The sequence below is a fragment of the Carcharodon carcharias genome, chromosome 3 (genome assembly GCF_017639515.1).
Source record: "Carcharodon carcharias isolate sCarCar2 chromosome 3, sCarCar2.pri, whole genome shotgun sequence".
Taxonomy (NCBI): domain Eukaryota; kingdom Metazoa; phylum Chordata; class Chondrichthyes; order Lamniformes; family Lamnidae; genus Carcharodon; species Carcharodon carcharias.
The window spans coordinates 205695662-205839840 of record NC_054469.1 but is presented as its reverse complement, the minus strand read 5'-3'; the positions used below and the strand labels follow the sequence as shown (position 1 = coordinate 205839840).

At 41.3% G+C, this 144179-nt stretch overlaps 4 protein-coding genes and 1 long non-coding RNA gene across 20 annotated transcripts; 2 read left to right on the top strand and 3 right to left on the bottom strand.

Moving 5' to 3' along the window:
• Nucleotides 1–40858: 40858 nt before the first annotated feature.
• On the top strand, nt 40859–79014 carry LOC121276128 (ankyrin repeat and SAM domain-containing protein 6-like). 3 transcript variants are annotated; one of them, XR_005942610.1, is made up of 15 exons: nt 40859–41693; nt 43740–43784; nt 50487–50691; nt 51197–51303; nt 54446–54591; nt 57137–57365; nt 59626–59675; nt 60653–60856; nt 62164–62341; nt 65116–65285; nt 66088–66271; nt 67783–67850; nt 68822–68865; nt 73001–73117; nt 75559–75580. XR_005942610.1 is itself a non-coding variant. In XM_041184140.1 (15 exons), the coding sequence occupies exons 1-15, from the start codon at nt 40859–40861 to the stop codon at nt 77808–77810; spliced, it is 2685 nt and encodes an 894-aa protein (XP_041040074.1). In that variant the 3' UTR covers nt 77811–79014. The 3 variants fall into 3 exon arrangements, 2 of the variants coding, with proteins under 2 accessions (XP_041040074.1, XP_041040075.1); XM_041184140.1 differs by lacking the exon at nt 68822–68865 and adding an exon at nt 77761–79014 and having other exon boundaries at nt 75559–75655; XM_041184141.1 differs by lacking the exon at nt 68822–68865 and adding an exon at nt 77135–77318 and having other exon boundaries at nt 75559–75655.
• Nucleotides 79015–80051: 1037 nt separating this feature from the next.
• Nucleotides 80052–92651, bottom strand: pdcd6 (programmed cell death 6). Of its 5 annotated transcripts, XM_041184150.1 has the most exons (7): nt 92577–92651; nt 86550–86611; nt 85199–85243; nt 84883–84919; nt 83973–84131; nt 81711–81820; nt 80052–80932 (listed from the first exon to the last, which is right to left on the bottom strand). In XM_041184150.1, the coding sequence occupies exons 5-7, from the start codon at nt 84127–84129 to the stop codon at nt 80834–80836; spliced, it is 366 nt and encodes a 121-aa protein (XP_041040084.1). In that variant the 5' UTR covers nt 84130–84131; nt 84883–84919; nt 85199–85243; nt 86550–86611; nt 92577–92651; the 3' UTR covers nt 80052–80833. The 5 variants fall into 5 exon arrangements, with proteins under 5 accessions (XP_041040084.1, XP_041040082.1, XP_041040081.1 ...); XM_041184148.1 differs by lacking the exon at nt 84883–84919 and having other exon boundaries at nt 92577–92647; XM_041184147.1 differs by lacking the exons at nt 84883–84919; nt 92577–92651 and adding an exon at nt 92385–92570.
• A 26-nt stretch (nt 92652–92677) lies between these two features.
• pigm (phosphatidylinositol glycan anchor biosynthesis, class M) lies at nt 92678–110835 on the top strand. 3 transcript variants are annotated; one of them, XM_041184143.1, is made up of 5 exons: nt 92678–93101; nt 98945–99528; nt 103251–103509; nt 105390–105491; nt 109342–110835. In XM_041184143.1, exons 1-5 carry the CDS (start codon nt 92937–92939, stop codon nt 109507–109509), a joined length of 1278 nt encoding a protein of 425 aa, XP_041040077.1. In that variant the 5' UTR covers nt 92678–92936; the 3' UTR covers nt 109510–110835. The 3 variants fall into 3 exon arrangements, with proteins under 3 accessions (XP_041040077.1, XP_041040078.1, XP_041040079.1); XM_041184145.1 differs by having other exon boundaries at nt 92958–93088; XM_041184144.1 differs by lacking the exon at nt 105390–105491.
• LOC121276131 lies at nt 93613–109460 on the bottom strand. Its single transcript, XR_005942611.1, has 3 exons — nt 109369–109460; nt 104366–104552; nt 93613–93740 (listed from the first exon to the last, which is right to left on the bottom strand). It is a non-coding gene; the product is annotated as an uncharacterized LOC121276131 (long non-coding RNA).
• A 2241-nt stretch (nt 110836–113076) lies between the features above and the next one.
• On the bottom strand, nt 113077–143453 carry exoc3 (exocyst complex component 3). Of its 8 annotated transcripts, XM_041184191.1 has the most exons (16): nt 143265–143453; nt 141298–141437; nt 140350–140509; nt 138970–139018; nt 134308–134474; nt 131504–131723; nt 126231–126912; nt 124216–124333; nt 122992–123117; nt 121717–121817; nt 119780–119890; nt 119189–119345; nt 118175–118297; nt 117694–117855; nt 115917–116044; nt 113077–114048 (listed from the first exon to the last, which is right to left on the bottom strand). In XM_041184191.1, exons 5-16 carry the CDS (start codon nt 134449–134451, stop codon nt 113877–113879), a joined length of 2244 nt encoding a protein of 747 aa, XP_041040125.1. In that variant the 5' UTR covers nt 134452–134474; nt 138970–139018; nt 140350–140509; nt 141298–141437; nt 143265–143453; the 3' UTR covers nt 113077–113876. The 8 variants fall into 8 exon arrangements, with proteins under 8 accessions (XP_041040125.1, XP_041040123.1, XP_041040122.1 ...); XM_041184189.1 differs by lacking the exon at nt 140350–140509; XM_041184188.1 differs by lacking the exon at nt 141298–141437.
• Nucleotides 143454–144179: the final 726 nt, after the last annotated feature.

The window sequence follows — 144179 nt, the reverse complement described above, 5'->3', positions numbered from 1 at the left end:
GCATCTTCACTGTTGGTACATTCATCCATTTTGCGAAGCTCTTTAGCAAGATCGTTCTTTGTCCACCTTGATCTCTTTTACCATTGATCTTTCCCATCAGCATTGGACTTTCTAAATCATGATTTCTTGTTATGTGTCCAAGAAATTCCAACTGTCTCTTCCTGATCTTGGTATACAGAGTTCATTTGGTCTCAGGTTTTACTCACACCTCTTCATTGGTAGTTTGACCTGTCCAAGATATCTTCATTATTCGCCCCAAAAACCACAATTCGGCAGCCTCAATTCTTCTCTGCATTGCTTTACTGATCGTCCAATGCTCACTTCTGTATGTCAAAATTGGTTTGATATAGTGTTCCAGGATCCTCAGCTTTCTTTTCATGGCTAATTTTGAGTTGATCATAATCTTTTTCATTTTTTGAAATGCATCCATGGCCACTCCAATCCTTTGTCTTATTTCTTGATCACACTTTCCGTCCGATGTTAACATACTTCCTCGGTAACAAAACTTGTCTACCTGTGTGGCCTTTTCAACTTCCCCTGTTATAGAATGTTCTAAAAGCAATTGGAAAAAAGAAACAGAGAGAATTTTTCCTGTTGAAGCTGAATTCTAAGTATCCTTGTCCCATTACTTGGGGTTTTACTTGGCCCATATCATTGGGTTTTAAATCTACTTGGCCCATTGCTTGTGATTCTAAATCTGTTTGTCCCACTGGGGAGAGGTTTGACCTGCAAAGCTGGGTGGGTTCCTGTTCAGATGGCAGGTTAAAACACCAGAGGCTGCTGGAGTGTTGGGAAGTCAGCAGGAATGATCCAATTTCTGCTTTAACCCAACTGTGTTCTTCAGCATGGGGGAAACCCCCATGAGATGAGTCTGGCATTTAAATATGTTAAATGCTCAGTACCTGCAGTTTTAACCAAGAATTCTAATTTTAATTCTGTTTCCAAGCTTCCTGTAACCATAAAGGTAAAGCAGGGTGAGACGATAATGGGAACTGCCAAGGCTGAGCAATTGACAAGTAAGAAAGGCTTTAAATACTGAGATAATGACAGCTACTTCCTTGCCTAAGTGAAAGCTTTTACTCATAGTTCTTGATCTGAGAGTGTGTTTTGATGGCTTTGGAGGTGATTTCCAATACTTAGGGGAGGTCAATTCTGCTACCTTGGAGGTTTTTGCTTTTGGTCTGTACCTGATAGCTGTCAGCTTTTTCAGCAGCATGGGAGCAGCTTGGACCACTAATGAGGAGCAAAAGGAGCAGAGGCAGCAACACCAAAAGTGCCAACAGCCTTCCCCTCAATCACCTGCCTCTCTACAGGACAGTGGGGATAAGCGCAGAGCTCTGGCTGCAAGAGGCGATACTCTCAACACACGGTGTGTAGGAAAAGGTTCAGCTTTCTGCACATGTTGAGCAACAGTGCCTCAGGGAGCTCAGACTTTCCAATCTGACATTTGCAGCCTCTAGCTGGAAGACGTCCTTTCAAGTGGACTGAATGATCACACGTTACCAGTGGCAGTCAAATTCACCACAGTTCTGAATTTCTTCACCACTGACTCCTAGTGGGGAGCTACTGGTGAGATTTGTTTAAATTCACAATCTACTGCCCACAAGTGCATCTCCCAAATGACAGATGTGATGTTTGTTAAGGCCGGCACTTATGTGGATTTTGCTACTGATGAGGCCAGTCAGAACAACAGGACCCTTGGATTTGCTGCTCTGTCTGGATACCCAAGACGTCCAGGGAGTCTTCAATTGCACACATGTGGCAATGAAGGCACCTCCAATAACCAGGAGTATTCATTAACTCATTGACTCATTCAACACCCAGCTGGTTTGCAACCATCAAAAGTTCATCGTGCATGTCTGCGCAAGAGTCCTGGGGAGCTGCCTTGATGCTTTCATACGCACCAGTCAAGTCTACACAGGTATTTGCACCTCCAAGCTGAATCAACAGATGACTACTTGGAGAGGAGGGCCACTCTCCAAGGACATAGTTGATCACATCGACACCCTTCACTTTAAAAATTCAACCCTTGACCCAACCGTCCTTGCAAACTGCCATCACATCTCCAACTTCCCTTTCCTCTCAAGTCTTTGAATGTGCTGTTGTCTCCTAAATCTTCCATCTTTCCTAGAACTCCATGTTTGAAACCCTCAAATCAGGTTTTCGCCCCTGCCCCAGTACCTCCTACAAAAGTCACAAAATACATTCTATGTGATTGTAACAAAGGTAAGCTTTTTCTCCTCACTCTTCTTGACCTGACTGCACCATTTGACATGGTTGACCACACCATGCTCTTTCAACACCTCTCCACTGTCGTCCAGCTAAGTGGGACTGCCTCACCTCGTTCTATTCTATCTAATCATGGCCAGAAAATCACTTGTAATGGCTTCTCTTTCTGCTTCTTCACCATTACCTCTGGTGCCTCCCAAGGATCTATCCTTGGTCCCTCTCTTATTTCTCATCCACCCCTTGGCGACATCATCGGAAGGCACAGGATTAGTTTTCACATGTATGCTGACAATACCCAGCTCTATCCTGCCACCACCTCTCTCGACAAACCCCCCCCACCCCCCCCCCGCCACCTTAACTGTTGCTAAATTTCTAGGCTGCTTATTCAACATCCAGTACTAGATGAGAAGAAAAAAAATCCTCCAATTGAATTGGGAAGACTGAAGTCAATGGGTGGGATTTCCCACCCCACCCACAGCCGGGATCATCCGATTCCGCCAAAAGTCAATGGATTTTTGTCTGGCTCGCCAGCTGCATCATCCATGGCGGGTCACAGCAGGGACAGAAAATACCGGTCAATGTTTTCAGACCTGCTCCAAACTCTGTTCCCTAGCTACTGACTCCATCACTCTCCCTGGCAACAGTCTAAGATTGAGCCAGTCTGGTTACAACCTTGATTCCAGGAAAGATCTGGGGCTGAACCTTTGGCTCGGTGAGCAGGGGCAGGGCCCGCTCGCTGCGGCATAAAATGACACAGGGTAATGTCGGCTGTGTGTCCTGACGTCACCGCATGTCATTTAGACTTTCAGTTCGGCGGGCTGTCAAAGGCTGTTAAGGCCGTTAATGAACTAATTAAGCCTATTGAGAAAGCAACCCGTCCAACCTTAAGGATGGCAGGCAGGTGAGGAGCCCAGGCGGCCTTTGCATTTTTCATGAAACCTCATCCACGGGCAGGGTGAGGCTTCATGAAGGGTTTATATATTAAATAAATTTTTTCATTAAAGTTCATTGACATGTCCCAGCTCAGTCACATGAGGGGACATGTCTTAAATTTTTCTTTCTTTATTAAAATTTTTGGAACTTAAACTAATCTCCCTGAAGCAGCTCTGTGCCTCAGGGAGATTTCTGCATTCTTTCGCAAAAGAGCACTGGCCCCGACTCAGGGAACCACCGCCTGCACAGGGAGCATTCAGCGCTTCCGGGCGCGCATCACGCTGAGCATGTAAAATGGTGGCACGGACCTGATCGGGGGTGCACAACCCCCCCGATGGGGGGAATATTCTACCCCTGGAGTTGAACAAGGATATTCATTTGGATGTTTAAATTGTTATATTTATATATATATATATATATATATGTGGGATCCAAACATGGAGTTGTAGGAAAGATGGCAGATTTGGGAGATGGCAATAGGACAACTGGAGTAGGAGGAACTTGATGTGGCAAGGAAATTTGATTCCAAGATGAGCTTGCAACCACATATTTATGCCATTACTAAGACTACTTGTTTCTAAGCTCATAACATCTCTAGACTTCGTCCCTATCTCGCTGCTGAAAGACTCATGCATGTCTTCATTACCTCTAGACTTGCCTATTCCAATGCACTCTTGGCTGGTCTCCCACATTCTACCCTCTTATGAAGCTGAGGTCACCCAGAACTCTGCTGTCCATGTCTTAACTTGCAGCAAGTCCCATTTCCCTATCACCCTGTGCTCGCTGACCTACATTAGCTCCCGGTCAAGCAATATCTTGATTTTAAAATTCTCACCCTTGTTTTCATATCCCTCCTTTGCCTTGCCCTCCCTATCTATGTAATCTCCCCCCAGCTCCACAACCTTAGAGATATCTGTGCTTCTCTAATTTTGGTCTCTTGTGGATCACCAATTTGAATTGCTCCACCGTTGGTAGCTATGCCTTCTATTTCCTAGGCCCCAAGCTTTGAAATACTCTCCCTACACCTGTCTACCTCACTTAAAGCTTGGCATTTTGTTCAAGCTTCTGATCATCCAACCTAATATTTCCATATGTGACTTGGTGTCATATTTTGTTTTATAATACTACTGTGAAGTACCTTGGGATGTTCCATTACATTAAAATGCTATATAAATTGTTGTTGATAACACCTATGAGGAGCCATAACATTGATGCCTAAGAAAGGTGTAATAGAGCCCACATGACCACAAAAGATTGTCATTGACCAAGCAAGTGAGATGCTAAAGATGTGATTCAGGTGCCAGGACAGATCTGGGGTGCCCTTCAGCATGCAGAGACAAGGGTTTCCAGAACGATAGTGGTCTGCTGTGCCTTGCACAACATTGCACAGCAGAGAGGACTGGAACTGCTGGAAGGGGAAGGTGATGAGATCTCTGCATCTTCAGAGAAAAAGGAGGAGCAGCTGGAGGAGGAGGCACTCTATGCGGCAGGGGCATTTAGCTGCATGAGATGTGTAGGCCAGAATTATTCAGGCACACTTCAGCTAATCCAAGGTGTTGCAGCCATCTTTCACACCAATTCTGAATGCACTGTGCTTCCCTTCAACCCCCACCCACCAAGCCCCTAACACATAGCAATTGCACAAGCGACATTCCTTCCCTCTCACAGACACTCAGTGCTTACTTTTAACTCTTGCCATACCATTCTACACAAGGTAGAAGTCCGCTTGGCAGTTGGCAGGGAAGCGAGGGCAGGATGGGCAATGACGCTATGAAATAAAGTTTATAGCTTAAAATAAAACAAGTTAAATGCCCAAGTGAATATCTTTGTTCACTTACAAATCTTTTATCTTACATTTTCTCATACTCTAACGGGATGCAACCCCTGTGGCTTCTGTAGAGTTAGAGTGGCTGCTCTGACTTCTCAGATGCTCATGACCGATGTTCTCTGGGTTTTGGAGAATGTGAAGCCCAACCAAAGACAGTTCCAACTGCATCTGTATAGAAGCAGACAAGGCCATTCTGCCAGAAGGCAGCATGTGGGGCTCTGACTGAGGTGGAGCTGAGGGCTGAGGAGTGGAAGCATCTTGAGCAGAATCCTCACTTCCATGCCCCCTTTTGTTCCATTCCACCTGCTAGCCAAGAGTTGGAGAGCACTTTTCTGCATTTCATTGAGGTGCTGAAGGGCCAAGGCGAGGTTTTCCTCAATCCTGCTTAAGGTGGCGGTCTGAATGTGCCATTATTGAGGGCCAGCATGCACTCGGTTACCTGCTGCATCTGACCCTTCATGCAGATGAATATTCTTTCCTTGGGCATAAACATCAGCATAAAGGCCCGAAACATCATGGCATTCATAATACCAACTAACTCATCCAATCTCTCTCCAGTGGTGTGCAGTGCCTCTGGAAAAGTTGACAGCCTCACACATTTCCTGCTCTAGCTCCAGAATTTTTCTCGTCATGAATGGCCCCCAAGGCTCAGCATCTGCATTCAGCTGAGCCGAGCTTGGAGTATCCTTTGCCCTACAACAGGGACTCCATGCTACTGTATCTTTCTGCATCATATGTTCCTGCTCACTTGTGATATGTGCTTCTCCATGTGTCAATCCAATTATTTTTCTTGTCAGCCCATTGAGGTGTACATACCTAAGCTGCTGGAGGATGCACATGAGTTGTGTGACAGTGCATCCTCAGAGTGAATAACATCCTCTGAGAAGTCTTCATCCATCTCTGGCACCACCTCCTGAGGCACCCCAATAGGTCCTCTGGGAGATGAAAGATCTGAATTAGAAATTACAAGGTGAGAGGGTTCTCTGCTATCATTGTGCAGACCATTACATTTCGGTGGTGGTTGACATCAAGTCAACATGAGTCAATGTTTTATGTCATGTAACTGTATTATATTTAATACTGTCACTAGATAGCTGGAGACCTCTTTCTCTCCCTTGCTAATGGCCAGACAAGCTGAGATCAGGCTTATCTCCAATGCCTCCTCCTCTACAGTGGTCAAGATGGTGATGACATCTTGTTGTAAGACCAAAAGACATAGGAACAGAAGTAGTCTATTCGGACCATCGAGTCTGCTCTGCCATTCAATGAGATCATGGCTGATCTGCTAATCCTCAACTCCACTTTCCTGCCTTTTCCCCATAACCTTTGATTCCCTTACTGATAAAAAATCTGTCTAACTCAGCCTTGAATATTTAATGACCCAGCCTCTACACCTTTTGTGGTAAAGAATTCCACAGATTAACAGCCCTCTGAGAGGAGAAATTCTTCCTCACCTCTGTCTTAAATGGGCGACCCCATACTCTGAGATTATGCTCTCTGGTCCTAGACACTCTCACAAGGGGAAACAGCCTCTCAGCATCTACCCTGTCAAGCCCCCTAAGAATCTTATAGTTTCAATAAGGTTGCCTCTTATTCTTCTAAACTCCAGTGAGCATAGGTCCAACCTACTCAACCTCTCCTCATAAGAAAAACCCTCCATACCTGGAATCAACCTAGTGAACCTTCTCTGGACTGCCTCCAAAGCCAGTATATCTTTCCTTAGATAAGGGGACCAAAACTTTTCACTGTATTCTAGGTGTGGGTTTAACTAGTGCCTTGTACAGTTTTAGCAAGACTTCCCTTTTTTATGCTCCTTCCCCTGGTTTTCTGTGCTCTCTTTTCTCTTTCCTTTCAGAAGAGACCTATGATTTTGAAAGAATGGAAGGACAATATTTGTAGAGACTCACTGAGACTCACTATGACTCATTGTTAAAAGATAAGTTGGGTGTCAGTGATGATTAGTTAGATCAGGATGTGAGGAGGTGCCTCGCCAGAGGGACAGGTACACCTGCAATGTTTATTGATTTGAGGAATGATGCGCAGAAGGAGTCTGGAAAAGGCATTGGTAGTTGAAAGTGCCATGCCACTCATCTTTCTTGCCCTGATCAGGTCATTAAACCTCTTGTATAATTTATCCAGGAGTGAGTTGTCACACTCTTGCTACTGATCTCCTTAGTTACCTCCAGCCATACTTGCTGGTTCACTGAGACTACCTTCTTTGTCCCACCCGCAGGGAGCAGAATCTCCTTTCTGGCCCTTACAGGCTGCAGCATATCATCACAGGGATGCATTAGAGATCCTTGGTGATGCCTTTCCATGTTGAGATTCCATCTGTGAAGTTTTGGGCTCTGTCATCACACTTCCCCAACACTTCGGGCGAAATCGTCCAGTCGCATTGGCAGCAGGCGCTGTGGCAGGTGTGAGCAAACAATATCGTGAGAAGGCCATGATACAGTTTCATGCCATCATGAAACCAGTTTGCGATTGTCCGCTCCACCTGTCAATGCCACTGCACATCGGGAACCTAATTTCAATACTTTAGCATCTCATTATAAGCTCTGATCATCTCCCAAATCAAATTTCCCACCCGAGTCGGCGTAATATCAGAACGGCGCGCTTCATGATTGCCTATAAAAGGTGTGCAGCTGGCGACCCAAACTTCGAGGGGAATTTGGAGATGGGTGCACACAACCTTGCACAGCGCCACAGCGCTCGTCAGCATTACCCGTGGGACATCAAGGGAGAAGCGCCATACATTCGGTTGGGGTTGGGGGGGGGGGGGGGGGGGGGGGGGGGGGGGGGGGGGGGTGGTGGTGGGGGGATGGGGGGTGGTTGGTGTCACAGGCAAGTTGTTTTTTTCCCGGAAAGATTTCTGTGCGGTGTCGGGGCAAGGGCTCCAATGCGGGTGGGACAGGGGCAAGGCAGCATGAACTGAAGAAAATACACAAGCACATGCTAGAGGGAAAGGGGGGGCTAAGGTAAGTGGCCACCCACTTGGAAAAGCTCATCAAAAGTGAGCATTCTTCTGCAGCTGAGATCGTTCAGCAGCAACTCCATTGACATAATTGGGGTCAGGCCTCTGAAGCTTTGCTGCCCACTCAAGCAATGCAAAAGCATGAAAGTGCCACCAAATGCTCGAGAACTTTTCACCCCTCGGGCGCAGATGCCAAATTAATGTGCATTTTAGAGGGCAGCAGAACAATTAGCCGACTGGGCAAGTTGAAGAATCCCCTTGCTAAAGGTGGACATGGTGCAGTCACTGGTGGAGGCGCTCACAGCCCCTAGCAATGTCTTTAATAAGGTTTGGACCAGTATCCCTCATGGTTCAAGTTAACAGTGCAGCATTGCCGTGTGGGTTTGGAGAATGCCTCTGCCTGAGCTGAGAGCACAGCATGCAGTCCAGTGGCGAAGCTGTCACCAATTGGTCAAATGGAATGGGTGGAGGTGGGTGGGGTTTCGGACAGCCACGAAGTGCACTACACACTGGCCATCCAAGTGATGGCCAACACTCTCCTGCGTGTATGAAGGAGCCTTCAGACTTAGCAAAGAGGGATTCTTAGGACACATATGCTAACCCACGCAACTCACTCTCTTTAATCCTGCAGGAGGAGAACATCAGGATCATGGAGTCTGGTGATGAAGCGGTATTTCTCATGGCTTACAGGGAGCAGAGAAGAAGAAGAAGTGTGCAGCAGAGGCACCGGGCTCAGCAAAGGGAGGAGCATCTCCCTCAAGATGAAGGGGCGACAGGGCTGCGCAAGCAGCTGAAGATCCACAGAAAGCCATCGCCCATAGGCACTTAGTTAGATCCAGGGTTTATAGACAGCACCTGTCATTCTTGCAGGTGACTGGGAACCAGTGTTGCTGAAGACTATGCATGTCTAGGGAACTGGTTGGTCACATATGCCACCTGCTGCAGGATTTGGTGACATGGAGGACATTCACTGCCAGTGCTTGTGAAAGTGACTGCGGCGCTCAATTTTTACACCAGTGACTCTTTCCAGAGCTCCACAGGTGACCTGTGTGGGATCTCGCAAGCCTCCACACCCAAGTATATCCAGGAGGTTGCGGACGCCATCTTCGCGAAGGTACAGAATTTTGTGCATTTCCATCTGGATCAGGAAAGCCAAGAAGGAAGAGCGCTGGGACTTCCTCAAATCTCTGGTTTACTACAGCCGCAGGGTGCCATTTACTGCACTCTTTTGGCAATTAGATCTCCGTGGCAACAAGCAGTCAACTACATCAACCACAAGTGCTTCCACTCACTGAATGTTCACTTCAAGTGCAACCACCACAAACACACCCTGCAGGTCTGCGCACAGTTCCCAGGGATTGTCCATGACTCCTACATCCTTAGCAGGTCTCAGATCCCTGACATCTTACGGTGTCCACAGGGGCTGCAGGGTTGTTCCTCAGAGACAAGTGCTACCCAAAGAGGACGTGGTTGATGACACCCGTGCGGTGGCCTCAGACTGCAGCGTAACGACTGTATAACGAGACTAATGCTGTGTCCCAGATTTTAATGGAGCAAGCAATAGGCATCTGGAAAATGAGGTTCCGGTGCCTTGACAGGTCCGGTGGAGCATTGCAATACAGTCCGCCAAGAGTGTTGCGCAACATCATAGCTTGCTGTGTGCTACACAACCTGGCGCTGCAACGGGGGGAGGACCTGGCTGAGGAGGAGATGGAAAAGCTGCATGGATGAGGAGGACATCGAAGGGGATGACAGTGATGAGGTCTTTGAAAGTGAGAATGTCAGCAATTAGCCCTATTGTGCTGGCCAGTTGAGGCAGGCGCGCTTGGGAGGCCCTCATAGCCGCAAGATTCGTGGAAGATAATGATGAGATGCAGTGAGGACAGTCCTGACATCCTCACCTTGCATCAGTGAACATTTGACTCCTGTATGTGGCTGATGGCAGCACACATACCCTCAGTGCTCAGGCTTATGTCATGGAGATGCAGCAGAGGCCCTAATAGTTGCTGGATTCCCTTTAGGAGCACATCGTCACTGGTCCCAAGTGTTGAAGAGATGGGGGGGCCAGCCCCACCTCAAAGGTGCTAAGAGCACACAAAGAGAATGACGGAACTCTGTGACGCCTGCTCACAACAATCTGACAGCAATAACAAGCGCCATTGAGGTGCAGGCTTCACTCATGTGTCCAGTGAATGTGAAGCCGGACTATCACTTTGGTCTGAAGGTTACACACTGCACAGGGAAGCGGCTCAGGACTGAGACACCAGCCTTTATTTTGTGCTGGAACCAAGGTTTTACATCTGAGTGACACGAACACTGCTCATCAGACCAAGGAGCCGTAGGCAAGGAGGTATTCTTGGGAGTTTATTAACAATAGTGAACATTATGTACAAATGATGAACACCCATGCACTGACTGTGCAACTACATCTTCTTAACCTTCCTAACTCTGCCACCACATTTTGGTGTACCCCTGACAGTGGAGGTGGAGGCAGCTTGCTGACTGCTACGCCCTGTTTGTGATGACCTCGGCAGACATCCTCTGGAGATCTAAGACCTGGAGGACCCCGGCCTGCTTTGGGTGTCCTGCTGTAGGCCAGCTGCACCCTCCTCGGCCTGAGGAGCTGGAGCTTCTGGGGTCACAGGCAGAGGGGATTTGGATCGGCTGGGTACTCCCAGAGTCACCTGGGTGGATGGCCCCGGGGTATCGAGCTGCTGGTCCTCCTCCTTAGGATGCCCAATGGCCCCTGGCTGACTCCTTGAGGATAAGGGGAAACTTGAGTTTCCCTGCACCCCTCTTGCATTGACACTGTTGGAGGCCAACTATGGCATCAGCAATGGAGTTCAGCCTGCATCGAAATGCAGGACCCATGTCCTGGACCAAGGTCTCCATGGCGGCCAACATCCTGCCAGTGTTGACCTTGATGCTTTAGCATGTCTGCACTATCAGCCCGGACTGAAAGCGGACAGACTCCTCCATCATCGCTTACATTCTGAGGAGTGCACCAGACTTCCCTTCCTGACATTCCCATGAATGCCTTTGTAGCTCCACCAACTGATTAAGGACTGAGTCCAGTGGCTCATCATCTGATTAAGGCTTAGCAGATTCCTTGCCTCCAGCAGTCCTCCGAATGCCGGCGACCAAGGATGTCCCTGCCTCCGCCTACTGTGGAACAGATTGTGGGGTGTGCTCACCAGATTGTGATCCCAAGTCTACTCTATATTTAGGTCCCACCAAGATGTGTGTTGCTGCGCTGGTGGAGCGTTTGGGTGAGCACTGTGATGGATCCTCAATGGTGCTGTTCTCAGGGTCCTTATCTAAGGTGCTCTCAGCATTGGAGCTGGGGCCATGATTGCCTTAGAGGGATATTAGATGTGGCTCACAGAGAAAGTGGAGATCATTGGTGCTTGGCAGCCACATTGAACATAGAACAGTAGACTCAAAGTAGCATTGAGAGAGGGATGATGTGGTGCAGGATCCTCACATGGGTGTTTATCACCAACTTCACGGTCCCTGCAGGGACAGTCGACATCCTCTCTGGCCAGCTCCAACGCTCAATTCTTGAATGGAGTGAGGCCTTGATGTCCAGCACTCCAGCCTCTGGCCTGGGTCTTGTGCTGCATAAAAACAGATAGAGAGATTGTGAGCAAAGTGCATGCCACGCCAAATGATAAGGATGGCAGGCATACGTGTGTGCTGAGTGGAGCCATGGACAGGATGGGGAGGTAGTCTCCAGAGGAGATGGTGCCAGATGGAGATGTGAGGGTGTGTGTGAGAGAGTGAGTGGTGATGTCCCTTGAGCTGGCAGTGAGTGAGATGCCAGTGAGTATGTGATGAGCCTGTGAGTGGGTGAGTTGAGAGTGATGAGATGGTGACACGGGTGAAATCATTCATCCATTTTCTGCACTAGATGGGCAACCACTTGTGTGCAATGTTGGCACTGACCACCTCTGCTACCACCTCCCAAGCCGGAGTGGTGAGTCTGACGGACCTCCTGCAGCCAGAGCGGGGTTAGAATGCTTTGGAGTGGACTTCCAAGGTGTCCAGAAGGTGTCCCAGGGATGCATCACTGAATCAGGGGGCTGCAATCTTCCTGGCTTTTGGGGCCACATCTTCAGGAGCAGTCCTGGACTGCAGCGTTGAGAAGTGTGCATATAGTGCATTTTAAATGTGGCAGCCGGCGTGAGGTAACAGTGAGGTAATGGCATGGCAGGTCAAGTGAAGGCCTGCCACCAGCGATCCAGCGTGTTTCCCGTGACTTCCCGTAATTTATGAGGCAGGAAGGGGATGATGTGGCACGAAAACCCACCATTGTGACCGGCAGGTAAAATGACTTTTTTCATGCCCACTACCACACTTAGTGCAAATCTGGGACGATTCCGCCCTTCAATTCTGACCCCAACAGGATCTCTTTACATAGTGGAGATGAATTAGACTGATGTGGGTCATCATCATGCCCACCCACTCCAATTTGTTGGGTAATCTGGAAGTCAAATGCAAAGGCAATGGTTGGGTCAAAATTCCACTGACCAATGCATTACTAAAACTTTTGGATCTTGATGTGCTGCGGGCCTCCCACACTCCTAGTGGGTGTGCAAGTTAAAATTCAGCCCATTGCCTCAGGTTTTAAATCTGTTTGTTCCATTGCAGTGGGTTTCAAAATTGTTTGGTCCTTTGCTTTGGATTGTAGATCTACTTATCCCATTACATCTGTGTTTGACAATGCCCAAACAAGACTAGCTTTGTTTCCACTCAGGCAACTTTCTCTCACATAAGATGGATGCATTGAGGATTGGCACTTTACATATGCATGGTTGTGAGCCACCAACATATGCTGGATTCAAAAGCTTAAAATTTTATTCCAAAACATCCCACTTTGGTACATGGATGTTGGGGGAACTTAAGTGTTACTTCTGAAGTAACAGAACCTATCAGCCTTCAGTCCCTGGTACTCGCAAAATAATTTTCAGATTCTTAGGCCGGGATTTTCCGGCCCCATCGTGGGCAGGACGCACCACAGGCGAAGCAGCACCCCAGCCAGACGTCCATTGACTTGCAGCGGGACCAGAAGACCCCTGCGGTGGGTGGGTGCGGAAAATAATGCCCTTTGATTGGGGAAGTAAAGGAGCATGGAAGGACAATTGAAAAGAAGCAATTGGAGGAACATGAAGGTACTATAGCTAAATTTGAAGATGACACCAAAATAGGTGGGAAAGTAAGTTGCAAGGAAGAAATAACAAATTTACAAGTGGATATGGACAGGTTAGATTAAAGGGCCAAAATTTGGCAGATGGAGTTTAACGTGGGTAAGTGTAAGGTTATCCATTTTGGAGGAACGTGAAGGTACTATAGCTAAATTTAAAGATGACACCAAAATAGGTGGGAATATAAGTTGCAAGGAAGTATTAACAAATCTACAAGTGGATATGGACAGGTTGGATTAAAGGGCCAATATTTGGCAGATGGAGTTTAATGTGGGTAAGTGTAAGGTTATCCATTTTGGTTGAAAGAATAAAAAGGCGATTTATTATTTAAATGAAGAGAAACTTCAGAATGCTTCAGTGCAGAAGGATCTGGGTGTCCTCGTGCATGAATCGCTGAAAGCTAGTATGCAGGTACAGCAGGTAATAAGGAAGGCAAATGGAATTTTGGTATTTATTGCTAAAGTAATAGAGTATAAAAATAGGGAAGTGTTGTTGCAACTGTACAAAGCATTGGTGAGACTGCACCTGGAGTACTGTGCACAGTTTTAGTCCCCTCACTTGAGGAAGGATGTAGTTGCACTGGAGGCGGTTCAGAGGAGGTTCACTAGATTGATTCCAGAGATGCGGGGCTTGTCTTATGAGGAGAGATTGAGCAGTTTAGGCCTATACTCGCTAGAGTTTAGAAGGATGAGAGGAAATTTAATTGAGGTATATAAGATGCTAAAGAGGACAGATAAAGTAGACGTGGAGCGGATGTTTCCCCTTGTGGGGCATTCTAGAATGAAAGGCCATAGTTTTAGGCTAAGGGGTGGCAGATTTAAATCAGAGATGAGGAGGAATTACTTTTCTCAAAGGGTCGTGAATCTGTGGAATTTACTACCTCAGAGTGCAGTGGGTGTCGGGACGCTGAATAAATTTAAGAAGGAGATAGACAGATTTTTAATTAGTAATGGGTTGAAAGGTTATGGGGAGAGGATGGGAAGTTGAAGTTGAGGCCAAAATGAGATCCTAATGAATGGCGGGGCAGGCTCAAGGGGCTGAATTGCCTACTCTTACTCCTAGTTCTTATGTTCTTATGGCATGGTCAAACAACTCAATGGCTGCAAAGAGGTCAAGAAGATTACAGAGGGAATGTGCGCTACTATCACAGTCACAGAAGATGTCTTGGTTTAGGGCCAGAGTAGATAGAGTAGCAGAGGATAAAAAGTTGATGTCATTTAAGGAATGATTGGATACTACAGTGAGGGCAGTCAGAGTCTCTCTGGATGGATGATCAAAAATGGGCCTAATGACCTTTCTCATCTGTAAGTATTGTGTTTAAATACATAAGGGAAATGGTACTCTGAGATTGCCCAGTGTTGCTCCCAGTTCCCTTTCTGGATGTAAAAGTATGAGGCAGAAACAGAAAACAATGGAGGGAGGAAGAAACAGTGAAGCAGAGATAGTTTAGCTATCACAAAAACACGTCACCTCCCTTGCTACAATTATCCATGACATTCAAAATATTTACTATGAGAAAATTACAGTTCTTGTTATGGAAGTGGAAAGTGTGTTGTCGTCAATTTAACATTTGCTACCACTTCTGATTCTATCCATAACCTAAATATTCATCTAACGAGGCACCACTGAATACTTAACGTGTCCAATATGTCCTCCTTCCATTCTTTCAAAATACAATACTAACTTCCATAATTTGAAATGGATCAGAATGACAATCAATGTGAGGTGCATGACTTAAAATGCTGCATGTAACAATAGCATGGAAAATAGGACACCTTTACAAAACAGGAAAACAAAATTTTGTACGATTGTTGTCATGGGAATAGGGACCATTTCAATTAATCCCTTCAGGTCTCCTGTTCATTTTCGGTGGCCGTATGGTTGCTAGGTGACACCTGTGGGATTTTCTCTAGTGTATGGTTTATGGGAAAGCAGCTGTTGTAAAATTGTATGTACAATCTGCTTTCACACTTTTTATTTTTCCATAAGTTAAATAACTTTTGAAATTAAAATTGTATTTAATGGGGGTTAAGTGTATTTACAAGCTGATTAGAACTTGTCGAATATCAAGTGATCTAGACCTGAAATGTTCTTATTCATTTCACAAATGCTAGAAATATTTTCAGTATCAAAAATTTAAATTCAAATGACTGAAATTTTTGAAATTCCCTCCCCTTCCCTAATAAGGTATTAAATGCATATTTGTTTAATTAAAATACTGTAAATATTAAAAGTATGATCTATTTTATTTTAAATCCATACAGGACACATATAGTCAGGCTCTGTTTCTACTGCAGTACCTCGGTGGATGGAAGCATGGGTCAGAGAATCAAGGCTATGACATTAGAATCTGTCATGTCTAGTAGTTCCCAGAAATCTGAAGTAATCTCACATAACCTCACATAAATCCTGGAGCTTACATCCAGTGTATTTTTCCAGATCTCACAATGTGATACAGAACAATACATTGTCACTTTGGTACACTGATTTAGTGCAGTAATGAGTAATGTGGCACTCTGACATACCTATGCATGAACACAATAGTTCCTAAATCATTTTGGAATAATAAAACAGGAGAACATCCCTCTTTCTTTAAAAAATAGTATGCCTCTAAATATCAAAATTATCTTGTAATCATTAACTTAAAACTAAATAAATTTAAAATCAACTGTTGTAATTAAACATGTGATTCTGAACTTAAAACATTATTCATGGTTTTGCTGAGGACAATGCTTTGTCTCCATCTCATGGATTTGGTATTCGTTAGTTTCAATGATGAGTTGGTACACTGTACTGGTAATATTGTGTGTTTGCCTCTGGTGTTGTGCTTGATGTTGCTGATTTTGTGTCACTTGTTAATGATGTTGTTGATATTTCTGATGACCTTTACTACCTTATCAGTTCTGGTGCAGGTTGAATATGGACTCTGTCCTCATCTACTTACTGGTTTCAGTCTCGATGGTGTATGACCTTGGAGCCTCAACATCACCAACAACTGTTGCTGAGTTCCAATTTTTGTTGCAGACAAGGGAGGGATGGTAGGATGGTTCCCCTTTTTCCCACCTCTCGATTGACTGAAGACATGTGTTTTAAAAGACAGTGTGTTTAACCCCTAAGTGATGTGACTGCTAAGAACAGATAATGTCAGGTTTTCTTGTAAATTTTTAAAAAGGTTAAATGTTTATTACTCAATACCCTAATTGTATACGCAACAGCACCCACTCACACAGTGAAACAGATAGACACACACACATGCGCAAGAAGCAATGATTACAAAAAAAAAGGTAGCTTGCACTTAGGCCTTAAAAGTCCAACAATTCAGTCACTCTCGCTTCTTTCGAGATGAAGGCTTGAAACATTGCAGGTCTGTGATTTCCCCTTTCGGACCATTGAACAAATAGAGGTTGGAGGTTTGTGAAAACAGATTCACAGAGCCTTACTGCTTGCAATAGCAGGTTTCTCTGGCTTAACTCCAGTCGAGATGTAGTCAAACCTCTGCAGTGAAAACTTGGTTTGGTTCCTCAAATAGATAGGCAAAAGCCTAAACAAAAACAGAATTACCTGGAAAAACTCAGCAGGTCTGGCAGCATCGGCGGAGAAGAAAAGAGTTGACGTTTCGAGTCCTCATGACCCTTCGACAGAACTGGTCAAGTGACCAAGGTATCTGTTTTTCATTGTCCTCACAAATAGTCTCTGATGCCTTGGCCATTGGCATACAATGGTGTTCGAGTTTCAGCCATTTACAAATCCTTGTGATAGAATGGGATCCTTCTCACATCAACTCTGAAGCCAAGAAGTCTGCAAGTCCATTGTGAACAAGTTTCTATAACTATTTGCATACTGGTAGCCATTAATCTACAGGAATGATTTGTTGCATTTTAATGCATTCTCAACGAAATATTCCGAAAGGTTTTTATGCATTTCAATGTCTCGTGCAGGCATGCGGGCTAGTTTCCAAGGCGTTGTGTATTTCCATGTATATTGAAAAAAAAGGTACCTGACCTCTCAACTCCATTTTGTTTCAAAAGCAAAGTGTCCATTCTTCATTTTGTTTTAAAAGTGGCGTACATTTTCCATAAATCCATGCAGCTATATTGCATGAACGTGACAGTTTTCAGGATTGGATCCTGTATATGTACAGTTTGTCCTCCCAACAACTCAGGCAAGAGTTTGGCATGCTTGTTAAAGTTTTGGCTTACAGCTACCTCTGCATCAGTGAATTGTTGTCCTACTTCCTTCTGGGCATTTGGAGAATATATCATGTTCGACAGAATTGTATTATACTTCCTGTTATTAAGTAGCTCTGCAGAAGTTTCATGTGAGCCTTGAGAGGTGTAGCTCAGGGTGACAATAAATCATGGTTTGGATCTTCCTTTGTCTCTCAGCATTTTATGAGGGTCCTCATTTGTCTGAATGTATCTTTCTATGAAACTGTGTGCTATTGGATAATATGATGATGAGATTATGATGATGAACCAGTTGTTATGGCACAGTGGATGGTAAATGCTAAGCTGCTCAAATCTCAGAGGGAAACTTGAAACTGCCACAACTGTTTCGCAAATTGTATTTGTATTTTGAGATGCGTGCCTTGAATTCAGTAGTAATAAGTCCACCGAGTCTTAAAGGTTTTTAAAAAACTAAATTAAACTTTTATTGATAAAGGAAATAATTATAAGCACATACATAGGTCTACAAATTACTACCATGATAACTCCTAGCTCCCCTAATTAATCTCTGTTACACCCCTGCTAAGGCAATAGTATAAACAAAATAGATTTTAACAGGCCCAGACAAAGCACACAATACCCTGGACAGGGATATTCACAGTGAATTATTTTAGCTTTGGTTCTATAAGGCAGCAGCTTAGTACATAGAGGCTGGAGGCTTTTCATACTTGTTAGATCTTAGAATTCCTTCCTCTTACATATAGCTTTCTCTCCTTTATACATATTTTCCCCTCTGAATGCAAATTTCATTGTTTCAACATGTCTTTAGACTTTAACCTTCTAATAATAAAAATCTTTCATAGAACCAATTTTATCAGTAAGCTTTGGGAAAAATAAACACATTGTTTGGCTTATTCAGGATAAGTGTAACGGTTCATCCTCTCTTTTGAAAATCAAACTACTCTGGTTTATCTAAAAGTGCAATTTTTTTTCTTTTCACTCATATCCTAAAACTTCAGCCATGTTTACTTATTTAGCATTTCAAATTTAGCTTCTCTTCTGATACATCAAAGCCTTCAGACCAGCTGTCCTTAAGTCTCTCTCTCACACACACAGACACTATCTAGACCCCACTGTTCCTACTTTACAATAAATCCCAACAACCTTATAAAAATTATATTTTCATTACATTCTACTGTTCAGTAAATTCTTTAAACTCCTTGAAGGTGAATTGGGTTCCATTAACACATATCAACCTTTAATGAATCCCTTGGTTAGCAAACAGAACTTGTATTTGGTGTGGTGATTGCTGTAGCTCTCAAATCTTTCACCCTTCTGATGAATGGGAACTTTGAGTCATAGTCTACTGCAATAAGATACCATTCTTAGTTATGAGAGAACTAATCAGTTCCTTCAGTATGCCATGGTCTGGGTGGTATCTTACTAGCTTACTATTTACTTTGCATTTTTAGATAAACCAGAGTAGTTTGATTTTCAAAAGAGAGGGTGAAATGTTACACTTAGCCAGAAGAAGCCAAACAATGTGTTTATTTTTCCCAAACATTACTGATAAAATTGGCTCTATAAAAGATTTTTTATTATTAGAAGGTTACATCTCCTCTTTCTGCTGTTCATTTCTATACATCTGGCGTACACTGCATGTAGACACCGCTCTTTTGATGTCTTGGTATATGCCTATACATTAGAAGTTGATCTGGCTCTAAGCCTAAATTTCTCCATTCCTTTTTGTCCTTCCTGCATCTACTGAAGAAGTTGCCTTTGCATCATTTTGGATATGATGATTCTGGATCCGAAGAGCAGAACAACATCTTCTAATAAAATAAAAACAGAAAATCTCAGCAGGTCTGGCAGCATCTGTGGAGAGAGGAATAGAGTTAACGTTTCGAGTCTGTATGACTCTTCCTCTGAAGAAGAATCATTTGGACTTGAAACATTAACTCTCTTTCTCTCTCTACAGATGCTGCTAGACCTGCTGAGTTTTTCCAGCATTTTCTGTACTTATTTCAGATTTCCAGCATCCACAGTATTTTGTTTTCATCTTTTAATGAGATGTCATCTCTGACCAATACAGCTGTATTGCTGGCTGTGCTAGCTGCACCTTATTAGTCCATCTGGAATTACTTGCTTAGAGAACAACCGTTTCTCTTCATCTTTATTGGTTTCATCTCTGATTTGACTCAGTTTTGGTGGTGTTATGTTCATTAGGTGATGGATCTTTCCACCTTGATCTTTTATCTTATGTTTCTCACGTTGCAACAGATGAAATAGGGCATCTGTTAGCACCATTTTTCTTCCTCGCTTGTATTTTGGAGTAAAATTGTAACTCTGTAACATCAAGAGGAACCTCTGCAGTCTTGTTGGTGCTCTACACAAAGTTTTTTTGTAAATCTCCTCTAGTGGATGATGATCACTCTTCACTGTGAAGGTAGAGATATGTATGGATTTTCTTGCACCCATATACCGCTGCCAAGAGCTCTCTTTCTATGCTGGCATATCTGATCATAGCTGATGTTGGAGCTTTGGATCCAAGTGGCTATCAGTTTTTCCTCTCATACCAGGGCAGTTTTCTGTCCTTTTGTAGAAGTATCTACTTGCAGAATGACTGGTTTCTCTCTGTTCTGATATGACAGACTTGTCTCCTTGCATATTACTTCTTTGAGTTCACTGAATTTTCTCTCATCTGAGTCAGACCACTAATACTCAGCATCTTCTCTCATAGGTATACCATGTGTTCTGACATGTGAGGTATGAAAGCACTCATGTACTAGATCAAGCCAAGGAGACTTTGCAGCTCTTTCTTGTCTCTTGGAGCTTCCATTTCAAAGGTAGCTGTGACTTTTTCAGGACTTGTGTTGGCTTCATCAGGTGTGCACGCTTTTCTAAAGACTGGCATTCTGTCACCTTCACAATGCATGTGTCTGCATTTAGCTTGATCCCAGCTTTCCTGGTACTCTCCATGGCTTCATGTAGATGATAATCATGTTCTTTTTCATCTACATCATAGATCTAGGTATCATCAGCTATGCCAACTGTTCCTTTGCATCCCTTCTATGTCTCATCTACTTTCTGCTGGAACACATTCTGGCTCATTTTAAGGTTTAAAGGTAGATGCAAGAATTTGTATCCTCCAAAGGGTTTGTTGAATGTTGTTAACAGTGAAGATCCTGTGGCCCACTTTCCCCTGCTAGTGCTGGCATGAGCTTTTTCGATGTTGGAATAGGGTAGTGATTATTCTTTATCGCTTGATTAAGATCTTTGAGATCCAGGCAAATTTGTAACTATCCACTTGGCTTCTCTCTCACTACAACATAATTTACCAAGGTGAAGAAGAGTCATATGGACTTGAAATGTTAACCCTGTTTCTCTCTCCACAGATGCTGCCGGACTGCTGAGTTTTTTCCAGCATTTTCTGTATTTATTTCAAGTTTCCAGCATCTGCAGTATTTTGGTCTTATCTTCTAATGAGATGTCACTGATCAACCAAATGCACCCATATTGTCAAGCTTTGTGACTCTGGCAATCATTTTCTTTTCTTCTATTTCTTGGAGCTCTCTTTCAAGCTTTCTTTTTAACTCTTTGGTACTTTCAGTGGGGATGAATCGTTGCTTTTCTTCTCTGGATCAATGGTGATGTGATACTCAAAATCTTCAAAGCATCCTACCATCTCGTCAAAACACTTCTGGACACCTTTAGTCCACATCTTTCTTGTTTCTGATTGGAGTGTGCTTTTCAACGGGTGTACTACCTTCAAGCCTCAGTCTCCATCTCATGGCTTATTGAGGTCAGCTGCAGCTATTCACAACCCCACAACTGTTCAGCCTCAGGACAGCAGGATCAAACCTGTTTCAGTGATGGAGAATATGTAGTTAATACCTTTTCCTTTGTGTATCCCTCTGATATGGGTCATTCCTAGCTTGGTTTCCTCCGTATGCTTGGTTTCAGAGCATCTTTCTTTGGGTACCCATTTTCTTTCAAATTTTCAGGAAAGATCTTCTAGTGTAGTCTGAGTGGGATGATGTGACTCTGTGCTCCATTGTCAAGTTTCAGCTTCAGATTTATGGTTGTTGGCTGGCACTATGCTATGTCTTGTGGTTCCTAGAATTCTGAAATAATCAAATATTTAACACAAATACTGGAGCTTATATCAAGTGTGGTTTTCCAGATCACACCACGTGCTGCAGAATGATACGTTGTTCCTTTGGTACGCTGACTGTCGTGTAGTAGTGGCACTCTGGATATGCATGTTTACCTACACATTAACAATATAGCTCCTAAATAATTTTAGAATAATATAACAATATCAAGAGTCCCAATCAGATACACAATTCTGTCCAGCAAGACACCATGCAGCTTTGCTGAATTTACTCCTCTATTAAAAGATTCTTCTGTTGAAGGTAGTATGCCACTGAGCCCCTCAGACCTGAAGGCTCCAAGGTTGATTTCCAGACTCTGCTCAGACATGGATTACCAGCTCATGAAATAATTGAGGTGCTAAAATTAATCTAATCTAAGTAGGGGAAAGATTAAACCAGTCTACATTCTTGGTCTGAATTGCTGTCCACTGTACAGATATTTTCCAGCAGATGTTACAGAATACCAATCCTGAGCAGGAACCCTGACTGATTGTCCCCATCCCTAATTCAGCATGCTGGAGTTTATGCGGTGCCTCAACTGCTATCTTTGCTGATCTGTTAACGCAGGGGGGAGCAGAACTGAATCTAAGACTTCTTTTTTGTATGATTTAATGTTAGAAAACACTATGTGTTTTATCCACTGAGTTACCTGAAAAGTTTAACTGCTTACATACTTCTTATAATGATGATTTAAAGCAATTTCTGAGCTTGGCGATAGGGAGATGCCCAGCTGAATCACACGCCGTTAAAATTGCCAACCCTCACTGTTGTTATGTAAGGAAATGCAGCAACCAAATTCACAGCAAGGCCCACAACCAGTAATGAGATAAATGAACAGATAATCTGTTCTTAATTATGTTGGTTTAGAGATAAAATGTTGGGCAGGACAACGAGCTAACTTGGTGACGCTTTCTGTACTTTTGCTGACTTGTGTATAAGAAAGATAGAGGATAGAGATAAAAGGTTTGTGTTGCAGGTCTGTTGTTGAGTCGGTGCTCTGATGTGTTGTTAGATCTTTAATAAGCTAGTGATTTGATGTTGTTCCATATTGCTGGCAGTGATTAAACTTTATTCAGCAGAAACAGAACTTGAACCATTCCAGTGCTTGAGCAATAGTTTACAAGGTATAATTGAGAGTTATATTACACCATTTTGCCTTGGATATCAGTCACTGCGACAAGGCCCTGCAACTTATGGTTCAAACCCATGACTCATCCTTTGTCACCTGGATTCCCTGAATTTTCTTGAATGTCTTCTGCACCTCTTGCCAATTTGGCTGGCCTTCTTATATCATTTTCTATAATTCAAAATCACTGAATTTCACTGAACAAATCATTGGCTTGCACCCATTATCTTATTGTCCAGTTATAGGGTTGGCATGTACATAATGTCCCTGCTTGCTGAAGTTCCAATATTCCGACCCCCAACATCATTTATTTGGCTGTTGGAGCTGTTATCAGTACAGCTGTGGCAATACAAAAGGGCATGCTTTTATACTGAAGACATATAGCAACCTTGATGGTTTATGGTTCATGCCAGAAGTGCGCTCCCCATCCCATCCTGAACCGAAGTACCCAGTCCTACTCTTACTCCTTATCACGGTACAACTGATTAGTCACCTGGTCTTGGATATATTTTTAAAATTTATTCATGGGATGTGGGCTTCGTTAGCTAGGCCAGCATTTATTGCCCATCCCTAGTTGCCCTTGAAAAGGTGGAGGTGAGCTGCCTTCTTGAACCACTGCAGTCCATGTGATGTAGGTACACCCACAGTGCTGTTAGGGAGTTCCAGGAGCAGAATTTTTCCCTCGTTGGGCAGGCCTGGGAGTGGCTGCGAAACCAACTGCCACCCGCAATCGGGCCCTGACCGCGATTTCATGCTAGTGGGCCAATTAAAGTCTGCCCAGTGTGAAACATGGCGCTGCACTGGCAGGAAAGGGCTAAGCGAGGGTGGAGGCTTGTTGGCCGCCAGGTCCAATGGCGACCCAGCGACTGGTTTAAAAACGGCCCAGGCAGCCCCATAAAGGCTGCGAGGGAAGGACATTTGTCTGCCATTGTAACAATGGAATTGAGTGCGGCTACAAATGTTAGGCGGGAGGACAGGTCAGGTGCGCACTCGGCTGCCCGCTTTTCTGATGAGTGCCTCGCTGTCCTCCTGGAGGAGCTGGCTGCCAGAAAGGACACCCTTATCCCCAGAGATGGGAGGATGATGCCACCGCACCTCACAGAGGGCATTTGAGGAGGCGGCTGCCTGGTGAGCTGCCATGACATGGTGTGGCACACATGGGTGCAATGCCAGAAGTGCTTCAATGACCTGTTGCACTCAGGAAGGGTGAGTTGGCATGGGTCAGTGTGCAGAAGTGTTAAGGTGTGGCCATCCCCCCACCATGTCCCTCAGGGGTGCTGGAGTCTGAGTGGCAACTGTCAATCATGCTGGAGCTGGCCAAGGGGGTGAGCCCTGGCTGCTTGGACTGAGTGCCTTGCGGCTTGATGGCCATGACTCTGATGTGCCCTGCGAGATGTTCCTCAGCTGAGGTTGGCTTGGCCGCAATGGCGCTGCATGTAGAGAGTGGACTAATCAATGCTTCTCTGTCCTTTCAGGAGAAGACAAGCTATAACCAAGCCGACATAACAAAACCATACCAGGGCACGTTCAGGCAGAGGCCTGCCTAACCTGCTGCTGCTCTCCTGGTTCGAGCAGGACACCCTAGAACTTGAGAGCTGGCACACTCCCCAGGTGTGAAGAGGTGGGGATGCCAGACAAAGGTATGAGCGTAGTGCACAGAGGTGATACTTTCGGATTGTGCAACCATTCTAGTGTAGTCTCCTGATTGATGGGAGCCTCGAACCTGGAATCCCCATTGATCATTGAAAGACAATGGCACCATGATGCAGGCCTCCATTGTCTCACCAGTGTGTCTGGCATGCACAGTGACAGTGTGCTGACTTTAACCAATGACATGTCCTTCTCCCTTTCAGCTTTGCCAGCAGGCGTCCGATCTGCAGATCCTGAAGTGCCACCCCTGACACTGGAGGACTACTGGGCATTATTTTCACATGCGTCACACCTTTGAAGTAGGCACCAGTGCAGAGACCAGCACCTTGGTGGGTATTACAGCGGTGGCTAGTATCTTGGCGCACATTGGTGAGGGCACTTCATAGTCATTTGAGGTGCAGACGGAGGCAGAGAGTGCCCAGGGTGCCAGTCGGAGGACTGCTGGGGACCAGGACAATGCTTAGTCAAAGGCTGATGATGAGCCTCTCGAGTCACCCATTAGGCAGCAGATGCTGCATGTGTAGGGAGATGCGCGGGAGGATCTGGCAGAGATCCATGAGGGTCCATACGGAGCGTGAGCGCTGCATTGACCGTCATGGGTGAGCGCACTGCCTCCTCCATTGAGAGAGTGGCGATTCTCATGGAAAGGCAGCTCCAAGGACAGAATGATGAGTTCCTGGGGTTGCACTTAGAACTACATGCCCTCATACAGGCACCGACCTCAAGTGGTCAGTGTGGGAGATGGATGAGGCACCCAGTATCCTAGCTAGGTGCCCATCCATCAATAGTGTGCAGCGAGGTCCAGAGCAACCTCAAGGTGGCAAATGAGCTGACTGTTGTCTCTGCGGGCTCCTCTCAGGGCGCTCCAGATGACGGCAGCAGCTCCTCCGCCAGTGACCATGGCATCTGATGAAGTTGCGATGACTGGGGAGTTGTCAGACGTGAGACTGGCAGCTCCCTCCCAAGTGGGGGAAGCAAAGGCTCCACTGGCCAGAGGACAACCGCCAAGGTCATCAAGGCCAACAAGACAGCAGAGTCAGCAGGCTGTTTTCAATGCCAATGCCAGCGATGGGGAACACCAAGATATAGCACTCACAAATGTAAGTTAAAGGCACCGTGAGCACGAGAGGGACATGTCATGGTGATTTTATGTTCATTTATGTTTACTTTATCTATACTGGTCTGGGAATGAAGACCAGAGAAGTTTATGTAAATAGATTGGAATTGTCAAAATGAGATAAATTTTGCTTTTGTCATCATGGCCCAAGAATGCTTCACCTTTTTATGTTATCAGTGCAGGGTACGCCAATATGTAAGACTGGACGTAAGTGGCTCTGAACTTTATTACACAGGCACTGAGTGTTCTTTATGTTCAAATGAAAGGGTACTTTCAGACATCTGGGATGGAGGAGGCAGCCCTGGCATGCATTTGAAGCTGATCTTTGGTGGCCTTGCTGAAGGAGCATTGGATCAAGGTGCCCCTGCCTCCCTGGAGGTTACCGAAGTCTGGCTCCACGACTTCAGCGTTCTCCTCCCCCCATGCTCATCTTCGGACTCACTACTGGATTCATCATCTGTGGCCTGTGCAGCTGCACTTCCTCCAGTGGGTCCCCCCTTGCCAGTGCCAGATTGTGGAGAGTGCAGCATGCAACCACGATCAGTGACACCCGCTCTGTGGGGTATTGTAGTGCTCCCCCTGAATGGTCCAGGCATCGGAAGCGCATCTTGAGAAGACCTATGGTCCTCTCTATCACCCCCCTTGTGGGGACATGACTTGTATTGTAACACTTCTCTGCCTCTGTTCTTGAGTGGCTGAAAGACATCCTAAACCACCTCTTCAACTGATAGCCCTTGTCAGCCAGCAGCCATCCACCCAGTCTGGCTGGAGCACTGAAGAGCCTCGGCAGCTGGGAGTGTCTCAGGATGTACGCGTCTTGGGAGCTGCCAGGGTACCTTGCACAGGCTTGGAGAATCTGCATCCTGTGGTCACACACTTTCTGCACATTCATGGAGTGGAATCCCTTCCTGTTGATGAAGGCATCTGGCTGACCCGCTGGTACCTTGATGGCCACATACATACAGTCGATAGTACCCTGGACATGGGGGAACCCAGCAATCACTGCGAAGCCTCTGGCTTGCTCAGCCTGTCTGGCCTCATCCTTATGATAAAGAATAAAGGTCAGTACCTGCCTGAACAAAGTTTCTGTCATCAGCTTGATGCAACTGTGGACAGCTGATTGGGAGACTCCACAAAAATCCCCCACTGACCTGGAAAGAGCCAGAGTCATAGAAGTTGAGGGCCACTGTGACCTTCAGAGCCACTGGCATGGGGTACCGACCCAAACAGTCAGAGCTGATCTCAGGCCCAATCATCTAGCAAATGGAGGTCAGTCTCCCTTGAGGGGCAGACCCTCCTTCTGTATTGCACCTCGGACATATTCAGGTATCTGCATCGCCACCGGTCAACCCTGGCTGCAGCCTAGTGGTGTCTTCTGCAGCTCCTTCTGCCTTGGACTACCTGCTGGCCCTGCGCCCCTTATGCCTGTGCCTCTGCTTCCACAATTCCCTCCCCTGGAGGCTGCTTTTGGACGCCTGGCCTCCTCTCCCTTCTGTTCCTCTCTTCCTCCTCAGAGGAGATACCACCAGCAGAGACCACAATCCCCATTACCAGGGTAAAAGAAGGCTGACTGATACCTGGAAGGGTCCACACAGTCTGAATCCTATCAGGGGGCCTAGCAGACAGCAATGGGTCCTGAACTGAGGCCTGGAAATGCTAAGAATGAAGCCCCAAACAGAGATGAAGCTGCCAAGTACCAATAAGCAACCAGCTGCAAACTACCTCCAAAACTGCTCACTACTCACACTGGCAAAGCTGCTGACCTTTTTTATCTTGCCCTTGGATGAGGTTTGTGAAAATGTCAGCTGTAATTTTATCTTGCCCATGTGATTTTCTGCGCATTGCATGGACAAAACGGGCAATATTTTAATGGTTACATGTGTTACATGTTCTAATTAAGCATTTATCCTAATAAGGAACCAATGAATATACCAGAGGATTCTTATTAGTATGGTGCCTTTTATGTCAAGACATCCCAAAGCACTTCAAAGTCAATTAGCTATTTTTGTAGTGCAGTCACTTTTTCCCAAATTTTCTTGAAAATTTATATGTACAACTTCAAAAGCAATTCCTTTATCTTCATTGTTTTCTCAAAGAAATCTTATTTGTCAGACACAAGCTACCTTTCACAAATTGATGGTGGCTGTCCTCAGATAAACCATATCTTTCCAACTGAATGATTAATCTTCTCACTTTTGATTTATCAAGTACTGTAGAGAGGCTGACAGGCCTATGGTTTCCTGGATCTTCGTTTTCTCCTTTTTGAACTGATGTATTCCATTGGTAACCTTCCAGTCCTCTGATACAAATTTCATATCCAAGCATATGATAAAAACTGTGGGCAGAGTCTCTGGTATTTCCTCTTTGACGTCCCCACACATTCTAGGCTGTGCACCAACAGGTTACAGAGCCTTTTCCACATGCCTATCCTGATTTATCCTTTCTAACTTCCCCACCACCTATCCTTAATTAATCCTACCCTTTCTTTTATGATTCTTTTCATGTGCTTAGAGGATTGTTTTCCTGTAACATGCCAATCTTCCTTTGGACCTTCTCTTAGCCTTTCCCTCTATATTTGGCTTGATTTTCTTTTGTATTATGAGCCCTGCTACCAGAACATGAAAGTTGTGTATAATTAGTAGTGTCTCAATAGAACTCAGCTGCCCTCTTGCATGTCAGTGATAGAGCTCTTAACTCTGAGTCAGGAGCTTATGGGTTCAAGTCCCACTGCAGGGCTTGAGCACTTAATCTAGGCTGAGATTTGCTGGGTGAGGCATTAAACTGGGCACTATCTGCCAATTCTTGTGGACATAAAAGATTTCAAGGTGATATTCAAAAAATAGCTGGGTAATTCTTCTGTTGTCTTGGTCAATATCTATCAATAAACATCATGGGCAGAATTTTACAGTCCCTCGCTGGCAGATTTACAGGTGGTGGAGGGGCCTTTAAAGTTGCCTGGGTGGCCTTCCCGCCACCCTCCAACTTGTCTGCAATTTTGCAAGGGATGGGGGAGGATGAGGGCCACCTGCCTGCCCTTGCCACAATTGAGGCTCTTAAATGGCCATCAATTGAGACGGGGCAGGAGGAGCTGAGTGGCAGGAGGAAGCCCAGGTCACCCAGCTCATGCCTCGGCAGAAAGGGAGGAAGGGGTGCCGTCCTTAAAAGCCTTCTTTTCACATCGGGTACTCCCACCCCAATCAAAAATATCTTCCCTCGCAAGTACTCCCTTCCCCTGGCCTTTCCATTGTAGACATCCACCCCCTATCCCCACCTGCCCCCTCCATCTGAGCCTCATCTCCCCTCCCGCTGTGAGACTCTCCACTCTAACCTGGTCCTAGACTTTGAATCAGGAGACTACTCACCCTGGCCACTGCTGCCACTGGCACTGCTGGGACCAAAGAGCTGCTGGCCAATCAGATTGGCTAGCAGCTCTCTGAGGCGGGATTTCTGCCCGAATGAGGGGCAGAAGTCCTTTTGCCAGCCAATTAACACTCCTTGGAGCGGTAAATAGTGCCGTGATTGGTGGGGATGCGTTCCCCACTGGTTTTTCAGGTGGTGGGCAGGAAAAACCTGCCATCTGAAAAATCCTGCCCCATTAAAATAAATCAATCGGTTATTTTTCTCATTACTGTTTGCAGTATCTTGATATGAGCCAACTGGCTGCTCCATTTGCTTGCCTAACAAGTCATTACACTTCAAAAGTTATTAATTGACCGTGAATATTTATTGGAGTATCATGAGGATGTGAAGAATGCTTTATAAATAAAAGATATATTTTTCTTTTCCTTGTTCATTTTGTGAAAGTTATCAAAAAGAGTGCTGAATATTTACATAATAAAACTGTTCAGTTTTATACTTTAGAAAATAATTGATACCAAGATAAAGCAAAAAACCATTGCTGCCTAGTCTACAAATCAATAAGCCACTAGCCTGCAGCGTGAGCATATTGAAAACTGAATGGTCACAGTAAATGCACTGAGAGTAACAAACAGCAAAAACAGAATAAAGATCAATACATGCTCAGAACTGAGGTTTAAATTAGGCTAATTTTATTAAAACATGCAGTGCACAGCACATACCATTCCTTTCAAATTGTTTACAAAGATACTCTGGGGACAATTTTCAGGTCGTGCCCAAAATAGATGGGGTATCTGTGGTTGAATTCTGATCACATTGAGGAGAGGCACAAACTATTTAGGTTCCTGCCTCATGATAATACGAAGGACAAGCATTTAGCGTTATTCATACTGTTTATTGGCAGCTTGCTCATTGGGAGACTGGGAAATCCACCAAGCGTTTCAAATAAAGGGGAGGTACACTTTAACTGTACTGTCCCTTTAACTACTGGAACTGACTAATCTCTGCAAGTCAAGCACTGGAAGGACTCCCAGCTTTTCAGATGATACCGTGAAGCATTTGGCGGAATAGGTGACCAGGAGGAACAAGGTCCTCTTGCCAGCCAATATGGGGAAAAAAGGTTGAATTTCTTTTTTCTAGAAAACAGAAGACTGAGGGGTGTCCTAAAAGATGTCTTTAACATTATGAAGGCGTTTGATATGGTAGACATGGAGAAAATATTTCTTCTGGAGAGGGAATCCTAAATGAGAATCATAAATACATGATAGTAGCTAATAAATCCAGTAAGGAATTCGGGAGAAACTTCTTTATCCAGAGAGTGGTTAGACTATGAAACTTGCTGGAACAAAGAGTAGTTGAGAAAATGGCATAGTTTCATTTAAAGGGGAGTTAGATAAGTAAATGTGGTGGAAAGAAGTAAAAGTTATGCAGATAGGGTTAGATGAAGCAGATTGGGACAAGGCTCAGATGCAGCATACACATTGGTATAGATCAACTGAATCGAATGTCCTGTTGCTTTGTTGCAATTTCCATGTAACTCTATCTAAGAGTGCCCCTCTAAATAGCCCAGCAACCGTGGCTAAAGTGACAAGGTTATCAATGCCCAAACCGTTGCTCGAAGACATGGCAGTAGTGTCTCAAGAAATTCAATGATTTGGTCAGAATTCCTAAGGTAAGGCTCACTCACAGCCCCTTTACTCTCACCTCAGCCTTGCACCACTCTATCCCAGCACTAACAAGCTTCCTTCCCATCCCTCTCATTACAGCACATTTCTCTGCATCTGCTTCTTCTTCCATTTGCACACTCTGTACCTGCTACTGCCCTCACAAATACTGCGCTGTCTTCCTGACATCTGCTGATTCTTCCTCTCAGTGAAAATTCTGCTTGGCTATCACACACACACACACACATCTTCACAATCCTTCAACTATACATCAGCACACTCCCACTGTTCTTGCAGGACAAGCTGGTGCATAACAAAAGTAATTTGATTCGACTATACAAATATCATCATTTATCCCAGTTGTCATGCCAATGAGGATGCTGCCATAAATGTCATGTGCACAGAGATGGAAAGAAGCATGGCAGATTGAGAGGCTGGAAGAAATGTCCTAAAAGATGTTTGGCCACCTTTCCCTCCTTTACTCTTGGCACTGAATTCTCTCCTTAACACATTCTGCATGTGACCTAGAATTGCCACTCAATTGCTATTCTTTTCTCTTGCCAGTAATTGTTAAAATTTGTCTTTCAACTCTCTTTCAAATTCCAACACCTGTTTCAAACAAAGCAGCAACAGAGGAAGAGGGCTGCTGTCTAGAAGATGCAACATCACTCACTCTAACCCTCACAAGCATCAGCTCAGAAATCGGCACTCCATGTATTGCACAGAGTTAGTATGCCTTGGAAGGCTCATTGAGCACAAGTGGACAAGAATGAGAACAAGGGGATAATCATCTCAGGATGGATCTCTGGAAGAAAAGCTTGCATCCTACAACGACACAAAAGCAATATACTGTGGATGCTGGAAGTCTGAAATAGAAACATAAGTGCAGGCAGCATCTGTGGAGAAAAAGAGTTAACATTTCAGGTCGATGATCTTTCATCAGAACTGAACAAAGATAGAAATGTAAGTTTTTAAGCCAGTAGAAGGGGAGAGGACAGGAAGAACAAAAGGGAAGGTCTGTGATAGAGTCAAGGGCAGGATAGATTAACTAACAACATTCATAATGCAAAAGAAAATGGGCGTGGTAATGGGTATAGTTAAGAGACACAGGTTGTGCCCAGATAAGGCATAAATGGCTAGATAGCCAGGCATCTGAATGCAACATGAAGGGATAAAGAAAAAAAGCCAGCAAAAAAAAACACAGAGCAAGATGGAGACAGAGGTTCTGATCTAAAGTTGTTGAACTCAATATTGAGTCCAGAAGGCTGTAGAGTCCCAAGACAAAAGATGAGATGCTGTTCTTTGAAACACTGCAGCTGGGCATGGACATTAAGGTCAGAGTGGGGGCAACGTGAGAAAGTGTAGTCAACGTAGCTATGGGAGTCTGTGGGTTTGTAGTGAATATTATTTGTTAGTCTCTCTCCAGAAGTGGAAACAGAAGTTGAGGAAGGCAATTAATAAGGGAAATAAGCAAATGTTATTTGTTATTCCTGAAAGATTCAGTGTTAGAACATAAAATGGAGTTCCAAAATGAAGAAGCTAGCAACATTGCTCACTCTGAATGGAATCATGAAAACCTGAAGGATTATAAGCTGTTCAAAGACCAGACAAAGCAGGAATACTAAGCCTTTTGTACTTGAACATAAACAGCATCTAAGTGATATTCTTAAAAGTGGCTAAGAAAGATTTTGAGCAACAAAGTAACAAGTTGTTTGCACAAAAAGAAGCCCTTTTGAATTTGCTATCTCATAAAGAGAATCCAAAGTGTTTGAGTCTGGACAATGGACTTAAAAATTAAGATACACCCACAGTTGAGCAAGGGGACAATACTTTAACTGTGGAATTAAGTGGGTCATTTCATTCTTTCCAAACTTGAACAATGAAGGAACTACAAATTAATTCTGAACAGACTAATCAAAGACTGTGCTTGAAAGATCACATGTAGATACCAATGAAGAGTTGCCTCTTACTAGCAGCAAAATGAATTTTTATATACATCGTCCTCCTCCGCCTTCAGGTCCTAAGAGGGCATTGGTGACCATGGATATCCATTCGATTGGTCCATGATTATGCTTGGCAAAGTACTGCAATGGTTTGCCATTACCTTCTGCAGTACAGCTAACCTGGAAGCTCTCCTGCACTTACCATCAGGTGTTTGTACACATAAGGGGAATAAAAGAAGCCATTGTCAGAATAAAGAATTGTAAATTTTAACTGGATCATGGTTCCTGATTACACATTCAGGAACTCAATACTGACTCCAGGAGGCTATTGTCAAGGTGGACTTGTTTGTGGACAATAGGGTTGGGGGCGAGGGGTGGATAATATGCGTATTGCATGAGACAAGATAATTGTGTGGCATGTTGGAAGTTGTCATATTTTAGATGGTTGGAATAAAAACATATCAAAAAGGATGATGGATTTTTATAATTTCCTGGGGGCAAGTGTTGCATAAATGTCTAATTTCATGATTCATATGTTTTAGGAGTATAACTTTTAGTTTAGGGTTTGAAATGTTTAAATGCAAGATAAATAGAAAAACCTGTGTTTGAGAAACTGGCAAAAGGGGTAAGAGTTAAGAGGTGTCAATAATAGGTGACCACTTTGAGTTTCTTCGTATAGACGAGATGTCTAACAGTTGCATAAGGAGTTTTCATTATTCATATGGTTTCACAGAACAAAGGGAAGTTTTGGGAATGGGAGATAATAGCCCAGATCTTCCATTTCAAACCCTAAACTAAAAGTTATACTCCTAAAACATCTTCCGGTTTCCAGACGGTCGGAAACTGGATGTACCCTGGAAAATGCGCTGTGGAGACTTTGGTGGGTTCCGACTCACTTACCTGGATAGTTACCCAAGAAATACTGGACTGAAAAAACCAGGTCTAACTCCTGGGTAACTATACAATTGACACTCCCCGCCCCGACTGCCCCCCAACTACCTCCTGATCCTCTGACTCCCCTCAATCCGCCAACTCCTTCCCTGACTTTATGAACCCCCAACCTGACCATCTGACTCCCCCGACCCTCTAATTACTCCATGACACTGCAGCTCACCCCCCAACTCCATCCTGATCCTCTGACCCTACGTGACTTGACCACCCTACTCAGCTGGCACCCTAGCCACCATACCTCACTCACACTCATTTACTAACACACTGAAAAGCTGTTTAAATTTCCCAAAGCTTTTCAGTATGTTATTGAATGAAGACGTACCAAAATATAGCAGCTTGTGTCATAAAAAAGGGCGTGACTTGGCCTCCCCAACAATCCTGCACCAGGAAGGACTCCGATAAAAGGTAGTATTTCTGAAGAGGCCCGGTTTGGAAGTCCAGGCCAGAAATGTGGAGCTCCAGTGTTGGTATGAAAACAGGATCGGAGTGGCAATCTGATGGCATTTGCCACTCCTTGGATGATTTGACCGTTTAGTTTAAATCTCTATCTGTGATATCCCAGGTGTGCTATGTTGCCACGGGGATAGATTGCAGAGGGTTATGTTTTGTTTTGGGTTTATCTAAGTGATTTTACACAGAAGTCAGTTAGCTCGGGAGCAGCTTCGAAACGGGCAGTTTACGTCTCAAGTTAGAAAAGCTTGGAAACGGGCAGAAAGAGAAAATCTGCCAAAAGCTATGAAGCAGCTGTGAACCAGAAGCAAAGGGCTATCGAAAATTAGGGTGTTTCCTGATTTTAGAGTCCCTGAGCAAGCAAAGTGAGGCCTATGCTTGAGCGGTGGTCTCCACAATTATGAGGTGCTTGAGGAGAGTTTAGCAGAAGGACCCCAAGAAATCTCATACCTCAGAGAATAGTGGGAAAACTGAGGGGACTCAAAGTGAGTTCCTGAAAAATGTGGCACATCTTGGTTTGGTCCCAGGAGAAGTGAAGGGACCCTCAAGATCCTGTAATGTACAGTTGAATGCCTGGGTGGAATAAAAATAGAACTGGGATATTCCTGTTGAGATATTTGGGTTTAAAATCTAAGTGTTTACAAAATATACAGAGTCAAGCTAGTAGTACTGGCTGAGTTTAATTCTTGTACAGTAAAAATGTGTTTTTGTTTGAAACGTGAAACCCTGTGGCATATTTTTTTCAGTTATTAACTGGGAGTTTGAATTTCTTTTCAAAAGTTAATGATCACCCTCAAGATCATAACATTATCTGATAAGGAAAAATTTGCAGGGTTACAGGGAAAAGGCAGGAAAGTGATACTAGCTGAACTGTTCCTCAGAGGGCCAGCACAAACATAATGGCCCAAATGGCCTCCTTCTGTGCCGTAACCACTCTATGATTATCCGCACTCTCTGACACCTTGACTTTGATCTCCATGTTCCCAACGGAGGCTCTTAATGAGTTTGATGCCTTTCCAAGTGAATATTCTCCATTTTGGTCAGTCACGGGTAAGAAACTCCCATGGTTCGGCGGGAATATTTGACTTCTTCAGGGATGCCTTGAGGACATTGCGAAGCATTTCCTATTCGGAGTCTGCTGCCGTGACTGAGTTCTGAGTGGAGCAGTTGCTTCAGGAGTCTGTTGTCAGGCATACAAATGACATATCTTGAGGAGAGTATGAAAAGAGACTGGCAGCTAACATAAAAGGGATTCCAAGAGTATTTATAGGCATATAAATAGTAAAAGGGTGGTAAGAGGTGGAGTGGGGGCAATTAGGAACCAAAACAGAGATTTACACATGAAGGCAGGGGCATAGCTGTGCCATTAAGTTAATCATTTGCATCTATCTTTACCAATCAGAAGATGCTGTACAGGTCATGGTGAAAGGGGAGGTAATTCAGATACTTTAAGGGTTTAAAACTGATAAGGAGGTATTGGATAGTAATTAAAGTTGACAGGCATCAGGACCAGATGAGAGGCATCCAAAGATATGGAGGGAAGTAAGAGTGGAATTTACAGAGACACTAGCCAAAATTTTCCAATCTTCCTTAGGCTCAGAGATGGTGCCAGAGAACGGCAGAATTGAAAATGTTGCACCCTTGTTCAAAAAAGTGTGTAAAGCTGTCAGGAAGATACAATAATTATCATAATGTTATTGGAATTTATTGTAAAACAGTGATATATCTCACTTTGAATTTGACTGGTTCAGGGTATTGTGTGTCACCTTGTCTGGGTCTTTTAAAATCTATGTGTCTTACTGTTGCCTTAAAGAAAGTGTAACTAGGAGTCAGATTAATTAGGGATTAGAAGTTATCATAGTAATAATTTGTAGGTCTATGTATGTGCCTTAAAAACATTTCTCTTATTAATAAACACTTAATCAAGTTTTGTAAAAATCTATAAGACTTGCTGATCTTATTCCTACTGAATTCAAGGCACATTTCTCGAAATTTATACAAATTGCAAAAAACAAGTTGTGGCAGTTGTTTCAAGTTTCCTTTTGGGATTTTAGCAACTCAGCATTTACCATCGGCTGTGTCATAACAAAAGCTCAGCAACAACAGGCCAGTCAGTTTAACTTCAGTGGTGGGGAAACTTCTAGAAATGATAATTTGGTACAAAATTAATAGTCACTTGGTGGGGCAATGTGGGTTAACAAAGAAAAACTGGCATGGATATGTTAGGGGCAAACTGTGTTTAACTAACTTGCTGGAGTTTTTTGATGGTGGTAATGCTATTGATGTGGTGTATGTGGACTTTCAAAAGGCATTTGATAAAGTCCTGTGCAACAGACTTGTGAACAAAGTTATAACTCATGGGAAAAAAGGGACATTGTGACATTGGTACAAAATTGGCTGAGCGACAGGAAACAGAAAGTAATGGTTAATGGACGCTTTTCAGATTTCAGGAAGGTTTGTAGTGGAATTCCCCAGGGGTTAGTGTTTAGACTCTTGCTCTTCCTGATATATATGTTAATGACCCAGACCTAGACCAATGGCAGATGAAATTTAATGGAGAGAAGTGTGGGGTGATTCATTTTGGTAGAAAGAACATGGACAGATAATAAAAAATAAAGGGTAAAATTCTAAAGTGGGTACAGGAGCAGAGGGACTTTGGTGTATATGTGCATAAATCATTGAAGTTGGCAGGACAGGCAGCAAATAAAGCATACAGCATCTCAGGCTTTATTATTAGGGACAATGAGAGTACAAAACAAGGAGGCTGTGTTAAACTTGTACAGAACACTGGTTCAGCCTCAAATGCAGTACTGTGTCTCGTTCTGGATGCCATACTTTGGGAAAGATGTGAAGGCATTAGAGAGAGTGCAGAAAAGATTCACAAAAATGGTCTCAGGGATGAGGAACTTCAGTTACATAGATAGATTGGAGAGATTGGGACTGCTTTGCTTGGAGGAGAAGGTTGAGAGGAGATTTGATAGAGGTATGCAAAATCATTGGGGGTTCTGGACAGAGTAGAGAGGGAAAAACTGTTCCCATTGGTGGAAAGATTGAGAACAAGAGGGCACAGATTTAAAGTAATTGGCAAAAGAAGCAATGGTCACATGAGGAAAAACTTTTTCACACAGTGAGTGGTTGGGATCTGGAATGCACTGCCTGAGAATGTGGTGGAGGTGGGTTCAATCAAGGCATTTAAAAGGGAATTTGATTAGTATCTCAAAAGGAAGAATATGCAGAGCCACAGGAAGAAGGTGAGGGAGTGGCACAAGGTAAATTGTGCCTTCAGAGAGACAGTGCAGACAAAGGGCTGAATGGCGTCCTTCTGTGCTGTAACCATTCTCTGATTCTATGTACTGCCCAACTGAGCTGGCTTTGAGTAATTAGCATCTTGATGCTGGGCATGTTAGCTTGGGAAAGGGAGCAGCTGCCAGACCAACTTTCTTGCTACTGGATTTTTTTTATTCATTCATGGGATGTGGATGTCACTGGCTAGGCCAGCATTTATTGCCCATTCCTAATTGTCCTTGAGAAGGCAGTGGTGAGCTGCCTTTTTGAACCACTGCATTCCATGTGGTGTAGGTACACCCACAGTGCTGTTAGGGAAGGTGTTCCAAGATTTTAACCCAGTGACAGTGAAGGAGTGGCAATATATTTCCAAGTCAAGATGGTGAGTGGCTTGGCGGGGGGGCTTCCAGGTGGTGGTGTTCTCATGTGTCTGCTGCCTTTGTCCTTCTGGATGGTAATGGTCATGGCTTTGGAAGGTGCTGTCTAAGGAGGGTTGGTGAGTTCCTGCAGTGCATCTTGTAGATGGTATACACTCCTTCCACTGTGTGTCGGTGGGAATGAATGTTTGTGGAAGGGGTGCAATCAAGCGGGCTGCCTTGTCCTGGATGGTGTCAAGCTTCTTGAGTGTTGTTGGAGCTGCACTCATCCAGGCAAGTGGAGGGTATTCCATCACACTCCTGACTTGTGTCTTGTAGATGGTGGACAAGCTTTGGGAAGGCAGGAGGCGAGCTACTCGCTGCAGGATTCCAGGCCTCTAATTTGCTGTCGTAGCCACAGTATTTATATGGCTAGTCCAGTTTAGTTTCTAGTCAATGGTAACCCCCAGGATGTTGCTAGTGGGAAATTCAGTGATGGTAATGCCATTGAATGTCATGGGGCAATGTTTAGATTATCTTTTGTTGGGGCTGGTCATTGCCTGGCACTTGTAGTGCAGATGTTACTTCCCACTTGTCAACCCAAGCCTTGATATTGTCCTGGTCTTGCTGCATTTGGGCATGGACTGCTTCACCATGTGAAGTGTTGTGAATGGTGCTGAACATTGCGCAATCATCAGCCGAATATTCCCAGTTCTGACCTTATGATGGAAGGAAGGTCATTGATGAAGCAGATGGTTGGGCCTAGGTCACTACCCTGAGGAACTCCTGCTGTGATGTCCTGGAACTGAGAAGATTGACCTTCAACAACTAATCCATCCCTTCCTTTGTGCTAGGTATGACTCCAACCAGCAGAGAGTTTTCTGCCTGATTCCCATCAATTCCAGTTTTACCACAGATCCTTGACGCCACACTCAGTCAAATGGTGCCTTGATTTCAAGGACAGTCACTCTCCCTCACCTCTGGAATTCAGCTCTTTTGTCCATGTTTGAACTAAGGCTGTAATGAGGACAGGAGCTGAGTGACCCTGGCAGAACCCAAACTGAGCATCAGTGAGCAGGTTATTGCAATCAAGTGCCACTTGATAACACTGTTGATGACTTCTTCCATCACTTTACTGATGATGGAAAGTAGACTGATGGGGCACTAATTGGTCAGGTCGTATTTATGTTGCCCAGTCATGAGTTGCTTGATCTGTTCGAAATCTATCCCATTTAGCACAGTATTAGTGCCACAGAACCCGATGGAAGGTCTCCTCAATGTGAAGATGGGACTGTCTCCACAAAAACTATGCAGTGGTCATTCCTACTGATACTGTCATAGACCAGATGCATCTGAAGCAAGCAGGTTAGTGAAGATGAGGTCAAGTATATTTTTCCCTATTGTTGGTTCCTTCACCACCTGCCAGAGACCCAGTTTAGCAGCTATGTCCTTTAGGCCAGCTTGGTCTGTAGTGGTGCTACTGAGCCATTCTTGGTCTTGGTGATGGACACTGATGTCCCCAACCCAGAATACATTCTGCGCCCTTGCCACCCTCAGTGCTTCCTCCAAGTGGTGTTCAACATGGAGAATACTGCTGAGTGGGGTGGGGGGGGGCTTCAGGGGGCAGTATGTGGCGATCAGCAGGAGGTTTCCTTGCCCATGTTTAAATTGATGCCATGAGACTTCATGAGGTCCAGAGGGCAACTCCTTCCCAACAGTATGCCACTGTTCAGCCACCCTTACTGGTTCTGTCATGCTAGTGGGACAGCACATATTGAAGGATGGTGATAGTATCTGGGACATTATCTGTAAGATATGATTTTTGAGTATGACTATGTCAGGCTGTTGCTTGACTAGTCTGTGAGACAGCTCTCCCAATTTTGGCATTAGCCCACAGTTGTTGGTAAGGAGGACTTTGCAGGGTTTACAGGACTGAGTTTGCCGTTGTCCAACCGGTGCCTAGGTTGATGCGAGGTACCTTATTGACTTCCGAGTGGTTTGACACAGCTGAGTGGCTTGCTAGACTATTTCAGAGGGCAGTTAAGGGTCAACCGCATTGTTGTGGGTCTGGACTCACATGTATGCCAGAACAGGTAAGTATGGCAGATTTCCTTCCCTAAAGGACATTAGTGAACCAGATACGTTTTTACGACAATCGTGGTCAACATTATTAGTCTTTTAATTCCAGATTTTTATTGAATTCAAATTCCATCATCTGCCATAATAGTATTTGAACCCAATGTCCAGAGCATTATCTTGCATCTCTGGATTATTAGTCCAGTGAGAATAGCACTATGCCACCTCCTTTCCTTAGGATTTGGAGGGGCTTGCAAAGGCATCATTGCTAATACTTCTCCAGTGCTTTGTGCCTGCCATAGTTTATCCACATTTCCAAAGCACATGGGAGCACAGGCATCAGTGTTGCCTGGTAAAACATGACCTTTGTCTCTGGTTTGAGATCCTGGTCCACTATGTTCCCCACTGGCACACTGGAGTTGACGATGAATTGCATTGTCTACATCTGCCTTTATCGACGGCAAAGTCCCAAGACATGGAAAGTGGTCCATAATTTCAGAATCTCGCCGCTGATCTTAATCAATGACCACAGCGTTGTGCTGTGGGAGCTGGTTGACTTTCCAGGGCGTTTAGGCCTATTATATTTGGAGAAGCTGTGGACAATGACTCGGAGGTCAGTTTTTGAGTGTGAGGGCGCAGACATCAACGTCATCTGCAACAAGATAAAAATAAAATACCGCGGACGCTGGAAACCTGAAACAAAAATTGCCGGAAAAACTCAGCAGGTTTGACCGCATCCGTGGAGAGGAAGACAGAGTTGACTCAATACTGCAGCTGAATAAGTGAGATTTGGAGTGACATCAGTGCGGAGGACCAGCTTCGATACGCGCACGCTCTCAGCTCGCACTGACTGGAGCGTCTGTGAACGAGCCTTTTGTGACGCACGACGCAACGTCATTCAACACGGCGGCTGCCCTGACGTACGGCCGCTTGAAGTTCCCCTTCTCATCCCGCCTTACACTCGCGCCCGTTGGCTGGTCAGCCCGAGTCAAAAAATATGTTAGCAAACCGTTGCTAGGTATCGACGCTCCGCCAGCTTAAATGAGGTCGTGACGCCCGGTGGGGGGGGAATCCGATTGGTCGCCTGTCTCACCAATCACTGGAGTTAGGCGCCTATGTTTTCTTTCGTTCATCAATCAACGTCCGCGGCGCGCATCAATCGAGGTCGGGACAGAGAGGACTAACCTTACATTGTTGTCATTCGGTCACTGTTACCGAAGGAAAAGATGGTTTGGATTTGCGTGTAGGTCCACTGCAAATCCCTCCCCTTCCCCCTCGCGAAAAAAAAACCCCATCATCGAAGCGATGTCGTTGCATGCTGGCTTGGCGCTGATGGGTGGTCGGGCAGCGAGGAGGAGCTCACCCTTGCTGTTACCGCCTCGGCGTTAGAAGGAAATGGAGTGCGGGATCCCTGCGATCTTCCAGCTCCTGTTCCGCGCCTGCGAAGAAGGAAACTTCGAGAACGTCAGGCGGTTGCTGGAGCCGGCAGCGCGAGACGGCGAGGAGGAGGGGGAGCGAGAGGAGGAGGAGGCGACGGTGGCCGGGGAGCCGGATTTCAGGGCTCCTCAGGTGCCTGTCGACTGCACGGACGACGATGGCAACTCGGCACTGCAGTTCGCGGCCGGCAACGGCCACGAGCACCTGGTGCGGTTCCTGCTGATGAAGGGCGCCTCGGTGGACAGCCGCAACCGCTACGGCTGGACGCCGCTCATGCAGGCGGCCCGCTTCGGCCAGCTGAGCGTGGCTCGCGTGCTGCTGGAGAACGGTGCCGACGCCAACGCGGTCAACAAACTGGGCGCCAGCGTGCTGACGGCGGCGGCGCGAGGCGGCCACGCCGGCCTGGCGCGCGCCCTGCTGGAGAGCGGCGCCTGCGCGGATGCTGGCGGTGAGGTCAGCCGGCAGGGACTGGAGGGGGAGGGGCGGGCGCCGGCGTTGACGGCGCTGATGGTGGCGGCGCAGCACGGCGCCGAGGCGGTGGTCAGGGCGCTGCTCGAGTGGGGGGCTGCCGGATCTGGAGCCGCGCCATCCGGCCCCGCCGGCGGCTGGAGCGCACTGATGCTGGCGGCCCTCAACGGCGAGCTGGCCGTGGCCCAGCAGCTGATGGAGAGGGGGGCGGACCCCAATCAGGCCAACGTGGGAGGGATGACTGCCTTCGAGATCGCCTGCGCCTGCAAGCAGAAGGACATAAGAGACTACCTGGATTCAAAGACCACCAATAGACCAAAATCAGGTAGGGACGTTAAGGGAAAAGCAGAAAAGGAAATAATGGCAGCATCTGTGAACAGAGAAACAATTGATGTTTCAGTTTGATGGTGTTAAGGAGACGTGCAACTGTGAAATACTGCAGACTTCAGGGAACATCTCCTTGGTCTGATCGGAGCATAGTTCTCTTTGGTTTTAAGTGTTTGAAGTTGGAAGCACTTTCCTCTGAGTCAGAAGGTCGTGGGTTTAAGTCCCAGAGACTTGAACACAAAATCCAGTACTGACATAGTGCTGCAATGCTGGAAGTACTTTCCTGGTGAAATATTAAACCAAGGTCATCCCTGCCCTTGCAGGACATATAAGGACATATGTCACTATTCCAAAGAACAGCAAGGGTGTTTTCCTTGGTATCCTGGCAGATATTCATCCCTCGTCACAACTGATTTAAAAATAAATAATTTGGTTATCACGTTACAATTAATGGGATTGTGCTGCGTTCATATTGGTTGTTGCATTTCCTACAGTGTACTTCAAGAGTACTTAACCAGTTGTAAAATGCATTGGGACATGTTGATGTCATTGAAAGGCATTATATAATACAAACTCCTGTTCCTGCGGTTAGCATGTTGGGATTAGGGTTTTGGAGCTATTTGGATTGTTCGTACTATACTGTACATTGAGCTAACAGCTGCTCAGTTAGTTCTGTGTTGCCTGCAGAAACTGCTTTTGATATATCTTTGCTCCTTTATCATTGTTATACTGTATAGGCAACTCGGGATGGAATGTGACTTGGGAGCAATGGTGTTGCTGTTCTTTGCTTTTCTTAATTTCTAAATGTTAAAGTAGTATAGATGAATGGTTACAGTGCATCCTGTAGGTAATGTATATTGCAGTCACAGGCTTCCAGTAGTGGAGGAGATGGGTATTAAGTTCATTAGCTTGGGCACTGAGATTAGCTGTCTGCTGGAAAGCTCACGATCTTCCTGGCAACAAAACTTCAGATGTTTTAAAGAGTGTCTGTTATTTTCTGGAGACATCCACTATCTGGGTTTACTATTATTCACTTAAACATTCTATTTCTATTTAATTTGTAACCATACAATTTTAACATTTTAAGTGCTTAATAAATAGTATTAAACCTTCTGATTATACTATAAAATAATACCTATTACTAAATGTAAATTGGAGTATAACTTTTATTATTGTGCTCTTAATTTCATACTCCTAATTCCATATTTTAGTATTTTTGGTTATTATTTTATGCTGCTTGGTATTGTATGTGCTACAGGATACAATGAGTATCAGCAAAATTGGAATGACTTTGAATGTATGCAAAAGGTTTGGCACAATTTCTCAGAAGCCATAAATGTGACTTTAAAGTGTGTACTGGGTTAAGAATTACTTTCCTGTGTAATATGAATGCCCCAAAATTGCAGACTGTTGATAGCTGGTCCTGTTGTATGTATAGCAGTTAATGGTGTATGTCTACAAAAGAATGGAACTTGGGAACAGGAGTAAGGTATTTTGAGCTTGTTTTGCCACCAGGTGATTTGATCATATTGACCTGTATCTTCTTCTATTTGCCTTGGCTTCATAGCTCTCAATGCCCTTGCCTGACAAAAAAAATGTCTCCTAGCATCATCAGTTTTTTTTGGGAAGGTGGGATGAGGTGAAAGAGTTCCAGATATCTACTACCCTTTGACCCTTTGTGTGAGTTGTTTCCTGACATCACCCATGAACAGCTAAATTTTAAAATGAACTGGGATGTTCTTTGCCTGGAGAAGTATATACACCATCTCATTTATATTGCTGCTTCCATATGCAGCAGTATAATGTTAAGTTAGTATGGAAAGGAGCATTGTTGTGAATTAGGTGTTAACTGATAGAACTTCTCATCCATATTATGCTTGGTCCATTTGCCTTTCCTCACTAATGTCTCTGTCTCTGAAGATTTCAATCTCTGATTTTGTTTTTGGTGCACCAAGGGTTGAGTTTTTCTCTGGAAAAGATTCGTGAGCAAAAAAATAAACGCTGCAGCATTATTGGTATAAATATGTTTCTGCTTTGTTTACAGATGAAGAGAAAAGGAGACCAGACATATTTCATGCATTAAAACTGGGTGAGCACTATACCACGTTCTATTTTGCCTTCATCGGAGTGGAACAGAATACGATGAATTGGATGATGTCAAGTGACATTTTTGTCACTATTGTCCAAAGCAATTAAATCACCCAATATAATGCATATTTTTATCAATACTGTTTCCTTTCCATTTGGATACAGTTCCGAAGTATAATAAATGGAGGATAGCTGGTTAGTAATGCTGTTTTGCACCCAACCTGTTCATGTAGCAACTTGAATTTGTTTGTTTGATCTTCATGTACAAAGGGGCGCCTCATTTTGCTTTACAGTTGGTGACACAGCAGAAGGGATGAAAGGCAGAAGGCTTAAGAGGGAGCAAAAGCATCCTGAGAAGAGTCTTTAAAAGGCAAGGATAGAGGTGACAAGGTAGTGATGCTGAAGGGTGGGGACATAGTAGCTGAAGGAGTGCACACTTGCTATGGAGTAGTGGGATTGTGAAATGAGAAATATTCTGGTATTAGAATGTGGGGTACATACTTGGATATACAGTTGGAGAAGAATGCTAAAATGGAAGGGACAAGTGCAAGCAGCAATTTGAAAGTGAGTTGAGTATCTCTTATCAATGATCTAGGGCATAGAGGACTTTTGGAGGTTGGTTGGTGGATTATGGAGGAGCAAGTGAAAATGGGTTGCAGTGTTCTGGATGATTTAATTGTAGATGGTGGAAGCTGACAACAAAAGGGTTAGAATTAATGTCTTGGTGATTTTTTTAAAAAATGTGGATTAAGGGAGAGGGGCATGGGGTGGTGATCGATTATTACAGATATAAAAGTAGGTGTTTTTGGTGATGGAAAAAGAATAAACTTGCTCCTTACAAATTACTCCTTACCCATCCTCTTTATGTCCCAAAGCACTTAGCAATCAATTAAGTATTTTTTAAGTTCTGTCATTGTTGCAATATAGGCACATGTGACAGCCAATTTGCAAAGCTCAAGACCCCACAAACCATAGTAACATGGTTTTATTGATTTGAAGGATAAATGTTGGTCAGGACATCGAATTGTCCTGTAGGATCATTTGCATTTATCTGAAATGATAGACATTAGTCTTAGTCTTGTGGTTAGGACATTAAACTGTACCTCCAACTATGCAGCACACCCTCAGTATTGTATGAAATGTCAGCCCCATTTATGTGCTCAAGTTTCTAGTGTGGAATTTGAATCCTTGATCATCTGATAAAAGTGCTGCCACTGAGCCAAGACTGATACCTGGGTAGGAGGTTGAGGTGGACACTGGTTCCATATCTCTGACTTAGTCTGAGATGGTAGATGGAGGTTTATTTATAGTTGAAACCAAATACACAAAAGTCTGCTTCCTATTTCTCCGGTCTCTACAGTTTCTCTCTTGTCTCTTCCTCCTCTAATCTTTCCTGGTTCATCTTTTCCAAGGTGCCCCATCCTCTGTTCCTTTTCTCATTCAAGTCCTTACCACTCTACTGCTCACGGTTCTCATTTTTGCCAACATTGCTAATGGCTTGCTTTGCTTGAATATTGTCCCTGTCTTTCAAAACCATCATTATTGGCCCTTTCCCCAAATGCACAACTTCAAATTTCTCTTTGCCATCAACAACCTCCCTAAATCTAGCCTCTGTTTTCTTTCTAAGGCACTCCAATGTAAATCTGCCTTCCACCTTGGTGTTCCTGCTTTCTTCCCTAAGTGTCTGCACCTTGTACACTGTTCTGTCCTGCCTAAAACTCCTTCCACATAAATGTTCTTGCCATATTCATCACCACCCCTTCAACCATGTGGCCTCTCCATTTCCTTTGAATCAATCACAATCAAGACCTTGTAGTCCACAGCACTCTCAATTCCTTGCAAACTCCTCCTGCTTGAGGAATTAAAAGCAATTCCCTATGTCACTTGCAACAGCACTTTTGAACTGTCTATTTTTTTGGCTCTCCATTTATCACGATATTGTAGCTATTGAGCTCAGACATATTCTTACCTCCACCTTTGCCCATGTAAAACCCTTACACTTTCTCACCCTGATTATTTTCCCAGGCACACTTGAGTACAAAGGATGAAAAATTGAAAGTATATGTCCACAGCTTGTTTAGCCATTTATTGTAGGATCACATCAAGAATCGTCAGGCCCTGGTCTTCACTACCAAACAGCTCACTATTCCAGGAAAACAGACATAACCCCTCTCCTTTGTCCCCTCTGTGTTTAACTCTGACACTAAGTGTGAGGAGATCATGAAAGAAAAAATTGCATTTCTGTAGTGCCATTCACACCCTCTGGATACTCCAAAGTACTTTCTAGCCAATGAAAAACTTTTGAAGTTTAGTCACTCTTGTAATGTAGAAAATCGCATACTATTGTATCACTGTGATAGAGACTACCTGGTTGGCTGCCTCTGACACACCTCTCCCTTTTCTGAGCCCCTTAAGCTAAAGTTAAAGTTACCTCCCCACACTGCCAGCCCTAGCTCTGAACTCCTACCTGTATTTAGTTTTTCTCCTGTCTCCCCACATCCCCTCTGACCTCAACTTGATCATCTGACCCATCTCCTGCTCTTGGCTGTCTTCCCACTAAACTGTTGACTACCCAACTGTCCTACCTGTCCCCTATTCTAACTGGAATATTTAAAGATTCCCTCTCCTCCAGTCACAGATTCCTTCCTTTCAGATCTTGTGTAATTTCATCTATTCTCAAAACTCTGTCCTTGAATACAACTGCTCCATCTCAAACCTCCCATTTCTCTCAAGTCCTTGAAAGTGATATTGCCTCTCCAATCTATGTCTTTCCCGCTGTTCCATATTTAAACCTCTCCAATCGGGTTTCCACCCTGCCACAGCATTGAATTAGCTCTAAACATAGTCACAAATAATGTTCTCTGTAACTGTGAATGTGATGCACTATTACTTATCGTCACTCTCAACCATTCTTTGGCCATTAACACAGTTGAATACACCATCTTCCTCCTATGTCTTTCCTTTGTTGTCTGACTGGGTGGGACTTCCCTTAGCTGATTTCACTTTTCCCATCCAGTTGTAGCCACAGAATCTCCTGTAATGGCTTTTCTTGTCCTCGCATGATTAGCTCTGCATCCCCTAGGGTCTATCTTTGACTCCTTCATATTGTTTTTTCACATGTTCAGTGAAACAATGCTGGAAACTCACCCCCATTACCCCCCACCCCCAGTAGCACTCCGGTTGCACCAGAGGAGGCAGCTCACCACCACTTCTCAAGGGCAATAAATGCTGGCCTTGCCAGTGATGAGATGACCCCAAGAACTTATAATAAAGAAAAATGTTGCTGGCCCTCAGCAACATTATCCAAAGGCACAGTGTCAGGTGTTGCATATAGGCTGAAATCCAGCTGTACCTCACCATCACTTCGCTCTGCCCTTGACTGCTTCTTTGTTGTCCGGCTGCTTATTTAACACCCAGTATTTAAGGGGTTGCAGTTTTGTCCAGCTGAACATTTGGGAAGATCCAAGCCACTGTCTTCAGCCCTCTGCTCCCACACCACTGATTTCCAACCTCCTTCCCTGGCCTGTGTCTCAGATTAATCACAGTTTCAACCCCATATCCTTTCCATCACAATGGCTGTCCACTTGCACCTGCATAACATCACCCAGCTCTGCCCTGCCTCAACCCCTGTGCTGAAACCCTCATCCATCTTTTGTTAACTTCAGACTCAAGTATTCTTATAGTTTGCTACCCATGTTCCACCTTCTGTAAACCTAAGCACATTCAAAACTGAAGACCATTTCCCAACCCTCACCAAGTCTCATTCTACCCCCCCTCCCCATGCTTGAACTGGCTCCTGGACCACCAATAGCCTGGTATTAAAATTCTTTGTGTTAAAATCTCTCCATGATCTCACCCTCCATATTTCTGTAACCTTCTCCAGCTCTCAAGAGCTCTATATCCCTCCAACTCTGGCCTCTTGTGCAACCCCCACCCACTCCCCCTTTGTCCCATCATTGGCAGCCTTTAAATGTTTAGGCCTGAAACTTGTGAAAAAAATCAGAGGGTAGAGAAACAAAGTTGATTGTCGGGTTGATGACCATTTATCAGAGCTGAAAAAGTGATATAACAGGTTTTGAGCAACTTCAAAGCCAAGGCAAGGGGAGAGGTAAGCCAGGACAGTTTGAGATTTCCTCAACCTGGGCTTTCCCTCTGATATGCAATTGCTTTTGAAGGAGACTGCACTTTTTTAAAATTTGGTTGCATCAGGTGCAATGATCCTGGGTGAACTCCCAAGACATGAAATTAATGTCAAACCCCCAAGTGAGTGTCCTTTTGTGCTTCCTTGGCTACCATGGGAGCTGTCCATTGAAGATTCACTTTGGTAAATGAGTGTAGGCATTTTTGGTACATGACCAGCCCAACTTGGTTGTGACTGTCTCAATATGGTAAGCATTCTTGTTGGTTTCAGTGCAAGAGTTGGTGCAGACCACCAGGTGTGGGGGGGGGGAGTGGTAATCATTGGAAAAAGAAAAGTTGGCAGTTGTAACAGCAATGGTCTCCTCTTGCTGAAGATGTGTGCTGAGAAACAGCTCTTAATTACCAACAGTTTCCCTCCTGCTGAATCACGACAAGATGTCATGCAGCATGTAGCGAGAGAACCAATGGGTTGCAGGGGAAATGCTTACCTGAGCTTGCCCTCACCAATTCGCCTGCTACAGATGCATCTGTCCATGACAGTATTAATAGAAGTATTGTGTGACAGTACCACTGTACCAAATGGGGTCGATTGAGATCAGCTGTAGCAGCTCAAAACTGGACATCTAAGATGCTGTGGATCACCAACAATAGCAGAAGTATATTCCACAATAATCTATAACCTCACAGCCTGGTATATCGCTCCATCTACTATTACCTTCAAGCCAGGGGATGAACTCTGGTACAATGACCATAAGACATAGGAGCAGAAATTAGGCCATTCGGCCCATCGAGTCTGCTCCACCATTCAATCATGGATGATAAGTTTCTCAACCCCATTCTCCTGCCTTCTCCCCATAACCTTTGATCCCCTTATCAATCAAGAACCTATCTATCTCAGTCTCACAATGAGAAGTGTAGAAGAGCCTGCTAGCACCAGCACCACATGTACCTAAAAAGAGATGCCAATCTGGTGAAGTTACAACACAGGACTACATGCACGCTAACTGCAGGAGCACCATGCTACTGAGCTAAGCGAACTCACAACCATTGGATCAGATCAAAGCTCTACAATCCTGCCACTTCCAATCAGAAAGGTGGTAGACATCCTCATCCTTAAGAATGATGGAACCCAACACTTGAGTGTAAAATACAAGGTTCAAGTGTTTGCGATCATCTTCAGCCAGAAATGCTGAGTGAGATGGATCAATCTTGGCCACCTCATCAGCCTTGTGATAGAAGGGATCATTGACAGTACTATTAAGCAGCACTTTCTCACCAATAACCTGCTCAGTTTTATTCTTGCCAGGATGACGCAGGTCCAGACCTCATTACAGCCTTGATACAAACATGGACAAAAGAACAGAATTCCACATATTCACATCAGCATTTAACAAGCATGGCATCAAGGAGTAGTAGTAAAACTGACGTCAATGGGAACCTAGGGGACAACTCTCCACTAGTTTTGAATCTTAACCAACAAAAAGAAAGATGGTTGTTGTTGGAATCCCATCATCTTGGCCCCAGGGCGTCGCTGCAGGAATTCCTCAGGGTAGTGTCCTAAGCCCAGAATCATTCAATCTCTCCACCACTGCCACACTGTGGCTACAGTGCAGTGTGTACTATCTAAGATGCACAGCGATATCGTGAAGGCTTCTTCAGCTCCCAAACCCATGATTTCTTCCACCAAAGAGGACAAAGACAGCTTGTGTGTGGGAACACCGCCTCCAAGTCAGACACTATCATGACTTGAAAATATATCTCCATCCCTTCATTGTTGCTGAGTCAAAATCCTGGAGCTCCCTAGCTGTATCACTGTGGACCGAAGACCTTCACTTCACAGGCTGCAACGGTTCAAGAAGGTGCCTCCATCACCACCACTGTTTCAAGGGTAACTAGGACCAGGAAATAAATGCTGGTCTTGCCAGGAACACCCACATTATGTGGATAATAGAAAAATTATGATCTGGAATGTACTGCTTGAAATTATAGTGGAAAATTATTCAAAAGTAACTTCCAGAAGGAAATTGGATATGCACTTGGAAAAAGTAACATTTGTATGGTTATGGGGCAAGAATTGGGAACTGCTGTCAGCATACACTTGGAAACTGATGCCATTTTTAGATGCTTTTTTGTATCTTCGACCCTAGAGTATTTGCATCCCATTCTTCCTTTCACCCCCCCCCCCCCCCCAATCAATGGTAGATTTTTTAGCTGCCTTGAGATGGGAGGAGGGATGTGCAACTCTGAAATTCCTTCCTTTGGATCTACGAGTAACTTCTTTCTCTTTCCCTGACTTTAAAACTTTTATCTTTCTGACCAAGGTTTTGGTTATCTCTCTTGTTATGCATTAGCATTTGTTTCTTTACCCCTTTTAATTATTCCCCAACCTATTCAGATGTGAAATGACTTGTCTTTAAAGGTGCTATATAAATACAAGATATTGTATTACTGCGTCTACACTAAAGTTCCTTTTTTTTAAAAAAAAATGCAAAAAATTATTTTCAGACTTTGTTGTATCCCTTCTGTAATCTGTTTGTTCTGCATTTGCTTTGTTTGTAAATAGGAAGCTATCAATTGGTGAAGGAGATTCTTGATGAAGATGCAGTTCAGGCCAATGTCATTAATGCAGATGGTGCCTCTCCATTAATGATTGCTGCCATGACAGGTCAGCTAGACCTTGTACAGCTTCTTAGTGAGAGGAATTCTGATATTGACAAGCAAGATGGTGTACATGGGTGGACAGCCTTAATGCAAGCTACTTACCATGGGTACATAAAACAAGCTATTTCATTTTAATTTTTTAAAAAAGTTTCATATTTGTCAATGTTTTGCCTGGGGAAGTATAGGGCACCGTGATTCAATTTTGTATTAATCAACCTTGAGCAAGGAGCCAGGAAGTTACCCTTTTAACAAAATTTGAGTGTAGGGAACAAGTGTATGCTTTTGGTTCTGCATTAATTAATTGGCCAGCTAAAAGGATTTTGCATTTCTGGCATAAATCCAAAATTAAGATTGCACTGTTTCAACTCTCTCTTTTTGTTATTCAGTGCTATACTACTTCAGTGCTCAGTGTATTTATGCATGAGCTTCTCATGTAGAGTTTGCGATCACGGATTCAAAGATGTACCTTCAACTTTTCCAGTGTAAAATCACAAGTTGGCTCATTTGAATATGGAGAAGAAAAGATATTCATTCACTTGTTTCAATATGTTTTCGATATTAGCAGAGTGACAGTAAATTGCAATACATTTTGTGCAATTGTTTTTTTATAAGGAGTAAAGATGTTGTGAAGTACTTGTTGAACCAAGGAGCTGATGTCAACCTCCGTGCCAAAAATGGAGTAACTGCATTTGATCTCGTAATGCTGCTAAATGATCCAGGTAAATTGAACGAAGACCTAGGTGATTGCTAGTAAGCAAACAACATGTGACTGTTACAACCACGTGAGGAGGAGTCGAATGGCTCCCTTCTTTGTCCTCCTGATTGGACTGCAACAGTTTTTTTGTTTGAAAAGGATATACTTTCCAATTCAGTGAGTACTACATGCTGTGATCATAAAATAACTTATGGGACAGGTTTTCTTGAGTTTAACAAGAAAGAGGTTAGCTTTATTATACTTAAACCAATCTATGTAAAAATTAATATATGCATTGACTTTCACATACATTTACACACTCAAAGGTCTCTATATCTCTCACACTCACACACACACACACACACACACACACACACATATATGGAACGATAGGCTCACCAAATTTAGAGAGTATGCAGTTTAGTTCGGTGACTCGGCTAGCTTCAGGCTGAATTCGATGGCCTTGATGCTTCCAGTTTAAAGATATAAATGACTGAGTAAGTTGTTCTTTGGGAACCGAGTTGTGCTCGGTTCGATTCTTTTAAGAAATCTCTCTTTGCAGCAGGGCATCCCTGGATGTTCGTAGTCAGCAAGCAGGGCTCAATGCTTACTGGGCCAGTTGGAGAAAAAAAGGGAGGCAAGACCCCACTTGGGTCTTCTCCCTTAGCTGCTTGTCCTCAGTTCTACAAAGAAATCATATGCTTAAAACATACAAAGGGTTGGCTTGTCATGTGGCTTTCCTGCTCCAACTGCTAGGGGTAATTTTAAAAAAAAGTCTGTGTGTTCCTAAGGTGACTTGATTAGCTTGCGTCAGGAAGCTACCTTAGCCAGGGTCCCATTGTCCAAGCAACTAGTCTTAATAGTCCATCTCCAACAGTTGAATATTTCAGGCAATTGCCATAGATGCCTTGCTAATGGGACAGAAGGTGAAATTCTTCACACTCATTGTTGAAGTCATTGTTTTTGAATTTTGCAGGCAGACTGATAACACTCCAATAAATTGGAATGTGTTGGACATCTAGTAATGCAAATTGGGGTTAGATATCTTGGGCTGAGAGTTTATATCACTTTATTCTGTTTTTAAAAGTTCAATTCAGGTTCCTAGCCAGTGGATTAAAAAATAATTATTTGGGCATAAAGCACATCTTCATAACACTAACATTTAATCACTTCTCCATATTTTCAATTTTGAATTGATTTTTACTATTAGTCAGACAATTACCATTATCTACAACAACAACCGTTGTGTGACTAATAGTAAAAAATATTCAAAATCAAAAATGGAGAAGTGATTCAGCATTAGCCGTATGTGATCTATTTTGTTATTACTGGCTTACCATTAGAAGTGCAAAGCACTGATACTAAGTGAGAGAGAGAAAGGAGGGTAACACAGTGGGAGGTGATTGAAAAGCATGGCTTTTTTTAAAAAAAAAAGACTTTCAGAAAGCCTTATGAGATGTGGCAAAGCAGACAGCCAAGGCTTTGGGACCCTCCAGCTGGTTATAGTATTATTACTGGTGCTTCATTGGGTGAAACCAGCCATTTTACCAGTTTCAACCTGTCTTTCAATTGCAATTTAGATCTCCAAAGAAGCAGCTATTTCATTTTTAAGTTACTTAACATCAGTTGGTACATATGATTAACTAAATATCCAGACACTGTAGGTAAAGGGTTAAAGTGCACAAGTTGATTAACTTGTCTTTCTCTATCAGGTGCTAGTGTTTTAGCTGTAAACGTTCACCTGAACTGTTGCAGTCAGTTCAGAGAAGTCCTTTTGTAGCGCTGACGAGGATAAGCCAGGAGATATCCAAGGAAACCAACAGGGTGGAGAGAATAGGTAATAGTCACATCAATCCACCATTTTTACAAGAACATCAAATTGAATAGTCGAGCAACAAATAGTCTGCCGACTAAGTGCTGTAAAGGAATCTGACCATCATACACTATGAATTTCACCTCAAGTGAGGGATAGCCCTGTTGTTCGACAAGGGTGATAAAGGTCACGCTACCAAAGCGGTAGATGGAGTTAAGGTAAAGATCAACCATGACTGAATTGAGTAGCAGAATAGACTCAAGGGAATGAGTGGCTACTCTTCCTGTAATCTTCTGTTCCTTCCAATGTTACCATTATTTGGGTGTTCAAGATGTGAACTTTATCTTCGCTGAACCTTATATACACCAGGACCCTAAGGTATCTGGGTATTGCAAACTGAATCCATAATTAGAGCACGTGGATCTTGGTATCCTATTTACCTTTTAGATTTGTTCTTTAAGCTCTCAGCGTCCCAATTACCATGCCTCACTAGATCATTGCTTAAGGTGGTAGATGAAGTGCAATAGATTTGCATGTGAGTCTTCCAACAATGCAGCACCATCTGTATAGAGAAAGGTTGCAATGCTTTCAAAAAATGCCTGAACAGGCATTCCCCTACTTTGCCATATGATTTAATTCAGCACATATTGGATATTGTGATTGGGAGATCACAGTCAATAAGATTGCCTTACTGCTGTTTCAAGAGCGATGTGTTAATAGGTGTCTCTTCTATATGTACACTTATCTTGGAGCTGGTCTCTATTTTCCAAATAAGATCAAGTATTTGACTGTGTTATCACATAGCATGAGAGCCAAAAAAGTATGAGACATTTGGTCAAAGATCTTATAAAAACTGCTGAAAGCAGTGTAAATGTGCAGAAATCCAGTTTGGTTTGATGAGGTAGAGGTGTTGGGAGTGTTGAGGATGAGGGGTCTAATAAAAGCCTTCAAAAAGTTTGGACTTGAAGTGATGAGCCTTAACGTACTGCTTGATTTTTTTGTTTATCTAGCCTTCCTTTCACACATCTAATTAGTCACCAAGGCATTTTCCTTCCCACCACAATAATCCCTATTGCTTGCCGTACTCCTCTTTCCTGTTGATGTCAAAACCCTAGATCAAGCCTTCATTGGTCAATTAAGTTGCAGGCAACCAACAAAAAATCTTGGATTCATGTGGTTTGTTAGAACATTATCATTTCACCTGAAAATCCAAGTTCAGATTTAATGTAGACTAATTGCATTCAAGTAATTCTTCTTAATTTTCAAATTTGTCAATCTTGATTCTAAATGACTGGTTAAATGTACAAAAGCAAACTCTTTTCTGCTATGGCAAAAATGTTTTACTCTCCATTAGATACAGAACTTGTGCGGCTTCTGGCGTCCGTTTGCATGCAAGTAGATAAAGAGAAGAGCAAACCAAAATCCAAGACGATGCCTCGCTCAAAAAGTAAAATGTCTTTAAACATTCCTGTGCCTCCAGAAGACAAAGGGGGATTAAAGGTATAATAATTGTTTAAAACATGCAAGTTTTTTGCAGTGTCATTATTTTGTGAGTTTTAAAAAGAACCTCTCCTTTAACTTAGCTCACCCTTGTTTTATTGACTAGTCAAGGAGAATGATGGTCTTTTCTTGCTTTGCAGATACTAATGATCTTCTGTGACATTGAATTGATTATGTATTCTTCATGCTAACTTTCATACATCTCTTATGGTGTTAATTTTATTATAGAAAATGAACTTACCATAAGTGCATTATACTGTGTAACACACTATTCTGCTAAGATGGAATTCTGTTTACTTTGGTCTGACCCAATGTGGTCACATCCTAATAGTGAACTGTCAACTTGCGATGTTGATGATTAATTAATGTTTCTTAAGGGGGTTTGTAGATTGGGAGTTGCCTATAAATCACTTGCACAGGTCAAATTTACAAGCTCAGAGGAAGCAGATGAAAATTAACAGCTTTATCTTTCTCTAATAGTTCTTAAAGACTTTTCTGATAAGAATCTTATCTAAACAGTTATGATTTCATTCATATCCAGCAAAAGCAAAGAAGCCATTGAGGTAGCTAGATAATTTTAAACAAAAAAAATCAACTTTTGAACAATATCTGAAGTAACTTGATAGGCAATCACTAATTGTATACAAGAGGTTGTTTCGTTGTACACAATTTGTTAATATAGCTATGTGTTTATGTTTAGGTTGGACTTGTCCCACTTTCGTAGTCACTCTTGTCATTCTTCAGGAATATTAAAGGAAGATGCGCATTTATAAAGCTCCTTTCATGACTTTAGGATGTCCCAAAGCACTTTAAAGCCCATGAACTACTTCTGATGTGTAGTCACTGTTGTAATACAGGAAACGTGGCTGTCAATTTCTGCCCACAAACCTCCACAACCAGCAATAATAGTGGCCAGATAATCTGTTTTTATTTTGTGATTTACACTTCCTTTTAGGTTTAACCCCAAAGGATACACACTGCCTTTTTTTTACACAATTGAACCACCTTGCCACTTGCTCCCCATCCTGAACAGCTATATTGGATAAAAGAATATTGAAGCCACAGGGTTTCAGGTTGCCCCTGCCACTGCAACCCCACCACCTTGTTACATATATGGATGGGTGACTTGTATAACCGGTATGTAAAAGGGACAACTTTTATCTGTCTGCAGTGGGTGAGGAACAGTTTGTTTCTTGAAAGATGGGTTTTATCATTTTCCTCAAAGTTCTTTCCAATCTTTTCAGCTGCCATATGCACACTTGCACTAAATCCAGGGCATCACACCTTAGTGTGCATCTGAAAAATATTGTATCACTTGGCCAAAAAAATCACATTACCTGAAGTGGCTACCATCCAAGTTAATAATTTACTAAATGGAAGCAATGAAAACCGGTTCCATCTAGTAGACAGATTAAAAAGCTTCTAACCAAAAGCAACCAAACATCATCCAAACAGCACTCAGTAATCTGCAACCAGCAACTGCAACAAAACAATCCAGTCAAATTGCTCAAATAATTCAAAATTGTCAGCTGCCATTTTGCTTCTCTCACAGCTGAGTTTATCCAACTAGCAATAACTTGCATAATATACTAAACAAGAATTTATCCCTTAAACAAAAAGGAAGCCTGCTTTTTTTTGCCACGAGTCCTGGAGCTTGAACTGAACATTTAATTAGGTACAGAAGATTTCTTTTGTGCAAGTTGCAGTTCTATTGTGGATCCACTGCATTGCACCGTCCATATCACTTGGCAACCATGTAACAAAGAGTTAGTGAGTTTTAGCCATTAATGAATTCAGTTTACATTTGTGACAGATTCTTTTCCTGCTCCTGTGAAACTGGGATGAAGTGACTGTCAATGTTATGTCAAGCAAAAATGGGTTTAAATTGTTGAAGGTATGGAAATTCTGAACTAACGCTTTTTAGAATGTTTTTTGTCTATATTGCTAAGGGTACTTGTCTCCATACTTAGGCTAGATAGCTGTTTATGAGACAGTTTGCTTCCAAATCCAATATCCACTGAGCCCACTGTGAGCTATAAGGGTGGGGAGGGAGTGTAATGGGCCTTGTTAACAAAGTAAATAATGGCAAGCTTTGTAGAGGGACAAGCAAGTAACCAAATACAGGGCTTTCACCTTAAGAATTTGACATCATAAGTGGGAAATGCTCTTTCTGTATTGATATGCCAGTGGTTCCTCTGAACCCCATGATTCAAAGATTAGTAATGACAAACTGGTAGATGCAGTCGCCCATCATTTACATGGCTCTAATACAAAGGCTGTCTAAAATTATTGGTGTGGAGTTTCTACTAGGGATGCTGTGAGCAAACTACCCAAAATGTGGTAGATGCTGTGCCAGTTTTGCCAAACTGAAGTGCCCACAAATTCAGCATAAGGCCAAACTTCTTTGAATCGGTACAGGCAAGCATTTTTCTGATCGGTGACTGGAACACAACATCTGCAACAGCACAATTCAGTTGACTAATTTGATGCTTACTACTTAATTACTGTTGGTTACTTGAAATTATGTTTTCTCTATTCTGTGCAGTCTTGGTGGAACAGAATGTCCAACAGATTCCGTAAGCTAAAATTGACTAGGACACTCAGACATGGCTTTTCCACAAACCGGCTTGCCCCCTTTCTCAATGAACCGGAGGTAGGACTAGATATAACGATGAAAGCTAACCTGAAGGATGACTGCAATCATTCAGCAGTAATCATGTCTACAGCCAGTACTGATTCGTCTTTGGCTTGGGCATCAAAAAGAAAGGACAGTAGTAAGGAAATGCATTTTTCAAAATAAATGTTTGTATGATGCCTGAAAAATAAATGATAAAGCTTGCAATTTCTGCTTTAATTCAACACTTAAAACCTGTCATAATTAATTAAAATTTACAATAACAAGATAATAAAGCTGCTACAAGTTAATTACCTGTTCAGTAATGCTTAGGGTACCTGTTAATGCAAATTTGTTGCTTTGTTTCTTATCCAAGTGTTGCATTCACAAATCCTTGCTCTTCCCATGCATATCTTTTTTTAACTAGAGGGTATGAGTTATGCAGTGAGCTACTGGATGGTTAGTGAAGCAGGCAATATGATGGATATGTTTATTGAGAAGAAGTTAATTGGCCATGTGTTGAGAAGGTGGGTAAATGGGGTTGATGAAAAAAAAAATCTCTGACCTAAGTAGTACTATTTCGTTTCTTTAAAAAAAAATTCATAGTTTCTTTTCCCACCTCACCCCAAGACCCTATAATCATTTTTTTTGGAATTATTGCCCAAAATGTCTAAGTGAACATGAGAGCTAGATGCTGCAGTGAGTTTATGCAATATTACTTCACCTCTGAGACTTGGGTTTGAATCTCGCACAAACTGGTGGAATAATATTCCCTACCTCCTAAGAAATAAGAGCAGGAATGGACTATAGGTAGCCCTTTGAGCCTGATCTGTCATTCAGTAAGTTCATGGCTGATCTGATCTTGTCCTGGACTCCACTTTCCTGGCTATTCCATGACCCTTGACTCCCCGATAGTTCAAAAGTCTATTTCGGCTTTGATTGCATTCAATGGCTCAGCTTCCTCAGCTCTCGGGTAGTGAATTCCAAAGATTCGCAACCCTCTGAGAGAAGAAATTCCTCCTCTTATCTTAAATGTGTGACTGCTTATTATGAAGCTATATCCCTGGTTCTAGATTTCCCCCATGAGGGAATTTAAAGTCCAGTAAAATTAATGGTAATACATTGCTTGAAGACTGATAACTTGGCTGGCTTCAGGCTGAAGTTGGTGGTTCTTCTAGGTCATGTTGAGCTGGTTTAAAGATGTAGACAGACGACTTATTTGTTCTTCTGAAGTTAACAGCTGCACGGTTGAGTTTTTTAAAAGTCTACCACACAAAATAACCAGCACATGTACACCAAGCTTATTGTTTTGGAAATGGCAACAATAAGTAGTGTAACCTTTGACAGTTTTTGTCCTGGCTTTGGAGACGCTGCCTCTTTGCAAGGACCTTCCTCGTCCGCATGCAACTATTTTAAGAAACAACAAACGTGACCTACCCTGTTTAATCGTCATAGTTTTCCAATCCTCTGTATCATGCTGTCGAACAGCCATTCCCTGTGGTCTTGCTAGATAATGACATGAATATAAATACTGTGACTGCTGCAGGTCAGAGGCTAGAAATTCTGCGACGAGTAGCTCCCCTCCTGACTCCCCAAAGCCTGTCCACCATCTATAAATCAGGAGTGTAATGGAATACTCCCCTCCCACCTCCTTGCCTAGATTAGTGCAGCTCCCATAACACTCAAGAAGCTTGACGCCATCCAGGACAAAGCAGCCCGCTTGATTGCCACCACATCCACAAACATTCACTCCCCCCACCACCAACCCACAGTAGCAGCAGTGCGTGCCATCTACAAGATGCACTGCAGGAATTCACCAAGGCTCCTTCGACAGCACCTGTCAAACCCACTGCCATCTAGAAGGACAAGGGCAGCAGATGGATGGGAACACCACCACCTGGAAGTTTCCCCCTCCAAGTCATTCACCATCCTGACTTGGAAATATATTGCCATTCCTCCACTGTTGCTGGGTGAAAATCCTGGAACTCCCTTTCTTGCAGCACTGTGGGTGTACCTACACCACATGGACTGTAGCGGTTCAAGAAGACTGCTCACCACTGCTTCTTGATGGCAAGTGGGGCTGGTCCAGCCAGCGAAGCCCACGTCCCATGAAAGAATAAAAGAAAAAATACATTGTCAGCACTGGGCAAAGTGAACTGCTGCTGTGTTGTGTGTCCAGCACTTTTATATCATTTGAATTGGAGCACTATATAGCAGTTGAAATAATGAAATTAAAATTAGTGAAATGTTGAAAATTTTCTGGGGGCTGGATTTCCCATTAATATTTCTAATAATTATATTTTGGTATGCCTCTCTTTTGATTTGTACTAGGTAACCGGTTAAAGAATAAACGAAGTACCAGAGTTAATCAGCATCAGACATGACACAATTCAATGTTTTTTTTGTCTTGTTGAATTCAGGGCTTGACAATACTGCTGCAGGAAAAGATGACATTCTTCTCACAACAATGGTAGGTTATGAATTTGTACATAGGGTGATCATTCTTTTCAGTACTTTTTATATTAGTAAAAATTAGATTGAATTTTTCAAGGATGATGTAGTTGCTTATCCTACTGCTGTGTGTGCGTTATAAAAGTTAATATATAGAACTTACTAAAAGAAAATCTGACAATTTTGGATGTTGCCATATTGTAACTGACAAGTAAATTATTTTTTAAAATTTTACTGTTTGCTTTGAGAATGACACTCCTGCAAATAGAATAACTTTGCAGTTTTTGTCCCTCTTCAATTGCTGTGCTCAATGCTGGCACTAGATGCCAAAACTCTTAATATTGTTGCCCGAAGGTGCTTCTTTGTCCCAACTTCAGAAGATTTCCCACAGTGCATTGTTGTAGGTGTCCATTCCACATTTTAGTCATTCTTGTGGATTTCCTGAATGAGATTACTAATTTGGTATAGTGACTATGACACTGGACCTTAGGTTGAGACTCTCCAAAGTCAGAGAAGATCCTCTGTCTGTTTTTCCAAATTGAATGTATGTCCAGCTCTTTTCCTTTTTAAATTAAGAAATCAGTGAATGAACAAGATCCATAAATAGTTGTCGAGGTAGGAGAGAGAAGGCTTGGTGAGTCAGGAACTAATGATTGACACCAAGCCAAGGTTTCAAAGCTTGAAGCTTTTAAGGAACAGGATGACTGAGAGGATGTAAGAAGTTCTCCAGTTTTGAGCTACTGGGGGGAAAAAATGAAGTAGTGTATGAGACTCTCATGAGTCTTGATTTTAACATGGGGATATTGCAACTGCACAGTCAAGAATTGAGAAGGACCTGGAGAGAAAATTTGAGCAAGTGAAGTAATGCTGCGTTTTTTTGGATCTTTAATGTGCACTGTTAGCTAAATGTAAAAATGCATACAAGCTACTTCAGAGGGAGTTTTAAAGCTATAAAGTGTTGGTTGTGCCTCTGTTGAAGACATCCCTCTGTTACAGTTGCGAAATGGTGCACCCTTCACTCGTCTTCCCAGTGACAAGTTAAAAGCAGTTATTCCTCCATTTTTGCCTCCATCAAACTTTGAGCTATGGAGCTCTGACAGGACACGAATGAACAAAGAGGGAAAATTGGAGCATACCGGGCTTTCTATGCCTCGCCGGCATGCAAGACCCAACTTAAACAGCAGTGGAAATTCTGACATTGTAAGATTATTTTTATTATTTTATTAAGATCTAATACACATGCCTGCTGGGTTAAGCCTTTCAGTCGGTATTAATGGAGGTTGCTGCAAGCTTGAGTATATAGGGACCTTAGCATGTGCACTTTTAGTACTGTTTTTTAAAATATTTTTCTAATGGAGCTAACCTAACTCTGAACAAGTGACACTTGAGAGCAAGGAACTGGCTTCACGGGGACCATCAGTCTGTCAGTCATTAAAACTTGCACTTAAAATATTTGCATGTAATTTACTGAATCCAGCACATGGAATAAAATGGTTGTTTAGCTAAAAATCGTGTGAAATGACTTGTATCCCGCTGGTGGGTTATTTTGAAACCTAAAATGACTAAGGTGGGAACGAATTCCAGCCACTAACTCCAATCAACTGGATCATGTTGAACTTTTGTTCTGTGGGCAAGTGTGAAAATATTTCCAAATTTCTATACCTTGGTCTATTGGTCTCCACTCGAGTTTCGTTGTAAATCTTAATTTTTCCAGCTTTCAGTAGAAAAAACATTGTTTGAAGCCCAAGCATCAGATGTAGTAAACTGAATATTCGGTATGTCCCATGTGGTTTTATTTTCTTGAAACAGATTAACTTTAATTCACTTGCAACTTAATTGGTTTCAAATATTTTGGTAAGCAAATGAGTATTCCTCACTAGGAAAGTATTTATCTGGTGTGGGCAAAGTGCCTACCCATAAGCAAAAGACCATTGTAAGTGCATGAGTTTTGTTAAACTTGCACAAACTAGGTACCTTCTGTAGACATTGTGCACAGTTGATCAGCTGACTAAAATATTTCAGGACAGTCAAAAGGTGAGATATTTGTATTCATATAATTCAACTGTAGGCTAACAATTATGGTTGTGTGCTAGAAGGTAAATGCCTAATGTATTTGTTTCACATTCTTGGATTTTAACAAAAGTTTTAACCTATTAAAAATGAATTGGTTAATGCTTATGTTAAGAATAGATGTGTTCAAACACTTTAAACATGTCAATAGCACTGACAGTAATTTCTAGCCCTCTATCTTTGTCAAAATTTGAAAATCGTTATCTGCAGCATATCATTTCTGTTTTATTTCATTTAAGATACTTAAGCATCATAATTCATTTAAACATTTTGCGGAAGTTTGTCTTTTTACTTCTATATGACGGCCTTCTTAAAAGAGCTTTCCCCCAAAAATGGATTTTATTCTGATAGCATTGAATTTTGGAATACATGAAAATGTGTACAGTAAATGTTACAAACATTTATGTTGACTTACCATTTACCATTTTTTGTTTCAGACCTCTGTCAGCAGAATGGGGAGATCTGTTAAACTTCCTCCTATTACAAATCTTACCAGAAGCCCAGCTTCTCCTCCAAATTCAGGGCATTTCAATTATTCTCCTCATTCCTCAGGTGGATCTAATGGTGTGGTTGGCATAAGTAGACATTGCATCAGTGAATCACATAATCGTTCAGGTGAGAGAGATTTTCTTGTCAGCTTCTTTTAAAAGCAATTTTTTGTCTACATCGAGTGCCTTCTAGTGGTCAGAGTGGATAGTCAATCTGTTGAGATTAAATTGGCTCTAGCAGTTTGAGTTCTGCAATCCATCTTTTTTTAAAAGGTGAAGGTCATTTCAAGCCAGTTTTTGTACTTTTCAGCAAGGGCAACATTTCAAACCTTTAATGTAACACTCTCCAGAAAAATCATGGAATCTTGCAGACAGAAAGAGACCATTTTCCACATTATCCCGGTGCTAACTTTTTGAAAGAACTGTACATTTAATCTTACTTGCCTGATCTTAACCCATAGCCCTGCTCCATTTTTTTTTTAAATGTCCTCATCTCACCTCTGGTTCCCTTGCCAATGATGTTGAACCTCTTTCCTCCACTTCTGATCCTCCTCTCAGTGGACATTTTGTCCTTACTCTCACGCAAATATCTGTTCAAAATTGAATGATATTAACCTGTCCTTAACCTCTGCTGTAAGACCAATCACAGCTTCTCTAGTCTCTATACTACTACTCTGTACTTTGCCCATAACTGGGAAAAAAATAAAAATAATTTACTTCAATGGATGGAGTTTTTACAATGTGCTCATTTTACTCTGTAAATATTTGGTGTTTGCAGTAGCTATGTTGGTGTGCGTTTCAAAAGTATACCTTTGAGCTTCCTTAGTAATACATTTATCTAGAATGTACATTGAACAGTAGTGGCCATGTGTAATACATTGTGACATTTAAAAACAACTTAGAAAAATGCTGTTAGCACAGTTGTTTAAGTGTGTGTTAGTGTGTGTTAGTGTTATAACAGAATAAGCCTCCATGTTGGAGAGAGATACAGACGCTTAATTCAATTTGAGAATTAGGGTTGGTCATCCACAATGAATAGACAAAATTGCAAATGAAGATTGATTTTTCTTTTGGCCCAGGTGACTTGCTTCTTCTTGAACAATGTTTTTTGCAGTTGTCAGTTTTTCTAAACAGTTTCTGAGATTTCAACGAACTCATTGGGTTCAATGCATTAAAACATATAAAGAAAGGCATGATAAATTGTGATGATCTCATTAGAACAATGAAAATTACAGAAGTGGTTAAAGTTATTAAAGGATGGGACAGGGTAGATATAATTACAGTTTCTAGTGGCTGAGTGGCCTTAAATATAAAGGTTATTGTAAGCGATTTATAATAGAGGACAACTGAAGCTTTGTTCCACAATTTGTTAGCCAGGGCATATGATTCCAAGTGCAGCTGGTTTTAAATTTCCAACTTCTCCCAGGATTTGTAGGCTAAATTTCCTCTGATGATGAACCTTCTTAAATGAGCAGAATTGAAGGTTTTGAGCACCATCAGTGGAATAATATGGCTGTTCTAAGCATAGATCCCAAGGATGGAGCCAGTTCCTAAGGGACTTGGATGCCGATGATTGATCAAGACAGGTGAACACCTTTTGTGTGTCTACATTTAGGGCCCAAGCACCCAAGCCAGCTTTTAAGTCGGGGTGGGGGAGGGTCTTGTTTTTTAAAGATTAAAATCTTGGCCTTGCCAAAAAATTGCTTCAGAGGTTTGGATGAAGAAAACTTCAGTAATTCAGGAAGTTACCAATCAGAGCTTGGATCTGTTACCTATATTTTCAGATGAGATCGGTAGTCTATTTTTCTTGATGTTGATGGAAATATATTTTACTTGTTATGTTCATAAATTAAACCTTCTAACTAGATGGTCTGAATGATAGTTATAATGGAAGCAGAGTTGATGTCTGGATAGTGCAGGTGTGTTACGGTTCACTGGGAGTTTGAGTTGCGCTGACAGAATGCACTTTTAATATGCATGTTGTAGTCTGGAGCTGTGGATAGTGATGGTAAATGCTCCAACATTCTTTTCATCACATGGCTGACCAGGATTCTCTCCTGTTCTTACCTCCTTGATGCCTGGATACTTGAATGAATAAAGCACTTGGAATGGGTGGAATTGGATGTACTTCAGGGCCGGCTGGCAAAACCATAGGTTCAAACAATTTAGGGATTTCTTACTTAAGTGGATTCTCAGAGACTGCAGAATGACAAACATCAGGTACTTATTTTTAAAAGAATCTTTGGGAAAGGGTGAAGCATAGACCAGTTATGCTTCTGTTGATATAAATTGAGTATCCTTTACCCATAAATCCAAAAACCGTACCCATCCAAAAATCGCACTTTTTTGAACCTCATCGTTCTTTAGTGTGAAAGTCTAGTTGTTTACATTGTGATATTTTTTAATGGTGGATGTATCAAAAAGAAACTTATTACACTACCCTGTATTTATTATTCAATCTTGCATCTTACTTTAGCCATTTTATTTACTTTAGAGTATAGCTAGCTTAAGCTATTGTAATGTACATTTATATATGATATCTGAAAACTGAAATTATCTGAAATGCAGTCAGCCCCAAGGGTTTTGGATAAAGGATACTGTTGGTAGGACAGCTGTAAGTTGACAATAGCCTTTTCAGCCATGGGAGCACGAGTAAAATGGGCAAATGACTTCCAGTTATTGCCATTCTTTGGCTGCTGGAACTTTTGAAAATAGGCCAATGACTGCTCAGTTAAGTTTTTTTTCCACTACCTGCCTTCAGTGGCTTTCTGCACAGCATGGCTGAGATTTGGTTTTAGTTAGGACACCCCTGTAACCTTCTACTCAATGACTCCTTCTTAGCAGCAATTTAGGAATTTAATCAGAAAAATATGTATTTGTTTATTTTCTTTTAATTTGCAGGAGGAAGTTCAGATAGTGTTTTGTCACAAATTGCAGCCCAAAGGCGGAAAGCAGCGGGTTTACCTGAATTAAAAACAAACCGGTCTGAGATTCTGCCTCATCCAACTTCTGTTGAAGCTAGCCTTCCTGAACTGGCAGCCTCGCCAACAGTGGGTAACTGCATTGCACAGGTAACTTGTTCTATTCCTGGTTTAAAAATCAGTCTTAGGGTATTGTGAAGATGACAATTTGAATGGTGCAACATTTGGTCTTATGTGCCGTAACAATAATGGCCATATTCTTAAAATGACGCTTGTAGCTTCGTTCTTCTCAGCATCCTGATTATTACAGAATCAGAAATTTGGTTCAACAGTTTCTGCTTTAGTAACTGTTAGACAGTGGAATGGCCATGGAGTTGCAGTAATATATATTTACCTCCTTTGGCAAGAAAAAAGAATGTAATCTACATTGAAAGGTCACTTTATTTCCTCTTTGAAGGGGGCTATGCTAGCCACACTATTTTTATGCCAATTGGCAAAAGGTGAAGCATACAAATTCACAAGTGCTCCTTGCCCTTCAGCTTTGCAAATTAAAAATACATTGAGCTATGAATTATTTACTGAGTTTTGATGTGTACCATTGTGATGTCCTTGCCTGAGGAAGTAGAGAGGTATTTTCCAGAGTTTTCCTACTCTTGTATCAGATCTGTTTGTTTTATTTTCTTCTTTGACTCTTCACGGCAGATTATATGGCTTGGAGAGTGGGGAAGGAATTGGCTAGTGATCTTGCTCTTGGCATCAGAATGTGGGACAGGCTTGACGGTCCAATTGGTCTGTCATTTTCTTGTGTTCATATTCCACAGCATTGATAAATGTAGGCTGCTTGACACTGAACAGGACACTAGAATATTTGTGCACTTGCACATGCAAACTGTTGTCATTTCATAATTACCCAAGTGTAAAATTGTATAAATTATTTCTTTTGGTAATATAGAAATGTGGGAAGCAGCGTCCATCATCTGGTACATCGTCAAATTCAAAAAGCACCTCTCCTACTCTGACTCCTTCACCATCCCCCACCCCTAAAAGTCCCCAAGGAGAATCATCGCTGTCCTTATCTTCACATCAGCAGTCTAAGAGCAGTGGTGGGTCCAGCAGTGGAACGCTCACAGATGAAGGTATGTCATGTGTGCAAGGATAGGATTTTTCCCCTACTTCCTTCCAGCAGGAGGATTTGGCAGAGATCACAGATTTCTGGGCTAAAACGTGGTACAAATTTTAATGATACACGCTTAATACTATAATTACAATTTATAAATCAACTGTTGACAGTTATGAAAGGTAGTAGTTACTTCTAAAGAACTAATTCAATACCCATGACAATGAAAGATTAATGTACCTTTTTAAAGTGATGTAATAGCATTTTTGCAGGTATTGATCTGCTCAATCAATCTATTCTTGTGCACCACCCCCTGCCACCTTGCTGTCCTTATCTCAATAAGTCCATTGCTCTCTCTTGCCCTTGTTATTGCTCCTGGTATGGACTCCAACCCTATTTCCTCAGTCCAAGGGACACAGACTTGAACATTAACATTTGACAACTGGTTTAGCCATTCATTGCTTGACCCAGCTGGACCAATCACAGCACTATCTTGATCTGCTTTCCTCTTTTAGAACTGATCACTATTCTAGGATCATCCTGGAACATGAAGATAACCCTGGCTTAGATAAGAACATAAGAAATAACAGCAGGAGTAGGTCATTTGGCATTTCGAGCCTGCTCTGCTAAATAACAAGATCATGGCTGGCTGACTGGTCTTACCTCCATCTTTATTATCTGCCCCCTGTAACCCTTGACTGACATGTAGATCAAAAATCTGTTGAGCTCAGCCTCGCATATATTTAATGACCTAGCCTCCAAAGATTCTTCTCTGAAAGAAGAAATTCCTCACCTCCGTCTTAAATGGATGACCCCTTATTTTGAAACTGTTTCCCCGCGCCCCCCACCCCCACTTATTTTAGATGCTCTCAGCATCTACCTTGTTGAGCCTCCTCAGAATCTCATCTTTCAATAAGATCACCTCCCATTCTTCTAAACTCCAATTGGTTTAGGGCCAACCTGCTTTTTACAAAAGATAGCCCCTTCACCCTTGGAATCATCCTATGACCCTTCTCTGAACTGTTTTCAATGCAAATAAACCCTCGAGGAAACCAAAACTATTCACAGTAGCCTAGGTGTGGTCTCACCAATACTCTACAGTTATTACAAGAATTCCCTACTTCTGTGCTCCATCACCCTTGCAATAAGTCAGAATCCAGTTTCTTGGCCTCAAACTAAATGTTACGATCACTTGAATTTGAATTCTTCTGCTTGTTTGTAGTGGTAACAGCCCATCAAACAGCCAGAGTGCATTAAAATCATACTTACCACATCCTAAGAAGGTATGATTTTGGATGCCATTAAATATATTCTTTGTGTTTTCTTTATTGGGTGCTGGAATCTATGTGGAAAAATGTTGTATCTTATTTAGGGCTTGTCCTTTGTGAATCCAAATAGGGTTCCCAACATAGCTCCTCCTTAGACATTACTGGGTTCATGACCAAATCCCAACATACTTTAAATCATACTTACTTATTTGGACTAATATCAGCTGATATCACAGGTATGATTTATTATTTTTCTCTCCAGATGAATTATCCAGTATTCTAAAAAGGTTGTCACTGGAAAAATATCAACCTATATTTGAGGAACAAGAGGTAATACCAATATTGTTTAATTTTCTTCAGAAATGACATGCTGCATATCTTTCAAAGTCCTGTAGAATTTTAACTTGTGAAACTTTCCTGGTATATTTAAACAAACCACTCTGCAAGAAGGAAATAGAAGAGGAAATACATTTATCTCCATTATATAAAACATTTTATTTTGTGGGATCAACTGTGACATGGACTGTATTCCTTTCCAAAGTGCATAAATTAGAAACTTTCCTTTCTACTTCATTTGTATCCTGTATATAATTTCAACTGCTATTTCTTAAAACATTTTCCTTGTTAAACTATGTAAATAACTTCTTTACATAAGGAGACTGGGATCAGTGCTGGAAAGACTGAAGAAAAGCTCAAGGACATTTTGGTTGTGGTGCTTACAATTTATCATCAGTTTTCATTTTATTACCTAAGTAGATTTAATTTCTATAATTTTGTTTTTTGAACCCCATCAAGCTTTTCTCAACTATTATTATCATCATCAGAAAATCTTTGGCTCTTTTCCTTCCTTAAATTTCCTTGGGTCACAGGCCACTCCCTAGCTCAGATGCAGCAGGAATGCAGCCAGCTCTCGAAACGTCTGCCAATGCTGGTCTTGAGCTTGTCAGTAAGGTACTCACTGTTGCACTACTTTTTTTCTTAAAAATATTTCAAAAACTTCTTTTGTTTCCTTAATTTTTCAATGGAATTTTAGTGAACAGGACAAATAGACGCTTTGAACATTGGTCATGGTTCTGCTTCCAATTGTTTAATAGTATTTTGCTTGGTCTCAGTTTTATGTGCTCCTTTTAATTTCACCCTCTAGAGGGAGTCTTTTTTAAAAAAAACTTTTCTGATAATTGTGATTCTCTGTCAGTTCTGACTCTTGCAGCAGTGTTTTTGCACATTTCTGTGTATAGTCCACTGGACTAACAGAGTATAATATCCTATTTCTGTATTTTCTCTCTCTTGTCTTTCTGCAGTCTTCCACTTTAATTCTCTCTCTAGCTGTGAAAATAACCTGATGGTAAGTAATTCATCCTTGGACAGAATGTCTATCCAGTCTGTTCTTGTGACTTTCATTTAGTACGTATTTACAGAATTGGTTATGATGAACCCATTTTCCCTTTTCTCTTAAGCAATCTAAAATTGAAAGCAGAAAGACACAATTACTAATGACTGTTAAAAGGCCTGGTGTAACTGTCTCTAATTTGATCTTCAAAACTATCATTGAGGCCAGCCACAAGGTTGACTGACTGCAGTAAATGAAATTGTCATGCTGCTGCAATAGGGGTACTATTATGTTGTTGTAATAAATTAGAGGGAGCTTTGTTTACAGCTAATGCTATCACTGAGAACTTTGCAAGTGATTAATCATTCAATTCTCTAGAACTAACATCCTTCACCCTGTTGAGATAAATAGAGCAATTATATCCATACTGCACTTCAAGCTGGTATAGTAATCGGTTTCTCTATGAAACCAGATCTATTCACTGCACCCTACAATGTTGTACCCTACTGGTTGTTGTTCCAGTATTCGGTGTAAAGAAAATTCAACAAAAACATGTAATTTTCAAAGTCTGGTGATAAGATCAGCTATTGTTTTTCTAATTTATTTAGAGGTGTATTGTTATATTTAGAGATGCTCTTTTTTTGTAGGCTGTTGGTCAACTGATGAGAGATTTCGACAGTGGTCTGTGTTTGTAGGTGAATGACCTTGCAGTGCAATTCCTGTGGAATTACCTTCTGTATTTTATAATTTGTATAACTATTTGAAAATAGCTTTGTTCTATTTATTGCAATGCCTGAAGTGAATTAGCAAGGGAAACACTGCTTAAACATGAATTCCTCTTTACATCAGTTCTGTAACTTCTTGTTCTGATGTGGCCATCCCAATTATATGCAGTACCAGATAAGAGGAACTCTGCTACCTGGACTACCAGTTAATTGTTCAGAGCATGTATTTGATGCTAATGCCCAATTGAATCTTCAAAAAAAAGAGCCTTGCTGTATGTGCTATATTTTTTTTCAAATCTTTCTTCAGTACTTTATTGAATTTCCATACGGTGTATCCAAATTGTTCCTCTAACCCTAGAATTTGTTATTGCTGCCATCTGTGTATGGTTTAGCAAGTGTAGAGCTTGCAGGCATTTACTGTTGTAGATGACTATGAGCAGTACCACTCTGGTTTCCTTATTTAAGGAAGGATGTAAATGCGTTAGAAGCAGTTCAAGGAAGGCTGACTAGGCTCATACCAGGAATAGGCGGGTTGTCTTATGAGGAGAGGTTGCACAGGCTAGGCTTCTTTCCGCTGGAGTTTAGAAGAGTAATAGGCAACTCAATCGAAACATATAAGATTCTGAGGGGTCTTGTCAGGGTGGATATAGGGAGGATATCTCCACTTGTGGGAGAATCTAAAATCAGGGTCACTGTTTAAAAATAAGGGGTTGCCCAATTATGATAGATGAGAATTTTTTTTCTCTCAGCTTAATGAGTCTTTGGAACTCCTTTCCTCAAAAGCAGCGGAAGCATTGTCTTTGAATATTTTAAGACAGAGGTAGGTAGATTCTTTATCAGCAAGGGGGTGAATGGCTATCTGAGGCAGGTGGAAGGTTGCAATCAGATAATCCATGATCTTATTGAATGACAGAGCAGGCTTGTGGGATGGAGTGACCTATTCCAGCTCCATGTTCTTATGGTATGGTTGCTAAACCATGCCCCTTGTGCCAGCAATATTGGTTAGTTGTGTTCTTTGGAAGACATGCTGGAATGTTGTCACTCTGCCTTAGTTGACTACAAGCTCCCCCAACAATGGGTCATTATTGAATCAGCATCCATCACTATCTGCAGTGCACACAGATATTAGCTTTACTAAAGTAAACAACAAGCATAGAATCATAGAAAATGAACGACACAGAAGCAGGCAATACTGCACTTCATATCTGTTGTCTGATCTAGCTTGATTCCACTTTCCAGCTCTTGGCCTGTAGACATCGGCACTTTAAGTGCATATCCAAGTATTTTTAAAAATGTGATGACTACCCTTGTAGGCAGTGAGTTCAGATGCCCACTATCCTCTGGGTGAAAAAAAGTTCTCCACTCTCTAATCCTGCCAGGTACTTTACATCTGCGTCCCCTGGTTATTAATGCCTCTGTTCAGGAAATAAGTCCTTCCTATCCATTTATATCTAGGCCCCATATAATTTTATACACCTCAATCTCCTTTTTGTTTCACTTCAACCTCCTTGTTCCAAAGAAAACAACCATCTTTCCTCATAGCTAATATTCTCCATTCCTGGCAACATCCTGGTAACTCTCCTCTGTACCCTCTCTAATGCTCAACCTAGTATGAAGGAAATTTGAGAGAATAGGTACACACCCATTCTCTGGTGTAAATCTTCTTGAATATTTTACACAGTTTACTGACCTATGATTGATACACAATTCCATTATCCATGTTCATGTGACTCCCATCTAAGTCTTTTAGGGGTTTGTTATGAGAACAAGGTCTGGGTTTCCAGTTTGAGGGCGCTCTGTCGGGTACCAAATTGAGTCCATGGTTTTTGCCTTTCAGAAATGAATGTATCCTCTTTTTGAACTTGACAGTATATGCAATCTGAAACGCCTATTATGGAAATGTTGCACTTGTAGTTTCAGTGAGCCAAAGCCACTAGTTGTCAATTTCCTTATCCAATCCCAACCTTGGGATTTGCTGCCAAAGATTGTAACCCATTTTGAGATAAGGAGTTGTAATTCTTACCTTTTCATTCTTCTTTCTTTCACTTCCCCCGCCATCCCTGATATGAATTAAAATTAGGTTTAATTTGTATGGATGCCTATAGGGCTCTGGGATATTATGTGAATTGTTGCTGCCTCTGGTTGGAAATTGTGAAAGGCCATACAGGTCGAGTACCTTAAATCTGGCCACCCGAAAACTGATGTTTTTATAATCTTCCAGGCATCAATTTTAATTGAGTAAAATAAAAAAATCTTAAGTGGACAATTTGGTTAGGTGCTACATTGGCACGGTGTGGCACCAGACTAGTTATCATCTTCCCTGCTTTGTGTGCTGCTCTATCCTGTGCCTAAACGACCCTTGACCTCACCTGACCAGGCTTGACTCTAACTGCCCGTGGCCCAAACTGTAACTAACTGAAATCTGGCACAGCCTCTGTCTTGAGGGTGCTGTACCATGGTAGACCCCTGTATATCCCGAAAAGGGATGACATCCATATATGACATATTGATGACATTCTCACTCCAGTAGCTGAATATCTAATTTAGGCTGACACTTAAACACAATACCGAGGGTGTGTTGCATAATAGACGGTGTCGTCTTTTGGATGATGCATTAAATTAAGACCCTATCTTTCTTCTCGGGTGAATGTAAATGATTCTATGACACCTCTCATCAAAGAAAAGCATGGAGTCCTGGTCAACATTTATCCCTCAATTAACTTTGTTAGAGCAGATGATTTGGCCACATATCGCCTTACAATTTGTGCGACTTTGCTGTGCTCAAATTGGCTGCTCCATTTGCCTACATAACAAGTGTGATTGCACTTCAGAAATAATTCTTCGGTTGTAAAGTGCTATGCGTTTTTGCTGAAGTTAAATAAATACAATAAATTTTTGTGACAATAAATGGGAGTTCCTTTCCCTATTTTTTATGAAACCCACTACCTAAAATGATCCATGCATTTTTGCCAAGGATTTTTGTTTTGGATCTGCGGCTGGTAGGTCTGCCCGAGCAACTAGTTTTTATTTCACTGCCAGGACACCCACTCTTTCCTCTGTGGCTTGGCTTCACATTTGGAAGCAATATGTAAAAGAAAGAAACCTTGTTTTCATTCTCCCAATGAGCATCTTTCAACACCATGATTTCTTTCCTTCCCTGCCCCTTGCCCTGAAACCTTATGAAATGCAAATTGTATACTTCCAACTGATGTTTTGCTTCAAAAATGAACTGACTGTCAAGGGCACAGCATGTCTTTTTAATGCTGGTTAATAGCAATGCTTCTCAAATGGGGATCTCTGATGTACCAAAAGATCATAAAAATGAAGATTGTGTTCATTTCCCAGCAGAATTCTGTATGGAGGATGCTCATTATTTGTCTGTTGTTCAAGTGTCTAAAGGTATGAACTTGCTCTTGTCCTTGCAGGTAGATATGGAAGCATTCCTTACATTAACTGATGGTGATTTGAAGGAGTTGGGTGTAAAGACAGATGGCTCAAGGCAACAGATCTTGGCTGCAATCTCGGAGTTAAATGCAGGAAAGGTATGGATAGAAATAACTACAATACACCAGTGAAAAAAATTCTGGTCGCTAAAACTTCATTAGTTTTCATTTGTTTCTGGCATATTTATTCAAAGGCATGAAAATCAAGGTGCAATGAACACAGTGCCAGGAAATTTATTTTAAATGATTCCTCGTGGTTCAGGCTTGCGTGTTTTGTCCAAATTCATGTTTTCTGGCTAGACCCCAGTAGTATAATAACTATTACAGTCATAATCTCGTACAACCTAGTTTCCTGCAGACCTAAGCTTTAGGATCAAGCTTGGTTTCCATGAGTGGTGCGCTCCCGTGAGCTCAAATTATGAGATAGCTACTATCCATTCATCAAAATTTCTCTTTACCCATAACACATGTCCAAAGATCTCCCATGCATCCTTCAAAGAACCCTCTCCTTTAAAAGTGAGTCATATCGTAATGCCCAGAATGTATGTTGAAGTGAAGTTGCTTCTCGCCAAACCTCCAGATCTTGAGCGAATCTTGATGGTTAACTGCTAATCGATTTAAGCTGATGTTTCCTGAATGACATTACAAAGGAACAAGAGATGCCCTGGACCATCCCAAATTGTTAATGCTATTGGCTGGTCTATTCATCAATTTTCTTCCTCTCCATTTGTTCCACCTAACCTAACCTCTGACTTTCATGACAAATTTGTATTTATATTTATATAGTGCCTTTAATGTAAATAAACATCTAAAGATGCTTTATAGAGGTATTATAAAGCAAATGTGACGCAGAGCCACCTATTTGGGTAGATGGCCAAAAGCTTATCAGAAGTAAGTCTTAAGGATCATTTTATGGAGGAAAGTGAGGTTTAGAAACTACAGGACTTGGGACCTAGGCAGCTTAAGGCACAGCCGCCAGTGGTGGAACAATTAAAATCAGAGAAGTTCAAGAAGCCAGAATTAGAGGAATGCTGGCATCTTGGTTTATGGCTGCCACAATCACCAAGATAGAGATGGGCGAAGCCGTAGAGGAATTTGAAAATGAGGATGAGAATGTTAAAAATCAAGATGTTGTCTAACTGAGAGTGGAATGAGTAAGGACACTGACAGTAAAGTTTTGGATGATCCCAAATTCAGAGAGTAGAATATAGGAGGCTAGCCAGAAAGGATAGTTCAGAGGAAACAAAAGGCTTCAATGTTTCAGCAGCAGATAAGAACATAAGAAATAGGATCTGGAGTAAACCATTTTGTCCCTCAAACTGTTCCGCTAGGAATTTAGAAGAATGATGAATGATTTCATTGAAATATAGAGATGGTCCATTTCAACTTGGAGAAAAGCATCTTGTCAAAGGACAATGCTCTCATCATAGGATGAGTTGAGGCAGGGGTAACATTATGCAAGTGGAAATAAGCTACCTTCTGTATGGTGTGGAAATGTGGTTGGAATTTCCACCTCTGGGTAAAATACGTTATCAAGGTTATTCCTTTGGTTCTCTACAATGTGCTTTTGGCTAAGAAACCTGTCCTTATCTGACAATGAGCTAAGTTGCAATTAAATGCGATGGAACACTTGACAAAGCAAACACATGGGTATGTATTGAAGCTGCTCACTTACCTTGATCGTCATACTGAGAAAGATGAAAGGACTTATTTTTATTTATACTACGGGTAACTATTTTCTAATAATTCCAGAAGTTAGACTTTGCTTTGTAACCATTGGAGGCATTTCCATTAAACAAAGAAAAAAATTAAGCCAAACTATTTTTCTGTGGTTCTCTACGTTGTGCTGTCTGGCTAAGAAAGATGGTTGCCCTTTTACCAGTGTTGCTAGTACTGTTTTTAAGCTTGCCTTCAGGATACTTACCCAAACAACCTTGAACAAGTTTCACTCAGGGTTCCAGCCCCTACTCCTTCCGAGGTGCAGGCTGCTGAAAATCGACAACATTTCACTTGAAGGACCGAAAGCCATAAGGGGCAACTCTAGGCTAATCTAATCTCATCTAAATTTGTAATCCGTTGCTAATCTGACTAGAATTGCTTATTACATTTAATTTTTATGTATCTCTATTGAAAATATTCTGAATTTGAATGTGATCTTTAAGTTGAACTACCTTTTTGTTTGCAGTGACTGTCCAGATTCATGCTTGTGTTTGTAGGCTCAAAATAGTGCTTTGTGATAGAGACATTGACTCAGCAGTGAAAATCAATAAGTTAAATAGTAAAGGGAGAAAATGTTGAACTTTCTTCCCCCTCCATATGATTTCCCCTTGGCCTGCATCAAGCAGACCATAAACTGTACTGAGAGACAAGTTGTAACTTACATCAGTGGACATCTGACAACATCACCAACTGTACCACTTGTCCAACTTCTTCCCTTAGTCTCCTGCTCATGCAGGCCTCTGTTCCTTGGCCTGCAAACAGTGCTACAACGGACATATTACTATACAGCTAATATAAATATTGTCTTCTCTTAAATACAGGGACGTGAGAGACAGATTCTACAGGAAACTATTCATAACTTTCATTCTTCTTTTGGAAGCAGTGCAAGCAATACTCGTCAACAGAATTTTCTACAATGTAAGCTTTTTTCTAAATGGAGAGCAGTTGATGAATAAACTACGCGTGATTCCCTTAATCTACAGGAATTTGCACCTTTGTTGGAATAGTATACATACAATTAGAGTAACTATGAAAATTTAAGAACTGTAAAGCTATTAGTTTTCAACATGTGCTGTCCAATTTGCAGTGAAAATTTTGCCTGAAGTCCAGATTCACATTAACCTGAATGTCAATGGCATTTCAAGCAAGATGTGGTTAGATTGGAAGTTGAGGGTCACTGCACCCATACACCTAATTCTGTTGCTTTAATTGAACTTTCTTCATCTAGGAAGAAAGACAGTAATGTAGACTATGTTGTTTATGGTTTGTGGAAGTTTTTTTATGACCTTTGCATCCATGGTTTCCTCAGTCTTGAATGGATAAGGTAGACAGTTGGTTTAACCATTCACTGCCAGATGTAGCTGGGCCACATAAAGCACTATCAGATTCTGCTTTCATTTGCCAAAACTGCTTACTATTCCAGAATCACCCTGGAATGTAAAGATGCCCCCCCCACCCCCAGCTTCTTTTCTTTACTGCAGCTGTCTTCTGAAACCCCTCAACCCTTCCCTCTAGCAAGTGCAGAAGCACGTGGACCTCTTTGTCATTAAGATTGAAACCATTTGATTTGCTCCCTCTGCCAACTTTCCATTTTCCCCTAGGCGAAAGGGTCAAACTTACCCAAGGTCCCATCCTGCCCTAGCCTTGAACTTGTGTCTTTATAGTTTCTCTATTGTCTCCTCTCATACCCTCTCCAAGCTCTTCTTGCCCATGAGACCTGCCTGCTGCTCTCTCAATTCAATCCCACTAAACTGCTGACTGCCTAATTATATATAAACCAATACCTTGATTCAATGAATTATGTAGCAGAATATTCTTGTAAAATAGCATTCAATAGCTGCATGAAAAAACCTTCAGCATGATTCATTTAGTTTAAAAAAAATTGCATTAACACAGTGCCTTTAATCTGGAATCCTAAGATCCTATAGAGGTGTAAACAAAAATTAATTTTTCCAGTTTGCAAATTTAATTGTAAAGACTGACTTCACTTTTTTTGCTACAAAGGGAGCATAATTAGAATGATACCGCAGAATAAGGACGTAATACAGGCTGTAGTACCTGTGCAGGCTCTTTTGAAAGCAATCTCCCCTAGCCCTGCAAATTTTTCCTTTAAGTATTTACCCAATTCCCTTTTGAAAGTTACTATTGAATCTGCTTCCGTCGCCCTTTCTGGCAGTGCAATCCACCTCATCATAACTGACCTTTTTGATCCCACTTTCCATACTCCATCTCAAAGGTGCTCATTGTGCATACAGCTAGCTTCTTGTAACACCTTTCCTTCACCCTCAAAATGAAATCAGGAACTAATGTTGCGAATTTCTGGCACAGCATGAATCCTAACATACAAAAATACTAGAGCTGCACCATTAGATTGCTTCCATTTTTTTTGTTGTTTAGGTGAGAATGACTAGTGCTACCTCTGTTGTCTGCCTATGGAGTGTCACTAGATGGCTTCTATGGACATTAACTTTCAATACTTCACTTGCCTGGATGAGTGCAGCTCCAACGACACTCCAGAAGCTTGACACCATCCAGGAGAAAGCAACCCGTTTGATTGGCACTCCCTCCACAATTGATGAACAGTGGCAGCAGTGTGTACGATCTACCAGATACACTGCAATAACTCACCAAGACTCTTTGGGCAGCATCTGCCATCTAGGAGGGCAAGGGCAGCAGATACATGGGAACACCAGCACCTGGAATTTCTCCTCCAAACCACTTACCATCCTGATTTAGAGAGATATTGCTGCTCCTTCACTGTCACTGGGTCAAAATCCTGGAACTCCCTCCCTAACAGCGCTGTGAGGTATACCTACACCACTGGACTGCAGCGGTTCAAGGAGGCAGATCGCCACCACCTTCTCGAGGGTAACTGGCATGGGCAGTAAATGCTGGCCTAGCCAGTGACACCTACATCCTGTAAATTTAATAAAAAATAATCTATCGTGCATATCATGTCATTTTGAGAGGTATTATTATTGGAAGCTTGTACAAAATTTAATGTACCTATTTAATTTCCACAGCCCCTGCTGCCTGGGTTAGTAGACCAGCTGTAACATCAGACAAGAGATGATCTTGAATTGGAAGGATGGTTAAGAGAAGGGTGATTTTTCGCATAAGCTGACTTTAAAACCTATATTTTGGTACACATTTGCTACCATAATGACTAAGGTTTCTGATGAGATGTGAGCTTGAAATGGCTACAGGCTCACTTGTGTGAAGGACTTGTGAAAATTTCCCAGAAGCTGACCATCTGACAAAAGCTGCAGTATCATGGCAAACTGCTTAGGAGGATAGAGATCAAATTTATCATTTAATGAAGTTCTGCCTTATTTTAATGTTTGATTTATATTTAATGTAAAGCACACTTATTGTGCTGGCTATTAAAGTATGTAAGGTGCCTTTCAGATATGCAACCAATAATTTTGCACAAGGGAGTATGAAGTGTGATTACTGTAACAGTAAATGCAGTATATCAAAGCCTGTATTTAACTTATTTTCTTTAGTACTCAACTCAGCAACTGAAGATAATTTAATACCCTGATTGAAGACCAGGGTTGCTACTGAGCCTACTTGCTTTTATAGCTTCAGCTAGTGGCAGTATTCTACGCATAAGATTAATTTGCGGTACAGTAATGCAAAACTTGCCACTATTTAGCCAGTGAGTTAGTTATGGTATTATATTAATTTATAGCCAAGTTGGAGGAAATCAATTTCTAATCATGATTGAAGATAGTTGCACTAATTTAGACTTAAGTTTTTAGTTGACCGTGAATTTGCTGCATTTCAGTTAAAGGGATTACGTTACTGGGATTACAAAATTGCTGCCTTTAGCAAATTCCTCAGAGCCGTACAGACCAGAAAGTCCCAGGCTGAGAATTAAGCCTATGTTAACTGATATCATGAATAGCAGTAGAGCTGGTCCATTTCAACTTGAGAAATGCAGCCACTGTTCTTACAGCTGAAAGTTATCCATTTTTGACTCATGCTAACTGTTTAGTCTCCTAGAAGAAAACTAGTCCTTTGCAGCTGTCAGAAACAAAGTGAAGCAAAAATAACAGGACTGGTTAATAGCACCCCAGACTAATGAAATGTTACCACTTGATTACAACAACCAGCTGCATTAAGAAAGTTCAAAGAAATGGAGTAACAAAGTATGTATAAAGTGTCACTCTTGTAATTTTTGCTTTGTAAAACCAATATTTGTATGTTAAAGATAAATATTCTATTTAATGGCTTTTGAGTCCAATATACTGTATAATAAAATGATAATGAAATGTTTGTTGCAACTGCCTGGTGTTTCAACCAGTAGCTTATGACCCAACAAGCCATAACAAAGCATGTGGTGGAGAAACTTTAAAATGGAAATAAAGCCCTTAAAGGAACCAGGGAAGGGAGAAGTACAATCTAGGTTGCTGGTATTTGTTAGAAATATCTCCAACAAAAGTTGAAGGAAGAGTTGGAAATTGACCATCTAAAGGTAGGGCATGAATAGAAAATTTCTAGCATAATTAAATTCTCCAGATTAGGATAAGAGTAGGAAGTGGCTCAATCATCAGAATTGGAACAAAATATTTTTATCTTGCTGAGAAAGCAACTCAAGGCTAAGACTACCTTGGGGGAAGCAGTGATGAGTATCAAATCTTCAAGCAGTTCCCACACTTGGAAAATACCAATCCTTCACCTACCAGCAAATAAGTGTGGGAGGTAATAGCAGAGTTGGATTCCCTGCATCTTTTTAAAGTCTTCCAGCTCTGAACAAAAGGAATCCTGTCTTGCATTTTTGTAGTGCTCAAGCATCTCTGCTCCATTTGAAAGTCTGACATACCAGAACAAAATAACAAGATATACCTGCAGAACCAGATTCTTGGGTGAGATTTACTTCTGGCTGAAGTTTTAACGATTTAAACCAGGAAGCTTGTGAGCAGGTGTTTTTGACGGACATTTACATACTTTTCGATAAGTATACCTTTCATCCCAAACTTGGACTTTACATACTTGAATCTGGAAAAAAATTAGAGGAAATGCTTGTTCAGAGAGCTTTGGACTCTTTGACCATCATTCCATCTAGTAATGAAATGAGGGCTGTCCAAAAAAAAAACCTAAGAATTATGTTGGTTGGCTTTGATGTTTGGGAATTCAAAGTTTTGAATAAAATAAAATTGGGCAATCTCAAGCTGTTAAGTGGATGAAAATTCACATTGTAACGTCCTAGAATATTGTGCAGTTTTGATCTCCTTTCTTAAGGACATATTTTTGCTGGGAAGAGTGCAATCATCAAATCTGGACAAATAAATGCATTTAAGATACAATGTATTGAAAAGTAAGATTTATTTGTAATAGGTTTACATTATAAATGTTACAGTAAATAAACATTTGGCACCACTTCTACTTGTTTATACAGAGCATTTTGCATATACAAGAGCAAATATCAAATGGCATTTCCTCTGCTAAATACAGCTCAGGGTTATGGACATGAGTCTGTGGACATTACATGATACTTAACTAGATTTTCATATTAAACCATATAACAATCTCCACTGTAGAACTATTAACATAATTGTTGGCTAATAAAATTAAAGTTGGGCATTTAAAATGAAATAACTAAATTTACCAAGGCGCAAGCTTGCCTAGGTTATTTTGCATTACAAATTTACTCAGTTCAGACCAATTATTTAACAAAATATTTTATATTAAAACAATGCATCATTTTGTATAAGGAAATTTCATAAGGCACCATGCATAACATTTAAAAAAGCTTTTTCTTGCTATAGATAGCCTTGGCTGCTGTACATCTATCTAAACTAGTTATCAAAACTCAGATTTGTTGCAGATGCAATAGGATATGGTATGGTACATCTACCTGCATGCATTAAACCAATTATAAGTATTAAAGTAGTTAATGTGTCTGTTACAAAGTAAAAAGTGAATTTTGTCAATGTTTTCTTACAGATCATGCCTCAAAACTTACACCAGTGTTTAATTTCAAATGTGTTCTGAGTTAGGTCTAAATTGTGATATGATAATCAGGTAAAATCAACTGACTCAAAAGTTGGTTATAGTCATATAATCAAAGGTTTATATAGTAGCAAACATTTATAGTACAGTGAAGACCATGTTGAGGTACTGCTCATATGAAATTTGAATCCAGCCATCCTGGTCAGTATCATATCGCCTGAATACATCAGTAAGCCTCTGTACGAAGAAAAATAAATCATCTTTATATGTGAAAGTGCAACATTCAAGCCAAAGATGTTTTGGACTTGGGTTAAACACACTTCCTGTTTACCCTGAAACCCAGGGGCACAATCAAGTTCTTTTTTTTGTTGTGTTGACTATTTCAGACCCTTTCTTCCCCGCAACCTCCACTGCTGTGCTGTCAACTTATCAGTACTTACAGGTTTTTTTTAAATAGTAATTTGGCAAACAGAAGCACATTTAAAGGGAATTTGATGAACACAAAGGAGAAAGGATAGAATGATATCCTGACAAAGTAGGGTGAGAAGAGGCTTATGTGGCGCATAAATGTCAGCATAGATCTGTAGGGCCAAATAGCCTATTTCTGTGCTGTACACTCAATACTGCAATGTGAAGATTGATGTCATAAATGATTTTTGTATTTTACACCATTGATGTACAAGCCAGTGGCACCTTAGGGTTGAGTGTAAAAACTGCCTTGTAATCCACTTCAGATCACTACAGTCCAGAGAAATCTAGTAATTATTTTCTTTGATCACTTTTTCCACATTTGTTGGTGGAGATATCACAGCAACCAATGGGCAGATAGTCTTGTGTATGATATGTTTAGCCCATAAGTGGCACCTACAATCCAGGAGTTTCCATCATATTAATTATATTCCATTCTTCAAACTTCCTCCTAGCTTTGCCATATTCAATTACCTTTCCTAGTTTAGTTACATGCTTAACTGCTGAATGGTCTGGAGTGGAAACTATTAAATGATCTCAATCTTACCTGCAAGACAATGCAGCACTGAATAAAATCATCAAAGGCTATCTGTCCTCTTCCTTGTCGGTCAAATTTACTAAGAAGAACATTGTAGAATTGGTCTGAGAGACGGTACCCTTGAAGAAAAAATAGTAACAAAAGCAGTGCTTTAGAAAGTCTTATAGGTGGGCACTGCAGCTTTGTGTTACACTTCAGCTTTCATATCTAACCACGTGCACACACACACACACACACCAGCAGTAATACAAACAAGAATCAAGGATTGGAACAAATCAAGTTAATTGATTTTCACAGGGTTCTCCCTTTTGAAATAATTAAAATAAAAACACGTGGGTGGCATAGGTACCTTGGAGTGACCGGATAAGGTTTATACCCAGAAAAGAACAGTGAAAAAGATAACTAAACAAGCCCCATGCAGCCTACACTAAGATAACAGCAAAATACTGCGGATGCCGGAAATCTGAAACAAAAACAAAAAATGCTGGAAAAACTCAGGTCTAGCAGAATCTGAGTGAGAGTGTTAACAATGTTAATGTTTTGAGTCCGGATGACCCTTCATCTGAACTCTGTTACTCTCTCCACAGATGCTGCTAGACCTGCTGAGTTTTTCCAGCATTTTCTGTTTTTGTCCCATGCAGCCTACAATTGCATTTCATAGTAGCATTGGCAAGCATCAGGAACTTTTTAAAAAATATTCGTGGGATATGGCCTGCATTTATTGCCCATCCCTAATTGCCCTTGCTCAGAGGGCATTTAAGAGTCAACGACATTGCTGTGGGTCTGGAGTCAGATGTAGGCCAGACCAGGTGGGGGATGGCAGATTTCCTTCCCTAAAGGACATTAGTGAACCAGATGGGTTTTTACGACAATCAACAATGGTTTTGTGGTCATCATTAGACTTTTAATACCAGATTTTTTTTTACTGGATTCATATTTCACCATCTGCCACGGTGGGATTCAAACCTAGGACCCAGTGCATTATTGAGTCTCTGGAATATGAGTTCAGTGAAAATACCACTATGCCATCCCCACCCCCCCCCCCCCCAATGACATCTCTCTGATAAGGATTTTCAAAAGGAATGGGGCAGAAGTAATGTCTTTTAAACAAAAAAAAACTTGGATATGGTATCCAGACCATTTACTTATTCTTTAGCCAACTATTAGGCCAAATTACTATGCATTACAAAAGTAGTGAGATTTTACAAGTTATCAAAATTCATTCTTCACTTTTGCAACTAGAGTTATATATTAGGACTGTGGTATTTTGTGTTACCTTAGACAAATGATAAATGATTTAAAATTACAGAGACGGTGGCATAGTGGTATTGTCACTGGACTATTAATCTAGAGGCCCAGGTTAATGGGGTCACGGGTTCAATACCACTACAGGAGCTAGTGGAACTCAATACAATATGAAATTGAAAGCTAGTTTGTAACTGTGATCACGAAACATCAGGTTCACTAAAGTCCTTGAGGGAAAGAAATCTGCCATCCTTACCTAGTCTGGTCTATATGTAAATCCAGATGCACAGCAATGTGGTTGACTCTTAACTGCTCTGAAATGGCCCAGCAAGCCACTTAGTTCATGGGAAATTAGGGGTGGGCAACAAATGCTGGCCTTGCCAGTGATGCCCACATCCCATGAATGAATAAATAAGTAAAAATTACAGGTTAAGGGAACACATAGCGTTATTGAGTAGCTCCAATTACAGGCCAGCGTCAAATGCCTGATTCACCTTTATGCTCGTTGAGTATTAAAATTGAAAAACCAACAAAATTGGGAGCAAGTTAGCGAGGGCGAAATTGGGATGCTAAATGGCAAGATTACCAATATACGTCACCAATCTCGTCACTGCAGGAAAACTTAGGTCATGTAACTGGTCATCTTGGCTAGAGAAGATGAAGGGCTTCTACCGTCCTCCAATGGCACTCTCAGTCTACTATTGCTACAATTATATGACACAGCATACATAAAAAAAGCTTCTGTCAATATTACTCTAAAGAAAACATCCTCAAACCAAAAGGATTTTTTTTTTAAATGTAGGAAGATTAAAATGTTACATTTCAATTTCTCAAGTTCTGGTCAATTGAAAAAACTTATCACACCGCTTATTGACTGACAGACTCGTAACTCATCAAGATCAGTACTCTGGCTTACCCAAAACAGCAATCAGAAAACAAAAGTTCTGTAACTCCTATTAGCTGTTTTTCTCCACTTTCCATTCAAAAAAATCAAATGGTTAGAACTTATTTAAGCAATTTACTTACCAAAACCTGATAATGCCTGTTTAAGTTCATTTTTGTCAATGAAGTTAGAGTTGTCTCGGTCATAAGTTCGAAAGATGTTCTGCCAGTCATTTATGTACTTCCAAAGACCCATGAATTCATTGAAATCCACTCCTCCTCTATTATTCCGGTCAAACATTCCTGTGTTTACAATACAACTAAAATGTGCCATCGTGTAACAATGTTTAATGTGGAGCCACATTAGTTAACGATTAGTTAAATATCCGAAGTATCAATGCAAAAGAGAATTTCAAGTCAAATGGAGAGCACGGTTAAATTACCTTTAAACCAAGTCAAAGATATAAACTACACTGTGTGACAAGCTGCTAAAAAGCACTAAACAACGTTTACTTTACTCAGTAGGAACTTAGTTGAGATAATCCAACCATGTTTCAATTCAGGTCTCTACAAATAGTGCAGAAAGGATTCTCCTGTTGGTGTTCGATTTGAACCCAGGTAAAAGGACTATGCCAATTAATTACTACCTGGCTCCTAGTGAACTAACAAAAGTGGATTAGGAACTTCAGAAAATATCAACACTATTATGCTCATTATAATTGGAAGGCCAGGTTTCAAACCTTCTGCCAAACAATACCCTCGCCTAAATTTTCCTGTTCTCCACAGTACTGTCCATACTATGGAATTTCTATCTTTTTGGTTTCTTTAGAAAATAAGTTAGGAACAGGCCATGGATTTATACTGGAAACAATCACAAATTAGCAATTAACACTTGCACAAATGGAGGTTTCCTGAGCAAATCTTTAAAAGTAATCCTCTCTGATTTGATCCATTGGTCAGCTGGCTTGATATTGCTCCATGCAGGGTACTATGCATTACTGAGTAGATAGTCAGGAATATAGTCGTAGTTTTCAGATAATGAAGAACATCATACCAAAGTAATCTTTAGTTCTGACTTCCAGTACACATGGCTACAGTACAGAGAGAAGATTCATGTTAAAGATCTAATCCTTTGTAAACTATCAGTTTTACAGCCATTACCCATGTCATTCCCAGATAGCATAACTTTCCATGTCGCACCACCCCCCGAACCCCTGCTTTCTCTGTACACTTGCATTTATTTTCTTGCATTTAATGCAGGATTTTTTCCAACAGCTTTAGATACAACCTTAAAGCAACATTAATACTTTTGCTCAATTACAGCTCACTGTATGATAACACCAAGTGAAATGAAAGGAACAGGTGCTTACCTATAATGGACCTAACAGTCTTTGGATTGAAGGGTGTCCATGTTCCTGACAAAGGCAAATAGAAATACTGATTTATTTTTAGGAAGATGTAATCGCTTGTATTTATTCCTTGCATATCAACTGCAACTGAAAAAGTAATTGTGGGCAATTCAATACCAGGGAGAGTAATGAGGATGACCAGTCATTAGATGTTCATTTTTGCACCACTTGTACATGTGCACTTCCTCCACCCTTCCCCAAACACAACATCAAAAGTACCTGTGCTGCTGTGTTCTGTATTGTTTTGCTTAATCATAAAGTTAAAGCTTTAATTTTATTTGTACCTCTTTCCCCTATGAGGGTGAACCACTTCGTTCTCCATTTCTTTGAACTTGCATTGAGGTTTACTAGAGCGCTGTGGAAGGCCAAAGATGGGGTTGGAGCAAGGGAGATAGAGAATTGAAGTGGCAGTCAACTCTCCTTAGATAGTGCCTTTCTGATCTCTTTAAATCTTGACTCATGTCACCTCAGCATTTGTCTAGCAAGCCTCATTCACTCGTTTATTCAAGCTGAAATTCAGTGCTGCTAAGGTATTTGGATTAGAATCCCACAATTCTATTAGGGCAGGCTTTATATTTTACACACAAACAAAAAAATAATTGTCTACCACAAAGAACTTGTTCAATGTTTTAGGTAACAAGGAATCATGTGAATATATTGATGTGGAGCTTATCAAACAACTCGCAACCAGTTTTAATGACATCTATTTTACAGGTATGATGCCACTCCGAAGCCACATCTTCCAGTTCAACTGCATGCTTTTGGGATACTGCTGTGCCACATTGACCGCCATGTTTGCCCATGTTCTAACAGCTTCAACTCAAAAGTAATTCATTGGCTATGAAACACTTATTTCACATTCTCAGGATGTTCCTATGGTTTATAAATACAAGTTCTTTGCACTTTTCACCCAACCGAGTTTAAACTTCAATTATACATTCAATAAAAACTATTTAAAAAATTCTGGTTAATTAACACTGATCAAGAAACTCAGTGAAAACTGAAATTATTTGGTAAATATACCTGTTCTATAGGGTTTACACACAGAAGACAAAACTAATAGTAACTTTCATTTTAGTAAAGTTGAACTAAATGATCAGTTTTACTTTGCATCATCATTTTTTAAAATTCCAAATCCAGTACTTTATCTTTTGCATGAGCCAGCATTACAACATTTTCCACTTATCTCACACTATTGTGAAATACAAGAACTGACACTGACTCAGTGCCATGATAATCAATGAAAGGCACATTATTTGCAGTTTTCAGGAAGGACACTACAAAATTAAACAGTTTGCATGTACTGACTTACCATTGGATAAAGCCTGCTGAAGCTCACTTTCAGATATAACACCACTTCGGTCTCTATCAACCCTGAAATAAGCGCAAGGAAGGCATGAATAATCTAAAATGTAGCAACAGTATCATTTATACTTCTGTGGACTCCACAAACAACACGTTTCGCTAAATCAGCAAGACACTGCCATTGTCCCTATAGGGAACTTGGCCAAGACTAAGTTTGTGGGAACATGTAGCAGCACTGTGTCTTTGTTCATGACAGATCCAGTGGAGTGTATGTGGTGATTTAAAAAAAAAAACTATAGAGAAGTTGAAATATGCTAAAAGGAAGCATCTTCCCTTGTATTTTTGGTGACATCAATTTCTTTTTGTTTGGGAACTGGAATCAGTAACATATATGCAACAAATCTGGTTCACTGAAGATTTGCTGTCACAGATGAGGAAAAATATTTTGCAAGTTTCAATAGGATTTAATCTACATCAAGCTAATGCAAGGTGTGGAAAAGCCGTTATCAAAAATGAGCAATATTAATAAGATGAATACTATAGCCTCCAAACTTTTCCAAGGTGATCATATCCACAAATCCCAATAGTAACAAATCCAAACAGATAAAATATATTAATTTTCAAAAAGGAAATGATTTATGAAATCTTTGGCATTTCATCTACGGGGAAAGACATCTCAGAGGTGATTTTATAGAAGCAAACATGAAAGCATCTCAAAACTAAGGAATCTGTAGTTGCCTGGATCAATAGTTTTAGAAATTTATACATTAGCTTGTACCCAATTTAACATGACTTTTCACATTGAACACTGTCAAGAAAAGCACAAGCAATCTTATGCTGTGCCTCTTAGTACCTTGGAATACCATCAATTTCTGGAATCTTGTTTTGAACTCTTAACTTGGATAGAATCACTACTTCATTGATGTTGAAGTAATTTCACCCACTTGGATTATTTTGTACTATCTAATGACACACAGCAACAATATACAAATCAAAGTCATTCTGTCATTAAAATGGTAGGTGCAAACTTAAAGGCACACAAAATGAAAATTAAAATGAATCAGACCATGAAGACTGAAAAAAGAGAAAAGCAAGTGAATATTCAACTAACAGCAAGTACAATGCTGCTGGAAGCTGGAACTTAACTTCAAACCTCAACCTTAACCAAGAGCAGTCACCCACACAGACACAAAATTGTCACAATGAACAGTGCATTCTATCAGGTAATAAAGGCAACAATGAAAGCAGATATTTCAAAATAAGAGTTTTACAACAGACTATCAGGGTTCAAAACAAATGCCTACAATAGCTGTCTACTCCAAATTAGTGAGGCACAGGTTGAGATCTGAGGTGTTAAAGGTCTTCAAAAGGTTGGTGAGGTTCCATTAGATTGGAAACAAACCAATGTGTACATTTTAAAAATATAATCCAGTGACCAAATTGATCCACGCATCTACAAGCTCATCTTCCTGAGATGCAGTTCAGCTTTTATTCTTCTCATTGTCAATGCCCATCTTAACACACTTGTACATTTACCTTGGTATGAATATTAGACAGATACTTTCTGATGAACTCACAGGCAACCAGTAAAATGGAGGCTCTTTGGAGAAACCCATTTACTTGTGTTCTGATACAAGTTAACCAACATATTCTTTAGAGAACTTGAGTGGGATGATTACAGGAAATTAAGGCATCTCGGGACACATGAATCACTAGATAGCTGAATCGTAACAGCAAGGTTAATATATGCAGCAGGATTTGCTATGAAATATTTAGTTTAGGTTGCTTGAAATTTTCATCTTATTACACCAAGACTACAAGCTATTCCTGTTTATCAGAACTTAGTTAACTTCAATACAGAACTATATAATTTGAAATGCACTAGAGAGGACTGCAATTTTAATGCAAGTATTTAACTTCAATTTTTGGATCATTCAAATTTGTGGGGCTGAGCTCAGGCAATAAAACTAAATCATCAGGAATAGACTGGTTCTATACTAAGACCAAACCACCAATTATGAATTACTTGTACTTAAAATTATTTGCAAGCTGAGTTTAACAGAAATGCAGGCATTTTAGAAAACAACACCAGTTCAGTTCTAAATCAAATTGTTTACTTTTGAGAAATACATGGAAAATTTACTGAAATGCAAATTCTCAAAATTTCAAAGACCTGGATAGTCAATTTTTTTTCTGCAGTGAAAGAATTGCTACATTTGATTTGTTGGGATAGATAGTCTTTTTAGACACATTTAATTATGGTTCTAAAATGGGGAGATTTCTTAAAAGGAGTTTTAACTTGCAAAGGATGTTGGCAATCTGAAATGGGATATCTTTTTGGTGTTACAGCAGGACCTTCCCCTTGGCTTTTTGCGCTGGCTATTCTGGTAGTTAGAAAGTGGACATCCAAACCTGCAGCTCAGGCTGGACTCAAACCCCGGTTTCACAGTTAAACGAATCATTAAGACACTCAGTCCTTACATTGTATTGCCAAGTAAAGCTCAGTATTTTCACTATGTAATAAACCACAATACAATATCAACACAACTCCTATTACAGAAGTTTCCACAGTGCCTATCATTGCTAGAGGTTAATCCTAACATAACTAACATTGCTTAGCAACTGCAGAAAAATAACTACCTAGGTATCAAACTAGGCACCAAAGATTTGGTGCAGAAATTCTGTGGCTGACAGAATGTACTGCCCAATTAATTTTTGCAACTCAATCTCATTCCAGAATAACTCAATTACACTAAAAACAGTCAAAAATGTAAGATCTGCAAAAATGCCTTCTTCAAAGGCTGAAAACTCAAAGAATTTGCCAATGTACAATGTGAAAGTTAGAAATATGTTACCCACGTAACCTTGTTAAATATTATATTTTCGCCTGAGCTCATTTTCTAACTTATGCGTCAGTTTGCACATGCAAACTCACTGCTATAACGTTTTCAACCACCTGTATTCTCAACTTCTTTACACTTTTGTAAAGTCTAAAACTACACACAATAGTATCATTGATAAAACTTTCCATTTCTACTTTTAACCATTGACAGAGATTGAGAAGCTTTGGTCTGAAGTCTGGAGCTGTAGACAGTAAATATTTCTTGCATTATTTAAAAGTTACAGCAGTTCTCCCACTATTCAAATGGAGAACCGTATCAGATTTCAGCACCTATTTACAACATCAAGTGTGAACTCATCACTTAGAGCAGGAAGAACACAAACATGATTCAATACCCTAACCTGCCAGGGAACAATACAATAAAACCACTTAAAGTGTTGCAATGTTTTTCCTTCCACAGCTCCCCTGAGGAGAAAAAAAATTAATGCTGGAGTCCCACTGGTACTGACTTCCCTCCAGTGCATCAGGCAAAATACTCATTCTTTACTTGGGGAATAGGAAGTGAGTGTCAATATGCAATTTTACTTTGAGGGCAGGTGCAAACAACAGGTATGATTATATCCTCAGGTACGCAATGCCAGCAGGCTGTTCAACATAGTCATGAAAGAAACAGGGAGAGGAAAACAATGTTGCCTTCCTTTCTGTCCCAGAGACAAAGGCCAACTGTAGTATCCCCACTGCCCTAACTCAGCAGAGATCAAGTTCAAACTGCAGATTCTTTTGATATGGCTTAGTACTATTCTGCATTTTACGTCGACACGAAGACATCTGAAAAGTGCATCCCATGCAATCATATATCACAGCTAACCACCTCACTTTTCTTCATTACTCATCTACTCTTGATACCTTTATCCTGGAAAATTTCAAATAGCGGACTGAGATTTTTTAAAAATACAAAGAAAAAGGTATGCAGTTTCAGTACATCCCAGAATATACATTTAATTCTGATCTTGCATAGAGCATTGAAACAATATCCTAGCTACTGAAAATTGTAAACTTCCTAGCGATCAGCATAGCTTCAATTTATATCTCTACTTGCCCTTATGAGAAACAAAACCACTGCTGTAACCAAAGTTGTGGGTTTTCCCATAAATCTGTATTGTTTTAAACTCAGCTTTTGATATTAATACAAACTGAAGCAAGATAGCCCTGTAGATATCTAAAAAAGCCCTGTGGTAATAAAAAAAAACAGAATTTAGGGTAGAAATAGACCATTTCCTATGACATTAGAACTGGTTGTAAACTTCAACCATTCCTCAATTTTCTTGAAATATCAGAGATAACCAAAGAGCTGGCACAATGTTCTCTATCTTCTATAGTTTTGAAGCAAGGGGCCAGATTGATGTACCACTACTTCATGGATGACAGTACATGATTAAATCACATCTGAATCAAGTAGAATCTTGACTGGACATTACATTCAACTCAATAATTATGAACGCTTCTTAGCATTCTTCAATTGAACTATTTCCTTCAATCCTGTCTCTCTCTCCCATCGTTTTCCCTACTCACTTCTGCATGGTTCTCTTGTAAAAATGGCTGGTGGGGTTGAGAGAAAAAAATAATCCAGTAGTGCTGCCAATTGTCTCAGCATTACATCAAAGTCCTGTTCCCAAATGTGCCTTTTCAGTTAGAGTACATTTCCGAAGACCACAATATTACACGACTGTAGCCAGCAATTAGAAATTTGTTCAGACACTAGTTAATCTGTTGCTCATTCACCAATGCTTCTAAATGTGCCTATTAAGCATCAGAACCAGGCAGTGATTATGGACAAAATACACTGGCAGAGTAAAGCCACAAACTTTCCCTCTCGACTGTCTCAAAGATTGTGTAACCAAGTCACATTCCGTGTTCTGACGGGAGCTGCATTATCAATGGTACATCTTTCCAGAAGAGACATTAACTATCTAGCTGTTCAGGACAATGTAAAAGATCCCATGGTACTATGAACAGCACCAGGGCAATTCTCCAGGTGTGGTGACCAACTTTTACTCCGCAACACACATTAACCAGTCATTTGCTTACTGCAGTCTGGAAACTTGCTGTACACAAGCTGGCAGCTTTGTTTCCCCGCATAATTGTGACTGTCCTTCAAAAGCCATCTTTTGCCTATGAAGCAATTTGGGACACCCAAAAACGTGGTAAATAAAATAATTATAAGAATCGGAAATGCGCTGTGGAAATGCCAGTCCTGAGGGTCTGAAAGGTGTAGTGCAATTGCCTGACCCAAAGGTACGAGAGGCACATTACAAGTACCAATCCTGATATTGCTGAATGGGACGTTTAAGCAGCAGCCCCAGAGAGAGAGGGCCATCTGCTGCAGTCCCAGAGAAAGGAAGGATGCATCAGGACAGCCCAAAGCGCTTTGACAGTCAATGAAGCACTTTAAGAGTATAAGTACAGCTATAATGTAGGAAAGGCAGCAGCCAATTTGCACACAGCAAGTTCCTATAAACAGCAAAAATAATAAAGAGCACTTCAATTTTCTTTCAATAACATTGACCAAGATAAATATTGGCCAGGGCACCAAGGAGAACTTGCCTGGTTTGTGGAAATAATGCAGTGGGTGAGGAACCAGTTCCTCAAGCCCACTGGTCTCAGTGCCCGTCCCCAGGGAGCAGCATCTCCCCAGCACTCACCCAAAAGGGGGAGGGGGCAGTCTCTCCCAACACCCACCCGAAAATGGGGGAGGAAGAGTCTCTCTCCCCCAGCGCCCACCCGTGGGTGGGGGCGGGGTGCGGAAAAGAGTCTCTCTCCCCCAGCGCCCACCCAAGGAGGAGGCCAATCCCTCCTGTCCAGCCCGGGGGAGGGGTCCCAGTTGCTCCACCAGTGACCGCCCGAGGACGGCCCAGACTTTCTCCCAGGGGCCTCCTTCCCTACTTCCTCCGCAGAGACCATCGTTCCGCGCAGCCTAGACCCAGGCTGTTGGTCCCGTACCTCTGGAAGACGTTCCAGAGGAAGCCTTGGTCGGGGAGGCCGTTGTTCTGCTGCTGCGGCCGGTACTGATACGCCATCGGGGCCAGTTAGCGACACGAGCCCAAATCACAACTGCTTCCCCCTGCTCGCGCTGCTTCAGCACTCCCCCCCGCCACCACCACCACGACGCCCGGTTATTTCCGCCAGCGTCACCTGATTCCAGCTCCGCCCGGTTCCTTCCGCCAGCGTCCCCAGCCCTCGCCCCGCCGCTAGCGTCACCTCTTCCAACCCCGCCCCGCGTGTTGTCACGTGACAGAGGGACGTTCGGCGATTGGTCCCTGGAAGCTGTTCCTTCGGACAGGCCTGTTGGTGTTTCGATGGTGTTGGGTGGATCCCAGGTCCGGAGCATTTTACTGCTCGGGAAACCTAAAGGCCCTACCTGCCTCCTCAAGTTAAACCCCGTCTCGCTTTCAAACGTTGACAGGGGCGACCTCCCCTTTAAACCCAGCTCTCTCCATTTTAAAGGAGCCGATGTAAATTTATTGCTGTTAAAGGGGAGGTGGCGCCTTCTCGATGGGCCTGAGTGATAGCCTCAGGCTCTCTGGCCTGTTTGCAGCCGCGCTCTGCCTCCGCCTCGGCCTCGTCTTTTATGGGCTGCTCCAGGACCGCTCCATGCTGATTAAGTACACGGACGTGGATTATCATGTCTTCACAGACGCCGCTAGGTTTGTCACTCAGGTAAACTGGACTCGGCTCGGCGCATGACGTTTAATGACTGGCCCGTTTTGCTGAGGGTGAAACAAAAACAAAATGCTGGAAATTACTCGACTGGTTAGGCAGCCACTGTGGCAGGGAGAATTGTTTCAGGTTGATGACCTTTTTGCCTGTACTGGAAGGAGGTCGCGAGCTTTTAAGCCAATAAATTGCGGAGGGGAGGGAAAGAACAAAAGGGAAGATCTGTGAGAGGGTAGAAAGCAGGAGAGATTTAATGACAAAAGTGATGGTGCAAGGCAAAAGATGATGGGAAAGGAATAAGTCCGAAGAACAAGTGATGGGTCCAGATGATGTGTAAATAGGAGTTACAGAATCATCATCCTTCAGAACGTAGGTTTTAAGCCAGTGTACTGGAAGCTACACATATTAACACATGGACATGCAGACAGAATATGTATATACATTGTGCCCGTTTCAGCTAAACAAAATAAGTGACAGCCATTCACTTACTCATTCCTCAGGCAATGCCTTGACCAATCAGGGTCAAGCTGCCTGGTCACCATCAGTGGTGCATTCTCCATGGCAATGCCACTTGACAACCAATCAGCACTTTCTTCACATACAGTATAAATTGTCGTTTTCCCCTTATCAGGACACTCTCGACTGCAAGACAAAAAGCTTAAACAGATCTCTCATTTTTTCAGCAATACTCAAGTTCTGTACTACTAAATGACTATTAGTTGATTGTTTCAATTGCTGGAGATATGCTCAGAAGTAAAGAAAGGGAAGAGTTGGGGATGAACCATTTCAAAGCAAGAGCCAGGTGGAATTTAGAAGTGGTTGATGAAATTCTCCAACTTGGGGAGAGAGCAGGAAACAACGCCAATACAGTTATCAATTTACTGGAAAATGAGATGCGTATACCCTACAAAAAGCCAGGCAAACCTAGGACCCATGCAGGTACCCACAGCAATACCTTTATATTTGCAGGAAGTGAGAGAGTTGAAGGAGAAGTTACTCAGTGTGAGAAAAAGTTCAGTCAGGTGGAGGAGGGTGGTGGATGTCTGTTGAAGAAAGAAATGGAGTTCTCAGACCCTGTCCTGGGGGGGAGGATGGATGTTTAAAGAGATTGAACACCCCTGATGAAAGGGGACCGGCTAATATTTAGGCACTTGGCAAAACCAAGTGACTATGGGTATAGGGCAGGAAGGTGGAGTTGATGTAGAAGTTGAGCCATGATGTGAACGTACGAATTAGGAGCAGGAGTAGGCTACTCGGCCCCTCAAGTCTGCTGCACCATTCAATACGATCAGGGCAGATCTGATTGAAACCTCAACTCCATGTTCTCACCTACCCCAGATAACCTTTCACCCCCTTGCTTATCAAGAATCTATCTAGCTCTGACTTAAAAACATTCAAAGATTCTGCTTCCACCACCTTTTGAGGAAGATAGTTCCAAAGACTCAAAACTCTCAAAAATAAAGTTTCTCCTCGTCTCTGTCCTAAATGGGTGACCCCTTATTTTTAAACAGTGACCCCTAGTACTGGATTCTCCCACAAGGGAATACCTTTTCCACATCCACCCTGTCAAGACCCCTCAGGATGTTACGTTTCAATCAAGTCCCTCTTACTCTTCGAAATTCCGGCAGATACAAGGCTAGCCTGACCCCAACTAACCTTCTCTCCTAAGACAACCCACCCATTCCATGTAGTAGTCTAGTAAACCCTCTTTGAACTGCTTCTAACATATTTACATCCTTAAATAAGGAGACCAATACTGTACACAGTACTTCAGATATGGTATCACGAATGCCTTGTATAACCTCCCTATTCGATTCCCCTTGCAATAAACAATAACATTCTATTGGCTTTCTTAATTACTTGCAGCACCTGCATACTAACCTTTTGCAATTGACACCCATCTCAGTGCTCTGCAGTCTCTTACCACTTAGATAATGATTCTTTTTTCATTCCTGCCAAAGTGGACAATTTCACATTTTACCACACTATATGCTATGCTCCATTTGCCAGTTCTATGGCTGTCTTATTAAATGGCACTGGATCAGTCTCGAAAGACCATATGGCCTATATCGACTTCTAGTTCTTGTGTTGCTGCGAATAGCCAGATTTTTTTTTTTACACTCAATACTTCTAAATTAGATTATTAACCTAATAACAATCACGACACTACCACATTCTAAGATCTTGTACAAATTGGAAAATAGATCGCAATGGACCTTTAAGAATATGGGGCAAATGTGAGTCATGATTCTTCTGATCAGGCACACACACCCCCCACCCAACACCATTGATTTGAATGTCTTCCATTTGGATGTTGTAATTGTGTTTTGTCTCCATTTCAAAGGTTCGAGGAACAAAATGGTCTTTTGAGAGTGGTCTGTAATAAACGCTTTTTTGACTGTTTATCTGCCTCTGTTTCCAAGATTGTCAAAATTACAAATAGAGATCAAAGACTGCAAAATAATACTGTGAAGTCTGAAGGACCTTTGTTATGAGTTACCATATTATAATTCTGGAATAATTACCGAGATACCAGTTGCTGCAGGGTTTCCATAGCTTACTATTGGTTTTAAACACAAGAGCTAAGATACAAAGTGACCTGAATAGTTTGGTTTAATCAGATTCTGGACTGGGATGCATTATGAATAAAGTATGTTATTAATAAAAGTAAGGCATTCATTGAGTTGCTACTGCACTCCGCACATTCAATTCTTAGTGATTGAATTGTCCTATGTTTTCACCATAGATTTCCTGTCTCCCAAGTTTAGTGAGCTACAGACACTACAGACATAATCCTGCGTTTTTATGCTACAAAAGTTTGAGCTTGGCAGATGTTTGTTTTCCATCTCCTGAGAATCTAGAAGCCAACTTCTGAGTGTCCCCTTCACAAATACACACAATCTATGATGATCAGAATTAGACTGTTTTGATTGGTCAGTTTAAATGGCACACTTGTTGGTGGATTTATTTGTTGAATGGAGCTTGGCACACATGGGTTGTGCAGATGACAGGAGTGTATGATGCATGTCTGTCATCTTATGGTTGGTGGCAACAGCAGGATAGATGGACAATAAAAGCATAAGGGGAGCTCAACCACAATTACCGTGGCTGGAGAGATTGTTTCCATGAGGGATGGGATTGATAGGAGGAGTAGGATAGAGATGGCATGGGAGGGGTGGATGAGATGATGCAGTTAGTCAAGTGTGGCAAAATAGTGGGGATAATTATTTGATACAACTTACTATTCAAAAGCTAAAACTAAATGAGTAGAAAAAGTTATCAGGTAATTTAAAAGAATACATCAGCGTTGATTTGATAGATGAGAGGACGATAATAGTCCGTACCACTGGTCCTCGAAGTAAGGTCTGTGGATCACCAGTGGTCCATAAGGGTCTCCAGGTGGTCGGTGAGCAAGTTCAAAATGCAAGTCACTGATATGCAATGCCATGGCTGAGGTCGCATGAGAAAAACAGGTCAGAATCCCTATCCCCACCTGTCATGAAGCTATTAATGTATCTAATAGTATTGGAAAATATTTTTCTTTTTAAAATAGAGGTCTAGTCTGTGGGGTGTCTTAATTGATTAATCTGGCTAGTCTGAGTGCTTTGTTTGCTAGTTTTGAGATGTAAGAAAGGTAGAGTGTATTTGCATTTTTTTGAATAGAGCATTCAAGAAGGCAAGTGAAATCTGGCACCTAGCTAGCAGAGACCAATCAATATATTTATATGACTAAAAATTGGTACTATGAAAGGGGTTTTATTGTTAGAAGAGGCTGGTGATTCAATGACCATTTACGTTCAGTGAGCTATGCTAGGTATAAGGATAGCAGTTTTTGTGTGCACGGGTAAAGGCAATGTAAGATCAAAGTAGCTGTAAGCCTACAACATTCTCCACAGGAACCAAAATGAAAGAAACCACATTTTGAATTCATAAGGTGAAAATGCTTTGCCTGGTGTCTGGTTAAGTCTATGGGTTGCTGTTGCCTTAATGGAGATTAGTTTGGGAATGTGTTAAAAGTTATGACACTAATTTGTAGCCATTTGTATATATTTAAGTTGTGTAAATTAATATGTTTCATTTATTTTAATATAAAACCTCTCCAGAACTAGTAGTCTGATTCCTGAATTTAGAGTCACATCTCAAACATACCACTTAAAATTATAGGTTATGAGAGTTGTTTAAAGTTTCCCTCTGGGATTTTTAAATAACTCAACTTTATCAAAATGCTGTATTATAACACCACTCACTTGACCTTGCACAACTGGACCAGCTCCTATTTCAGTGGTATGAGTTGTCATAAACACAAGCAACAACAATGTAGTTTTATAAATGAGATTTATGTTATTGTTACAACATACAACTTTGAGATCGTATTTTCAACATGTGGGGCTGAAAGCAAGGTAGAGGTACCAGCTAAACATTGGGCCTGACATGAGACTGACGCCCTCCAACTTGGAACCAGACATCACCTCATTGCTGTCTCATCAAAAGCAGTGTCATTCCTCCCATTGATTCTGCTGAGTATTTTACAGGTGACAAGGGAAAGTGTGTGTGTGGGAGAGGACTGGTATATTTTTAATGGGATCTTTTGCCCTGCCTCAGTGGACTATGGATGAAGAGGTTTCATAGATCTCTACCCTTCAGGGTGTCAAAACAGTCCACGTCCAATGGGCATGCCACTGCAAACTTAGATTCAAGGAAGGATCAGTTATAATGTTGCTACAAAACTTGAAACCTGAGCAAGGGCTTTGTCATGGAACAAGATTGTTCATTAGCAGCTCTTATTCTTTGATGATGACACTGAAATTATAACAGATTTCAAGGAAATAGTGTTTGTTCCTCATAGTATTGAGCCTATCACATGTAATCCTGCCTTTTCAACTCAGGAGAAAAGCTTTCCCAAATTAGATTTTTCATATTCCATGACTATAAACAAGACATAAGACCAGACTCTTAACAAAATTTATAGCGTTATTCCTAGGCCTGTTTATACACATAAGCTTTATGTAGCTTTTTCCTGAGTGAGAAATTTGATTGTTAAAATCTTTAGTGAAAGAATTACTAGAAATCCTGCATTTAAAAAAAATTACTGTTGCAATTAAGATATTAATTTGACGGAAAATATTTTGTGGACCTCTGCTAGTATCTGTTTAAAAGTTGGTATTATTTAAAAATTGTATTAGAATAGGTTGAAGAGAAATTTTGTAAGAATAGTCTGTGTAAAGCTACTAAAGTTTAAAAAGGAGAATGTGAGATATGATTATCATAGCAAATGTCTTTATTTTATCAGGGATGTACTAAACTGTAGTCATGTAATAATATGATGGTCTAATTAACTGTTACGCTCGTTAGCTGTTCTTAATCCGAAGAGGTATTGATGCTTTTTGGATTTCGTTTGCTTAAAAAACTGGATACGATTTCCTTGGCCAGACTTTTGAACAAATCCCTGAATTGTGACTGAAGTGGTGTTGTGGGCGCTTTATAAAAATGTGATACTTATGGCTGCCGAAGTGTCATTACCACATCTCAGTAAAGCTTGAGATGGAGAAATATTTGCCAGTTTAATTATTGATTTTTCTTCTTTTCAAACTTAGGATTTGGGAAAGCAGTTTTATGTTACATATATAAAACTGGGTGAAGTACTGATGGTTATGAATCTATCGCTGGTTGTGTGAAAAGTGGGACCAAATTGAGATAAATTAGCAGTTTTGTGCAAGAATAGTACTGCATTATGTTGAAGTGCATTTTTTAATTACTTATTTGTACCAATATACTAAGCTATGCCTGGAGCCAACACTGATCATTAAATGAATAATTGGTTGTCCTATTTTAATTTTTTTTTTCAGGGAGTTTCTCCATACAAAAGGGCAACTTATCGTTATACTCCATTACTGGCATGGATGCTGACTCCCAACATCTACCTCACGGAACTCTATGGGAAATTTCTCTTTATTATATTTGATGTTCTTGCTGCTCATCTCATGCACAAGATCCTATGCCTTCGAGGACTGGATAGCCGCAGAGCAAGCTGGTACTGCAGCCTATGGCTTTTCAACCCTTTTCCAATGACCATTTCGAGCAGAGGGAATGCAGAAGCTGTCCTTGCAGTGTTGGTGCTGGCTACTTTGCACTACCTAGAGAGCAGACAGATTGTGAAAGCTGCGTTGTTTTATGGGCTTTCTGTACATATGAAAATTTATCCAGTGACCTATGCAGTCCCCATAGTCTTATCACTTCAGACTCACCAGCAAGCAAAGGAGAATGTTACTCCTACTACATTGAGTAAAGGCTACCTTAAAGACACAGCTTTTTGCAGTTATGCAAGAGCTTTCCTGAAGCTGGTTGTCAGACTGCTAAACAAGGAGGTGCTGCTATTTGTTGGTATTGCTGGACTACTGTTTCTTGGCCTAGGATTACTTTTCTATTGCAGGTAAAGTAATTTAAAGTACTTGACACCCGACGGCTCAATGGGTAAATGCACTGATATATACTGACCAAGAAGGTCCTAGATTTGACTGCCTATCTGTTGGGTTGGTTAATCTCTGCTACGGCAGTAGGGGTTACTGCAGCTGAGAAAGAGAAAACCAGGTGAGTTTCCCATTCTTGAATGTTGTCCAGTGAGACCTGCAGAGCTTTTGTTTATTCGTTCATGGAATGTGAGTGTCACCAACAAGGCTAGCATTTCTTGCTCATCCATAATTGCCCTTGAAGATAGTGGTGTGCTGCCTTCCACAGCTGTAATCCATGTGGTATAAGTACACCGAGTGTTAGGGAGTTCTGGAATTTTGACCCAGCAACAGTGAATGAACAGCGATATAGTTCCAAGTCAGGATAATGTATGACTTGGAGGAGAACCTGCAGATGGTAATGTTCCCTTGCACCTGCTGCTCTCATTCCTCTGGGTGGTAGAGGTGCTGGATTTGGAAGGTGCTGTAGAAGTGAGCTGTGTACTTTTAGATGGTATACACTGCAGCCAATATGTTGGAGGGAGTGACTGTTAAAAGTGATGGATGGGATGCCAATCATATGGGATGCTTTATCTTGGATGGTGTTGAGCTTCTTGTTGAAGTTTCACTCATCCAGCCAAGTGGAGAATATTCCATTGCACTCCTGACCTGAGCCTTCTAAAGGGTGGATCGGTTTTGGAGAGTCAAGAGGTGGGTCACTTGCTGCAGAAGTCTCAGCCTCAGACTGGCTCTTATAGCCTCATAGTTATGTAAACATCTTTTGGTTGTGGAGTAGGGACAGGATTGGGCTAGGTGGTGTTGCCACACACCACCTGCAACAATTCACTGAACATATGGATGAAAAGCTGCCATTTGATGAATCTCTTGTGTACATCACACACCAATGATTAAAGCAAAATGAGGCAAGGAGTTGATAAAGTTAATATAGTTAATGTTGTGCAAATCGACCGTCAAAAGGTATTTTCATGAAATGTCACAATAGATTTGTTAGCAAATTGAAAATAAAGGGATTTAAGGGGTGGTGGCAGCATGGATGCAAAATTATTAGATGGGTAAATGATTGTTTTTCAGACTGGAGACAAATATACAATGGTGTTTCCCAGGGGCCAGTATTAGGACCACTGTTCTTGGATACACAGGGTACAAGTTCAAAGTTTGCAAAAGGCACAACCCTCAAATGTAGTAAATAGTCGGAATGATAGCAACAGTGTTATATTTGCTTTTAGGTCTTTGTTAAGTTTCAGTCTGCTTCCAAATCAGCTTTGAATTAACTCACTTTAATTGGTTAAGTCTTGTATGAACCACAGTAAATCAAAGCAAAAACAGGACACTCTAGATCATAAATTTTAGAAAGTGTTAAAGAAAAGGTATACTTAACTCTGGATAATAACTTTTACAACTTAGCTAGTTGTGCAATCTGTTTAAGTGTTGGTCACTTTTGCCCTCTCGTGTGTCTCTGGTTGGTCTATGATTACATTTTAACCTCGTTTCAAAAGGACATCCATGGAAGAAAATGGCTTCTTTACTTTGCCAATCTTGATCAGATTGTGAGCAATTCTTATTCGTAAACAAGACCTGCCAAGGCTATTGTTGTCCCCTAGCTTATCAAAAGCTTAGAAAGATTCCATTTTCTAAACAATTTCTGCTATATCTGCATTTTCTAGAAACATTCAAGTTTATACAGTATTAGTTACATCAATTCACTAATAATAACTTAATCAAGGTTCATTACCTTATGATCATCTGTATCATGACTGGCTTCCAATGATACAAAATCAATACATGTGGTTAATATAAAATACAAAGTACAGAATGTGAAATGGCTGCAAAAACCACATGTTAGTGTTAAAATGGCTTCTTGACCATGTTACTTATTACAGTTAATACAGTATTAAGTGATTTTAAGATGAAATATGACTACCCAGACCTATCTACAGCAGACTTTAGGAGGAGATGGTGAAACGGCCAGGCAAGTGGCAGGTGAAATTTTAACACAAATGTGAAGTGATCTATTTTGAAAGGAAGAATGAAGAGAGACAATATAAATTAAATGTTACTATTTAAAGGGTGCAAGAACAAAAACCTGGAGGGTCACATCCACAAATCTTTTGAAGGTGGCAAAATAAGTTGATAGGGTTCCTTGGTTTTATAAATAGAGGCGTTAAGTGTAAAAGCAAGGAAGTTATGCAAAACCTTTATATCACTGGTTTGGCCTCAGCTGGAGTATTGTGACCAATTCTTGGCACCAAACTTAAGGAATGATTTCAAGGCCTTGGTGCAAAGGGTATTTAAGGGAATGGTACCAGGTGTGTGGGGCTTCGGTTATGTGGAGAGACTGCAGAAGCTGGGATTATTCTTAGAGCAGAAAAAGTTAAGGAGTGATTTAATAAAGGTTTTCAAAATCATGAGTGGTTATGATAGAATAAATAAGGAGAAACTGTTTCCACTGGCAGGAGTCAGAGTAACCAAAGGACACTGATTTTAAGATAATTGGCAAAAGAACCAGATGAGAACTATTTTTGCCCAATGAATTGTTATGATCTGGAATGAGTGGTGGAGGCAGAATTAAGGGAAAAATTAACAAGGCTGTAGGGAGAAAGTCGGAGTGGAACTGATGGGTTAGCCTCTTCAAAGAACTGTTACAAACATGATGGGCTGAATGGCTACAATTGTATTCTGTATAATTCTATGAAATGCTGCATCCATGACACTTGCACGGAGTCAGATATCTTGGGTCTGGTTGGAAACCTTTAAGTCCTTCCTAACAAGGCAAACTGTCGGTTCTGAAGAAGCAGTTGCCCTTTTCAATGTGGATCAGGTTAATGTCAACAGCATGAGGTTCAATCCCTGTGTCAGCTGAGATAGCTTGGGGCCTGGCTCCTTGCCCTACCCATTATATTAAAAATAAATCATGGCACTTTGCCATGGTTTGAATAACTACTAAGGCCCTACCTTCATACAGAGAACTCAAGAAATGAGGTGTAAGTGTCTGAAAAGTAACGGTGGAAGAGTTAGAAATCATCCAGCAACTGATTCTGGGGGCAGTTGAAGAGCATAATGTGGTCCACTGGGCTAGTATTACTAATGCACTAAAGAGCAGTGCCAGTTTTATTCCCTGCATGCAGTTCTTAACTAGTTAATAAGAACTGACTTTCAATATTCTTAGACATTGCTTTAAGTTGTGCCTATACAATATGGACTGTTGATGTGCAAGCCTTCATTTTGATTTTTTCTTCTCTCTAGCTCACTGCACTGCAAACCTTCCTCAGCTAGGAGGGCAGGCTGGAGATTTTGTTTTTCACCTCTGTCAACACTGTCTTCCAGCAGTGATGAAGAGTGACTGACTCTCCAGTATTTTTACCTCAATTCAGATATGTCTGGCTTAGATGTAACAATTCAACACAATGCCAAGGCGCAATAGAAAACTTCACTATGTGGGAAATCATGGGTGGGAACGCAAACCTAGAGTCTATCATAGTCCTCTGCTTACTGCCTCCAATGTCCTGCATATTGGATTTGATTTTTAAAATTTGAGACAAGTATAATGTCTGCCTTTCTCAAATCTTCATTGTTACTTAATTTTCAAAGGCACAGTAAAATTGCCATCCATGGAAAAATAACATTGTTACAAAGTGATAACATCTACAATCTTTGTTTACAGTTCTTGTGTTTTTTTTAAATCCAGATATGGCTGGGAATTTCTGGAGCACACGTACCTTTACCACATAACACGAAAAGACATTCGCCACAACTTTTCCCCCTATTTCTACATGTTGTATTTGACTGCAGAGAGTGAGTGGAGCTCTGCTTTGGCACTGGCTGCTTTCCTCCCACAGTTCCTGCTGCTCTTCATCACATCTTTTGCTTATCACAAAGACCTGACCTTTTGCTGCTTCCTGCACACTGCTATTTTTGTCACTTTCAACAAAGTGTGCACTTCACAGGTGAGTCTGAAGAAGTTCCCTTTTCGGACTTTCTAACAGATACATACATTCCACATTTTTCCCCTGGAAAATTACCATTTTAGAAAATTGGATAAAACAGACTGAATAATTCTGCTTTTGGAGTTCCAAAGGGACCAGATGATATAGAATCCAAGCTATATCACCTTGTCTAGAACCAGAGGGGACAACCTGCAAAGGTAGAGAGTAAATTCAATACTAATCTGGAAACAAAAATAAAAATACCTGGAAAAACTCAGCAGGTCTGGCAGCATCTGCGGAGAGGAACACAGTTAACACTTCGAGTCCGTATGACTCTTCAACAGAATTAAGTAAAAATAGAAGAGAGGTGAAATATAAGCTGGTTTAAGGGAGGGTGGGACAAGTAGAGCTGGATAGAGGGCCAGTGATAGGTGGAGATAGCCAAAAGATGTCATAGACAAAAGGACAAAGAGCTGTTGAAGGTGGTGAATCTGGAAATATTGGGCTGAATCTTGCCTGCCTTCAAGAGGTGGGAGTGGATGCAAGACAGGCAAAATAGCAGGGGCATGTCCAGTTCAACTCTGCTGCTGGGGAAGTTTCCTAGTGGCGGACAGGGGTGCAGATCAGTTCTTTTTAATGGGGCCACTGGCATTTTGCAAGCAATAGGGTGACCCCTTTTCTCCCCCTGCAACCGCCCCCCACCATGCTGTGGGGAGGTCGCCAGCTTCATGGAGGCAGCTTCTCGATGGCAGCTTGTGGGATTATCAGAGTTAAATGATTCATGGCCCAAAGAGGGGGCTGTGGGCAGGAATGCCAGCCCCAACACATCGTCCCCTCCAATTGCCCTTTGCCATGCAGAATTTTAAACTACACTTACCTCTCCGGTGTGCCTCCATTTTGAGGCACCTGAGCTTCCTCAGCAGCACCTATCTCTCCCTATTGATTAGCCCAGCATCTTCAGGAGCCTGCCCGTCATCCTCCATTTACGGTTGCCAGTCCTCCAGGATTGGCCTAGAGTCTCCAGGAATTGAAGGTCAATGTCCAGGGTACAGCTGTGTGCAACCCTGGAGAAATATAGAGACGTTAAAAAAGTTTGTTTATTTTTTTCATTGGACATTTCTCTTTACCAGATATAAAAAATATTGAAATGGGGTGGGGGGGGGGGGGGGGGGGGGGGGGTAAAGGGCTGTTTGGCTGAAAGTCAAGCATAATCCAATTGGGTAAATCAGCCTCTGTGCTTTCCAATTGGCATAGGAAGGCAGTCTGTCACGAGGATGGATGTGTTGGCCAGCTAAGCGCTTGAGTGTAGGGAAATTTCTGATGAAACCTCCAGAATTACATTTAGCTGCAGTTGGCAACTCTACCTCAGTTGGACAGAGGAGTCGCCTCTGATAAAATTGCTGAGCTGGCCCCAATGCCAGTAAGTGAATTTTGGGATCCTCTTTTGGTCTCAATGTCTGGTCCCAAAGCCCACAGTAAAATTGAGCCTGTTATTCAGTGAGTGGGTGGTAAATCCATGGAATAGACTCTGTAGGGAGAAAGCGTAAACAGTGTGGTGATTCAAGCAAATTAGAGGTTTTCTTGCAAAAACAATACTTAGGGAAACAGAAGATCAGTAATTTGAGAAACATGTTCTCTTATGGTTTCCAAATTTCTCCTCCACTAGTGACTTTCCTTGCGTCATGCCATCTGTTCAAGACTAAAGGTTAATTGCTCAATCTTTCTTTGTTTCTCCCTTTATCTTGGCCCACCCTCTACCCCCAGCTCCCTCCATGCTGTCTCCATATTTTATGCAGCTGAAATGTGTAAATTTTCATAGTCATACATGGAAGAGAGAGAATTAGTGAAAAGTACATTGAATGTGTTAAAAGCACTTACGGGTCATATGTTTACAATTTTAGTACTTCCTGTGGTATTTGTGTCTGCTACCAGTGGTTCTTCCATATCTGACGCTTACCTGGAAAAGAGGCATGGTGCTGTTAGCTTTGTGGTTCATTGGTCAGGTTAGTACCATTGCTTTACTCTAGTTGCTGCCTTAATGCTGCTATCACATAAAACACCACAAATTTATCTATAGAATCCTGTATTTGGAGTATTTGGTAAGTTTTTGACATGAATTTGCAGGCAATTAAAACTCTGCAGTACTGGGAGCTCTGTGGAGTGGAAGATTGTTCTTGCGCAGCTCCTCCAAGTGACCACACTGTTGCATAGGCAGAGTTTTGATTGTGAGTCTGCTGGCTATTTCATCACCATAGCATTGCCTACCTTCCCTATTCTGCTGTCAAAATCCCAGTTTATTTTCTTTATCAGCCCAAAGTTTGTCTTCTCCCATGTGTTTTAATTATTTGGAAATACATGGTTATTCACCAAGTGGTTGGCCTCCAAAGGTTGAGAAATACTTCAGTCATTTGTTAGTATAGAACTTATTGCTGGAAAAAAGACGTCAAAGCTTTTCATCTTGCACTCATCAGGATGTTCGCAAGAATACCAGATGTTAAAGGAACAACAATTTATACTCTGAGAAGAAGGTGCTGATTGGTTAGCAAGTGGAGTCTGGTAGAGGCATTACCATGGAGAATGCACCAGTTAATTGATAACTGGCAGTTAACTGCCAAACTTTGTTTAAATTCAAACCAGGCAGGTTGACCCTAGTCAAGGCATTGCCCTGGAAAATGAACCAGAAAATGGCTGTAACGTATTTTATTCAATTGAAACAGGCACAATGTTTGTATATGTTCTTTCTGCAAAGAGCAGGATTGTGCATTGTGTAGCTTCTAGCATGTGTAAATGCACCACACTGTGAGCCCGATTGAGAGTCCCAAATTGGTTGTCAACGTAATTCTTAGCACACTGAGGATTGTTTAGCAAATGTCCAATTGTGGAATCATATCTATTGTTGGGACAGTTTTGAGTTTTGCAAACACAGGCTGGTTGGGTACAGTCAGTATCTTACCTGTTATGAACAGCCTAAGGGACATGCAGTTTGATACAATCCGCTAGTATGTACAGCCTACATACCTAGCATCATACCAGCACTGAAATTCATATCACATTACTCATTTGTGTGACAGGCAGAACATCTGTCTCTACATAGTTGTTAGTATAGGATTGAACAACCTCTTTGAAATTTGCTTTTGAGTATGTGAATTAGGTGTGCTGGACTACCAGTGAGCAATGGTATATGATGATCCCCTCACACCCTGTGTTTCTTGTCTGAAATTTGTTACTTGGGGGAAGTGGAAGGGGAGGAGCGAAGGGCTGACCAAAGACTACTTTCCACCAGAATGAAATAGGAAAGTAGTGGAAAATTCATCTTTGGATTGGCAGTTTCAGAACGGTGGAGCCAGTTATCTGCCTAATCTCTCCAATGTCTGTTGCAGGTAGAATTAATTTATAGGGGGAAAAATATAGTTTTGGAAAAGGGAATGTTAACTTCAGCTGTTAATAACATAAGAAATAGGAGCAGGGGTACGCCATTCAGCCCCTCAAACCTGCCTTGCCACTCTAAGATCATGGCTGATCTGCCCCAGTCCTCAACTCCTCTTTTGTGCCAGCTCCTCATAACTTTCAACTCCCCGATATTTCAAAAATCTATCCACCTCCTCTTTAAAAACTTTCAGTGATCTAGCCTCCACAAGTCTCTGTAGTAGAGAATTCTAGACATCCACTACCCTCTGAGAAAAAATTCCTTCACGCTTCAGTTTTAAATGAGTGTCCCCTTATTCTCTAACTATGTCCCCTAGTTTGGTATTCTCCCACTAGTGGAAACATCTTCTCAACATCTACCCTGACAAGCCCCCTCAGCATCCTGTACGTTTCAATAAAATCACCCCTCATTCTTCTAAACTGTAATGAATAAAAGCCTAACCTGCTTAGTTGTTCTTGATAAGTCAACCCCTTCATCCCAGGAATCAGCCTAGCGAATCTCTTTTGAACTGTCTCCACTGCCAGTATATCCTTTCTTAAATATGGGGGACCAAAACTGTACACAGTACTCCAGGTATGGCCTCACCCACACCCTGTACGGTTGTAACAAGACTTTCCTATTTTTTAAACTCCGACCTCCTAGCAATACAGGCCATAACTGCTTGTTGCACCTGCATACTAACTTTTTGTGTTTCATGCACAAGAATACCCAGATCCCTCTGTGCTGCACTTTTTTGGAGTCTCTCTCCATTTAAATAATAGTCTGCCTTTTGATTTTTTCTACCAAAATGCATGACCTCACACTTCTCTACATTAAACTCCATCTGCCAAGTTTTTGCCCAATCACATCCCCTTGCAGATTCCTTATGTTCTCATCACAACATGCCTTCCCACCTACTTTTGTATCACCAGCAAATTTGGATACATTACGCTCTGCCCCCTCCTCCAGTCATTTAATATAGATAGTAAATAATTGAGGCCCTAGGACTGATCCTTGTGGCACTCCACTAGTTACATCTTTCCAACCTGAAAAAGACCCATTAATCCCGATGCTGTCTTATATGTGTTAAACAATCTTCAATCTATGCTAATACATTACCCCCAATACCGGGAGCTCCTATTTTGTGCAATATGCTTTTATGTGGCACCTTATCAAATGCCTTCTGGAAATCCAAATGCTAGACAGCTACCAGTTCCCCTTTATCAACTCTGCTTGTTATATCCTTAAAGAACGCTAGCAAATTAGTCAAACATGATTTTCCTTTCACAAAACCATGTTGACTCTGTTTGATTGCGTTAAGCTTTTCTAAATGTCCTGATATTTCTTCCATAATAATGGACTCTAGCATGTTCTCAACGACAGATGTTAGGCCGACTGGTATATAGTTTCTTGCTTTTTGTCTCCCTCCCTTCTTGAACAGGGGCATCACATTAGCGGTTTTCCAATCTGCTGGGACCCTCCTGGAATCCAGTGAGTTGTGGAATATTTTGACCAATGCCTCCACTATCTCTGCAGCCACCTTCTTTAAAACCCTTGGATGCAGTGCATCAGGTTCTGATGACTTGTCTGCATTTAGTCCCATTAGTTTGTCATATAGTTTGTCCCTTGTGATAGAGACAGTTATAAAATCTTTCCTCCCATTAGCTCCTTGCTTATCTGATATCTTTGGAATGTTTAGTGTCCTCCACTGTGAAGACTGATGCAAAATATTGGTTTAAATTATCTGCCAGTTCCCTGTTTCCCATTATCAATTTTCCAGTCACATCCTCCAAGGGTCCCGTGCTCACTTTAGCTACACTTTTTTTATACCCATAGAAGCTTTTGCTGTTTTTTTTATATTTCTTGCCAATTTACTTTCATAATCAATTTTCTCCCTCTTTATTAGCTATTTAGTTATCTGCTGCTGGTTCCTAAAAAAAAACCCAATCCTCTGGCCTACCACTAGTTCTCGCTGCTTTTAGTTTTTGATTGGATACTCTCTGACTGCCTTTGTTAACCACGGGTGGTTCATTGAGTCCCTATTTTTGACCAGGATAAATTTTTGCTGAGCATTACAAAATATCTGCTTATATACCCGCCACTGCTCATGCACTGACCTTCCGCATAGTCTATTTTCCTAACCCGCTTTGGATTCTTTCTTCATACCTCTCTATTATTTAAATTGAGGACACTGATTTGAGATCCGAGTTGCTCGCCCACAAACTGAATTTGAAATTCTACCATGTTGTGATCACTACCCCCTAGAGGATCCTTAACTATGAGATCTCTTATTAATGCTACCTCATTACACATTACTAGATCTAAAATAGCCTGTTCCTGGGTAGGTTCTGCAGTGTATTGCTCTGATAGCTTATAGTTTGTATTAAGTCACATTTCTTTGGATCTGGTACTGAAATTCTGATTTTTCTTTTTGTTTGTCAATCAAGGGATTATGGCTCACCCCTGCATATTACCTGGAGTTTGAAGGACGTAACACATTTCTGCTCATCTGGATGGCTGGATTGGTATTTCTTTCCATCAACTGCTTCATTCTGTTGGTATTGATCTCAAACTACAAGAAAAGGGAATTGCAGTCAAAAACAAAGACAGAATAACAGCAGAAATGCTTCTCCACTCAGGATGGTGCTGTTTACTGCCCGGATTGGAGATAAAAAAGATTCTGACCTTTTACGAAATCAATGGGGCAAGTCAACTTTGCTTGGTTGAGATGTCCCCAAGGAGAATGCACCAGGGAACTATCGTCCCCCAAACTTTTGTTTAATTCAATAAAGGGGCAATGACTGGATTTTTTTTTTGCCTGCAGAGAATGGGTCCCTGCACACACATCTATGTAGCTTCTGGCAAGCAAAAGTGAGCCACATTGCAAGTCTGATAATCTTAAATTGGTTTTGTGTAACTTTTATCACGCTTGATGCAAACTCAGTCCTTTTCAAAAATTCTTTAAAGCCACAGGCATTTTAAAGAAATTGCAAATGTTCCTTACAGTACTGCTTCCAGGTCAAAGATTATCATAGACCCTAAACATGAAGATTTACCATAGTATGTCCTTTAAAAGCAGGCGGTCTGTAATCTGTAAAGTGTCTCTGTCTAAATGAGTTTTCTTGATCAGGTAAAAGCATGGGCCCCAAAATACACCATCTATGCTGTTAACAGTGGAAATCACCATCTGCTGGTGACCTGCATATCTACCACCCACCCACTTCACCCCCACCCTTCCCAAAATTCCAGGGCTCAGCCAGTTTACATATTGCTAATGTGTGACTATCAGTATTGTCATCCACTAAGTGAAGGGACTTGGAGAATGCAGAATTGGCCAGCTATTTGCAGAAGCTAAAAAGTCTGATAGCTGGAACAAAAAGAGATGATTTCACTCTGGTTAAAATTCCTTCATGGAGTATTGTAGGCCACAGTCTGAGCCTGGACACTCCTTTGAACATCTCTTCCACTATTGTGATAGCAAATTATCAGTATTTAATTTGTTCAATGCATGAGACACAACAGGAATTGAGGCAGCTGACACCATCTCTTTGATTGGGAATGGTCAAATTAATCCATCCCAGTGAAATCCCTGCAGATCTATCTTGGGGCAGGAGCTCCTCATGTGCTTCAACTTTACCCAGGCCCTAAGGAAATTGGGAACAGATGTATTTTCTATTATCATGTATAATTTCAGATTTTTTATTTGGATAATGTTTAAGCAAATTAAATGTTTGTTTCAACCATCAAATGCTGATGAGGGTCATTGAGCTGAAACCTTAACATTCATTTATTTCGAGATTTCCACCAACTGCAGTATTTTGCTTTTATGTTATTAAGGTGTTTATTCTTGTGATGGTGAAATAAGAACCCAACACCTATCTGCAATCTTAAATTTGGCTTGAGGGACATTTAATGAATAAAGTGAAAATCTTCAAAAAAAATTATTCAAATGATGTATTTTTTCTAGGCTAAAACCCTTCTTACATTAAAGTTATTAGAATGTATTTTCTTATTGCAAAACACATCCTGAAGTATACCTTAAAAACTTGATATGTTACTGGCTGGATATGATGCAAAGTGCATGTATTTTACACAAATAGCGATTGAAGGTGAGAACAGCTCAATGTGAAGATAAATTCAGTGACGTAAGTGTTGAACTTGAGCCTCTTTTGTGTTCCAAAAGTGTCCTTGAAGTGTGATCTGCTATGTGCAAAACAAGGCTAGAGAGAAAATAATTTGGAAACTTTTAACATAGTGGTTATGTTATTGAACCAGTAATCCAGAGGCCTGGATACGATGAAGACATTGGATCAAATCCCAATAAAGTCTTCAGCTGCTTCAGGCAATGACCATCTCCAACAAGAGACACTAGCCATTTCTTGAAATTTAACAACCATACTATTGTTTAATCCTTTATACTTTTACTGTAATAAACTTCCTATGATGGCTTCAGAGGAGTATTATGAAACAAAATGACAGAGTCCCACAATTTAGGTTAGCTGACCAAAGGCTTGATCAAGGAGATATGTTTTTAAGGAGTACCTTAAAGGAGGAAAACAAGGCAGAGAAGTGAAAGGAGTGATTTCCTGAACTTGGTGCCTAGGCTGCTGAAGGGACTGCCACTAATGGTGGAGTGATGAAAATCAGGGGTGCTCAGAAGTCCAGAGTAGATCTGCACATTAGCATTTGAGGTGACCGTTGACCAGAAACTTAACCAGACTAATGAATACTAGTGCTACAAAAACTGATCAGAGGCTGGAAATTCTGCAGCAAGTAACATGTCTCCTGACTTGCTAAAGCCTGTCTACCCTCTACAAGGCACACGTCAGAAGTGTAATGGCATGTTCTCCACTTGCCTGAATGAGTGCAGCTGAAACATTTAAGAAGCACAACCCCAAGCAGGACAAAACATTCCTCTTGATTGCACCACTGATGGATGGGGTGCCAAAGTGGTAGCAGCATATACCATCTACAAGATGCTATGGTCATCAAGGCACCTTCAAAACCTGCAATTTCCACCACCTTCAAGAATAGGGGCAGCAGATGCATGGAAGTAACACCACGTACAAGTTCCCTCCAAGTCGCGCATCACACTGATATGGAAATATATTACCTTTCCTACGCTGTCACTGGGTGAAAATCCTGGAAATTTCTAACAGCACTACAGGTATGTCAATACCACAAGAACTGCAGTGACTCACCACCACCTTCTCAAAGGCAATTAGGAATGAGTAATGTATAATCCCATGAACAAATAAAAAGCTAATATTGGTAATGGTGATTGAAAGTTGTCAAAACATACCTTGTTCGTTAATATCATTTAGGAAAGAAAATCTGCTGCCGTGGCCTATACGTGAGACTCACAACAAAGCGGCCTCTAAAATGGTCTAGTACTTCACTATTATTCAAGAAGGCAATAAATGTTGGCCTTCCCACTGACACCCCTATTCCTGTTAAAATATATTGCTGTAATGGTAGGTTTTCAGTTTAGTTGAAACTCTCCTCAGCCAAACTAGTACAAAATAAAAAAAATGCTGGAACAACTCAGCTGCTCTGGCAGCATCTGTGGCAAGAGAAAGAGAGCTAATAGAGTCCAATATGACCCTTCTATGGAACTGACAAAAGAATTATGGCTGACAGAATGCCACTGAACTCCATTTGATTCACTCCACCAAACCTGCAGAGAGATCGTAAATCCCATATTAAAGCATTCCCTTATTTAACTGATTTCAGGGTTTTAACCCCTCATACATTATTGGAATTCACCAGTCCTGTGGAGTTTGTCAGCTTATTTTGATATGTTCTTTCACCATACTTTGTGGAATTTTCCCAAACATTTTTAGCCTAAAATAGGTCAGATGATGGGCCTACACTTAGGAATACTGAGGTAAACAAATTCTGGAATTTTAAAAAGTTACATTTTGCTGTTCAGCCACTCCAAATAACAAACTAAGATATGATTCCTATATAGTCAGTTCAAAGCACAAGATTGTACAACTAGAATTTTTTTTAAATCAAAATGCAAGACGTGATACTAGTCCATTTTCACTAAATACTACACCATCATACGCTTACTTCTGTTATGGAAAATAGGCTTACCTGCTAAAAATATTTACCACTTGAAACTCAATTTAGAGATACATGCTAAACAATGGTACTTCACAGTGGAGTCAACTACAGAAACCTTTACACCAATGCTTTATTGTGGTTTTTTTTTTACAGACTGAACTTGTCAAAAGAACAACAACTTCACAAAAACATTTTTGAAATGTTCACCGTTAAACATCCTATAGTTTAGTTTCATGTTAAATGTATATTTGCAAACTTATTTTACTGCAGACTATTTAAATCAGATTTTAAAAACCCACAGCAAAACAGCCGATCCATTTTGCTAATGAATATACACCTTAAATTCTGTACAAGTGTGCATACATAAAAATACATTACTCATTCTTTGTCTTCCAAAATGTGACATTAATTACTCTGTCCTCAAAACTGCAGAAGACAAAAGGCAAAAAATACATATAAAGTAGCCCCTCAAGAATAACGTAGTTGTATCTCATTTCTTCTGGCACCCTCATTAATAAGCTTATTAAAAGCAGTCCAGCCCTACTTGTGTATGTGAAACGTTTTCCAGGTACTTTTAGTTAACAAAATAGTGAAGCCACAGCTAGTCTTGTGGCGATCCAATGAGGTCAGAAAGTTACCACAGAGCTGCTCAGATGACATAACATGAACACAGCCCACTGAATGACACCGGCATCTCGTTCCTTAGTAGAACGCGCTCATTTCACAATTCAAGAATAAATTTTGAAAGAGGAAAGGCTCGTACTGAAATTTTGAAAGAGGAAAGGCTTGTACTGATGATTTAAAATTATTCCAGGAAAAGCATACTGATGCTTATAATTTTTTCTAATGCCTCCCAAATGCAGCTGTATTGAGTGAGGGTCTACTATATATATTAACTTTCAAAATGCACATTTCACTTGACTAATTTTGACAGTGTTAAATTTTGTACTGAAATATCTTTGAAGATTGGCTTAAAATTAGGACCAGGATGAGTTGGATTTTGCCACAAAATTTCAATGACAGTCTGCTTCATTTCCCTGCTGGCATCTCCTCTCATTGCCATTAGTGCTGTTATGTGTTCTTCCCTGTGGGCAAGATGAACAGTTAAAAGAGCATCTAAATATAAAAAGTTAGCTAGAAGATGAATTTCTTTTGCATCACATTAAAGAGGTGTATAATGCTCAAAATCAGCAACAACAAAAAAAAACCCTGTAATGTAAATTGTTTCAAAACAAAATATGAGTGGAAACATGTTCCTTAAGTGAAGTGGGGTTAGAGGGCAGGGAACAACCAAACCACGATGCATAGGCATACTCTGCATTTTACACATTCTGCCCTCATTTCTAGATTTATGATACATTCTTATGACACATTTTTAACAGAAACTGCCAGTGTAGACAGTGTAGTTGCTACAATTACAAAGTCTTGCCACTTAGTGCTTCCACTAGCAGGAGGGTGCAATTACAGTATAAAAAGTTTACTCTAGACAGTTCCCATTGAGAATGTGAACATGAGTTAATGTTGGAAGAAGTTTACAAGAAATGCACGTAGATGCATGATTTTTAATATAGATAGGCAGATACATTAGTGTGAACTAGAATACACACAATTGCTAATGTATTTTAAAGGGAGAAAATCTTCACTCATGATTTGCATATTCCTGTACAGTGCAAGTTTGAATACAATTTCTGTGTGCTTTCTCCCACACTTTTGACACCAGTTTCGCTACTGATTACACATTGTACATATTTAGCATTTACATTGATACAAGGAATCTGTATATACATGAATATTATATAACGACAGAAGTGTAATACGTTTCAGGATCAGTGGCCAAGTCATTTTTTGTAAAGTTTGACCTCACCTGTGCTATTTGTTTTTTGAACGCCACCCCCCCCCCCCCCCCCCCCCCCCCCCCCCGCCCCCACCGCCCCCAACACACACACAACCTTCCCCTGACAATATGGGTGCATGTCACTGATAATATCCCTTATAAGGAGCAGCAGCTCCTTAAATGTTAGCTGGCCCAGCCTGATTTTTCTGTCCTGTTACTTACTAGCAAAGAACCTCACTGAAAGCTTGAATGAAATATGAATTAGCTGCTGGAGAATACCAATGTGCTACACTGATAGGGCACCCATGAAGTCTAACTGTGGTAATACTTGAACTGTTTGACAGATGTTGCAATACTTCAAGTGGTGGGTTCAAGCCCCACTCCAGGGCTTGAGTGCATAATCTAGGCAGACCCCCCAGTGTAGGACTGAGAGGAGTGCTGCACTGTGCATGCTGGGACACTTCAGATGAGCTGTCTGCCTCTTCAAGTGGTTTAAGTGAACATCAAAGACCAGAGATCAGTCAAAAATTGGAAATCTATCAAAATCATATGCCCACTATAGAAGACAGTAAAACAAGAGGTCTGAAATAAAAAATACATTTCCTGAACAGAATGGGTGTATTAGCAGGCTTCAAATCCCACTACCAATACCAGTTTTCAAAATGTATTTTGTCAATATAATTTTCAATTTACTTTCCACGCTTTTCTCTTGGATCTTGCCAAAGCATTCAAATTCCCAACTTCTGTCACTGCAAATGTTTCACCTGTGAAGCGTCTGAATTTAAAAAATGATTTCCTTCCTCCGCTAGTATATTATGCCAACCCATCAATGAACAGCAGCAGATGCAAATTAAAGCATGCATTATTAGAAAGAGAAGATTTCTGCCTTTCAATAAAATGAAAACTATCATTACTTTTAAGATAATCTTGCTGTCAATTTCATACAAGTTAGTATCTGAATATTGTGCAGTTCTGGGACTCGAACCTTCAACTCAGGATAAAGTTTAACCAGTTGCACTGACAGCCAATTGTGTAGTAAGCAATAACTCTAACCTGTTGCTCCCAATGAAAAAATATCATTTTTACATGACAATAGCATTTAACAAAAAAAAAACTCACCTGAAGTCAGGAAATTTGTTAACCAATGTAGAGACCTCAAGACACAATAAAGATGGATCAGTGAGCTTCAGGACTTCAGCCAGAGCTGGAATAGCATCACACAGCAGATCAGTGTCCTCTCCAAAGCCCTGTATATAGTGATAAAGCAACTGGTGGATACAAGCACAACAGCATATCCTCTACACGAATGTGAAATTCGGTTATGCAATCGCATTTGTGTGGAAGATCCTATACATTTCATATTGGTCACCTATTCTTTCATTCCAAATTTCCTTTTCTCTCTAGTTTCCATGACAGACTTTTCATCTCTCTGCTAACAGATAAAAGTATGGCCTGTTGATGGCATTCTTCCAACGTGGATAGGTACACGGCATCTAATTCCAACAGCAGTGCAGTCAAGAGTAGCAAACTCACCAGATTGAAACAATTGAACCTATTTCACCCTCTATTGTGGCACTGCACTTGCAGCATCAACACATTGCACTACAGTGCTGACAAAGAACAAATATTTTTATTTAAAATCTTTGGGCAATCCTTGCCTTTGTTATCCCTACTTTAGGCATCTAAGCATTTATTGTGGGGAGCCCTGAACCAAAGCTCTGATCATTGGTACAACAGATGAAGCATCACTGTGGCATTTTAAGATCATGTGCCTAAAATTGGCATCTGTAAGTGTCAAATAGTAAGTTATATACCGATATAGAAAGTGTCAGGTTTTGATAGAAAGAGGGGAGGGATAGAATTGAAAAGCAAAGAAGTTACATTAAAATTGGTTAGACCACATTTAAGAGCACAGCGCATAAATTCTTGTCTCCATGTGGGAAAAAGGATTTGGACACCAGAGAAACACAAAAAACATTCACATGGATGACATCAGAATTTAGAAGACATTATCATCAGGAAAGGCTTTTGTCTAGAATATATAAATTGAGAGGTGACCTAATAGCATTTTTATTTTTATGAAGGGGTTTAATTGAGTTGATGCAGAGATGATGTTTCCACTTTCGGGGGAGACTAAAACCAGGGGCCATAAGTATAAGATAATCACCAATAAATCCAACAGGGAATGCAGCAGACTCTACTGATAAAGTGGTTAGAATGTGGAACTGGTAACCACATAAGGTAACTGAGGTGAACAGTATAGATGCATTTAAGGGAAAGTTAGATAAGCACATGGGGAACAAAGGAATAAAATGATTCACTAATAGGGTTAGGTAAAGAGGGGTGGGAAGAGGCTTGTGTGGAGCATAAACACCTACATAAACCAGTTGGGCTAAGTGGCCTGTTTCTAAGTGCTGAAAATTTGATGTAATTCTATTGGGAAACTACTGTGATGAGACCAAGTATGTGTCTACTGCACATATGCCTTTGTATGACCAGTAACACAGCAAATTATGGAGCAATTCAATTAAATCATACTTGCAGCTGGGAGCTGTGATCACTAGAAACACAAGCCAGGAATTGGGGCAATGAACTTTCCACAATGTACCTCACATTATAATCAATGAGAAAATTCACAATCTTATTACACGCTCCCATCAGGTGAGCTCCCTGCCACAGCACAATTTCGTAAAATTATCCCTCAACCGTCTGTTCTCCTGTCTGTGCATTGGACAGGAGGCCAGAAGACAACTGGGGTAAGATAATTTTTTAAAAATCCCATGACCTCACTGATCATAACCATTTTGATTGTGTATCATGAAGCTCACAATGCACATTCCATCACTTTAGAAATATCACTAAAACTGCAAAGATGGGGGAAAAGCAAACTACTTACGGCTGAAAGTTTCTTAAACAAGAATCGAAACTGCTCCGCGTCTTTGATCACTCTCTCAGCCCCCTCTCTGCGCTCATCCAAACCCCTAAAGGTGATCCTTTTTTGCATCATAGTTCTGATGTACTCCACCACAACCCTTCGATGAGCTTCTATTGTTATTTCCTATGTAAAGAACACAAGGTTATTTTGACGCGCTGAAGATTTCAAGGGAAATTGCTGTCAGAAATGATATCTTTGCAAACCAGAATAATCTACAAACTTCCTTGAATGAAAGAAATCCATAGCAGATAAATTATTTTTCTGCATCTTCTATGTTTTAGGCTTTAACTTACTATAACAAAATAATACACAATCTTTCTGCAATTGGCATGGAGTTGTAAGGCAGATAAAAGTTAACACAGCAAATAATAGATGGACATCAACTCTCTAGGGCCAATGATATTTTGAAAAGACTACTCTAAATTAAGAACTAAATTTGTACCTTGCTGTATGGCTTTTTAATTTTGGCAAAGTCATTGAAATAATCCTCAATGGTAACACAAATAATATCCACACCGTTAGAGCCGGCAAGCCATTTTCTGGTCATCAACTCCTGGAGATGGGTCTGAAATAAGATGGTGTGGATTTTAGCAGTACACAATCACTATTAATCCAAACAATCCACTCTACATGACATAGCCACCTTACTCAGGAAAACAAACTGCACATTTGACCTTGCTATAATTGTTCAAAATACAATGATGTTTGGCCCCTCGTAAATCATTCATCTCACTTTAAAGAAAAATGCTTACCCTTAAATTAAAATAAAGCTGGAATGAATAAACTTGCATTAATATACAGTTCCCTTTACAACCTCACAATACCCCAAAGCGTTTTACAGTCAATTAATTACTTTTAAAGAGTAGTCACTTATTATGTAGGCAAAGAAGAATGCTCATTTTGCACACACCAAAGAAGGTAACCTGTTTATGTTGGCTGATTGCAAGACGAATTTTAGTCAAGACACAGAAAACTCATCACTCAACTTTGAATGGTCCAATGAGATCTTCTGCGTTACATGAGCAAACAGACTTAATGACTCATTCAAAAGCCAACATTTTCAACACTGTAGCCCTCCCTTTGTTTTGTACATTTTCACTAAATTCATGTATACAATACCAGTGTATTCTATGAAACCAGTCGCCAGGGGAAGTGCCAGCCTCTCCTCATTTTCTTCCCCATAACACCATGGTTGAAATTGGTAATGCAAGGCATTACAAGGATAAATGTACAACTCACCTGTGTGCCGAAAGATAAGTATAAAATAAAATACAATGCATCTCAACTGTAAATAGCTTCAAAGTGAAAAAAAATCAGTAAATAATGGACGTTCAATAATGCATTTTGGTAATTGTATCAACCTGTCCTTAAACCTTCCAAAAACACTTTTTGTTTACTTGAGTCAACTCACTCTAGATTTTATTTCCAATCGAAGGTACATTTAGTGTACACTCACCTCCAAGTCAAGAAAGACTTCATCCAGCAAATAGGCACATCCATCCTTGGCAATAGTATCCAGAGTTACCTCTATTGTTGGTTGATTAGCAAAATGTTCTTCCTCCATCACTAACTCATAGTTTGTATATTTTCTCTTCAAACTATTGACAGATTCTCTGAAGTAAACAAAATGGATAACAACACTAATTACCTCAAGCAAAGCATAATTTAAGAATTGTTGGCTTCTTGTAATGCAGAGCTATTTCTCAACATCCTGATTTGTTTTTACACTGCTGCACAAGCACATTTAAATTATTGTTGTTAAGCTCTGGTTAATTGTTAAAATTAAACTCTGCAAAGATCTATTGCCCTTTCATTGCCAGTTTTACAGACTCCCAGAAGCATTCCTACATTAGTCCCATTGTACACGAAGGCAGTGTTGTTAAAGATCTATGGCTCTCCATAGTGTCAGTATAGCCTAAATGTAAACATTTCAGCTTTTTACTGTTACGAAGAAAATAAAGTATTACACATGAGATCTTTATTCAAATGAAATTACTCATTACCACACAGACTGTTTTGTTGCAAAGATATCAAGTTGTTTATTTACTTGAAAGTCTGGCAGTTGTTAACAACTGCAATCATGTATTGAATGTAAAACTGAGGATTCTGGCGATCCTTCAGATGATCATCTTTATATAGAGTCACTTCTTCTTTGTACCTGGCAAGCAAAGAAATCCCATTATTTCAGTGTTTAGGCAAACCTGCTTTTGTAGAATTCAGAAATATCCAAACTCATTCTCCATACAAAACGTAAATAAAAAAGTCTGCAGACCTCTCCCTGCTTACTTCAATGACACTATATTCTACTTTAAAAGTGCTACATGCAAAATGTTTATACGTTTTAAAGTAATCATCTTTAAAAATTCAATATTTTATTTTCTCCATCTCTGTTATCTCTCCTGAATGACATATGACTACAAGTAGACAACTTGCACCCAGGCATCCAAAAATATCACCCTCATCAGCTACTATGGTATCAGATCTTCAGTTATTTTTAGAGGATCTAAAGCATGTTCCACATTATCCCTGTTCACTCTCACAAGCTCAGCGTATAATTTTTCCATTAGCCTTGACCATAAGTAAATACCAGTAAATTCATCACATCATTTTTAACACCTGAAAATTTGATTGAAATAATTTTTATAAAGTTCATCAGATCATTATGGGTCTGTTGAATTGGAATGAAGAGATTTTTCAATTCATGATGCTGTTTTACCTTTCAGGAGGTCAAAAAATTGGGTGCAAAGCATAGCAAGAGAAAGAATGTCCCCAGCCTGAGTCAATTCTTATCAAAAACTTTGTCAGTTCCTGCATCCACAGGAATGTGTGTGTAAAGCATTGGTCCTCCAGCTCTAGCCACTCACCTGACAAGTGCAGGAGATTACCAGTTGGTCTTAGTTGAGACGTGTTCCACTCTATTCACTGGCACTTTAATTCTGATTAGCTGTAGACAGTGCCAGATGGAGTCTAATTAAGGTTTACAGGTTACTACACAAGTTAGTAACTGCCTCTACAGTGAGCCAAACATTCCCGGTTAGCTCAGTCGGTAGTGCATGAGACTCTTAATCTCAGGGTCGTGGGTTTGAGCCCCATGTTGGGCGCTGTAATTTTTGCTTGGCCTAAATAGCCAAGTGGTTATGGTACTGGGTTTGTAACCCCAAGATCAAGAGTTCAAATCTCACAATGGTAAACTATGAAACAATGTAACTTCATCTGAAACAGATGGAAACGTGTTTGTACTCGAAAGAGTTACATTGAACATGTGATAAAAAGCTTAGCCTAAATAGCCAAGTGGTTATGGTACTGGGCTTGTAACCCCAAGATCAAGAGTTCAAATCTCACAATGGCAAACTATGAAACATTGTAACTTCATCTGAAACAGATGGAAACGTGTTTGTACTCGAAAGAGTTACAGTGAGCCAAGTGGAGAGGTAAAGAACTGCTGGTAACACACATACACACTCTTGATAAAATTAAAGGCCCAGTATTTGGCAAAATGGATGGAGAAGTCAGCTGATGCATCATGACTTGAGCGATCTTGCAACAGTTAGGGATATACAAGGTCTTTGGTAAATCTGGGGTTTCGGTACGGCCAGTAGGTCAGGATCCTATTTCACTTCCTAGAAAGATCAATGTAATTTAAATAGCTCCAGGAATTTAAAAACTTTTGGAGAATTGTTGGGACCAATCTAGTTGCCTGTAAAAGGGCCGATAGGAATCTCCACAAAAATTTCTTTGTAATTTTCTTCTATGTTCTAAAGAGACTAGTTTTTTTTGAGAGGGAACATACAGTGTTTTCAGTTTCGTTAATGCCAATCTAATTAATGAATCTTGGCAGACACAAAATACATGCATCTTTGGGCTCACATTCGCAAGTTGCAACTGAATACCAGAACCAAAACTTCATTCAGTTCAGTCATTCTTAAATGATCTCTCTGGACCTTGAATAGCAGGAGTGCAAGGATGGTGGAGAAATGTACTCACCTGCTCAAGAAAGAGTTCATTTGCTGAAGGCACAACGTCAGCACTTTAAGTTTCAGATCATCACTGATCTGAGCAGCCACCTGTAGATTCTGTTCAAACATCTGAAATGGCCCATGTTAAACAATAAATTGTACCATTCAGTGTACGTCAATCACACTTAAGACAGCCCAAGAACACCCACCTCTGTCAAACCAACTGCTAACCGATTATGAGGAAACCACAGGCTAGTGTAAGGGAGGGCTGCACATATCAAGCCATTTATATTTTCCTGTTCTCTACCATAGATTTAAAAAAAGGTACTGCTACAGCACAAGCAAATCAGACACACAATATCACTTGCTTGTATGTACATGATAGAAAGGGTTGCAATTCCTAAAGAAACCACATGGTCGTTTATGCCTTTTCACTGCGGGGTTGGGGGGAGCTTACAGCAGGAGTTCGGGAAAACCCACAAAAGAATTCCAGGGCTATTGTCCAGGATATTCGTGAATGGCATAACCATAAACAACGCCAACAATACCAGGAGTGGCAAAACTGCCTCAAACTAGCTCTGCAAAAATACCACACTGTGGAGAGAAGCCACTCAATTTGCTTTAAAACATACAGGAGTGCAAGCTTTGGGGCAGCTTGGGAATCAAAGAGGAGCAACCTAACTCTGGGAAAAACTGTTTCTAGCTAAGGAAGCAGCATATTCTGGCAATAACGTGTTTCCTTGGGGGTCAAAATCATAGCCCATTTTGGAGAAGTACATTCTACCCTTATTTCAATGTAATATGCCAACATTTTCCATCATAAATTCCTATGCCCAGGTGTATAGTGGCCACTGCCCATATGAACTTGTCACAATGTAATGCCATTGTCCACCAATATTGTGTTGTAGTGCCTCTACTGACAGGAGGGTATATTTACAGTGTGACAAGCTTACATGGGTAGTTTTCATTATAAATGTTGGCAGGAATTTCAAGGGGAAAGAAAATGGTTGTACATACAAGAATTTTTAAATATATTATACATTGCACATGAAAGGAGGAGTGTTCCTATGAGTACAACAATAGTTCTACATTTCTGGGGACAATTCAGTTTTGTCGTCTTACTTCTGACCCCATAGGAGCAAGTGTGCTGAGGAGACACAATCTAAAACAAAACCTATGCTGTACTGGAAGCTAAACCTCTTCGTGGTCATCACTGGTAGCAGTTTAACCATGTTAGGGTGTCCAAATATTAAAATGCATACAGAATATTTGCAAGAGGCATAAATGAGGAGTTTAAGAATACCTGAAATACAATAGCTGGCAGTGTGGTCTGATAGTATCCATCCTGATCTGCTTCTGGCTCTTGCTCTTTTTTCCAATCCTTCTTGTCAGTTTCAAGTGCTTTCCGGAGCCAACCAATAATGTTAGACTGGAAAGAATAAAGTAGTCAGCATTTGGTTTGAAAATTCTCATACTTTCATTTCCCATAGAACAGCTGAAGCATAAATAATGGAATCTAAACTCAGAGTTAGCCTAAAGGATATCCTAAAAAGCAACATCTTTATAAAAACTGACCATCACAGATTTAGAGCAGGGTAAGATCCTGTCTGACAAATCTTCTCGACTTCTTTCAAAGCTTCAAAAATTAAATAGCAGCAAGCCAAATGAAGACACTTACTAGGGATTATAAAAAACTTGAAGTTATACATGACAGATTTGTAATTAAAATAAAAACCACTGGTTAAAGGTGTAAAGCAGAGTAACAAACTCCTATTAAATGCCTTCTAAAAGTCCAAAATACTACATCCACTGGTTCCCCCTTATCTATCCTGCTAGTTAGATCCTCAAACAAAAAACTCAAATGGATTTGGCAAAAACGATTTCCCTTTCATAAAACCGCACAGACTCTACCTAAAGAGCGATTTTCCAAGTACTCTGTACCACATGCTTAAGAATAAATTCTAGCACAAACTCAATGTTTCACCGAATTCCCAGTGACTTCCTTGCCATCGCTGTGCTTTATTATTTTAAAAAAACCAAGAGGCAACCTGTTTTAAAAAAAAGGAAGATAAGAATGTCAAATGAATCAGGCAACTAAAACTAAGATTTAATTGACTCCAGTCCACTCATTTTATTTCAGGATCCTCTTATGCACAGAAGATAGAGGTTCCCACATGATTCCATGGAAGGATCAAGTCATTAATCACCTCCTGTACCAAATATTCAATAACCAGAAACAGTATTTTGATAGAAAGAGCCTTTTGGTTTTATAAATGTGCTCCATTGTTGGACTTTGGTTGACAAGCAAGGATTTGCGGCTGAGTGGTGTCCAGACATTAAGAAAAAATCAGTCTTCCACCTTTTGTTAGATTTGCAAAAAAGGTCAGCGTGTATTTTTCTTTGCTCAGTTTCTGACTACACAAGAAAAGATTGTGGAAAATCTGCCATTAATCTTTAGCTTTATCAGAAAGGGTGTAAATGCTGCTTTCATACTGTTTTAATCCCTATTTAGAAGCTGTTAACTCACTGTAAGAGTTGTCATGTATTTGCTAAGAAGCATATTGGCCACATCATTCGACAGTAAGGGTTCCAGAGTCTTCACATCCACCTCAGGAGCTAGGTCTGGATGTCCCATCATATCTGCACTATATAGTAAAGACATCAGAGTTTAACACATAATTCAATTAGAAGCAAAATGCAACAGCACAAACTCAGTAAACTTTCAACTGACCAGGGCAGGCTGTAAAAAAAACTTGGCAGCTTTATGGTATAATTGCATAAAGTTCTGATTACACCACATCTGGAACACCACATTAAATTCTGGACACCACACCTCAGGGTTGATATACTAACCTTGGAGGGGATGCAGCATAGATTCGTCAGAATGATACCGAGGCTAATAGGGTTAAATTATGAAGGGAGGTTTCATAAACTAGGCTTGTGTTCCCTCAAGTATACATGATAATGGTTGATCTAATTGAGGTGTTTAAGTTGACTAAAGGACTTGATAGGGTCGATAAAAATAAAAAATATTCACTCTCTCCACCACCAATGCTCAGTGACAGCAGTAAGTACCATATACAAGATGCAGCAACTTGCCAAAACTCCTTTGACAGCACCCTCCAAACCCATGACCTCTACCACATAGGACAGGGGCAGCAGATGCATGGGAAAACCACCGGCTGGTTAGAGGGTTGGCTTACCAACAGAAAACAGAGAGTCGGGATAAATGGGTCTTTTTCTGGATGGCAAGCTGTCACTAGTGGGATGCCACAGGGTTTGGTCCTTGGGGAATTGGAGTTGAGGTCCAACTAATTACAATCTATATTAATGACTTGGATTCAGGGATAGAAGGTACCATAGCTAAATTTGCAGATGACACCAAAATAGTTGGGAAAGTAAGTTGCAATGAAGAAATAACAAATTTACAAATGGATATGGACAGGTTAGGTGAAAGGGCAAAAATCTGGCAGATGGAGTTTAACGTGGATAAGTGTGAGGTTATCCATTTTGGTCGGAAGAATAAAAAGTCAACTTATTATTTAAATGGAGAGAAACCTCAGAATGCTTCAGTGCAGAGGGATCTGGGTGTCCTCTTGCATGAATCACTGAAAGCTAGTATGCAGGTACAGCAGGAAATAAGAAAGGCAAATGGAATTTTGGCATTTATTACTAAAGGAACAGAGTATAAAAATAAGGAAGTGTTGTTGCAACTGTACAAGGCATTGGTGAGACCGCACCTGGAGTACTGTGCGCAGTTTTGGTCCCCTTACTTGAGGAAGGATGTAGTTGCACTGGAGGCAGTTCAGACGATTGATTCCAGAGATGTGGGGCTTGTCTTATGAGGAGAAATTGAGCAGTTTAGGCCTATACTCGCTAGAGTTTAGAAGGATGAGAGGAGATCTAATTGAGGTATATAAGATGCTAAAGAGGATAGATAAAGTAGACGTGGAGCAGATGTTCCCCCTTCTGGGGCATTTTAGAATGAGAGGCCATAGTTTTAGGCTAAGGGGTGGCAGATTTAAATCAGAGATGAGGAGGAATTACTTTTCTCAAAGGGTCGTGAATCTGTGGAATTTACTACCTCAGAGTGCAGTGGGTGTCGGGACGCTGAATAAATTTAAGGAGGAGATAGACAGATTTTAATTAGTAATGGGTTGAAAGGTTATGGGGAGAGGGCAGGAAATTGGAGTTGAGGCCAAAATGAGATCAGCCATGATCGTATTGATTGGCGGGGCAGGCTCGAGGGGCTGAATTGCCTACTCCTTCTCCTAGTTCTTATGTTTTTATGTTCCCAGCATTTTCTATTTTTGTGCCAAAAACCCTGATCAACCTATAGCTGTAGCGTTTTTTGAATGCATCACAGGGACTTGCCTCTAATTTTCCTCCCTTTTTCCCACCAACCAAAAAAACTCGTGCATCTCCCAAATCCGCGATGACATGGGTCAGAATGGGAATGCACCATGTCAGGAGAAATCGCAAGAGAGAAACTGCACTCATATAATCCACATGGTATCACACACAGTCATATTAAACTCTTACCTGTGGTACGTATTTAGAACCCAGGTCAGTAGTGAAACAATCTCATTGGCCTCCAAGTCCTCAGAGGCAAGTTCCTCCACACGCGCTACTAGTCCCTGGTGATACAAATGCTGAAGTTTTGTGAAGATGTTATAATGAGGGGGAAAACACTGCACCATCAAGTTCTTCGTGACCTGCAAGTCCTCAAGAACGTACTTGCGCGTGAGCTCCAGATGACGCACAAGCCACATTTTGTCTAGTTCCCGTGTATCAGACTGACTGGCCTCAATCCGATTGGCAACAGTCTGTTCCAGCACCACAAACAACCTGGCTTTCCACCGTTTTGGTCTGCCAGGCGGAATGAACCCTGTCTGCTTCTGACGGTCAAGCATCCGCTTATCGATCTTTTCTTCTCTCTCAATGATTCGAATCACTGAAACGAGCTGGGCCGGATCACTGCGGACTGTTACTGAAGACCTCTGCACCAGCATCCAGATCTGCTTGCCCATTTGCTCCGAGAGGTTCTGCACTTCAGTAAAGTAGGCCTGGATGAGTTTCATATCATGTGTGTTCTTGCTATCCATACGATACTGCTCATACATAAGGTCATCGCGGGAACACTCCAGATCCATCAGTTTTCGATGGGCTGAAAGCAGTTCTCCTCGTTCAATCAGTTCACAGGCCTCCTGCACAATCTCTGGAACTGAAAACCAGACAATAAGGAACATCAGGTGATGGATGGTCACTGCACTGACAGTAACATTGCTGCATAATAATACAAATACTGAAAAAATCTTTTCACTGAGGATTTTAATTTCAAACAATGTTTTTCAAATCTTTTACTAAGACAGTGACAATAGAAGTTAGGGTAAACTTCTTTGTACAGAGGGTTAACGTAAGACCATTCCATCTTCTAAGAAAAAAATATTTTTTGAAGCCAGCAAAGACATGATGATCTTCTGTGCTGTAGATTTCTATACTGGCAAATGAGAAAAACAATTTCAAACAACACAAACTGAGACATCACAGTATATCTAATCTCAACAGGAGTAAACCTCCCAACCAAACTGTAAATTATTTCATGAGTGTTGTTTTTCTCCCCCAAAGTGTGTGTCTAATTGTGACAGTATGCAATGGGAGGGGATGAAAACAACTGCTCTAGTGTAGATAAAATTCATTCAATGCTTTAAAAAGAGCAGTAATTCTTCTCCCACTAAGTTATATTTTTGTTGTGCTCAATGCAAGAGAGGTGCTCAATTCCAAGTTTCCAGTCAATTTTTTGTGAGAGCTGCTGAATTTATAACATCAGGTATAATTTTTTCCAAAGATGAACACAGAACTCAGTTTTTTATCATAGCATGCTGCAACATTACAACATTTAAAACTATCTAAATCTGACTATAAGCAATATTTAAAGGCTATAAATAGATGTCATGGAATGGAGAGATGAAGTTTTTGCTCACACTTCTCCAGTCTACTCAGTTGTAATCCACATAATAGTGGCAAATGCTCAGCAGTATTATAGAAGGAACTTAGTGGGTTGTTTTTGCAACTCGCCTGTCTACCAGTTCAACAGCAACAATTAAGAGGCTTGGGAGTAAACGAAATGTTCATTGTCTCTATACAGCTGGTAAACTGCCTGGAGGCGAAGATCATTTGGGAAATATTAACAGAGGGATCTCTCCTATCACTAATAACTAACTCCTGGCAGTGAACACATCTCATTGATTTTTATTTTTGCTCTGTTAATCGGTGGTGCACTGAAGATGTGGAATGGACCAATGCACATACTAAAACAGCAAAACTACATAGTTAACACAAAGTTAGCACAGTCCTTGCAGAGACATAGTCCTATCTTAACACTGAGGACCCTTTACTGTGTTCTGTGGCACTACCGCTGTGCTAAATGGGATAGATTCAGATCAGATGTAGCTGCTCAAAACTGAGCATTCATGAGGGCCATCAGATGAGTTGCATTCAGCCACAATCTATAACCTCATCACCCAGTATGTCCCTCACTCTACCATCATCTACCAGGGGGCCAACCCTGGCTCAATGAGGAGTGTAGGAAGCATGCAAGGAGAAACACAAGGCATATCTAAAAGTGGAGTGCCAACCTGGTAAAGCTATAACACAGGACTACATGCATGTTAAACAGCACAAGCATCATGCCATAGACAGAGCTAATGATCTCACAACCAATATATTAGATTAAAGCTCTCCAGTCCTGCCACATCCGGTCGTCAATGGTGGTTAAACAACTAATCAGAGGCAGAGGTTCCACAAAAAATCTCATCTTCAATGATGGCGGAGCCCAGCATGTCAGTGCAAGAGACAAGGCTGAAGCATTTGCAATCATTTTCAGCCAGAAGTGCCAATTGGGTGATTTACCTCAGCCTCCTCCTGAGGTCCCCAACATCACAGATGCCAATCTTCAGCCAATTTGATTCACTCACAATATCAAGAAATGGCTTACGGCACAGAAAACAGCAAAGCCCATGGGCCCTGACAAAATTCCACAGTAGTACTGAAGGCTTGTGCATCTAAACTAGCCGTACCCCTACTTAGCTATTCCAGTACAACTACAAAACTGGCCTCTACCCGAAAATATGGAAAATTCCCAAGGTATGCCTAGTCTCCAAATCTAATCTGGTTAAGTAATGCCCCAGATGTCTACGCTCAATCATCAGCAAAGTGAAAATAACACTATCTATGACGCCTTGGTCACTCAGCAATACTGACTGATGCTCAGTTTGGGTTCTGCCAGGTCCACTCAGCTTCAGGCCCATTTACAACTTTGGTTCAAACATAGACAAAAAAGCTGAATTCCAGGGGTGAGGTGAGAGTCATCGCCTTTGATGCTAAGACAGCAAGCAATTAACCGAGTGTGGCATGATGGACCCCTAACAAATAAAAAATTGATGTCAAATCATCACTGGTTGGAGTCAAACCTAGCACAAATGAAGATAGTTTTGTTTGTTTGTTAGAGGCCAATCATCTCATTCCCTGGACATTGCTGCAGGAGTTCCTCAGGGTAGTGTCCTAGGCCCAACCAACTTCAGTTGCTTCATCAAGGATCTTCTCTCCTTCATAAGGTCAGAAGTGGGGGTGTTCATTGACGATTACAAAATGTAAAGTACCATCTGCTATTCCTCAGATACTGAAGCAGTCCATGCCCACATGCAGCAAGATTTGGACTTTGGACTGACAAGTGACAAATAACATTCATGCCACACAAGTGCCAGACAATGACCATCTCCAACAAGAGAGAATCTAACCATCTCCCCATGACATTCAATGGCTTCATCATAGCTGAATTGCCCACCATCAACATCCTGGGAATTAGCATGAATCAGAAACTGAACTGGAACAGACATACAAATACTGTGGCTAGAAGAGCATGTCAGAGGCTGGGAATTCTGTGGTGAGTAACTCATCTAATTGACTTCTCAAAGCCTGTCCCCCATTTACAAGGCACAAGTCAGGTGTGTGATAGAATACTCTCCGCTAGCCCATTTGAGTGTGGTTCCAACCAACACTTGAAGTTTGACACTATCCAGAAAAAAGCAGACCATGTGATTGGCATCCCATCCACTACCTTAAACATTTGTTTCCCCCCCTCCACTAATGCTCAGTGGCAGCAGTGTGTACCACCTATCTACAGGATGCACTGCAGCAACTCACCATAGCTCCTTAGATAGCACCTACCAAACCCACAACCTTTGTCATCTAGAAGGATAGGGACAGCAGATACATGGAAATACCACCACCCAAAATCACCCCTCGAAGTCAATCTGACTTGCAAATATATCATTGCTCATTCACTGTCACTGGATCAGAATCCTGGAACTCCCTTGCTTAAAGCACTGTGGGTGCATCTACGCCACATGGACTGCACCAGTTCAAGAAGGTGTTTCACCACCACCTTCTCAAGGGCAATTAGAAAGAGAAATAATTGCTAGCCTTGTCAGCCATGCTCACAGTGAACAATTTAAAAAGACCTTGTGGTTGGATTGGCATTTTAGTAGCTATATAACAAACTTTTTGTGGGAACTGGGACAATATGGCTACATTTCTTTAATATCCCAAAAAAACTATGCAAATCCTAAAAACAATTCAAAATCGCCACTTTCATTATCTTATTCTAAATTTTTTAAAATAGCAAATAAATTAATGACATTGATAAATCATTGGTTAGGCCAGAGTACTGTGTCCAATTCTATGCACTGCACTTTAAGATGTCAAGGCCATGAAGTGGTACATGATACCAGAAATAAGGGATTAGTTATGTGGAGAGAGTACAGGTTATACCCCTTAGAGCAGTGAAGGTTAAGAGAGATTTAATATGTATGTGTTCAAAGTTATGACAGGTTTTGATAGCAAAAATAAGGAGAAATGTTTCCACTGGTGCAAGAGGCAGTCACCAGAGGAGACAGGTTTAAGGTATTTGGCAAAAAAAATACCCACGGGGAAGTGAGGAGAACTATGTTTTTTGCAGTGAACTACGATGATATGCAACGCAATGCTTAAAAGAGTGGTGGATGCAGATTCAATACTAATTTTCAAATGGGAGTTAGATATATAGTTGACAAGGAAAATGTTAAGGCTATTAGGGAGTGGAAATAATTGGCTAGCTCTCTTAAACAGCTGACACAGATATGGTAAGCTCAGTGGCCCTCTTCTATGCTGCATGATTCTATGATGTAGCATTGCATACAAAACAAGAGCCAAATTTATTGGAATTTTTCTTCCTACAACTAGATAGCACTTTGAATGGCAGGGTCTAAAGGTTCAACCAAACCACAAAAGCCTGATGGACTTCAGTATTTGTTAATATTTCAAGATAGTTAAATATAATTAAAAACTATCCTTGAAATAACAGTGCAATTATGAGGTATGTAAGTACTGCACCATTATTGCAAGAATGCCAACTGACTTCCTAACAGTGATTCATTTTTTTCACTCATTCAAGCTGTGTCATTGTGCCTTCCTCAATTTAACAAAGGCACTGTATCTAAAGATTCTTTTCATAAAGGACAAGTAATTATCTATCAAAGGACTGCATTTGCTCACTAGTGGCCATTAGAGCAATATTTTAACATTGCTTAGATTTTGTGCTTTGCCATTACTAGTCAATCCTCTGTGACGTTATACACAGAAATTCAACACCAAGTGCAGCCTTCAGGGAAATCAGGGTTAGATTGAAGGGATCATTTGGCCTGGATATTGCTACTTTAGCTTAAATTCTCATTCAAGGATTATCATTTAGTAAAGTTACAACAACTGAAAATTACCTGAAAAAATGTTTTTGAGGTTTTCTACAGCAGCTGCCAGCTGGCTGTGCTGGACCACAGCATCTTTCACATCCTTCAGGTTCTCTATTGTATTAATGCTCTGTCTCCAGTCCTTACTGACATCTGCCAAGGAATGCTGGATGTCTTTAACATCATTTAAGGCATTGTGAAGCTGGCTAAGCCCTGTCCGCACTCCATCCAACTGGGACTGGATGGCTGCCTAAAAGACAATTCAAAAGTAATCTCTGTAAGAAATGCACATTTAACTCCTGAAGCACCTGGAAGAAAGGTCAATAGCTTGAAAGTGCTGTCCATGTTAGTTGCTAAACAATGAGGTTTTATCACTATTTATATGGCAGGTACATTTAACTAATTTTGAAAATTGTAGACAAACACATGATGTTTCTTTTCTCTGTGTATGTTTGTAATTGCTCGCATCCAGTTTGAAGATTAAAAATGAAGACAATTCCTTTCTGTGGCGACTGCCCCAGTTTGTGTAGAGGGTAAACGTCAACATGGGCAGGTTCAGCCAAAAGGCCTGCATCCATGTTATAACTTCCCTGTACCGTCTGTGAGCAGTGTGAGCATGCAGGTTTTGAGTCACAGAACATTAAATACCAATGATCCAGGTGGTGCAAAAATATGGCAAGACTCCTCAAAATTAGCCTAGTGCACTTAAAATTGTTCTGAGAATTAAATGGAAGATAATTAAAGCAGCTTGTGCTGGTAGAAGTAGCATCAAAAGTGATGTTTATCACAAACCAATTAATACTTGCAATATTCGCTGAATGGGCTCTGATGCAGATTAGTAAAACCAGGTACTCGAAAAATAAGTCCTGCAGTACAACAATTTAATTAAATTGCTCTTAATAGTAACTTTGAACATCATTTCTTTTTATTCGTTTACAGGATGTGGGCTTCACTGGCTAGGCCAGCATTTATTGCCCATCCCTAATTGCTCTTGAGAAGGTAGCGGTGAGCTGCCTTCTTGAACCACTGCAGTCCATGTGGTGTAGGTATACCCACAGTACTGTTAGGGAGGGAATTCCAGAATTTTGATCCAGGTCAGTGAAAGGACGGCGATATATTTCCAAGTCAGGAGGATGAGTGGTTTGGGGAGAACTTCCAGCTGGTGGTGTTCCCAGGTATCTGCTGCCCCTCACCTTCTAGATGGTGACGGTCGTGGGTTTAGAAGGAGCTACCTAGGGAGCCTGGGTGAGTTTCTACAGTGTATCTTGTAGATGGTACACATTGGTGCCACTGTTCGTCGGTGGTGGAGGGAGTGAATGTTTGTGGAAGGGGTGCCAATCAAGCGGAGTGCTTTGTCCTAGACAGAATTTATGTGGCTAGTCCAGCTCAGTTTCCCCCAGTAACCCCCAGGATGTTCATACTGTGATGGTAATGCCATTGAATGTCAAGGGAAGATGGTTAGATTCTCTCTTGTTGGGGATGGTCATTGATGGCACTTGTGTGGCACGAATGTTACTTGCCACTTGTCAGCCCAAGCCTGGACATTGTCCAAGTCTTTCTGCATTTGCACATGGACCGCTTCCATATCTGAGTCGTCATGAATGGTGCTGAACGTTGTGCAATCATCAGCAAACATCCTCACTTCTGACTTTATGATGGAAGAAGGTCATTGATGAAGCAGCAGAAGATGGTTGGGCCTAGGGCTCTACCCTGAAGAAGTCCTGCAGTGATCTCCTGGAACTGAGATGATTGGCGCTCAACAACCACAACCATCTTCATTTGTGCTAGGTATGACTCCAACCAGCAGAGAGCTTTCATCCTGATTTCAATTGACTCCAGTTTTGCTAGGGCTCCTTCATGTCACATTTGGTCAAATGCTCCCTTGGTCAAGGGCAGTCGCTCTCATGTCACTTAAAATATGTTTTCAATGGAAAAGGAACTTGGTGCTATACAAGATATTAGCTTAAATTAGGAAATAGAATTAGTTTTAGTGAGATATATAAAAACATGACCGGAACCTAGCAAAGAAGAAAACCCAGACTTTTAAAATTACCATTTTACTTTGAGCAGCTTTAAGAAATATCTATATTAAAAGTCTTGCACTTGTAGTTACTTATGTTGATAGAGTCATAGTGAGTCAATCATTATAGCAGAGGAGGCCATTCCACCCATCAAGTCCATGCCTGGTCTCTGTAGAGCAATACAGTCAGCCCCATTATCCAGCTCTATCCGACAGCCCTGCAAGTTGATTTCCCCATCCAAGTTCCTTTTGAAATCATTGATCTTCTGTGCTTCCAGCACCCTCATAGACAGCAAGTTTCAGGTCATTATCACTCACTGTCCTTCAAATTCCATCCCCCACCCTGGCACCAAAACCTTATATCTGTGTCCCCTAGTCCTTGTGCCACCAGCTAATGGGAAATTAATTAAACTAAATTAGTGGGAAGTTAATGTTATCCATTAGAAATTAGCAGGTCCACATTTCTTTAATTTGTCAAATTGCAATTTCACCACCACCACAGTGGAGGCACTGCAGTGCTGTCATGGGCAAGACAATATATTTACAGCATGACCAACTTAGAAAGGCAGTTTTAAATGTGAAAATATAAACGGTTATGACAGCATGAATGACTTTTAAGACGTGAGCTGAGTTATTTCTGTGCACTTTGGTCCAACTATCACCACTTTTCACTTGAATGTTTGCCTACCAATGTGCAATGCCACAGGAGACTGACATTAGTCACATTATTGCTTATATGGCATTAAAAGAAAACATGTCTTTGCAATGTACAGCTACAAAGCAAGGGTAGTTTCCTCCTCTTCTGTGTACTGACCTTCAGCCTAGCTTCCACAGAGGCCTTCTTCCTAGCCTCCCGTCTGCGATACTGCTCCACTTTGTCCAGCTGATCAGGCCGCTGCAGCATCCCAGCCACTCGCTGTGCAGCTGTCCACACAGCTTCCCGGTCAGTTTCTTCCATGTTCACAATGTTTGCTGGAAGTCCTTTGGAATAACATGCAGATATTTGTGCAACTTAACATTTAAATCCTCTCTCCTCTTCCAATTTAATACAAAAATTAAATATCTCACAAAACCAGGCTAAAAATCTCTGGCATCGGGACAGAATTTAATGTTTTGTTTTAATTTATATTTTGTCCACCCCACCATATTTAATTTATTGGCAAGCTTCTTTCCACTTGTACAGATGGACAGTAGAGGCAACTTTGTATTCTTGTGGGGTCTTATTCTGTTGCCCTTAATCTTTCAATTCTTGCATATCACACACTGTGCTCTACTCAAGAACACTACTGATGATCGACCAGCCAACCAGGCTGGTCTGTCACTTGGATCCAAATACCCTGACAAGCTATGTATGATGGGTAGATTAGTTCTAGATGGACAAAGAATAAACTCATAACTAAGTGGCTTTTTTCATATGTAAAATGGTCCAACTGCCCCACCCCACTTTACCCAAGATTAACTGTAATCTTGCCATGTCCAGTCGAGGAAGTGCATCTACAGGATAGAATAATAAGACTATGGAAAGAAACAAGACACGTTTTCAAATTCAGGAGAAAGATAGCATTATACGGTAAAATAGCAATTAAGAACTATTATTAAAGGGATTTGCTCACCATAAATAGCTGTATCCACCATTTTGTTTTTAATATATTCATTTACAGGATGTGGGCATCACTGCATAGGCCAGCATTTATTGCCCATCCTTAAATGCCCTTGCGAAGGTGGTGGTGAGCTGCCTTCTTGAACTGCTGCAGTCCATGTGGTGTAAGTGCACCCACAGTGCTGTTAGGGAGTACCAGGATTTTGACCCAGCAACAGTGAAGGAACAGCAATATATTTCCAAGTCAGGATGGTGAGTGATTTGGAGGGGAACTTCCAGGTGGTAGTGTTCCCATGTATCTGCTGCCCTTATCCTTCTAAATGGTAGTGATCATGGGTTTGAAAGGTGCTGTCTAAGGAGCCTTGGTGAATTCCTGCAGTACATCTTGTAGATGGTACACACTGCTGCTACTGTGCATCGGTGGTGGAGGAAGTGGAAAGGGTGCGAATCAAGCAGGCTGCCTTGTCCTGGATGGTGTCAAGCTTCTTCAGTGCTTTTGGAGCTGCACTCATCCAAGCAAGTGGAGAGTGTTCATCTCACTCCTGACTTGTGCCATGTAGATGGTGGATAGGCTTTGGGGAGTCAAGAGGTGAGTTACTCACTGGAGGATTCATAGCCTCTGACCTGCTCTTGTGGCCACAGTATTTATGTGGCTAGTCTAGTTCAGTTTCTTGTCAATTGTAACCCCAGGATGTTGATAGTGGGGGATTCAGTGATGGTGATACCATTGAACTTCAAGGGGCGATGGTTAGATTCTCTCTCATTGGAGATGGTCATTAATGGTACTTGTGTGACGAGAATGTTACTTGCCATTCGTCAGCCTAAGCCTGCATATTGTCCAGGTCGTTACTTATGGACAGGGACTGCTTCAGTATCTGAGGAGTTGCGAATGGCATGGAACACTGTTCAATCATCAGCAAACATCCTCACTTTTAACCTTATGATGAAATGAAGGCCATTAATAAAGCAGCTGAAGATGGTTGGGCCTAGGACACTACCCCAAGAAACTCCTGCAGTGATGTCCTGCTACTGAGATGATTGACATCCAACAACCACAACCATCTTCGTTTGTGCTAGGTATGACTCCAACCAGCGGAGAGCTTTCCCCCTGATTCCCCATTGACTCTAGTTTTGCTAGGGCTTCTTGATGCCACACTCAGTCAAATGCTGTCTTGATGTCAAGGGCAATCACTCTCACCTCACCTCTGGAGTTCAGCTCTTTTGTCATGTTTGAACCAAAGCTCTAATGAGGTCAGAAGCTGGGTGACCCTGGTGGAAATCAAACTGAGCATCAGTGAGCAGGTTATTGCTAAGCAAGTGCCACTTGATAATACTGTTGATGACCCCTTCCACCACTTTACTGATGATTGAGAGTAGACTGATGGGGCAGTAATTGGCCGGGTTGGATTTGTCCTGCTTCTGTACAGGAAATACCTGGGCAATTTTCCACATTGCCGGGTAGATGCCAGTGTTGTAGGTGTATGGGACAGCTTGGCTAGGAGTACGCCAAGTTCTGGAACACAAGTCTTCAGCACTATTGCTGGAATAGTGTCAGGGCCTATAGCCTTTGCAGTATCCAGTGCCTTTAGCCACTCCTTGGTATCGCATGGAATGAATCGAATTGGCTGAAGGCTGGAATCTGAGAGGCTAGGGACCTCCGGAGGAGGCCGAGAAGGATCATCCACTTGGCACTTCTGGCTGAAGAGTGTTGCAAATGCTTCAGCCTTATCTTTTGCACTGATGTGCTGGGCTCCCCATGATTGAGGATGGGGAATAAAAACAGAAAATGCTGGAAAAACTCAACAGGTCTGGCAGCGTCTGTGGAGAGAGAAACAGAGTTAATTTCGAGTCTGTATGACTCTTCTTCAGAGCTGAGGATGGGGATTGAGGATAAGGATATCTATGAAGCCTCTTCCTCCAATGAGTTGTTTAATTGTCCACCACCATTCACAACTCAATGTGGCATGACTGCAGAGCTTAGATCTGATCTGTTGGCTGTGGAATCGCTTAGCTCTATCACTTACTGCTTATGCTGTTTGGCACATGAGTAGTCCTGCATTGTGGCTTCACTAGGTTGACACCTCATGTTTAGCTATGCCTGGTGCTGCTCCTGGCATGCCCTTCTGCAGTCTTCATTGAACCAGGGTTGATCCCCTAGCTTGGTGATAAAGGTAGAATGTGGGGTATGCAGGGCCATGAGGTTACAGATTGTGATTGTGTACAATTCTGCTGCTGCTGATGGCCCTCAATGCCTCATGAATACCCAGTCTTGGGTTGCTAGATCCGTTTGAAACCTATTTAGCATGGTGGCATGTCCACACACATGTTGGAGAGTATCCTCAATGTGAAGACAGAACATCACAAGGACTGTGTGGTGGTCACTCCTACCAATACTCTCATAGACAAGTGCATCCGCGGCAGGCAGTTTGGTGAGGATGAAGTCAAGCATGTTTCTTCCTCTTGTTGGTACCCTCACCACCTGCCACAGACCCAGTCTATCAGCTATGTCCTTTAGGACTCGGCCAGCTTGGTATGTAGTGGTGCTACCAAGCCACTCTTGGTGATGGACATTGAAGTGCCCCACCCAGAGTACATTCTGTGCCCTCACCATCCTCAGTGCATCCTCCAAGTGGTGTTCAACATGGAGAAGTACTGATTGGTCAACTGGTTGGGGCGGGGAGGGTGGTACGTGATAATCAGCAGGAGGTTTCCTTGCCCATGTTTGACCTGAGACTTCATGGGGTCGATGTTGAGCACTCCCAGGGCTACTCCCTCCTGACTGTATACCACTGTGCTGCCACCTCTGCTGGTCTGTCCTGCCAGTGGTGCAAGGCGTACCCAGGGAAGGTGATGGTGGTGTCTGGAACATAATCTGTAAGGTATGATTCCATGAGTATGATTATGTCAGGCTTTTGCTTGATTGGTCTGTGAGACAGCTCTCCCAATTTTGGCACAAGCCTCCAGATATTAGTAAGGAGGACTCTGCGACACAAGGACGACACAGCTGTGTTTGCCATTGCCGTTTCCTGTGCCTAGGTTGATGCCGGGTCGTCCATCCGGTTTCATTCCTTTCTATTGGCTTTTTTGTTTGATACAACTGAGCGGCTTGACAGACCATTTCGGAGGACATTTAAGAGTCAACCACATTACTGTGGACCAGGAGTCACGTGTAGGCTAGACCAGGTGAGGATGGATTTCATGAACGGATTTCATTAGACTTTTAATTCCAGATTTTTTACTGAACTCAAATTCCACCATCTGCCCAAGGTGGGATTCAAGCCCGCATCCCCAGAGCATTATCCTAGGTCTCTGGATTACCAGTCCACTACGCCACTGCCTCCCTCATGCAAATGAATTGTTTATCTTTATTTCTTTGATGTTCTAGTGTAATATTCAGTCTAATCACATGATGAGTCATCACTAAAGACGATTTTGTGTAACAGTACCCATAAGCAATAGGAAAATTCATTTAAACCAGTGCCATTAAGCTTCAATACGCTTTTTGTGATTATCTGCTCTGAACCTTAAATTGCTCACTCCACTATCACAATCAGTACTTTTTCGAGATAGCATACAGTTCAAAATGTTCTCTCAATTCCCAACTCAAGTTTTTAAAAGGTAATTCCTTGGTTTGCACCATCAGAGCATTTTCATGGCTCAAGACAAATACTCCACACCATAACTTAAGCTAGAAATCACTGTGACAACAGTAGGCAAAATTTTTTAAAATATACAATTTTAAGATGCTGATTTTTTTATTTAAATCTAAGTAACTCCTGGATACTAGTTCAAGGTAATTAATGTGTTTTTTTCACAATAAACCCTGGATTAGAGTAGATCAGACGAAATAAAATATTTCTGAAATGTCTTACTTACTTCAATTTTCTATTAATTGAAGGGTGAATTCTGACGGCAGAGATTCAACCTGCATTATGAAAAACAGAAATTTAAACTGTTTGATGTAGAATGTAGGTGTCCCTATTATAGCTGCAGTTTGACATCTGAACTTGTTCATCCAAGCTTTGAATGCATCGTGCTGCATTCTTCCTCCTCCCTGGATCCTCATTGTATTTAAATCAAGATACATCATACCATCTCCTCTTCAAACTCATTCTTAACCAAAACTTCAAAACTGTGGAATTCATTACCTTGCATCCTGCAATCTTCCAGCTGTTAAAACCCAAGCCCAAAATCAACAAATCACTGGATCTTGATTTACCATTTTCTCTCTTTCCTTTTATAATCTTGGTACTAAACTGCATCACAAACTTTGGCCAGTCACATAGATTTTTGATCAAGTAACATGCTTCAACTGTACCCTAATGAGAAAATACTCAATGATCGTTGGATGCTTATGCTTCTGTTATTTGTGGGGGTATTGTACATTGGGAAAAGAGCTGCCAGCTTAGGGTTGTTGAAGAGTCATACGGACTCAAGACATTGACTGTGTTCCTCTCCGCAGATGCTGTTAGACCTGCTGAGTTCTTCCAGGTATTTTTGTTTTTGTTTTGGATTTCCAGCATCTGCAGTTTTTTGCTTTTATGCCAGCTTAGGTTGTTAGAGAAGTATGTTACAAAGGACGTCAGCCTGATGTCTGTTCTATTCCAGAAAGCCAGTTGTTGGTGAAGGATAAAACTGGAGCCAATCTTTACACAAGCACAATGACAGTTTTAGTCTGTCTACCTATGTCCAGGAGCTTCTTCCTTATACTTTGCTTGCACAGTCTATGGAGATTGAGTTAACCCAATCACTACCAAGGCCACCATTTGGTCAGGCATTATCATTGAAATGTTTACAAGCTAATAGGATTGAAGTTTGGGAAACCAAAGGTCTTGGGAGCTTACCTTGCTCTGGTGGACAAATGACACTTGACGTCATTGGTAACTGGGCTATTCGGATAAATGCTAGGCAATGATTGGATTGAATTGATCTCCACAGACTTTGCTCCGGAAAAAAAAGTATAAGAAGGAATCCGCTGAGGGGAGAGACAAACCAGTACGAGAGGAGAGGAATCCGTCCAGAGCAGGTTCGGGACCATCCCGCTGATGGAGGTACCTTACAGATGCACGGGGCTCAAAGAGGGATCACATGCCACACTGATGCAACCAGGGAGTGACTATGAGGAGATCAAGCTTCTACCCAGAGTGTAATGGTAATACTGCTTTAGTATTATTGTTCAAACATTAGCACGTGTCAAGTCTTTCTTACACTAGTAACATATAACCACTGTCACCAATAAGGATTATCATTTCGAACCATTTTGGAATTTGCAATTAAGGGATTAAATGGCTTATTGAATCCTAGGACCCAGATTTTCCAACACGTGTAAACACACATGCGACTGAACTCCCTCCATCTTTTACGCTGGGATCAGCTCAGGTCTGAAGTTGTGCAAAGGAGTGTTCAGAGTAGGTGGCTGCAGAATGAGAAAGAAACAATACTGGTTTAATGATTGTGTTGAATCTGGGAGGCGAAAGGCAGAACAATAAAATGAAGTTGAAGTGCAGTTACAGGGAGTCAGGACAACACTTGTTGACAGTATAAGGATGTTGTACAAAACAGTTAAGTGGCTGGGAGAAACAAACAACATCTTTTAAAAATAGCATTTCTGCCAAGAAAGGCAAAAAATGTATCTACAGCAGAAATCAACTTGGAACTATGAGACGTGAAGTACTTCAGCTCCCGAAAACAAATACCATTATTACCGATTGAGAAAGTAGTCTCTGATTGCAGATATATTCCACAGCAAAACTGCATTTATAACTTTGCTACAAATAAATGGCAATTAAAGCTGAAAAAATCCCTGAGAATGCTTCCAAATAAGTTGATTTTGCAACGAGAGGTTTGAATTGAAGCTACAAAATCAAAAGAACATAAATAATAATTGATTATTTCTATAACCAAAATATGATGCAATAAAAGTGCATATTGCCATCAATAACAGGTTCAATATTACAAAGAATCATCCTATCAGCCTGTCCAATCAAAAGATATAAATTAAACAAAAAGCTATGTTTCATTTTGTTGGTAATTGTGATAAAAAAGTGGTCATTCCCTACTATCATAATGTAATTATATGAACCATAGACAGGCAATCAGAATGGGAGAATGGAGATGGAATTCTGCAGGCATATCATTACTAAGTGTTAGGAAGATAGGGCTTAGGGGCAGGAGTAGCCATTCAGCCCTTCAAGCCTGCTTTACCATTCGATAAGATCATGACTGGTCTAGTAGTGGTCTCGACTCCATTTTCCAGCCTGCTCCCCCTTAATCCTTGGCTCCCCTGTTTATCAAAAATCCAATTCTCTCTTGAATAAATCCAACGACCCAGCCTCCACTGCATTCTGGGGAAGAGAATTCCACATATTAACAACCCTTGGAGAGAAAAACATTTCTCATCTCTGTCTTGAAAGGGAGACCTCTTATTTTTAAACCCTGTCCCCTAGTTCCCCTCATCCCAGTGAACCTTCTCTGAACTGCTTCTAATGCAATTATATATTTTTTCAAATAAGGAAACCAAATCTGCACACAGTATTCTAGGTGTGGTCTCACCAAGGCCCTGTACAGTTGCAGTAAAACTTCCCTACTTTTATATTCCATTTCCCTTGTAATAAATGTCAACATTCCATTTGCCTTCCTAATTATTTGCTGTACCTACATATTAACTTCTTGAGATTCATGTACCAGAACACCCTGATCCCTCTGTACCGAGTTTTGCAAGCTCTCTCTATTTAAATATTATGCTACTTTTCTATTTATCCTGAAGAAGACAAGTTCCAATTTTCCCACATTATACACCATCTGCCAAATTTTCGCTCACTTACTTAACCTTGCCAATATCCCTCTGCAGACTCTCTACCTCAACAACTTACTTTCTTACCAATCTTTGTCAGCAAATTTAGCTACCATACATTTAGACCCTTCATCCAAGTTATTGATGTGGTTGTAAACCGTCGAGAAAACCACTGATCCCTGTGGCTGTCAGCTCCACTAGTTACAGCTTGCCAACCTGAAAATTACCCATTTATCCCTACTCTCTGCTTCCTGTTAGCCATGCTAATATGTTACTCCCTACACCATGTAGTATTACCTTTGTTAGCATGGTTCAAGATACAATTACTAAGTGCCAACATCTCTCAGTGGCAGCATTCTCACCTCTGAAGGTCAGAAGGTTGTAGGTTCAATTCCCAATATAAGACCTGAGTGCAGAAACTAAACTGACACTTCAGTGCTACACTGAGGGAGTGAATCATCATCAGCCTTTCTGCTGAGACATTAAACCAACACTTGGTTCACTTGTATATGAAGCTGCCAATTGTATGCTCCCAGATTCCATCTCCATTTTGAAACTACAATACTAGAAATCAGTGCACATTAGTCACCGAACTGAAACCAAAGGATAAGAGAGTGCTGGACTGAGATTCTGACATCACCCTGGATTGCTGAACTCTTAATAACACATTCCACCAACTCTAGAACAGTAGTACTAACAGCACACAGGTGACTCATAACACAATAGTGTGGTGCAGGAGTGACACTGAATGCCAGGCACTGGAACTGTAATGATCTCTATTGTCAGATCCTAGAATTGAAATGACTTCCATTATCAGATTCTAGAACTGTAATGACTTCCACTGTCAGATCCTGGAACTATAATCATCTCTGTTGTCAGATCCTAGAACTGTAATCCATTGTCAGATCCTGGAACTGCAATGATCGCCAGTGTCAGATTCTGGAACTGTAATAATGCAAATTGCAATTGCAAATGATCGCCATTGTCAGGCCCTGAAACTGTAATGACACACATTGCTGGATTTAACGAATGTAATAACAAATTGCTAAGCTGAGACGCGACAATATATCAAGTCCTGGAGCATGAAACTGCAACAAACATAGAATCCCAAAACCTCAGACTGCAGCACCAACATTTAACCAGACCCAGTGAGTCCAATGTCACCGATTGCCTGACGCTGGGGCTCTAACCCGCATCCCCCACCCCCCCCCCCCCCACCCCCAGCTGCACTGAAATGAAATGCCAGAGCCTAAGGCTGCAATGACTCTGATTGCCCGACCCTGGGCGGAATAACACTTGGGCTTCCTTGACCATCCCATCCACAGGACAGGCAGGCCCCAGGCCAGGCCCTACCCCCCGGCTGCCCAGGGCCTCTTACCTGCTCAGGGGACAGCGACCTCTAACAGCACCGGAGGCGGTGGGGGAGGAGAGGAAAGGCGAGACAACAATAATGGCATAAATCGGAACCGACATTCAAACCGGGCCAGCGCGCGGCCCCCGCAACGCCGCCCTACAACCGGCCAGATCGGAAACTGCGGCGGCCGACGGGTAATGTAGTTCGCTAGTCCTCCAGGAGAACTACACATCCCAGCATGCATAAAAACAAAAAAACTGCGGATGCTGGAAATCCAAAACAAAAACAGAATTACCTGGAAAAACTCAGCAGGTCTGGCAGCATCGGCGGAGAAGAAAAGAGTTCACGTTTCGAGTCCTTCTGTCGAAGGGTCATGAGGACTCGAAACGTCAACTCTTTTCTTCTCCGCCGATGCTGCCAGACCTGCTGAGTTTTTCCAGGTAATTCTGTTTTTGTTTTATCCCAGCATGCATGGCGGCTGACTCAGGTACTTCCGGCCTTGGGGCGAGGCGCTGGTGAATTTGGAGAACACGTCAATACATGACAAGAACACAAGAATTAGGAGCAGGACCAGAACATTCGGCCCCTGAGATCACGGCTAACTCGATTATAGCTTAAAATCTATTTTGCTGCCTGCAACCCCATTCCCCCCAGCCCCCTGCCCAACTTAACTCTTTGCAAACAAAAATCTAACTCAGCCTTGAACATATTCAATGGCCCAACCTCTGCACTCTTGCCCAGAGAATTCCACAGACTAACAAATGACCCTTTAGAGGATAAAAATCCTCATTTCAGTCTTAAACTTTGAAATTGCGTCCCCTAGTCCTAGATTCCCCTACACGAGGAAATATCCTCTCAGCATCCATCTTGTCAAATCCGCATAGGATCTTATGTTTCAATAAGATCACCCCTCATTCTCCTAAACTCCAACGGGTATGG

Excerpts from the sequence above, each read along its gene's own strand:
- LOC121276128 (XM_041184140.1), top strand. The coding sequence starts at position 40,859 with ATGGAGTGCGGGATCCCTGCGATCTTCCAGCTCCTGTTCCGCGCCTGC. Across the intron at positions 43,785-50,486 it reads ATTTCATGCATTAAAACTGG|GAAGCTATCAATTGGTGAAG; the intron begins GTGAGCACTATA and ends GTTTGTAAATAG. Across the intron at positions 50,692-51,196 it reads ATGCAAGCTACTTACCATGG|GAGTAAAGATGTTGTGAAGT; the intron begins GTACATAAAACA and ends TTTTTTTATAAG.
- pigm (XM_041184143.1), top strand. The coding sequence starts at position 92,937 with ATGGGCCTGAGTGATAGCCTCAGGCTCTCTGGCCTGTTTGCAGCCGCG. Across the intron at positions 93,102-98,944 it reads CCGCTAGGTTTGTCACTCAG|GGAGTTTCTCCATACAAAAG; the intron begins GTAAACTGGACT and ends TTTTTTTTTCAG. Across the intron at positions 103,510-105,389 it reads ACAAAGTGTGCACTTCACAG|TACTTCCTGTGGTATTTGTG; the intron begins GTGAGTCTGAAG and ends TTACAATTTTAG.
- exoc3 (XM_041184186.1), bottom strand. The coding sequence starts at position 139,971 with ATGACGTCAAGTGTCATTTGTCCACCAGAGCAAG. Across the intron at positions 118,298-119,188 it reads AAGTCTTTCTTGACTTGGAG|ACCCATCTCCAGGAGTTGAT; the intron begins GTGAGTGTACAC and ends ATCTTATTTCAG. Across the intron at positions 114,049-115,916 it reads AACAAATTTCCTGACTTCAG|GGAAGAACACATAACAGCAC; the intron begins GTGAGTTTTTTT and ends TCTTGCCCACAG.
- pdcd6 (XM_041184147.1), bottom strand. The coding sequence starts at position 92,461 with ATGGCGTATCAGTACCGGCCGCAGCAGCAGAACAACGGCCTCCCCGAC. Across the intron at positions 85,244-86,549 it reads TCAGCAGGCTTTATCCAATG|GAACATGGACACCCTTCAAT; the intron begins GTAAGTCAGTAC and ends TGCCTTTGTCAG. Across the intron at positions 84,132-85,198 it reads GACTGTTAGGTCCATTATAG|GAATGTTTGACCGGAATAAT; the intron begins GTAAGCACCTGT and ends TTGTAAACACAG.